General features: G+C 32.3%; 8 protein-coding genes and 1 pseudogene across 21 annotated transcripts; 6 read left to right on the top strand and 3 right to left on the bottom strand.

Annotated features, from left to right (window-relative positions):
• The first annotated feature begins 6,628 nt into the window (after positions 1–6,628).
• Positions 6,629–28,160, top strand: LOC143232866 (uncharacterized). The gene is made up of 5 exons (XM_076468851.1): positions 6,629–6,638; positions 8,678–8,797; positions 23,440–23,473; positions 25,106–25,191; positions 27,447–28,160. The coding sequence occupies exons 1-5, from the start codon at positions 6,629–6,631 to the stop codon at positions 27,527–27,529; spliced, it is 333 nt and encodes a 110-aa protein (XP_076324966.1). The 3' UTR covers positions 27,530–28,160.
• A 12,263-nt stretch (positions 28,161–40,423) lies between these two features.
• LOC143257552 (syntenin-1 pseudogene) lies at positions 40,424–44,714 on the top strand (annotated as a pseudogene). Of its 2 annotated transcripts, none has more exons than XR_013031921.1 (2): positions 40,424–40,582; positions 43,023–44,714. The product of XR_013031921.1 is annotated as a syntenin-1 pseudogene, transcript variant X1 (transcript). The 2 variants fall into 2 exon arrangements; XR_013031925.1 differs by having other exon boundaries at positions 40,442–40,582; positions 41,812–44,714.
• A 4,188-nt stretch (positions 44,715–48,902) lies between these two features.
• Positions 48,903–57,238, top strand: LOC143257541 (GTP-binding protein REM 1-like). Its single transcript, XM_076516361.1, has 4 exons — positions 48,903–49,746; positions 51,162–51,247; positions 54,165–54,357; positions 55,273–57,238. The coding sequence occupies exons 1-4, from the start codon at positions 49,089–49,091 to the stop codon at positions 55,524–55,526; spliced, it is 1,191 nt and encodes a 396-aa protein (XP_076372476.1). The 5' UTR covers positions 48,903–49,088; the 3' UTR covers positions 55,527–57,238.
• A 4,071-nt stretch (positions 57,239–61,309) lies between these two features.
• On the top strand, positions 61,310–69,366 carry LOC143257558 (GEL complex subunit OPTI). 3 transcript variants are annotated; one of them, XM_076516423.1, is made up of 4 exons: positions 61,310–61,570; positions 66,597–66,700; positions 67,575–67,704; positions 68,977–69,366. In XM_076516423.1, the coding sequence occupies exons 1-4, from the start codon at positions 61,466–61,468 to the stop codon at positions 69,022–69,024; spliced, it is 387 nt and encodes a 128-aa protein (XP_076372538.1). In that variant the 5' UTR covers positions 61,310–61,465; the 3' UTR covers positions 69,025–69,366. The 3 variants fall into 3 exon arrangements, with proteins under 3 accessions (XP_076372538.1, XP_076372552.1, XP_076372546.1); XM_076516437.1 differs by having other exon boundaries at positions 68,660–69,366; XM_076516431.1 differs by lacking the exon at positions 68,977–69,366 and adding an exon at positions 68,088–68,265.
• Positions 69,367–69,499: 133 nt separating this feature from the next.
• On the bottom strand, positions 69,500–76,763 carry LOC143257547 (targeting protein for Xklp2 homolog). The gene is made up of 9 exons (XM_076516371.1): positions 76,600–76,763; positions 76,259–76,436; positions 73,255–73,384; positions 72,831–73,050; positions 72,332–72,439; positions 71,669–71,851; positions 71,367–71,513; positions 70,883–70,988; positions 69,500–70,284 (listed from the first exon to the last, which is right to left on the bottom strand). The coding sequence occupies exons 3-9, from the start codon at positions 73,260–73,262 to the stop codon at positions 69,983–69,985; spliced, it is 1,074 nt and encodes a 357-aa protein (XP_076372486.1). The 5' UTR covers positions 73,263–73,384; positions 76,259–76,436; positions 76,600–76,763; the 3' UTR covers positions 69,500–69,982.
• Positions 76,760–83,302, bottom strand: LOC143257550 (uncharacterized). Its single transcript, XM_076516387.1, has 5 exons — positions 83,084–83,302; positions 78,920–79,093; positions 78,143–78,215; positions 77,056–77,451; positions 76,760–76,919 (listed from the first exon to the last, which is right to left on the bottom strand). Exons 1-5 carry the CDS (start codon positions 83,175–83,177, stop codon positions 76,760–76,762), a joined length of 897 nt encoding a protein of 298 aa, XP_076372502.1. The 5' UTR covers positions 83,178–83,302.
• A 3,271-nt stretch (positions 83,303–86,573) lies between these two features.
• LOC143257505 (uncharacterized protein C18orf63-like) lies at positions 86,574–107,830 on the top strand. 8 transcript variants are annotated; one of them, XR_013031894.1, is made up of 13 exons: positions 86,574–86,807; positions 87,558–87,636; positions 87,918–88,086; positions 88,799–88,840; positions 89,407–89,483; positions 92,627–92,706; positions 94,455–94,551; positions 96,435–96,517; positions 98,251–98,440; positions 100,944–101,456; positions 102,297–102,386; positions 103,093–103,283; positions 106,288–107,830. XR_013031894.1 is itself a non-coding variant. In XM_076516283.1 (12 exons), exons 1-12 carry the CDS (start codon positions 86,671–86,673, stop codon positions 103,225–103,227), a joined length of 1,713 nt encoding a protein of 570 aa, XP_076372398.1. In that variant the 5' UTR covers positions 86,574–86,670; the 3' UTR covers positions 103,228–103,285. The 8 variants fall into 8 exon arrangements, 1 of the variants encoding a protein (XP_076372398.1); XR_013031891.1 differs by having other exon boundaries at positions 92,606–92,706; XR_013031898.1 differs by having other exon boundaries at positions 86,685–86,807; positions 87,575–87,636; positions 92,606–92,706.
• Positions 107,831–112,416: 4,586 nt separating this feature from the next.
• On the bottom strand, positions 112,417–120,269 carry LOC143257538 (uncharacterized). The gene is made up of 5 exons (XM_076516346.1): positions 119,981–120,269; positions 117,228–117,369; positions 116,685–116,730; positions 114,387–114,473; positions 112,417–113,890 (listed from the first exon to the last, which is right to left on the bottom strand). The coding sequence occupies exons 1-5, from the start codon at positions 120,116–120,118 to the stop codon at positions 113,791–113,793; spliced, it is 513 nt and encodes a 170-aa protein (XP_076372461.1). The 5' UTR covers positions 120,119–120,269; the 3' UTR covers positions 112,417–113,790.
• Positions 120,270–128,294: 8,025 nt separating this feature from the next.
• Positions 128,295–138,465, top strand: LOC143257526 (uncharacterized). Of its 3 annotated transcripts, none has more exons than XM_076516319.1 (4): positions 128,295–128,490; positions 133,679–133,738; positions 134,682–135,052; positions 135,827–138,465. In XM_076516319.1, the coding sequence occupies exons 2-4, from the start codon at positions 133,703–133,705 to the stop codon at positions 136,872–136,874; spliced, it is 1,455 nt and encodes a 484-aa protein (XP_076372434.1). In that variant the 5' UTR covers positions 128,295–128,490; positions 133,679–133,702; the 3' UTR covers positions 136,875–138,465. The 3 variants fall into 3 exon arrangements, with proteins under 3 accessions (XP_076372434.1, XP_076372437.1, XP_076372447.1); XM_076516322.1 differs by lacking the exon at positions 128,295–128,490 and adding an exon at positions 131,497–131,584; XM_076516332.1 differs by lacking the exon at positions 128,295–128,490 and adding an exon at positions 132,522–133,135.
• Positions 138,466–144,179: the final 5,714 nt, after the last annotated feature.

Raw genomic sequence — 144,179 nt, 5'->3', positions numbered from 1 at the left:
GGGTCAGTCTTCAATCACTGATTATAACGGTAGGATCTAGTCAGACATCACTTTAATAAGCAAACCATTTGTAGAATGTAGTTAAGTTAGTCTCCAGTCACTGGTTATAACGGTAGGATCTAGTCAGACTTCACTTCTATAAACAAACCATTTGTAGAATGTAATTAAATTAGTCCTCAATCACTGGTTAAAACGGTGGGATCTACTCAGACTTCACTTTTAAAACAAACCATTTGTAGAATGTAATTAGGTTAGTCCTCAATCACTGATTAAAATGGTAGGATCTAGTCAGGCTTCACTTTCATAAACAAACCATGTGTAGAATGTAATTAGGTCAGTCCTCAATCACTGGTTAGAACGGTAGGATCTAGTCAGACTTCACTTTTATAAACAAATCATTTATAGAATGTAATTAGGTCACTCTTCAATCACTGGTTACAACGGTAGAATCTAGTCAGTTTTCACTTTTATAAACAAACCATTTCTAGAATGTAATTAGGTTAGTCTTCAATCACTGGTATGAACGGTAGGATCTAGTCAGACTTCACTTTTATAAACAAACCATTGGTAGAATGTAATAAGGTCATTCTTCAATCACTGGTTAGAACGGTAGGATCTAGTCAGACTTCACTTTTATAAACAAACCATTTGTAGAATGTAATTAGGTTAGTCTCCAGTCACAAGTGATAATGGTAGAATTTAGTCAGACTTCACTTTTAAAACAAACCATATGTAGAATGTAATTAGGTCAGTCTTCAATCACTCGTTATAACGGTAGGATCTAGTCAGACTTCACTTTTATAAACAATTCATTTCAAGAATGTATTTAGGTTAGTCTTCAATTTGGTTACAACGGTAGGATCTAGTCAGACTTTACTTTTATAAACAAACCATTTGTAGAATGTATTTAGGTCAGTCTTCAATCACTGGTTAGAATGGTAGAATCTAGTCAGACATCACATTTATAAACAAACCATTTGTAGAATGTAATTAGGTTAGTCTTCAATCACTGGTATGAACGGTAGGATCTAGTCAGACTTCACTTTTATAAACAAACCATTTGTAGAATGTAATTAGGTCAGTCTTCAATCACTGGTTACAACGGTAGGATCTAGTCAGACTTCATTTTTATAAACAAACCATTTCTAGAATGTGATTAGGTTAGTCTTCAATCACTGGTTACAACGGTAGGATCTAGTCAGACTTCACTTTTATAAACAAACCATTTATAGAATGTAATTAGGTTAGTCTTCAATCACTGGTTATAACGGTAGGATCTAGTCAGAATTTACTTTTATAAACAAACCATTTGTAGAATGTATTTAGGTTAGTCTTCAATTGTTGGTTACAACGGTAGGATCTAGTCAGATTACACTTTTATAAACAAACCATTGGTAGAATGTAATTAGGTCAGTCTTCAATCACTGGTTATAACGGTAGAATTTAGTCAGACATCACATTTATAAACAAACCATTTGTAGAATGTAATTAGGTTAGTCTTCAATCACTGGTTAGAATGGTAGGATCTAGTCAGTCTTCACTTTTGTAAACAAACCATTTATAGAATGTAATTAAGTCAGTTTTCAATCACTGGTTATAACGGTAGGATGTAGTGAGACTTCACTTTTATAAACAAACCATTTGTAGAATGTAATTAGGTCAGTCTTCAATCACTGGTTACAGCGGTAGGATCTAGTAAGACTTCACTTTTATAATCAAACCATTTCTAGAATGTGATTAGGTTAGCTTCAATCACTGGTTACAACGGTAGGATCTAGTCAGACTTCACTTTTATAAACAATCCATTTCTAGAATGTGATTAGGTTAGTCTTCAATCACTGGTTACAACGGTAGGATCTAGTCAGACTTCACTTTTATAAACAAACCATTTATAGAATATAAATAGGTCAGTCTCCAGTCACTGGTTAGAATGGTAGGATCTAGTCTGTCTTCACTTTTGTAATCAAACCATTTATAGAATGTAATTAAGTCAGTCTTCAATCACTGGTTATAACGGTAGGATCTAGTCAGACTTCACTTTTATAAACAAACCATTTATAGAATATAAATAGGTCAGTCTCCAGTCACTGGTTATAACGGTAGGATCTAGTCAGAATTTACTTTTATAAACAAACCATTTGTAGAATGTATTTAGGTTAGTCTTCAATTATTGGTTACAACGGTAGAATCTAGTCAGATTACACTTTTATAAACAAACCATTGGTAGAATGTAATTAGGTCAGTCTTCAATCACTGGTTATAACGGTAGAATTTAGTCAGACATCACATTTATAAACAAACCATTTGTAGAATGTAATTAGGTTAGTCTTCAATCACTGGTTAGAACGGTAGGATCTAGTCAGTCTTCACTTTTGTAAACAAACCATTTATAGAATGTAATTAAGTCAGTCTTCAATCACTGGTTATAACGGTAGGATCTAGTAAGACATCACTTTTATAAACAAATCATGTGTAGAATGTAATTAGGTCAGTTTTCAATCACTGGTTAGAACGGTAGGATCTAGTCAGACATAACTTTTATAAACAAACCATTTGTAGAATGTAATTAAGTCAGTTTTCAATCACTGGTTATAACGGTAGGATGTAGTGAGACTTCACTTTTATAAACAATCCATTTGTAGAATGTAATTAGGTCAGTCTTCAATCACTGGTTACAGCGGTAGGATCTAGTAAGACTTCACTTTTATAATCAAACCATTTCTAGAATGTGATTAGGTTAGTCTTCAATCACTGGTTACAACGGTAGGATCTAGTCAGACTTCACTTTTATAAACAAACCATTTATAGAATATAAATAGGTCAGTCTCCAGTCACTGGTTAGAATGGTAGGATCTAGTCAGTCTTCACTTTTGTAATCAAACCATTTATAGAATGTAATTAAGTCAGTCTTCAATCACTGGTTATAACGGTAGGATCTAGTAAGACATCACTTTTATAAACAAATCATGTGTAGAATGTAATTAGGTCAGTTTTCAATCACTGGTTAGAACGGTAGGATCTAGTCAGACATAACTTTTATAAACAAACCATTTGTAGAATGTAATTAGGTCAGTTTTCAATCACTGGTTATAACGGTAGGATGTAGTGAGACTTCACTTTTACAGACAAACCATATGTAGAATGTAATTAGGTCAGTCTTCAATCACTGGTTAGAACGGTAGGATCTAGTCACACTTCACTTTTATAAACAAACCATTTGTAGAATGTATGTACGTCACTCTTCAATCACTGGTTATAACAGTAGAATTTAGTCAGACTTCACTTTTACAAACAAACCATATGTAAAATGTAATTAGGTCAGTCTTCAATCACTGGTTAGAACGGTAGGATCTAGTCAGACTTCACTTTTATAAACAAACCATTTGTATAATGTAATTAGGTTAGTCTTCAATCACTGGTTACAACAGTAGGATCTAGTCAGACTTCACTTTTATAAACATATCATTTATAGAATATAATTAGGTCAGTCTTCAATCACTGGTTATAACGGTAGGATCTAGTCACACTTCACTTTTATAAACAAACCATTTGTAGAATATATTTTCGTCACTCTTCAATCACTGGTTATAACAGTAGAATTTAGTCAGACTTCACTTTTATAAACAAACCATTTGTAGAATGTAATTAGGTTAGTCTCCACTCACAGGTTATAACGACAGGATGTATTCAGACTTCACTTTTACAAACAAACCATAGGTAGAATGTAATTAGGTCAGTCTTCAATCACTGGTTAGAATGGTAGCATCTAGTCAGACATCACATTTATAAACAAACCATTTGTAGAATGTAATTAGGTTAGTCTTCAATCACTGGTATGAACTGTAGGATCTAGTCAGACTTCACTGTTATAAACAAATCATTTGTAGAATGTAATTAGGTCAGTCTTCAATCACTGTTTAGAAAGGTAGAATTTAGTCAGACTTCACTTTTATAAACTAACCATTTGTAGAATGTAATTAGATTAGTCTCCAGTCACAGGTTATAATGGTATTATGTAGTCAGACCCACTTTTACAAACAAACCATATGTAGAATGTAATTAGGTCAGTCTTCAATCACTGGTTACAACGGTAGGATCTAGTCAGACATCACTTTTATAAACAAACCATTTGTAGAATGTAATTAGGTCAGTCTTCAATCACTGGTTAGAACAGTAGGATCTAGTCAGACTTCACTTTTATAAAAAAACCATTTGTAGAATGTAATTAGGTCAGTCTTCAATCACTGGTTATAACGGTAGGATCTAGTCAGACATCACATTTATAAACAAACCATTTGTAGAATGTAATTAGGTTAGTCTTCAATCACTGGTATGAACGGTAGGATCTAGTCAAACTTCACTTTTATAAACAAACCATTTGTAGAATGTAATTAGGTCAGTCTTCAATCACTGGTTACAGCGGTAGGATCTAGTAAGACTTCACTTTTATAATCAAACCATTTCTAGAATGTGATTAGGTTAGTCTTCAATCACTGGTTACAACGGTAGGATCTAGTCAGACTTCACTTTTACAAACAAACCATTTCTAGAATGTGATTAGGTTAGTCTTCAATCACTGGTTACAACGGTAGGATCTAGTCAGACTTCACTTTTATAAACAAACCATTTATAGAATATAAATAGGTCTGTCTCCAGTCGCTGGTTATAACGGTAGGATCTAGTCAGAATTCACTTTTATAAACAAACCATTTGTAGAATGTATTTAGGTTAGTCTTCAATTGTTGGTTACAACGGTAGGATCTAGTCAGATTACACTTTTATAAACAAACCATTGGTAGAATATAATTAGGTCAGTCTTCAATCACTGGTTATAACGGTAGAATTTAGTCAGACTTCACATTTATAAACAAACCATTTGTAGAATGTAATTAGGTTAGTCTTCAATCACTGGTTAGAATGGTAGGATCTAGTCAGTCTTCACTTTTGTAAACAAACCATTTATAGAATGTAATTAAGTCAGTCTTCAATCACTGGTTATAACGGTAGGATCTAGTAAGACATCACTTTTATAAACAAATCATGTGTAGAATGTAATTAGGTCAGTTTTCAATCACTGGTTAGAACGGTAGGATCTAGTCAGACATAACTTTTATAAACAAACCATTTGTAGAATGTAATTAGGTCAGTTTTCAATCACTGGTTATAACGGTAGGATGTAGTGAGACTTCACTTTTACAGACAAACCATATGTAGAATGTAATTAGGTCAGTCTTCAATCACTGGTTAGAACGGTAGGATCTAGTCACACTTCACTTTTATAAACAAACCATTTGTAGAATGTAATTAGGTTAGTCTCCACTCAGAGGTTATAACGACAGGATCTAGTCAGACTTCACTTTTACAAACAAACCATATGTAAAATGTAATTAGGTCAGTCTTCAATCACTGGTTAGAACGGTAGGATCTAGTCAGTCTTCACTTTTATAAACAAACCATTTGTAGAATGTAATTAGGTTAGTCTTCAATCACTGGTTTCAACAGTAGGATCTAGTTAGACTTCACTTTTATAAACAAGTCATTTATAGAATATAATTAGGTCAGTCTTCAATCACTGGTTATAACGGTAGGATCTAGTCACACTTCACTTTTATAAACAAACCATTTGTAGAATATATTTACGTCACTCTTCAATCACTGGTTATAACAGTAGAATTTAGTCAGACTTCACTGTTATAAACAAATCATTTGTAGAATGTAATTAGGTCAGTCTTCAATCACTGTTTAGAAAGGTAGAATTTAGTCAGACTTCACTTTTATAAACTAACCATTTGTAGAATGTAATTAGATTAGTCTCCAGTCACAGGTTATAATGGTATTATGTAGTCAGACTTCACTTTTACAAACATATATTATATGTAGAATGTAATTAGGTCAGTCTTCAATCACTGGTATGAACGGTAGGATCTAGTCAGACATCACTTATATAAACAAACCATTTGTAGAATGTAATTAGGTCAGTTTTCAATCACTGGTTAGAACGGTAGAATTTAGTCAGACTTCACTTTTATAAACAAACCATTTGTAGAATGTAATTAGGTTAGTCTCCAGTCACAGGTTATAACGGTAGGATGTAATCAGACTTCACTTTTACAAACAAACCATATGTAGAATGTAATTAGGTCAGTCTTCAATCACTGGTTAGAACGGTAGGATCTAGTCAGACATCACATTTATAAACAAACCATTTGTAGAATGTAATTAGGTTAGTCTTCAATCAGTGGTATGAACGGTAGGAACTAGTCAGACTTCACTGTTATAAACAAACCATATGTAAAATGTAATTAGGTCAGTCTTCAATCACTGGTTATAACGGTGGGATCTAGTCAGTCATCTCTTTTATAAACAAACCATTTGTAGAATGTAATTAGGTCATTCTTCAATCACTGGTTAGAACGGTAGGATCTAGTCAGACTTCACGTTTATAAACAAACCATTTGTAGAATGTAATTAGGTCAGTCTTCCATCACTGGTTATAATGGTAGGATCTAGTCAGACTTCACTTTTATAAACAAACTATTTGTAGAATGTAATTAGGTTAGTCTTCAATCACTGGTTACAACGGTAGGATCTAGTCAAACTTCACTTTTATATTCAAACCATTTGTAGAATGTCATTAGGTTAGTCCTCAATCACTGGTATGAACGGTAGGATCTAGTCAGACTTCACTTTTATAAACAAACCCTTTATAGAATGTAATTAGGTCAGTCTTCAATCACTGGTTATAACGGTAGGATCTAGTCCGACATCACTTTTATAAGCAAACCATTCGTAGAATGTAATTAAGTTAGTCTCCAGTCACTGGTTATAACGGTAGGATCTAGTCAGACTTCACTTTTATAAACAAACCATTTGTAGAATGTAATTAAGTCAGTCTTCAATCACTGGTTACAACGATAGGATCTAGCCAGACTACACTTTTATGAACAAACAATTTGTAGAATGTAATTAAGTCAGTCTTCAATCACTGGTTACAACGATAGGATCTAGCCAGACTACACTTTTATGAACAAACCATTTGTAGAATGTAATTAGGTCAGTCTTCAATCACTGGTTAGAACGGTAGGATCTAGTCAGACTTCACTTTTATAAACAAACCATATGTAGAATGTAATTAGGTCAGTCTTCAATCACTGGTTAGAACGGTAGGATCTAGTCAGACTTCACTTTTATAAACAAACCATTTGTAGAATGTAATTAGGTCAGTCTTCAATCACTGGTTATAACGGTAGGATCTAGTCAGACTTCACTTTTATAAACAAACCATTTGCAGTATGTAATTAGGTCAGTCTTCAATCACTGGTTAGAACGGTAGGATCTAGTCAGACTTCACTTTTATAAACAAACCATTTGTAGAATGTAATTAGGTCAGTCTTCAATCACTGGTATGAACGGTAGGATCTAGTCAGACTTCACTTTTGTAAACAAACCATTTATAGAATGTAATTAGGTCAGTCTTCAATCACTGGTTGGAACGGTAGGATCTAGTCAGACATCACTTTTATAAACAAACCATTTGTAGAATGTAATTAGGTCAGTCTTCAATCACTGGTTAGAACGGTAGGATCTGGTAAGACTACACATTTATAATAAAATAAGTAGTTGAAAATTGTTTTATAAAATATAATACAATCATAAGTAGGTGAAAATAAGTAGGTGACAACTATAAAATATAATAGAATAGAATAGAATAGAATAGAATAGAATAGAATAGAATAGAATAGAATAGTAGAACTAATAGAATAGTTGAGAATTACCTATATAATATAATACAGTCATAAGTAGTTGAGAATTATCTATAAAATATAATACAATCATAAGTAGTTGAGAATTACCTATAAAATATAATACAATCATAAGTTGTTGACAATTATTTTATAACATATAACACAATTATAAGTAGTTGAGAATTATCTGTAAAATATAATTTACTTATAAGTAGTTCAGAATTATTCTATAAAATATAATATAATCATAGGTAGTTAAGAATATTCTATAAAATATAATACAATCATAAGTAGTTGAGGATTATTCTATAAAATAAAATGAAATCATAAGTAGTTGAGAATTATCTATAATAAATAAAACAATTCTAAGTAGTTGAGGATTATTATATAAAATATAAATAATTATACGTAGTTGAAGATTATTCTATAAAACACTATTAATTAAATATTCTGAATGGCTCTGTGGTAAGTTTGTTAACTAAATTTCAGTGTTTGTGGTAGACACATTATAGATAGCTTTTTGTGTAGCTTTGTGTTGAAGAACAAAATTTACTAAAATTTTCTAACACATTATTACAAGTAGTTCAGATTATTAAACAAATGTTATTTATTGATGTTTTATAATATATCAGTACTTGTGACATAGACTTATTGTACAGTATCATATTTGTGAAAGGTATGTTAAGTGTATGTTTTTTAGAATATCATACTTTCTCTGCTCATTCTCTTTAAACATTAACCTATAAATAACTTCGTACTAGAAGAATCGAGAAATGAAGGTTATTTTAGTGTATTATATAATGTGTAACCTTTTTATTGCCTTTAATAAAACTCTGGTTAAATACAAACTTGTAATAGTTGTTCTGTTGCTACCAAACTGATTTAGGTTGTTTCTAATCAACACTTAACACATCCATATAATTATTTTTCAGTAACTAACCGTTGGAGGAGAGATGTTGGCTCAGTGTTGATAATTCTTGTTTCTGTTGCTGCTGGAGTTCTAACAGTTTGTGTAGCAACCATATTTGTTATGAAGTACAGGAAAAAGGAAGGTAACACATTCCATCTCTGTTTCTGATACACAGTGTAACAACAGGTGTTGTGATAACAGTATGAGATATAACACAGTGTAATAAAGATGTTGTGATAATAGTATGAGATATAACACAGTGTTACAACAGGTGTTGTGATAACAGTATGAGATATAACACAGTGTAATAACAGGTGTCTTCATAACAGTATGAGATGTAACACAATGTAATGAAAGATGTTGTGATAACAGTATGAGATATAACACTGTATAATTTAATAATGTGATAACGTATATGATAAAACACAGTGTAATAACAGGTGTTGTGATAACTGTATGAGCGATAACACAGTGTAATAACAGGTGTCCTGATAACAGTATGAGATAAAACACAGTGAAACATAGGATGTTGTGATAACAGTATGAGATATAACACAGTGTAATGAAAGATGTTGTGATAACAGTATGAGATATAACACAGTGTAATAAAAGATGTTGTGATAACAGTATGAGATATGACACAGTGTAATAAAAAATGTGGTGATAACAGTATGAGATATAACACAGTGTAATAAGAGATGTTGTGATAACAGTATCAGATATGACACAGTGTAATGATAGATTTTGTGATAACAGTATGTGATATAACACTGTATAATTTAATAATGTGATAACGTATATGATAAAACACAGTGTAATAAAAGATGTTGTGATAACAGTATGAGATATGATACAGTGTAATAACAGATGTTGTGATAACAGTATGAGATATAACACAGTATAATAAAAGATGTTGTTGTGATAATACTATGAGATATGACACAGTGTAAGAAAAGATGTTGTGATAACAGAATGAGATATAACACAGTGTAATGAAAGATGTTGTGATAGCTCTATGAGATAAAACACAGTGTAACAAAAGATGTTGTGATAACAGTATGAGATATAACACAATGTAATGAAAGATGTTGTGATAACAGTGTGAGATATAACACAGTGTAACAAAAGATGTTGTTATAACAGTATGAGATATGACACAGTGTAACAAAAGATGTTGTGATAACAGTATGAGATATAACAAAGTGTAATGAAAGACGTTGTGATAGCTATGTGAGATAAAAAAACAGTGTAACAAAAGATGTTGTGATAACAGTATGAATTATAACACAGTGTAATAAAAGATGTTGTGATGACACTATAAGATATAAAACAGTGTAATAACAGATGTTCTTGTGATAACAGTATGAGATAAAAAACAGTGTAACAAAAGATGTAATAACAGTATGAGATATGACACAGTGTAATAAAAAATGTTGTGATAACAGTATGAGATATAACACAGTGTAATAAGAGATGTTGTGATAACAGTATGAGATATAACACAGTGTAACAAATGATGTTGTGTAAACAGTATGAGATAAAACACAGTGAAATGAAAGATGTGATAGCTCTATGAGATAAAACACAGTGAAATGAAAGATGTTGTGATAGCTCTATGAGATAAAACACAGTGAAACAAAAGAAGTTGTGATAACAGTATGAGATATGACACAGTGTAATAAAAGATGTTGTGATAACAGTATGAGATATAACAGTGTAACAAAAGATGTTGTGATAACAGTATGAGATACAACACAGTGTAATGAGACACGTTGTGATAGCTCTGAGATAAAACACAGTGTGACAAAAGATGTTGTGATAACAGTATGAATTATAACACAGAGTAATGATAGATTTTGTGATAACAGTATGTGATATAACACTGTATAATTTAATAATGTGATAACGTATTTGATATAACACAGTGTAACAAAAGATGTTGTGATAACAGTATGAGATACAACACAGTGTAATGAGACACGTTGTGATAGCTCTAAAAACACAGTGTGACAAAAGATGTTGTGATAACAGTATGAATTATAACATAGTGTAATGATAGATTTTGTGATAACAGTATGTGATATAACACTGTATAATTTAATAATGTGATAACGTATTTGATATAACACAGTGTAATAAAAGATGTTGTGATAACAATATGAGATATGATACAGTGTAATAACAGATGTTGTGATAACAGTATGAGATATAACACAGTGTAATAAAAGATGTTGTTGTGATAATACTATGAGATATAACACAGTGTAACAAAAGTTGTTGTGATAACAGTACGAGATATAACACAGAGTAATGAAAGATGTCGTGATAACAGCATAAAATATAACAGTGTAATGAAAGATGTTGTGATAACAGTATGAGATAAAACACAGTGTAACAAAAGATGTTGTGATAACAGTATGAGATATAACACAATGTACTGAAAGTTGTTGTGATAGCTCTATGAGATAAAACACAGTGAAACAAAAGGTATGATAACTAAAAGAGATGTAACACAGTGTAATAACAGGTGTTGTGATAACAGTATGAGCTATAACACAGTATAATAACAGGTGTTGTGATAACAGTATGAGATGTAACACAGTGTAATGAAATATGTTGTAATAACAGTATGAGATATAACACAGTGTAATGAAAGATGTTGTGATAACAGTATAAGATATAACAGTGTAATACCAGGTGTTCTCATAACAGTATGAGCTATAACACAGTATAATAACAGGTGTTGTGATAACAGTATAAGATATGACATAGTGTAACAAAAAGGTGTTGTGATAACAGTATGAGATATAAGACAGTGTAATGAAAGACGTTGTGATAGCCCTATGAGATAAAACACAGTGTAACAAAAGATGTTGTGATAACAGTATGAATTATAACACAGTGTAATGAAAGATATTGTGATAACAGTATGAGATATAACACAGTGTAATAACAGATGTTCTTGTGATAACAGTATGAGATAAAAAACAGTGTAACAATGATGTAATAACAGTATGACATATAACACAGTGTAATGAAAGATGTTGTGATAACAGTATAAGATATAACAGTGTCATGAAAGATGTTGTGATTACAGTGTGAGATATGACACAGTGTAACAAAAGATGTCGTGATAACAGTATGAGATATAACACAGTGTAATGAAAGATGTTGTGATAGCTCTACGAGATAAAACACAGTGTAACAAAAGATATAGTGATAACAGTATGAGATATAACACAGTGAAATGAAAGATGTGATAACTGTATGAGATGTAACACAGTGTAATAAATTATGTTGTGATAACAGTATGAGATATAACACAGTGTAATAAAAGATGTTGTGATAACAGTATGAGATATAACACAGTGTAATACCAGATGTTGTGATAACAATATGAGATACAACACAGTGTAATAAAATATGTGATAACAGTGAGAGATATAACACAGTGTAACAAAAGATATAGTGATAACAGTATGAGATATAACACAGTGAAATGAAAGATGTGATAACTGTATGAGATGTAACACAGTGTAATAAATTATGTTGTGATAACAGTATGAGATATAACACAGTGTAATAAAAGATGTTGTGATAACAGTATGAGATATAACACAGTGTAATACCAGATGTTGTGATAACAATATGAGATACAACACAGTGTAATAAAATATGTGATAACAGTGAGAGATATAACACAGTGTAACAAAAGATGTTGTTGTGATAACAGTATGAGATGTAACACAGTGTAATAACAGGCGATGTGATAACTGTATGAGATAAAACACAGTGAAACATAGGATGTTGTGATAACAGTATGAGATATAACACAGTGTAATGAAAGATGTTGTGATAACAGTATGAGATATAACAAAGTGTTATAAAAGATGTTGTGATAACAGTATGAGATATAACACAGTGTAATAACAGGTGTTGTGATAACTGTATGAGCTATAACACAGTATAATAACAGGTGTTCTGATAACAGTATGTGCTACAACACAGTATAATAACAGGTGTTGTGATAACAGTATGAGATATAACACTGTATAATAAAAAATGTCATAAAGTATTTGATATAACACAGTGTAATAAAAGATGTTGTGAAAACAGTATGAGATATGATACAATGTAATGAAAGATGTCGTGATAACAGCATAAGATATAACAGTGTAATGAAAGATATCGTGATGACAGTATGAGCTATAACACATTGTAATAAAATATGTTTTGATAACAGTATGAGATATAACACATTGTAATGAAATATGTTTTGATAACAGTATGAGATATAACACAGTGTAATAACAGATGTTGTGTTAACAATATGAGATACAACACAGTGTAATAAAATATGTGATAACAGTGAGAGATATAACACAGTGTTATAAAAGATGTTGTTGTGATAACAGTATGAGATGTAACACAGTGTAATATCAGATGTTCTGATAACAGTATGAGATAAAACACAGTGTAATAAGAGATGTTGTGATAATAGTATGAGATATAACACAGTGTAATAAAAGATGTTGTTGTGATGATAGTATGAGATATAACACAGTGTAACAAAAGATGTTGTGTAAACAGTATGAGGTATAACACAGTGTAATGAAAGATGTTGTGATAGTATGAGATATAACACAGTGTAACAAAAGATGTTGTGTAAACAGTATGAGGTATAACACAGTGTAATGAAAGATGTTGTGATAGGTCTATGAGATAAAATGCAGTCAAATGAAAGATGTTGTGATAGCTCTATGAGATAAAACACAGTGGAACAAAAGGTGTCATAACTGAATGAGATGTAACACAGTATAATAACAGGTGTTGTGATAATAGTATGAGATATAACACAGAGTAATGAAAGACGTTGTGATAGCTCTATGAGATAAAACACAGTGTAACAAAAGATGTTGAGATAACAGTATGAATTATAACACAGTGTAATAAAATATGTTGTGATAACAGTATGAGATATGACACAGTGTACCAAAAGATATTGTGATAACAGTATGAGATATGACACAGTGTAACAAAAGATATTGTGATAACAGTATGAGATATAACACAGTGAAATGAGAGATGTTGTGATAGCTCTACGAGATAAAACACAGTGAAACAAAAGATGTGATAACTGTATGAGATATAACACAGAGTAATAAAATGTGTTGTGATAACAGTATGAGCTATAACACAATGTAATAACAGGTGTTGTGATAACAGAATGAGATATAACAGTGTAATGAAAGATGTTGTGATAACAGTATGAGATATAACACAGTGTAACGAAAGATGTTGTGATAACAGTATGAGATATGACACAGTGTAATAAAATATGTTGTGATAACAGATTAGATATAACACAGTGTAATGAAAGATGTTGTGATAACAGTATGAATTATAACACAGTGTAATAAAAGATGTTGTGATGACAGTATGAGATATAACACAGTGTAATAACAGATGTTCTTGTGATAACAGTATGAGATAAAAAACAGTGTAACAAAAGATGTAATAACAGTATGAGATATAACACAGTGTAATAACAGATGTTCTTGTGATAACAGTATGAGATGAAAAACAGTGTAATAAAAGATGTTGTGATAACAGCATAAGATATAACAGTGTAAATAAAGATGTTGTGATAACAGTATAAGATATAACACAATGTAATAAAAAATGTTGTGATAACAGTATGAGATATAACACAGTGAATAAAAATGTGACAACGTATGAGATATAACACAGTGTAATAAAATATGTTGGGATAACAGTATGATATATGACACAGTGTAATAAAAGATGTTACGATAACAGTATGAGATACAACACAGTTTAATAAAATATGTGATAACAGTGAGAGATATAACACAGTGTAATAAAAGATGTTGTTGTGATAACAGTATGAGATATAACACAGTATAATGAAAGATGTTGTGATAACAGTATAAGATATAACACAATGTAATAAAAGATGTTGTGATAACAGTATGATATATGACACAGTGTAATAAAAGATGTTGCGATAACAGTATGAGATGTAACACAGTGTAATAACAGGTGTTGTGATAACTGTATGAGCGATAACACAGTGTAATAACAGGTGTCCTGATAACAGTATGAGATAAAACACAGTGAAACATAGGATGTTGTGATAACAGTATGAGATATAACACAGTGTAAAGAAAGATGTTGTGATAACAGTATGAGATATAACACAGTGTAATAAAAGATGTTGTGATAACAGTATGAGATATGACACAGTGTAATAAAAAAATGTGGTGATAACAGTATGAGATATAACACAGTGTAATAAGAGATGTTGTGATAACAGTATCAGATATGACACAGTGTAATGATAGATTTTGTGATAACAGTATGTGATATAACACTGTATAATTTAATAATGTGATAACGTATTTGATATAACACAGTGTAATAAAAGATGTTGTGATAACAGTATGAGATATGATACAGTGTAATAAAAGATGTTGTGATAATACTATGAGATATGACACAGTGTAACAAAAGATGTTGTGATAACAGAATGAGATATAACACAGTGTAATGATAGATTTTGTGATAATAGTATGTGATATAACACTGTATAATTTAATAATGTGATAACGTATATGATAGAACACAGTGTAATAAAAGATGTTGTGATAACAGTATGAGATACAACACAGTGTAATGAGACACGTTGTGATAGCTCTAAAAAACACAGTGTGACAAAAGATGTTGTGATAACAGTATGAATTATAACATAGTGTAATGATAGATTTTGTGATAACAGTATGTGATATAACACTGTATAATTTAATAATGTGATAACGTATTTGATATAACACAGTGTAATAAAAGATGTTGTGATAACAATATGAGATATGATACAGTGTAATAACAGATGTTGTGATAACAGTATGAGATATAACACAGTGTAATAAAAGATGTTGTTGTGATAATACTATGAGATATAACACAGTGTAACAAAAGTTGTTGTGATAACAGTACGAGATATAACACAGTGTAATGAAAGATGTCGTGATAACAGCATAAAATATAACAGTGTAATGAAAGATGTTGTGATAACAGTATGAGATAAAACACAGTGTAACAAAAGATGTTGTGATAACAGTATGAGATATAACACAATGTACTGAAAGTTGTTGTGATAGCTCTATGAGATAAAACACAGTGAAACAAAAGGTATGATAACTATAAGAGATGTAACACAGTGTAATAACAGGTGTTGTGATAACTGTATGAGCTATAACACAGTATAATAACAGGTGTTCTGATAACAGTATGAGCTATAACACAGTATAATAACAGGTGTTGTGATAACAGTATGAGATGTAACACAGTGTAATGAAATATGTTGTAATAACAGTATGAGATATAACACAGTGTAATGAAAGATGTTGTGATAACAGTATAAGATATAACAGTGTAATACCAGGTGTTCTCATAACAGTATGAGCTATAACACAGTATAATAACAGGTGTTGTGATAACAGTATAAGATATGACATAGTGTAACAAAAGGTGTTGTGATAACAGTATGAGATATAAGACAGTGTAATGAAAGACGTTGTGATAGCCCTATGAGATAAAACACAGTGTAACAAAAGATGTTGTGATAACAGTATGAATTATAACACAGTGTAATGAAAGATATTGTGATAACAGTATGAGATATAACACAGTGTAATAACAGATGTTCTTGTGATAACAGTATGAGATAAAAAACAGTGTAACAATGATGTAATAACAGTATGACATATAACACAGTGTAATGAAAGATGTTGTGATACCAGTATAAGATATAACAGTGTCATGAAAGATGTTGTGATTACAGTGTGAGATATGACACAGTGTAACAAAAGATGTCGTGATAACAGTATGAGATATAACACAGTGTAATGAAAGATGTTGTGATAGCTCTACGAGATAAAACACAGTGTAACAAAAGATATAGTGATAACAGTATGAGATATAACACAGTGAAATGAAAGATGTGATAACTGTATGAGATGTAACACAGTGTAATAAATTATGTTGTGATAACAGTATGAGATATAACACAGTGTAATAAAAGATGTTGTGATAACAGTATGAGATATAACACAGTGTAATACCAGATGTTGTGATAACAATATGAGATACAACACAGTGTAATAAAATATGTGATAACAGTGAGAGATATAACACAGTGTAACAAAAGATATAGTGATAACAGTATGAGATATAACACAGTGAAATGAAAGATGTGATAACTGTATGAGATGTAACACAGTGTAATAAATTATGTTGTGATAACAGTATGAGATATAACACAGTGTAATAAAAGATGTTGTGATAACAGTATGAGATATAACACAGTGTAATACCAGATGTTGTGATAACAATATGAGATACAACACAGTGTAATAAAATATGTGATAACAGTGAGAGATATAACACAGTGTAACAAAAGATGTTGTTGTGATAACAGTATGAGATGTAACACAGTGTAATAACAGGCGATGTGATAACTGTATGAGATAAAACACAGTGAAACATAGGATGTTGTGATAACAGTATGAGATATAACACAGTGTAATGAAAGATGTTGTGATAACAGTATGAGATATAACAAAGTGTTATAAAAGATGTTGTGATAACAGTATGAGATATAACACAGTGTAATAACAGGTGTTGTGATAACTGTATGAGCTATAACACAGTATAATAACAGGTGTTCTGATAACAGTATGTGCTACAACACAGTATAATAACAGGTGTTGTGATAACAGTATGAGATATAACACTGTATAATAAAAAATGTCATAAAGTATTTGATATAACACAGTGTAATAAAAGATGTTGTGAAAACAGTATGAGATATGATACAATGTAATGAAAGATGTCGTGATAACAGCATAAGATATAACAGTGTAATGAAAGATATCGTGATGACAGTATGAGCTATAACACATTGTAATAAAATATGTTTTGATAACAGTATGAGATATAACACATTGTAATGAAATATGTTTTGATAACAGTATGAGATATAACACAGTGTAATAACAGATGTTGTGTTAACAATATGAGATACAACACAGTGTAATAAAATATGTGATAACAGTGAGAGATATAACACAGTGTTATAAAAGATGTTGTTGTGATAACAGTATGAGATGTAACACAGTGTAATATCAGATGTTCTGATAACAGTATGAGATAAAACACAGTGTAATAAGAGATGTTGTGATAATAGTATGAGATATAACACAGTGTAATAAAAGATGTTGTTGTGATGATAGTATGAGATATAACACAGTGTAACAAAAGATGTTGTGTAAACAGTATGAGGTATAACACAGTGTAATGAAAGATGTTGTGATAGTATGAGATATAACACAGTGTAACAAAAGATGTTGTGTAAACAGTATGAGGTATAACACAGTGTAATGAAAGATGTTGTGATAGGTCTATGAGATAAAATGCAGTCAAATGAAAGATGTTGTGATAGCTCTATGAGATAAAACACAGTGGAACAAAAGGTGTCATAACTGAATGAGATGTAACACAGTATAATAACAGGTGTTGTGATAATAGTATGAGATATAACACAGAGTAATGAAAGACGTTGTGATAGCTCTATGAGATAAAACACAGTGTAACAAAAGATGTTGAGATAACAGTATGAATTATAACACAGTGTAATAAAAGATGTTGTGATAACAGTATGAGATATAACACAGTGTAATAACAGATGTTCTTGTGATAACAGTATCAGATAAAAAACAGTGTAACAAAATATGTGATAACAGTGAGAGATATAACACAGTGTTATAAAAGATGTTGTTGTGATAACAGTATGAGATGTAACACAGTGTAATATCAGATGTTCTGATAACAGTATGAGATAAAACACAGTGTAATAAGAGATGTTGTGATAATAGAATGAGATATAACACAGTGTAATAAAAGATGTTGTTGTGATGATAGTATGAGATATAACACAGTGTAACAAAAGATGTTGTGTAAACAGTATGAGGTATAACACAGTGTAATGAAAGATGTTGTGATAGGTCTATGAGATAAAATGCAGTCAAATGAAAGATGTTGTGATAGCTCTATGAGATAAAACACAGTGGAACAAAAGGTGTCATAACTGAATGAGATGTAACACAGTATAATAACAGGTGTTGTGATAATAGTATGAGATATAACACAGAGTAATGAAAGACGTTGTGATAGCTCTATGAGATAAAACACAGTGTAACAAAAGATGTTGAGATAACAGTATGAATTATTACACAGTGTAATAAAAGATGTTGTGATAACAGTATGAGATATAACACAGTGTAATAACAGATATTCTTGTGATAACAGTATGAGATAAAAAACATTGTAACAAAAGATGTAATAACAGTATGAGCTATAACAGAGAGTAATAACAGATGTAATTGTAATAAAAGATGTTGTGATAACAGTATGAGATATAACACAGCGTAATAAAAAATACGACAATGTATAAGATATAACACAGTGTAATAAAATATGTTGTGATAACAGTATGAGATATGACACAGTGTACCAAAAGATATTGTGATAACAGTATGAGATATGACACAGTGTAACAAAAGATATTGTGATAACAGTATGAGATATAACACAGTGAAATGAGAGATGTTGTGATAGCTCTACGAGATAAAACACAGTGAAACAAAAGATGTGATAACTGTATGAGATATAACACAGAGTAATAAAATGTGTTGTGATAACAGTATGAGCTATAACACAATGTAATAACAGGTGTTGTGATAACAGAATGAGATATAACAGTGTAATGAAAGATGTTGTGATAACAGTATGAGATATAACACAGTGTAACGAAAGATGTTGTGATAACAGTATGAGATATGACACAGTGTAATAAAATATGTTGTGATAACAGATTAGATATAACACAGTGTAATGAAAGATGTTGTGATAACAGTATGAATTATAACACAGTGTAATAAAAGATGTTGTGATGACAGTATGAGATATAACACAGTGTAATAACAGATGTTCTTGTGATAACAGTATGAGATAAAAAACAGTGTAACAAAAGATGTAATAACAGTATGAGATATAACAGTGTAAATAAAGATGTTGTGATAACAGTATAAGATATAACACAATGTAATAAAAAATGTTGTGATAACAGTATGAGATATAACACAGTGAATAAAAATGTGACAACGTATGAGATATAACACAGTGTAATAAAATATGTTGGGATAACAGTATGATATATGACACAGTGTAATAAAAGATGTTACGATAACAGTATGAGATACAACACAGTTTAATAAAATATGTGATAACAGTGAGAGATATAACACAGTGTAATAAAAGATGTTGTTGTGATAACAGTATGAGATATAACACAGTATAATGAAAGATGTTGTGATAACAGTATAAGATATAACACAATGTAATAAAAGATGTTGTGATAACAGTATGATATATGACACAGTGTAATAAAAGATGTTGCGATAACAGTATGAGATGTAACACAGTGTAATAACAGGTGTTGTGATAACTGTATGAGCGATAACACAGTGTAATAACAGGTGTCCTGATAACAGTATGAGATAAAACACAGTGAAACATAGGATGTTGTGATAACAGTATGAGATATTACACAGTGTAAAGAAAGATGTTGTGATAACAGTATGAGATATAACACAGTGTAATAAAAGATGTTGTGATAACAGTATGAGATATGACACAGTGTAATAAAAAATGTGGTGATAACAGTATGAGATATAACACAGTGTAATAAGAGATGTTGTGATAACAGTATCAGATATGACACAGTGTAATGATAGATTTTGTGATAACAGTATGTGATATAACACTGTATAATTTAATAATGTGATAACGTATTTGATATAACACAGTGTAATAAAAGATGTTGTGATAACAGTATGAGATATGATACAGTGTAATAAAAGATGTTGTGATAATACTATGAGATATGACACAGTGTAACAAAAGATGTTGTGATAACAGAATGAGATATAACACAGTGTAATGATAGATTTTGTGATAATAGTATGTGATATAACACTGTATAATTTAATAATGTGATAACGTATATGATAAAACACAGTGTAATAAAAGATGTTGTGATAACAGAATGAGATATAACACAATGTAATGAAAGATGTTGTGATAACAGTGTGAGATATAACACAGTGTAACAAAAGATGTTGTTATAACAGTATGAGATATGACACAGTGTAACAAAAGATGTTGTGATAACAGTATGAGATATAACAAAGTGTAATGAAAGACGTTGTGATAGCTATGTGAGATAAAAAACAGTGTAACAAAAGATGTTGTAATAACAGTATGAGCTATAACACATTGTAATGAAATATGTTTTGATAACAGTATGAGATATAACACAATGTAATAAAAGATGTTGTGATAACTGTATGAGATATAACACAGTGAATAAAAATGTGACAACGTATGAGATATAACACAGTGTAATAAAATATGTTGTGATAACAGTATGAGATATGACAGTGTAATAAAAGATGTTGTGATAACAGTATGAGATATAACACAGTGTAATAACAGATGTTGTGATAACAATATGAGATACAACACAGTGTAATAAAATATGTGATAACAGTGAGAGATATAACACAGTGTTATAAAAGATGTTGTTGTGATAACAGTATGAGATGTAACACAGTGTAATAACAGTTGTTCTGATAACAGTATGAGATAAAACACAGTGAGACATAGGATGTTGTGATAACATTATGAGATATAACACAGTGTAATGAAAGATGTTGTGATAACAGTATGAGCTATAACACAGTGTAACAAAAGATGTTGTGATAACAGTATGAGATATAACACAGTGTAATGAGAGACGTTGTGATAGCTCTATGAGATATAACACATTGTAATGAAAGATGTTGTGATAACAGTATCAGATATGACACAGTGTAATGATAGATTTTGTGATAACAGTATGTGATATAACACTGTATAATTTAATAATGTGATAACGTATTTGATATAACACAGTGTAATAAAAGATGTTGTGATAACAGTATGAGATATGATACAGTGTAATAAAAGATGTTGTGATAATACTATGAGATATGACACAGTGTAACAAAAGATGTTGTGATAACAGAATGAGATATAACACAGTGTAATGATAGATTTTGTGATAACAGTATGTGATATAACACTGTATAATTTAATAATGTGATAACGTATATGATAAAACACAGTGTAATAAAAGATGTTGTGATAACAGAATGAGATATAACACAATGTAATGAAAGATGTTGTGATAACAGTGTGAGATATAACACAGTGTAACAAAAGATGTTGTTATAACAGTATGAGATATGACACAGTGTAACAAAAGATGTTGTGATAACAGTATGAGATATAACAAAGTGTAATGAAAGACGTTGTGATAGCTATGTGAGATAAAAAACAGTGTAACAAAAGATGTTGTGATAACAGTATGAATTATAACACAGTGTAATAAAAGATGTTGTGATGACACTATAAGATATAAAACAGTGTAATAACAGATGTTCTTTTGATAACAGTATGAGATAAAAAACAGTGTAACAAAAGATGTAATAACAGTATGAGATATAACACAGTGTAATTAAAGATGTTGTGATAACTGTATGAGATGTAACACAATGTAATAACATGTGTTGTGATAACAGTATGAGCTATAACACAGTGTAACAAAAGATGTTGTGATAACAGTATGAGATATAACACAGTGTAATGAGAGACGTTGTGATAGCTCTATGAGATAAAACACATTGTAAGAAAAGATGTTGTAATAACAGTATGAGATATAACACAGTGTAATGAAAGATGTCGTGATAACAGCATAAGATATAACAGTGTAATGAAAGATGTTGTGATAGCTCTATGAGATAAAACACAGTGTAAGAAAAGATGTTGTAATAACAGTATGAGCTATAACACATTGTAATGAAATATGTTTTGATAACAGTATGAGATATAACACAATGTAATAAAAGATGTTGTGATAACTGTATGAGATATAACACAGTGAATAAAAATGTGACAACGTATGAGATATAACACAGTGTAATAAAATATGTTGTGATAACAGTATGAGATATGACAGTGTAATAAAAGATGTTGTGATAACAGTATGAGGTATAACACAGTGTAATAACAGATGTTGTGATAACAATATGAGATACAACACAGTGTAATAAAATATGTGATAACAGTGAGAGATATAACACAGTGTTATAAAAGATGTTGTTGTGATAACAGTATGAGATGTAACACAGTGTAATAACAGTTGTTCTGATAACAGTATGAGATAAAACACAGTGAGACATAGGATGTTGTGATAACATTATGAGATATAACACAGTGTAATGAAAGATGTTGTGATAACAGTATGAGCTATAACACAGTGTAACAAAAGATGTTGTGATAACAGTATGAGATATAACACTGTAATGAGAGACGTTGTGATAGCTCTATGAGATATAACACATTGTAATGAAAGATGTTGTGATAACAGTATGAGATATAACACAGTGTAATAACAGGTGTGTTAACAGTATGAGCTATAACACAGTGTAATGAAATATGTTTTGATAACAGTATGAGATATGACACAGTGTAATAAAAGATATTAAATGTAAAATGACAATTACATATTTTAAATGTGTTATTCTTATCTTCTTTCTGTAGTTCAAGAAAACAGAAGTCAGAGTAATGTGGATAAGTAAGTAGTGTTTGATCTTCAGTCATAGTAATGAAGATAAGTAGTGTTTGATCTTCAGTCCGAGTAATTAAGATAAGTAGGTATTGTTTGATCTTCAGTCAGAGTGATGTAGATAAGTAAGTAGTGTTTGATCTTCAGTCAGAGTGATGTAGAAAAGTAAGTAGTGTTTGAGCTTCGGTCAGAGTAATGTAGATAAGTAAGTAGTGTTTGATCTTCGGTCAGACTTATGTAGATAAGTAAGTAGTGTTTGATATTCAGGCAGAATAATGAAGACAAGTAATTAGTGTTTGATCTTCAGTCAGAGTAATGAAGACACGTAAGTAGTGTTTGATCTTCGGTTTAGAGTGATGTAGATAAGTAAGTAGTGTTTGATCTTCGGTCAGAGTCATGTAGATAAGTAAGTAGTGTTTGATCTTCAATCAGAGTAATGTAGGTAAGTAAGTAATGTTTGATCTTCAATCAGAGTAATGTAGATAAGTAAGTAGTGTTTGATCTTCGGTCAGAGTAATGTAGATAAATAAGTAGTGTTTGATCTTCAGTCAGAGTAATGTAGATAATAAGTAGTGTTTGATCTTCAGTCAGAGTAATGTCGATAAGTAAGTAGTGTTTGATATTCGGTATTAAAAACATTTCTCTTCAAATCTACTATTTTATTTAACAGAACCTTTACTGTGTCACTCACAGTGATACTTAGGAAAAGTTAAAATCTCATATAAGGACATGTACTCTACTAGATTCACCCGTTAATAGTTAGAGGTATAAGATGCTTTACAGTTAAATATATGGTTATTTTGTTTAACCCAGAAACAAACAAAAGAGTTGTAGTTTTGGTCTTTTCAGGAGAACAATTGACAGCTAGTTATGGCCAGTTGGTTATGGCTATCCTTGCATTTTAAACTTGGACTGAGAGTTTCGTGGAATCAACTTGTTTGAAAGAGCCACACCAGATAAAAAGAGACATTTAATAACAATTTTTCTTCATACTCCTGTAGGGTATCATTATGATAGATGGTCATATAACATTGTGAGGAACCCACTATTGTTCCTCCATCAGTGCCAGGAATGTCCCCTAACCTCTGATGATAGATGGTCAGATAACATTGTGAGGAACCCACTACTGCTCCTCAATCAGTGCCAGTATTGTCCCCTAACCCCTGATGATAGATGGTCAGATAATATTGTGAGGAACCCGATATTGTCCCTCAAGTAGTCTCGCATCAAGTAGTGCATTAAGACATTGGACTCTAAAAAGTTTAAGAAGGACTTGATCAGATATCCTGCTGGCAGAATTTATATTTTTATTGTTGTTGAGGAAAGCCTACGATAGCCTTAAGAATATGGCATGGAACATTATCCCATATGTAAACACAGCAATTGAACCATTACTAAAACATTAACAGTATGGTATCAAACACTGTCCTACATATAAATACATCAACTCAACCATTACTAAAACTTTAAAACTATGTTAAGTATATATTAACCAAACACTGGACACTTGCCAGCAAAGGTGTGTTGTGATATGAATCTATTAGAACCAATAATTTTTACTGATACAAGTTGTTTTGTATGTTCACTTGTGTAATGAAACAAGAAACATAAAGTTATGTGTACTTTCATTTCCATTCACAGAGAGAAGCCACATGCAAACAAATACGATTCTTTATCATGCCTAAATGTGGGACCACCAGACGAAAAATGTCCAGATGTAATACCAGGTAGGTTCTCTTCCACAGATGTACAGAATAAGACATGAACGTTGCCTGTAACTAATTATATAACAAATGAGTTATTAGAAAGAGTGACAAATAAAACGATCAGTTGGAAATAATTGTTGTATATTTAAACACGGCTGGTATGGATAGAGAAAGCACTATGCAGAGGAGCGAACAATGTGGTATGAATAGAGAAGGCACTAATAGAGGAGCGAACAATGTTTCGACCTTCTTCGGTCATCGTCAGGTTCACAAAGAAAGAAAGAGGTAACTGACCGTTAGCTGACCACATGTTTGAAGAGGGTTGTGTAACTGAGTGTAGGAATGTAGAGGGCGTGCTTAGATGTTTGATTATATTTATTAATATAGGTATAAAAGTGTTACATTGTATTGGTTTATTTTGGGCTTAAGTTGTTGTATAAGTAAGGCTTCTTTAATTTTGTGTTTGTTTATGTTTGTTTGTTTACTTAGTATTTGGTGTTTTCTATGGTTATGTTGTGTTTATTTGATTTGCAGTGTTTTAAAACGTGTGAAGGTGACTTTTTTATGTTCTTTGAATCTGGTTTCCATTTTTCTACTTGTTTCTCCAATATAGAAGTCGTGACAGTTATCACATTGTATTTTGTAAATAATGTTGGTGTGGTGTTTGTCAGTGTAGTTTTTACATTGTATAGACCTCAGTTTTGTGCCTGGTTTTTGAATAAATTTGGTATTGACTGGAATGTCATATTTTGTTACTAGTTTTTTGCCAAATGTTGGTTATTTGTCTGCTGATGTCGGGAATATATGGTATGCAGCAGTATATGGTTTCGTTATATTTTGATTCGTGAGATATATTTACTTCTGTTGGTTGATTTTGCTTTCTGTCTAGGTGTGTGCGTATAATGTTTTCTACGGTTTGTGGAGGAAACTTATTGATGTTGATGAAGTATTGTTTTATTTTGTCTAATTCGTCGTTAATTTTATCTGGTGAGCATAGTTTTATGGCTGTGTTTATTTGGTTTCTCAGTATATTGAGTTTTTGTTTTGTTTCATGTGCTGAGTCCCAAGGAATGTATAGTCCAGAATGGGTGATTTTTCGGTGGATTTCTGTTTTAAATTGTGTATCAGTTCTTGTAATTTTGAGGTTAAGAAACGATATTTGATTTCTTTCTTCCTGTTCACATGTGAAGTTAATTCTCATTAGCAGCTTAACTGAAATATTTAAGCTTCTAAAAATCGTGTTTAGATACCATTCGTGGGTACAACACAGAGAGACATGTGTGTAGCCTTCACTTAACGATACACACACAAAAGTAACTTATCATTCTTCACCGACTTAACAGTCTAACATTTTTTAATGTAGAATTTTCAGATAAAGTCCTACATTATTTTCTTTATAACAAAACTTTATAACAGCAAAAATATATATACGAAATGAAATTTGTCAGAACAAACATGTAAAACTTAGAAGCTTTATTATGCTACAAACTGCTAATTTATGAATATTGGTTCTTTCTGTCTTTGTCAACTAACCCCTTAGTTTCTGACTATCTGATCAATTATTTTCTGCGTATTCGGTTAGCAATTTTATGAAAGCTTTCGTCTCTACTGGATTTATTTTGCTGACATAAGACGTCACGACTCCAGAACACCACAAATTATTGGATCAAACTGGATAGTTTTCTCCACGAGCACGTGTCAATGAATCTCACTGGTTGTTATGAGGACTTCTTTATTTGATTCGTTGAATTTTGTTAAAAGCTGCTAGAGGTCTATCATAATTAGCCATAATTAATTTTGAAGTGATAGGAATAGAGGAAAGACAGCTAGTAAATACTTCCCACCTGCACCTCTTTGGCTACTCTTTTTACCAATGGAAAGTAGAATTGGCCGTAATATTATAACACCCCTCAACTGAAAGGGTGAGCATGCTCAGTGAGAGGATTCGAATTCTCGACCCGCAGGCTAGGTCTGATTCATGTGCTTTATTATCAAATTCATGCCTCTCGATGGCTCTCTCATAAATCTATAACACTAAATACTGAGTTTCGATACCCGTTGTGGGAATAGTACAGGTAGCCGACTGTGTAGCTTTGCTCTCAACAACAAACAAACAAATTCGCTTGGAATAATAGTAGAATGTTTCGAAATCACATTTTTATTAATTTATCTAAAACATTTCTAACTTGACCTGACGTCCATTGTTTTTGTAACAGTATAGCGCCATAAAACTGTGATTTGTGATTTTAAGGAAATAATATTTCTCTATTTTTCAGATACTGGCTTCTCCTCTGACAATAAAATCTTTTGTCGACAGATGTCACTACCTCCCTACACGGAAGAAAACTCGTATTCCTAAACACGGCAGAGTCTGTCATCTAGAAAGGAAGGACGAATATAGTTTTCTACTTTGTGATAACGATAATGTGGGAATCTCGGTGACCACCAGGAGGACTGAGATCTCGGTGACTACCAGGAGGACTGAGATTTCGGTGACCACCAGGAGGACTGAGATCTCGGTGACCACCAGGAGGACTGATACATCTTCCGTCGAGAACTGATTCACGTCGAACAAAATAATCTCTAGTCAAAACACAAGAAAAAAACAAATATATTAGATTTTTGCACCAGTATTTTATGTCTAGTTTTGTTCGTCAATGAAAAGAAAGCATTGTCTTGTTCAGTTTTGCATAAAATATTTTTCTATTCTTCAAACTTGTTAATAAGTTAAAACCATTTTTAAATTTCTGTTTTTCATTTATCTGCACTTGGCTTGTACTTACTCAGGTTGTAAGAAACGTTTTCCATGCAAAAGAATTCAGTGAAAACCAAAGAAACAAGTATATAAGTAAAGATGAAATGACGTGAATTATTTACAAATATAGACAGTATCAGATTTTAAAAGAGCAGTTGGTTTTCGCTGATCACTTGTTTAGCGAGAGATGTCTGCTTTCTACACGTGTACGTGTTTATTGTGAAATAAACATATTATGAAACACCGTATTCATATACCTTTTATCATAAGACATATAAAATTAAAGAAACATTAGTTTTATTAAGGCCGTATTAAATAATTTTGTCCAATACTCTTTATGAAATAATTTGTTTTTAGTGACGACCTCCAAAAACGTTCAACAACAAACGTCACTCGTTACGTAACAAAAGCATAGTGGCAATAAAAAATAATCGACTGCGAGAAAGCTGCTCCAAGGTTTTTTTTACTTTCTACTGAACTTCTTGAGGAATTCTGTGCACTCCAGGATCTTCTTTATTTGTGGTCCAACGAAGACACCAGATTTGACCTTTGCCTCAGACAGCTTAGAGAAGAAGTCTCAAATGTTTTTGAAGGCTGCAGACTTCTTATCAAAACTTGTGACAAATTGCTTCATAAGACTCAATTTTATGTGTAATGGTTGTAACAACACCTTCTGGAGGTCCACTAGTGACTCACACTTGGCATTGCACCTTCCCACAGAGAACTCGGTCTGTTGCAACCAATGCTTCCTGTTGTAGTGTGCTGCAGTGTTCCTGCTATTCCGAAGGCAAATATAACAGGGAAAATTGGTAAAGCCTCCTTGGAGACCCATCAGGAATACCACCATTTGGAAGTCTCCAATAACCTCCCAGCCATATTATTATACTTCAAGGCTTCTAGCAAAGTCTTGACGATGTTATATTCCTCTTTGAGGTGCACCGAATGAGCCAGGGAAAGAGACGGATACTTATTCCCCTTATGGAGCAGCACAGCTTGGAGGCTTCTGGATGGGCTATCAATGAAGAGGCACAGCTTGTTCAGATTACATCATTTTGAAGTCTCTGATAACCTCCCAGCCATACTTATCATACTTCAAGGCTTTTAGCAAAATCTTGACTAGTGAAGAAGCTTGGAAATGTCGGTGACATTTCCTCTGACTTGTGACTTGCACACTTTCATCTAACAAATCCCACTCCTTGAGCCTAGGTGTCAAAAGCTCGGCGTTCGCTTTGTTAGACCAAGATCTCTAATCAAGTCATTGAGGTCTCTTTGGTTGGGGTAGCATGGGTTTCTCTCACCAGCTGCACTTCTGAAATTGTAATCTGGATCTTCAACATCTACCTCCTGTAGTCAGCTATCGGTCATAGCTTTCTTTCTTTGTGAACCTAACGATGACCAAAGAAGGTCGAAACGTTGTTCGCTCCTCTACATAGTGCTTTCTCTATCCATACCAGCCGTTTTTACATATAAGTTTCTCTATAAGTGGATTTTCTCGTCATCACGGATTATTCTTTGTCATACTCTAAAACAATATTATCAGTATTCTTTGTCATACTATAAAACAATATTGTCAGTATTCTTTGTCATACTCTGGAACAATATTGTCAGTATTCTTTGTCATACTCTAAAACAATATTATCAGTATTCTTTGTCATACTCTAAAACAATATTGTCAGTATTCTTTGTCATACTCTGGAACAATATTGTCAGTATTCTTTGTCATACTCTAAAACAATATTATCAGTATTCTCTGTCATACTCTAAAACAATATTGTCAGTATTCTTTGTCATACTCTAAAACTATTGTCAGTATTCTTTGTCATACTCTAAAACAATATTGTCAGTATTCTTTGTCATACTCTAAAACAATATTGTCAGTATTCTTTGTCATACTCTGGAACAATATTGCCAGTATTCTTTGTCATACTCTGGAACAATATTGTCAGTATTCTTTGTCATAACCTGGAACAATATTATCAGTATTTTTGTCATACTTTAAAACAATATTGTCAGTATTCTTTGTCATACTCTAAAACAATATTATCAGTATTCTTTGTCATACTCTAAAGCAATATTGTCAGTATTCTTTGTCATACTCTAAAACTATTGTCAGTATTCTTTGTCATACTCTAAAACAATATTATCAGTATACTTTGTCATACTCTAAAACAATATTGTCAGTATTCTTTGTCATACTCTGAAACAATATTGTCAGTGTTCTTTGTCATACTCTAAAACAATATTGTCAGTATTCTTTGTCATACGTACAACAAAGAAATGAACATAAGCAGAGATTTTTATACTTACTTTTGCATTAAGTTACTTAGCTTTTCACGTGTTTAAATGTATTTTTTCAATAAAAATAATAAAGCTCTGTATATAGACTCTTCACAAATGTTGTAAATATTTTCGTATTATTTGTCTAGAAATATTCAGTTAATGCATACTTTTCAAAATGGAATTCTTTCACGAAAACATTCAAGTGTTAGGTCTTCATATTTCTCAAATTGTTTCTGGCTAACTTCGATATTACTTTATTTCTGAAGTAAACAGAAACAACACAACTGCGTTAAAATGTAGAACAACATTAGGCCTATTTGTTCAAATTTAGTTTAAGTTTGTTTTTATGTTGTTAATAATATAAAAGTTGTTTGTTTGATTTTTTAAAATTTTGCATAAAAGTTCCATTGTTTCGCTCTTGAGTTTTTCTAAGAAACACAGTTATCGATTTCACACTTGAATTTGCATCCACTTTCTAACATTTTCAGAATTTCAAAATAATTATTTTGTCATGACAATTACGAAAGCCGTATCCTCGATTTTTTCCATGTTATTCAACTAGAAGAATGCAACTGATCTACTCTTTTCGTCAAAATATTCGAGATTTAAGTGTTTACTGGTAATTAATACGATATTTAAGTGTTTACTTGTAATTAATACGATATTTAAGTGTTAACTTGTAATTAATACGATATTTAAGTGTTTACTTGTAATTAATAGGAGATTTAAGCGTTTACTTGTAATTAATACGAGATTTAAGTGTTTACTTGTAATTAGTACGATATTTAAGTGTTTACTTGTAATTAGTACGATATTTAAGTGTGTACTTGTAATTAATACGATATTTAAGTGTTTACTTGTAATTAATACGATATTTAAGCGTTTACTTGTAATTAATACGATATTTAAGCGTGTACTTGTAATTAATACAATATTTAAGTGTTTACTTGTAATTAATACAATATTTAAGCGTTTACTTGTAATTAATACGAGATTTAAGTGTTTACTTGTAATTAGTACGATATTTAAGTGTGTACTTGTAATTAATACGATATTTAAGTGTTTACTTGTAATTAATACGATATTTAAGCGTTTACTTGTAATTAATACGATATTTAAGCGTGTACTTGTAATTAATACAATATTTAAGTGTGTACTTGTAATTAATACAATATTCAAGTGTTTACTTGTAATTAATATTTCGTCTAATTTTAATATTACTTGATTCTTGAAAAAAGGATAAGTTTGAATGTTTAATCAAAATTCGTGAATATAGAAGTTCACGTTTTAGTTTGTTATTATTATAGATAAGATTTTTATTTTTTTATTTTTGAAAGTGTTGTATACACGTCCTAGTGTTTGAATCTTGAGTTTCTTTAACACAGTCGGAGATATTACATTTACTCTTCGATAAAATTCGCACTTCTTTGCATGTTTCGAAATTCTTTTTTTTTTTTTTTTGCCAAAATTTCACGGGTTTGGTATTTGTTTTCCTTCTTATTCTGGCCCGGGTTAAGGCGTGCGACTCGTAACCTGAGGGTCGCGGGTTCGCATTCTCGTCGCACCAAACATGCTAGCCCTTTCAGCCGTGGGGTCCTTATATTATTACGGTCAACCTCACTATTTGTTGGTAAAATAGTATCCCAAGAGTTGACGGTGGGTGGTGATGACTAGCTGCCTTCCCTCTAGTTTTACACTGCTAAATTAGGGACGGCTAACACAGATAGCCCTCGAGTAGCTTTGTGCGAAATTCAAAAAAGCAAACAAAACAAACAATCCTTCTTATTCGGCTACAGAGATGCACTTGATGTATGTTTTCAGAATAGAACTGTTTTCATCAAAGTTCCAAGAGTTAAGTTTCGATTTGTCGTAGATGTTCCGAATAAATTTGGTTTTACTTTACTGGTGGTACAGTGATAAGTCTGTGGACTTAGAATGCTAAAATCAGGGATTCAATTCCCCTCAGGGGACACAGCAAATAACTCACTGTGGCTTCGCTATAAAGCATAGATATGCACACGCAATTCACTTCTGACGAAAAAAAAACAAAATACTCAAGGGCTTCAAAAACATGAATTTCCAAGTCTAAAAAAAAATTAGTTTCACTCCAAGTTCAATACACATGTAAGTTTATTTTTATTTTTGATAAGACAAAATTGTCTTATTAGCTTAGGAACCGGTCTAATGTTTTCCCAAAAAAGTCCTATTATCTCAATTTTACGTTTTTGTAAGAAATAAACAAAACCGGATATTCTATACTCAATTTTGTACAATTTTTTATGGTGTTTAAAAAAATTATTTTCTCATCAAAATTACCAAAGCAACTTGTCAACACTACGATCTGGATTCCAATATCTGTGATGTTCAGAGAACAAACAGCCTATTGTGTAAAACAAGACACGAACTTGGAACCCATGAAAAATTTCGTTACAAAAACCAGATTATTCTGCTAGAAACATACACTTGCTGTACACTTTTCAAAATGGAGTTCTTTTCATCGAAACTCCCAATATATAAATTTTTATATGCCTTGAATATTTCGGCTAACTGCGATTTTAATTTAGTTCTGAAGAAAAGACAGACAAGAGAAAAGCTGTAATTTCTTTAAATCTAGAAGTTTTACTATTTCTTTCCAAATTTAGTCCACCTCTAAGTTTGTTTTTAGCCTGAGAATTTTTATTACATTTTCTTACATATGACAATGATATAAGATATTCAGTGATGTCGAGAAACCCCACTTGTAGAGAAAAATATATGCAAAAACGGCTCGTTTGGGTTGAGAAAAGGTTTTACATAGAAGAGCGAACAACGTTTCGACCTTCTTCGGTCATCGTCAGGCTCACAAAGAAAGAAAGAGGCAACTGACCGGAAGCTGACCACATGTTTGGAAGGGGTTGTGTAACTGAGTGTCGGAATGTAGAGGGCGGTGTTAGATGTTTGAATATATAATTTTATATTATTCATTTCATTATATTTAATATAGGTATAAAGGTGTTCCTTTGTATTGGTTTATTTTGGGTTTACGTTGTTGTATAAGTAAGGCTTCTTTAATTTTGCGTTTGTTTATTTTGGGTTTACGTTGTTGTATAAGTAAGGCTTCTTTAATTTTGCGTTTGCTTATGTTTGTTTCTTTATTTAGTATTTGAGTGTTTTCTATGGTTATGTTGTGTTTATTTGACTTGCAGTGTTCGAAAACGTGTGAAGGTGACTTTTTATGTTCTTTGAATCTGGTTTCCATTTTTTACTTGTTTCTCCAATACAGAAGCCGTGGCAGTTACCACATTGTATTTTATAAATAATTAAAAACGCAAAATTAAAGAAGCCTTACTTATACAACAACTTAAACCCAAAATAAACCAATATAAAGGAACGCCTTTATACCCATATTAAATATAATAAAATAAATAATATAAAATTATATATTAAAACATCTAACACCGCCCTCTACATTCCGACACTCAGTTACACAACCCCTTCCAAACATGTGGTCAGCTTCCGGTCAGTTACCTCTTTCTTTCTTTGTGAACCTGACGATGACCGAAGAAGATCGAAACATTGTTCGCTCTTCTGTGTAAAATATTTTCAAAACCCAAACGAGCCGTTTTTGCATATATAGATATAAGATATTGATAATAATATAACGTTTAGTTACTGAGATAACTATGAACAATGTGTTTACACTACAGCGACAGTTGAGATGTTAACTGATAGTAATAACGTAAGTTGTAGAGAAGTGTGAACAACACTGTTTAATGTCCACAGTTGCCACAACTGTATATTAATTCTATTCTCATGTAGTTGTAAAGCTTTTCCCTATGATATTTGGGTAACTTGTGATTACGTTTGCAGCGTATAAACTGTTTGCGCATATGGATATTCTGTTTTTAAACTTACTTTCATTTAGCTGTGTTCAGTTGCATTTTCACTGTGGCATAAATTTCAAACCGATGTCCTTACTTGCAACAAACACGTTTTAGTTTTATTTGAATTTTGAAAGCAGTTTTTATTCTCATGCAATTAATGAATCTAGAATATTTTGTGATGACTGTTTTTAACAATCTGGACAACCAAGAGCAGTTGAAACTGGTACATATTGGCATTCACAGAGTTACACTAAATAAATGAAATGAAAATTATTCGAAGACCGCGGACTTTTATTTTCTATCTTAAACCTTTAATGCTTCAAATACATCTCATGTTGAGAAACATGAATGCTTACATGTACTTTCCATCAAAAGTCTCTTGGCAACATTGAACTTCAAATCAATGACCAGTGTATTGTGTTACAGTAATACACTTGTCCAAGAGAGAAATAGAATCCTCTGCTCGAATGTGGTTATCTTTGTTTATATATAAATTGGCATTTGTTATATAATAAGATAATCAAAATTCGAGGTTAAAAAGCACACTAATGTAATGTTATGGAACGGGTTTTGTTGCAAATTGTCTATTCGTTACAATCGCTATTTGTCGTCAGAAAGATCTTTTCTAAAGATGTTAGACATTTTTAATGTGGTTAAGATATAATCTATCAAAAATGTATTATAATTAAAAGCCTGTAGAACTTAAATAATTGCCACTTTCACCCAATTTTGTTAGCAGTTAAACTTAATAAAAACAGGTGTTTTTTTGTTTCTCACAAGGACTATGTGTGCTGGTCGTCCTAAATTTTGAAATGATAGATTAAAATGTATTAAGCTAATCAGAAACATCATCTATCAAAATTTAAGACTGTTGTTTTGAATTAAGCACAAAGCTACACAATGGGCTATCTTTGCTCTGCCCACCACGGGTATCGAAACCCGGTTTTTAGCGTTGTAGGTCCGCAGACATGCATACCGCTGAGCAACTGGGGGGACCAAATTTGAGATCGAATAGAGTAACAGAAACATTTATTAAAATAATTAAAATGCATGTTAATACATCGTTAGAGGGAGTTTTCTCTTCAGCCAGTAAAAATCGTTGAGAGCTTAGAGGTAGTAAGTATGGTCGTTTAGACTTTAATATTTTTTCAAGGCAAAGCTGTGAAGAAAATATTTAACACTTTGAAGCTTAAAACTGATAACTATTTGTTTTGAGATTAACAGCAATTATTAATTATTAATGTATATTTTACCTGAATAATATAACGATTACCTTATTTGTAAGTGGTACCAAACAGTATTTTATTGTGTTGGTAACTTGTACTTCAAATTACAAATAGAGCTGTTGTAGCAGAATAAAGTAATAAAATATTTTACGTTACATGTTACATCGTTTTAGATTAATAATCAATTGTAATAAGTGAGATTTATTATTATTAATGGTATTTATTTAGTAATAGTTTTGATGATAGTGAGATTTATTATTATTAATGGTATTTATTCAGTAATAGTTTTGATAATCGTGGGATTTATTAATTATTAATGGTATTTATTTAGTAATAGTTTTTATAATAAGTGAGATTTATTATTATTAATGGTATTTATTTAGTAATAGTTTTTATAATAAGTGAGATTTATTATTATTAATGGTATTTATTTAGTAATAGTTCTGATAATAGTGGGATTTATTAATTATTAATTGTATTTATTTAGTAATAGTTTTGATAATAAGTGAGATTTCGTATTATTAATGGTATTTATTTAGTAATAGTTTTGATAATAGTAGGATTTATTAATTATTAATTGTATTTATTTAGTAATAGTTTTGATAATAAGTGAGATTTCGTATTATTAATGGTATTTATTTAGTAATAGTTTTGATAATAGTAGGATTTATTAATTATTAATGGTATTTATTTAGTAATAGTTTTGATAATAGTAGGATTTATTAAATATTAATGGTATTTATTTAGTAATAGTTTTGATAATAGTGAGATTTATTAATGGTATTTATTTAGTAATAGTTTTGATAATAGTTGGATTTATTAATTATTAATGGTATTTGTTTAGTAATAGTTTTGATAATAGTAGGATTTATTAAGTATTTATGGTATTTATTTAGTAATAGTTTTGATAATAGTGGGATTTATTAATTATTAATGGTATTTACTTAGTAATAGTTTTGAGAGAGTGATGGAAATAAGTTAAAAAGATGTCATTGAAAGTAAAAACATTACTTAATTATGTATTTAAAAATCAGTGGAGAAATTAATCTGAGGTATAATAAGAGGCAGAAGGATACAGAGAAGGTAAGTTGAAAATTAAATAATTTTTCTATTTTAACATAAATATTTGAAACATTAAACTGAAATTCTCGTCATCACAGATTATTAAACTTAACTAACTTAAGCCTACATTTGGAAAGGGATTAGCTAAATAATTTAAAATAATTTTGCTACTCCGAGTTTTATATGTTAATCGAGAGGAAAAAAAAAATTGTTAGTGTTTCAGTGATATTTATTTATAAGTGTTATTTTTCACTTAAGTAGTACAAGTTAATAGCACTGTCCTAAGTAACCGTTTTCATCAATATAAACCACCAATCACATGCAGTGATTATGTGATTAACTCTTCGGTTCATGCAGTTTTCAATTTTATCAACGGAAAAGAAAACAACAAGACGCTAGCAACTACTACATTTTTTGTTTATTTAATGCTATAAAAATAAGTAAAATTAAACACTTACGTTAAATGAGAAAATAAAAACGAAATACACAAAATAACATTTCTCAGCGAAGGCTGCACACGAACTGTTCGTGTACTATATAATTTAAAAACTTAATTTGAGCTGCGCGGTATGTGCACATTTTTTTCTACCGAAGATTCCTAGGAAGCTTAAAGAGAAATAAAATAATAAAATTAAACAAAAATAATGACAAAAATAATAGAAGAATATTTTAGAATAAAAACGGTAATTTTATGTAAGAAGTTGCAGTCATTCTATAAAAATAAAAGAAAGAATAACTTAGATTTATTTCGTGTTTGCTTTTTTTTTGTTTCGCGTTTCCAGGTCGGTCAAGTTTGTTTTTGTTTGTTTGTTTTTGGATTTCGCACAAAGCTACTAGAAGGCTATCTGTGCTAGCCGTCCCTAATTTAGTAGCGAAAGACTAGAGGGAAGGCAGCTAGTCATCACCACCCACCGTCAACTCTTGGGCTACTCTTTTACCAACGAATAGAGGGATTGACCGTCACATTATAACACCCCCACGGCTGAAAGGGCGAGCATGTTTGGCGCGACGGGGATGCGAACCCGCGACCCTCAGATTACGAGTCCCACGCCTTAACACGCTTGGCCATGCCGGGCCACCAGGCCGGTCAAGAGGACCGATTGCGTAACATACAAAGAGGAGAGAAAATAACAGACGAAATATACAAATAAAAAAGGAAATTGGTATTAATTTAGAAAGTTATGCAAATTACATTTGAAAACTAAGATTATAAAAGTAGTTTTAATATTCATGTGAAAAACAACTAACACTCAGGCTTGTCAGAGTGAAACTGGTGCAGTACTTAACGTACAACTTCATACAGTGAAATTATAGGAGGATCACGTTTTACCTGAATGATCCAGTACTTAAAGTACATCTTCACACAGCTTACCGTTTACCTATTCTAGACAACATTTTTATGACTCGAGTTGAAAGACCAGCTACTCATTGTGTGCATCAGTAAAGCTCGCTGGTTCAATTTCTACTATACACCTGCAAACTTTTTCGAACAAATAAACTCCATTCAGTCTTATAATAACCTCACCATCAAACATAAAAACAAGCAGCCATCTTTTCTTAACCTCAAGCTTATTAGATGTGACACAGATCAAAATCAAAATTCACCATAAGAACATTCACACAGACTTATACACCCTTTGGAATTCTACCCATAAAACCAAACAAACAATCAATACACTAAAAATCTTATTAACGCAGCTTCAAAAGGGCCCATTTGACTACGTGGATAAATAAATAAACCTCATAAATCATATTCTCATTCTAACCAATTATTTTACCCCTGTTATTGTTGAATGATTCTCTCACAACCAACAGAACAAGAATATTAAAACTAATAAATAAAGCTTACAAAAAGAAACAAAACAACATTGCACTGCAATTTACAATTATTCCCTTATATAACTCCAAAATTAATTCACACTTGGACAAAAAATTGCCATGAAGTATAAAATCACAGTCCAAGAGTTCTCAAAAACTGGACCATAAATTACACTTTCTATGAATTATTTAGAATTACACAATACTAGAAATATTTATAAAATAGCATGTAATAACTGACTATAATTATATGTTGAAGAAGTCAGATTTACTGAACATAATAAATCTTTTTGTGTTTATCTCCACTGTAACTCTAAACACCAAAGTATATCTGTTAAAAACTGTAACTTAAACAAAGATTCAAACATCAACAAACAAACAAATCAACACCCTAGAGTGCCAAGGGATATTTATGAAACTGTTAAGCAGTCTCTGATCATGTGAACACTTTGTTTCATTTTGTACATATGTTCCTAAGTATGTAAACTACTTGTGTCTGATGATGACAAAACCTTGAAGAAACTTTGTTCGTTTGTTACTGTCTTATAAAGTGTCTTCATAACCCACTCAAGTCAGCTTCAAAACTTGCTATCTCAAACCATCACCAAAGTTAAGAACATTGCTTTGATGCAGTCGAAATGTTTGAGCAATACGAGCGTCGAATTTTGTAACCAAAATGTTTATCATGTTGTATTTCATTTTAAATAACTATTTTAAGTATATATTGCTCATATTACATATTCTCGTATATTAAATTTGTCGCCTCAATGCAATCTGAAAGCGATCCATTCCAAGGGCCAAACACCCTGTCAAAAAACAAAACTGTCTTAGCTGTAAATGACTCCCATCCTGCCAAAATTTGTATTTGTGTCTCCTAGTTCTATTATTTGCACTGTTAAATATAAAAAGGTGATGTGTTGACGCTATAAATTCTCTATACAATCTTAAATACTTCAATCAGATCTCTTTAACTCTTCTTTTTTCAAAAGTACACAATTTTAAGGATCTTAATCTTTCTTCATATGGTGGTTGGTTGACGTTTTATGGCGAAAAGAAACTGGGTTATCTGCCCCATTCTTTATATGACAACTCCTCCATTCCAGGAGCCATTTTAGTAACCTTTCTTTAAAACTTTTCCAACAGTTCAACGTCTTTCCTAAGGTAAGGAGCCCAAAACTGAACACAGTATTCCAAACTGGCCTAACCAGTGACCTTTAGACTTATATTCAATATGTCGATAGATACAACCTAAAATCCTATTTGTCCGAGCACTAGCAACACCATACTGCTTGGATGGCTTTAGAGACTGGTCAACTATTACACTAATAAGGCTATTTCCATCAAAATTATACTTATAATTATGATAACCCAAATGCACAATCTTGTATTTATCACAATTAAACCCCATGTGCCACTTAATTTGCCCACCCCAGTCAATAACCTAAATCAACAACGTCCTCTCCAGAACCAGAAACACCCAAGACCTTAATATAACCTAAATCAACAACGTCCTCTTCAGAACCAGAAACACCCAAGACCTTAATATGACCCAAATCAACAACGTCCTCTTCAGAACCAGAAATACTCAAGAACTTAATATTATCAACAAATTTAAGTAATTTATTAAGCTCTCCTTCATTCATGACATTAGTGTCATTATATCAAAAAGGATAAAAATCCCAAGACCGAGAACTGAGGTACCCCATTTGTTACATTAATCCAGTTTGTCTGAAATCCATTTGTAATAACCATCTGCTTTCTTCCATCCAGCCACTTTTCTATCCAATTTGCTAACGTATCCATAACACCTAAAGACATTTTGTTTTTTTTTAACAAATATTTCATGAAATGCTTTCCGAAAATCCAGATGCACCGAATTTGCACTCCTACTCTCATCTGCATCAACAGTATATATTTCAAAGAATCTCAAAAGATTTGTGAAGCAAGATTTTCTCTTAGTAAAACCATGTTGAGTAACCAGTATTTGTCGTTTTTCCTTCTAAACGTGAAAATATTAGTTATACACCTGATTTAAACACATAAATTAAAATATTATAAATATAAATCTCCAGATAAGGAAGTGAAAATATTTTAAATTTATTTCATTATAAGCAAAGGAGTAAAAATATTATATTACTCGAAATATTTCAATAAAGATAATTGCTGTAAAATATATATTATTTTGTAGTATTTGATTTTCAGAAGCGTCACCTATAAGAATTACGTATTTGTCATATGAGGAATTTTGTGACGCCTTTAAACCTGATATGTGATTACATATTGGAGAAATAGAGCAGCGACTTTACAAAGACGTGTTGAATTTAGAATATAAAGTGAAATATTGTTTGGAGTTTGTTAAGTACAAGACCGTTATAAGAAGGATATAATTATTTGTTAACCTACACCAGGTATAGTGTATAATTAACATTTGTAACTTAAGTTAAACCTATATATTAAACTTCACTTTGTGTGTGTGATTTAAGTCCAAACGCACCAAAGGCTTTTATGGCTCAGTTAAATGTTCCTTAAAAAAGTTGAGTAATTGTATTATATTTAGCTATGCCATATTAGTAGAACTAATAGTTATTACGAGTCTACTACTAATTAATACGTGATTATAATAGAGACTAATGTTACAGTATTATTACTAGTGGTACAGCTACTAATACTAGTGTTAGTACTAATGTTGGTATGTTCCAGTAGAGTAAGTTATTACGTACAATTTGGAACCGATTCGAAAATCCTTCTACAGTCTCAAGTTCTCTGTTAAATGAACGTCATGACATTAGTGAGGCCTACTTTAAGTTGAAAAGCCAGTAAAACCTTTAATCTGATGTTGGTGATATGTACCTAGGTATAGTTTTACAAAGTTTTTTTTTTACTGTGTTTGACTCTATCTTGTCTGTAACAAATGTTAATTTTTGTTACTTTACATGTAAGGTTTTTGATAAAATGAATAAAGACAACATGTAGTGTTCAATACTCAACTTCCTTTGTTATAATTTTTTTCTGTACAAAAGACTTCTAATGTCTACTGAAAACTTGCCAAATACGTATACAAGTATTGTGTCAGGCATGTGTAGGTACATGATATGATGCTTGTATTGTGTTTCTCTATTGCAACATCTTTAACCATTACCAATACCAGATTGTATTTCAGAATGACTCGTGTAGAGAACTTTAAGTAGTAATAGCATTGTTGTGATGTATGTTTTGTAATTTTATTTTAGACACTTGTTTGGGTTTGAGAGAGTTCTAGATAATGTTGAACCTGGAAAGTTCACAAGTGCCTGAATTAGTGCTTAATACTATAACACTGAATTGGTTGAATGTAGAAAGCTGTAAAAATACACTAGTTAAAACATATAAGACAGTTAATTAGCCATTTGGTGAATTAATAAGTTGAAGTATGTTAGTCAGAGCTGTACATATTGATTGGTATTTCAATAAAGCTGTTTTCAGTTAAATTGTTATGTAGTTGAGTTTGGTTATTTTAGTTCTATCAGAGAAGTCGTATAAAAATATTTCTGTTTTTTCCATGAAGTAAAATGGACTTTGTATTATATTTATAAAATAATAACGGAACACACTGAACAATGGAAACCATTACAGCACAGAATTGAAATTATATTTGTAGAAATAAAGACAAATATGAAGATAAAACATTTGCTGGAAATAATGAAATATTGGAACAAGCACTAAGAACCAGAGCGTTAAAAGAAGAAAAAAGTTAGAAGAACAAGCAGTAAGAACCAGAGCATTAAAAGATGGAAAAAGTTAGAGAAAGACAATTGACAGATCTAGAAGGAAGTGAAAAAAACACTTGGGAAAATCTGTATAAAAAAAAAACATAACTTATCAAAAGGGGACAGTTGGAGATAGAAGGAAGATTGGTGTCAGAGAAGGTGTGGAAAATGTTGAAAGAGGTTCAACTTGATGTAGTTCTCAAGTGAATTTATGGAGAGTAAACTTTTTCCTCCTGTTGTAAGGTTAACATGACCAGTTTTAACATTAAGTAGGCTTTATATTGACAGCCATCAGGAACTAGTGGTCATCTTCTCATACACACAACAAATGTCATCATGACATCTTGAGAAACTTTGAAATGTCATATTTTGAACTCTCTCTGGTAAAACCAGTATAAATATCCAATTAAAACATGACTTACTACAGTATCCACAAGTTTTATGGTTCCTGTTGTGTCTCGGATCCCAGAATAAGGTTTTGATCAGTTACAAGATCAGTTAGTAGCATATCCAACTCTAAAAGACTTCTTCACAGTGATGTTAGGTGCAGTGACCTCACTTACAGTAACGTTCTTATATTGTTTGTTAGGGTAAATACACCTGCAATTAAAGGAATGATAAACAATGCATAGTTGAGAAATTATTGGGTATGTTTTCAAATGGTAAGGAAACGTGTTGTATTCTGAGAGCTGTATTAAAACATTTTTAAATTGTTTGGCGACTTAGAATGTTCACCACGTTTTCATACTGTTAAATCCAACAAATAATAAGTATTTTTTTTCTATGTAATGTGAAATGCATTTGTCATTAATAAGGTGTATTTTTTAAGAGTGGTATACCTTTAGCCTGAATGTGTGTATTAAGGGTTAAAAGTGGGTTCTACTGACATCTATTAATTTGAATGTTTCACAGATAGAAAAATGTACTTTTTTCTTTAGTAAACCTTATCAGTTTACCTAGTAAATCTCTTGACATTTCAACTCTTAGAGTTTCAAAATAGTGCTGACTTGGCAAACAGATTACACACGGTTTTCCATGTTGCTTACATTACTTGTAATTGATGTAGTATATACCTTGCAAGATTGTTGTTGTATAATTTCAGAAAGGACCAGGTGAAGTCACAATGTCCCTTTACCCACCACTTGAAGATATGAAGGTTGACCAAATGACCAGCACTCAGTCTGTACTGTCTCGACAGCACGTGCCAACACTTCAAAGACCTCTTTCATCAGCCCCTCCAGCTAAGTATGCATCACTTTACCCTACCTTGGATGAGTACATGGGACTCTCCCTGAGCTCCAGTGCTTTAGCTGACCATGTATCCAGTGCTGCTAACCTTCCTTTTCCAAGCCAAGTGGCTGTGCCAATGGTGTCTCCCTCATCCCAGATGGTAGCACCCATATCTGGATCATCTTTGGGATTGAAAAGGTCCCAAGTAACCCATGGTATTCGAGAGGTGGTTTTATGTAAAAATCGGAATGGGAAAGTAGGTTTATGCCTCCATCCGATCAACAATGGGGTATTTGTTGTTCTAGTTAACAAAGGTTCTGCAGCTACCCTGGCTGGTTTACGGTTTGGTGACCAGATTCTCATGATTGATGATGAAGTTGTGGCAGGTTACAGCATGGATAAGGTCCACAGCCTACTGAAGAAAGGTAATCCAGAGAAGATAACTGTGGCTGTTCGAGATCGGCCATTTGAACGCACAATTACCCTACACAAAGACAGTGCAGGCCACATTGGATTTGCCTTTAAGAATGGAAAAATAATTTCTATCATCAAGGATTCGTCAGCTGCTCACAACGATCTTCTGACATAACATCAGCTTCTAGAAGTAAATGGACAGAACGTGATTGGACTGAAGGACTCTAAGATTACTGAAATAATTGATGCTGGTGGAAATATAATCACAGTGATCATTATGCCTTCCTTTATCTATGATCATGCAGTCAAGAGTATGGCAGGTGGTCTCAAAAAGCTAATGGACCATTCCATTCCTGATGTGTAGTTTAATCATGTGAAGATGAAGGATTTGGAACAGTCATTTAGTGTTTTCAAAACTAGTGAATATATACACCTTTAATAAAACTAAGGAAAACATCTAAAAATTAAAACACAGAACAGATAGGTATTAAACATGGAAACACAGGGGTGGGGCATCTTTTCCCCACTGAGGTTTTTCTCATTTTCCCAAGTATAACTGTTTTTTCTCTTAAGACATTAGCTCGAGCTAAATGAATTTTGTATAGAACTGTCAGCAGTTTCTAAAGATATTTAAACTAGTATCACTGAGTTTTTAGCAGAAGGAAGTTTAGAGAAACAAGAATATATATGAGCTTAATAAAATGTGCACAATTTATTATTGTATCTGTTAATAATTTTTTGTTGATGTTGAATAAAAATTATACTTTATTTAAAACAAATATTTTGAAATTGTTATAAATATACCTTAGCATACTTGTATCAGTTTTGTAAACATCACTGTAGAAGGGGTATGAACATAACACTTAATTGTTATTATACTGGGATATATAATACCAGAATACCTTAATTCTTTGTTATTTTTAGATGAAATACGTTTTCCATTGCTTTTTCATCATGAGAAACCAGGTGTGTGGACAGTGTATGTCATGTATGGTTTCTTTTGGTGTTATAGCTTCTGTTATTGTGATAATTTCAATTGTTTATTATTCTCTGATGATATTTTTCTACTTAATGCTTGTATCTCGATGTAATGGTGAAATAAACGTGTGTTGCCTCAAAATAAAATATAACCATGTAAATTGAAGTGAAAGATTAATCTCAGTGTGGTTTCTCATTTGACCGAGAAATGTGATTGACAGTTTGTGGAATCCTGGAGGGTTTATTATTTTACATTATCATTGTAATGTCTATTACATAATCTTCCTAAAATGAGGTTAATTACAACAAGCTGTCTTGTAATAGTAGGTAGGTGAATCTCCACCTATCTACTGGTGACTATATATAGACTTCAGAGAGCAAAATTTGGGTTTAAATACTCCTGGTGGGCAGGGCACAGAAAACCCATTATATTTAATAACAACCAAACGACATTGAAAAACAATGTAACAGAGATATCCCAAAAACCTGGGTAAATTACACCAACAAGAGTCTTGTGACACAGATACCCTTAAAAGGAGGGTAAATTACACCAACAAGAGTCTTGTGACACAGATACCCTTAAAAGGAGGGTAAATTACACCAACAAGTCTTGTGACACAGATACCTTAAAAGGAGGGTAAATTACACCAACAAGAGTCTTGTGACACAGATACCCTTAAAAAGAGGGTAAATTACACCAACAAGAGTCTTGACACAGATACCCTTAAAAGGAGGGTAAATTACACCAACAAGAGTCTTGATACAGATACCCTTAAAAGGAGGGTAAATTACACCAACAAGAGTCTTGTGACACAGATACCCTTAAATGGAAGGTAAATTACACCAACAAGAGTCTTGTGACGCAGATACCCTTAAAAGGATGGTAAATTACACCAACAAGAGTATTGTGACGCAGATACCCTTAAAAGGATGGTAAATTACACCAACAAGAGTATTGTGACGCAGATACCCTTAAAAGGAGGGTAAATTACACCAACAAGAGTATTGTGATGCAGCTACCCTTAAAAGGAGGGTAAATTACACCAACAAGAGTCTTGTGATGCAGATACCCTTAAAAGGAGGGTAAATTACACCAACAAGAGTCTTGTGATGCAGATACCCTTAAAAGGAGGGTAAATTAGACCTACGAGAGTCTTGTGACACAGATACCCTTAAAAGGAGGGTAAATTACACCAACAAGAGTCTTGTGACAAATATTTTTATTCTTAAATGACGTTAATTTCAAGTTTTAAAAGTCTTCAATTGTATGTCGTCAATAGGTAATATTGTTTCTGCAGCACGTTGAATAAAAAGGAACAAATAACGAATGTATTTGAATATAACAGAAAACAACTGATTTATGGCTACATTTAGATAATCAAATAGGATATTAAAATATATATGTAATAACGACTGGTTTGGGTGATGAAAATTTTTTATGTAGAGGAGCGAACAACGTTTCGACCTTCTTCGGTCATTGTCAGGTTCACAAAGAAAGAAAGAGGTCACTGACCGATAGGTGACCACATGTTTGAAGGGGGTTGTGTAACTGAGTGTAGGAATGTAGAGGGCGAGCTTAGATGTTTGATTATATTTATTAATATAGGTATAAAGGTGTTCCTTTGTATTGGTTTATTTTGGGTTTAAGTTGTTGTGTAAGTAAGGCTTCTTTAATTTTGCATTTGTTTATGTTTGTTTCTTTAGTTAGTATTTGGTGTTTTCTATGGTTATGTTGTGTTTATTTGACTTGCAGTGTTCGAAAACGTGTTTATATATATATATATTGGCTAGAACTGGTGACACAAACAAATGGCCTAAGCATGGGCAACCCAGTATCACCAGTTCTAGCCAATATTTTTATGACACAAGTTGAAACACAAGCAATTAACACAGCATTACATCCACCACGAAACTGGTACAGATATGTAGACGACACGATTGCGGGATTCAGATCTACAGAACACACACTTAATTTTTTCAATCACATTAACTCTATACATCCCAAGATTAACTTCACATGTGTACAGAAAGAAAGAAATCAAATATAATTTCTTAACCTCAAAATTACAACAACCGACACACAATTTAAAACCAAAATCCACTGAAAAATCACCCATACTGGACTATACATTCCTTGGGACTCAGCACATGAAACAAAACAAAAACTCGACATACTAAGAAACCAAATAAACACAGCCATAAAATTATGCTTACCAGATAACAGTTTATAGAAACAGATATTGTCATGTCCTTAAATCATGCATTGTATTTAGTATAACAGTTTATAGAAACAGATATTGTCATGTCCTTAAATCATACATTGTGTTTAGTATAACAGTTTATAGAAACAGATATTGTCATGTCCTTAAATCATACATTGTATTTAGTATAACAGTTTATAGAAACAGATATTGTCATGTCCTTAAATCATACATTGTATTTAGTATAACAGTTTTTAGAAACAGATATTGTCATGCCCTTAAATCATACATTGTATTTAGTATAAGTTTATAGAAACAGATATTGTCATGTCCTTAAATCATACATTGTATTTAGTATAACAATTTATAGAAACAGATATTCTCACGTCCTATTTATCTGATCTGTAGAACTGATAATAATATTATTATTATGCTGTAAGCTACTTATCTTATGTGTAGAACAGATAATAACATTATTATTATGGTGTAAGCTACTTATCTGATCTGTAGAACTGATAATAACTTTATTATTATGGTATAAGCTACTCATCTGATCTGTAGAACAGATAATAACATTATTATTATGCTGTAAGCTACTTATCTTATGTGTAGAACAGATAATAACATTATTATTATGGTGTAAGCTACTTATCTGATCTGTAGAACTGATAATAACATTATTATTATGGTGTAAGCTACTTATCTGATCTGTAGAACTGATAATAACATTATTATTATGGTGTAAGCTACTTATCTTATGTGTAGAACTGATAATAACATTATTATTATGGTGTAAGCTACTCATCTGATTGGTATAACTGATAATAACATTATTATTATGGTATAAGCTACTTATCTTATGTGTAGAACTGATAATAACTTTATTATTATTATGATGTGAGCTACTTATCTGATTGGTATGACTGATAATAACATTATTATTGTGGTGTAAGCTACTTATCTGATCTGTAGAACTGATAATAACATTATTATTGTGGTGTAAGCTACTCATCTGATCTGTAGAACTGATAATAACATTATTATTATGGTATAAGCTACTTATCTGATCTGTAGAACTGATAATAACATTGGCATTATACTATTGTTGTCTACTCTTATTAACTGACTTTGATGTTGGCTATATGATGTAAGTTAGTTCTCTGATAAAGATGTCTCCTGGTGAAGCAGTGGTAAGTTTGCAGAATTATCATATAAAACGTTTTTATTCACTTGATTGGACTTCACATTATTCATTAAATCACGTGGTCCAACAACAGAAACCCCAACAAGAGTAATAAATACAGAATTCAGGCTATATAACAACATTAATTATAGGTTTAATAGTGCGCGAAATTTAAACCAAACTAAATATATTCTTTAGTCATCTCTTAACTTTATGAACTCAGTGTTGGGCTAAACGTGTCATAAAAAATGGATTTAGTAGACATAATGTGATAGAAATAATATTATGCACTTTTATTCTTGAAAATCACTCGAATAAAGAATATATAATTGGGGAACAGTTCTGTAACGCTACAACCTAGGTTGAAAAAAAAATTATTTTACATTGTGAACAGAACTACAAATTGAACTATCCAACAGTTGGAATACAAAGTTTATATCTTACCAAACAGTAAATAAAAATTTAAGAAATATGTAATATTACACAAACTAGACATTTTACTTGCTAAGAGTCGCAATTTGAACAAAATTGTAGTATATTTATTTCAATGCTTACCAAACGTAATTGCAAATTTTCTATATCTGACCCAGAACCACTATTTACAACAAGGTAATCCAATGAAGTGTTGACGGAACCTTCATATATCCTTAAGCACATCGTTATAAAAACGAAAACGTCTTAATAACAGATATAATTTTGTCAGTCAAGTTTTTGAAACATGCAGGTTACACTTACGTTGATAAAAAGATGTTACTTGGTTCTGTTATTGTCCTTTTCACGATCGTGAAGATAAGTTCAAAGTTTTTAACAATGACAAGTAACTAAAACTGGCGCGGGAAGATGTTGGCAAGAGTCTAGCTTCTTAGAACCGGAAACTTGGAAGAACTCCTCGCAGCATGATTTCACCCACGTGACTAGAACGTTTGGCAAGGTGCACGTATAGGAGACAAAAGAATTGTGAAATGTTATTATAAATAGTACTAGATATCAAGAATCGGTCTAAAAGCACGTACGGAGCTGAGAGGAAGGCAGGATAACTTACCATAAGAGTACATAGTTTTTGTAAGAGATAACTTACCCTCATAGTACACAGTGTTTGTTAGGAATTGTACTATTTGTCTGTTGATCGACACAAACAACCCTGGAGCTTGAAAAAGAAGTTATGACCTTTGGCAAAGCCACAGTCTCTAGTCTTCTCACGTCTTCTCCAAACAGTGACCCTGACCTCTTTTGGACAGAACGAACAGAAAAGATATGGTGCAGAGAAATGTGTTTAGGATCTGGAATCAGTCTGACGGAAGAGAAAGACGTTCGGTCTTATCCCTCCAGTCCTAATCTGAGATCGATAAGACGACATCCTAATGGTCCTGTTGGCAGATCCCAGTCTATGCGAAATGCTCGCCGGATTCGACCTCCTGACCACTTAAGACAGAGAAACTCTAGCATACCCAGAGAAGAATCTGCTTCACCACCCATCCACCACCCTTCTCCAATCTACCCCAAACTACTACTTCAGCAAGAAGGAGATTGGGAACGTCTGAGAAACTTTTCAGCCACTTCTAAGGGGGTCATAAACAGGGGGGACTCCTTTCGATCAAAGAGTCATAGCGCTTCGAACATTTCCAATCTAGAGCCGCATCAGGAACCAGCAAGAATAATGGGTCAGATATCACTACCAAATACAACATCTGCCTCGGCGTGTGCTAGCGAGAATAGGAAATACCAGGTTCTGATTATTGGTAGTCCAGATGTCGGAAAGACTTCCCTAATCATCCAGTTTGCCACGTCAGAATATATCAGTGCTTATGAAGCCTCTATGGGTGAGTAGAAACTCCAAGTAATCTATAAGTCTATGTTCTTAAGTTGAAGATAAATTAGTGTTAATTACTTTAGAAGTATAAGTTAAAGTCTTTTTTCTTAAAAACTATAAATCAACCAAAATTCAACCCCTGGCACGCTTGGTTAAGAACATGTTTAAATTACAACAACAACAAGAAGATATGAGTTAGTCTGGAATTAATATTGTCTTTTCTCAAGGATGAGTTTGTAAAAGTTAGGCCTAAAATCTACAAGAAGCGGGACAATCAAAGCTCTCAGTGGCGGTAAAATCAAACATACCATAAAACAATGCAACTAACACTGTGTTCCATAACAAACTCAATCCCAGATCTTATCTTTATAGTAATCATCTGTGTATAAATAACTGAGGACTACTAGTACAGACAGATGCTAGATTTGTTGTCTAACCTACAGTAGACTGATTTGTTATCTAACTGACATATTGGTCGTGTAATAATAGATAAGATTACGGTGTGACTGACTTTAAGAAAACTGTACCTAGAACCAGTAAATGTAAGGACAAAAAGAGGACAACAAAGAAGTCGTCTCGATGTGGTACGAATCTCTACTACAGCAAAGAAAAGAAAGATTCCAGATGAACCAAACAGGAAACAGAGGATTTTGTTTTGTTTTGAATTAAGCACAAAGCTACACAATGGGCTATCTGTGTTCTGCCCACCACGGGTATCGAAACCCGGTTTTTAGTGTGTATGTCCGCAGACATACCACTGTGCCACTGGGGGGCAGGAACAGAGGATACCAAGATATCCTGAGTGAAGTGTGATAAGGATGAGGGAAGTACTAAAATAATGATGAAGCAGGGACGACCATACCGTGCGGGACGGTCGTCTTTGGTAGGATAGAAACAACTAAAGAGGTACTCGGCTGAAATAGAAGAAAAGAAATAACACGACACAATGATGCCTGGGTCATGAACTACACAGCCATGTTAGACTTCCGGATCTGATAGGATACCCCAAAACCTACCAAAATAGTTATATTTTCTGCCGCTAGTTCAGACATGACTTATTAATTTTCATTACAAAATATTATTTGTGTTAAAGAATACCTAAAATACATGAACTGTGGATCTGTAGTGAATATTGTTTGACTAAATATTATTCCTCTTACGTTGAGTTTGTATATTTGTTATTTGCAAAATAATAATAATATATAAATATATAATAATAAATAATAAACCACACGTAAATAATAATAAAAGCAGAATTCACTTTTCGTCAAGTGAAAATGACGTGTTTGTGGCTTTCGTATGAATATTGAGTTCTACAAAACAATACACCGTTTTAACAAACGTCTTGACATAGCAGTAATCACTTTATAAACCTACAGATTTCCATTCAATATTGATAGAGTTCTCAACGTATATTTTTGACAGAGGACACTGACAAGTCTGTAACCGTTGTTCTTAACGGTCAGGAATCCGAGCTCGTATTTCTCGAACGTTCTTTCCTGCGGACCATGGTAAGTTGTTATCTAACACAGTAATCTGTTGTCATTAAACCTACATTTTAAAACACAGTGGTATCTCGGTTCTCGAAATTAATCCGTTCCAGAAGGCTGTTCGAAAATCGAATCAATTTTTCCCATAAGAAATACTGTAAATTAAATTAATCCGTTACAGATCTCCAAAAATTATGCATTATGAAACATTTTAAGTAAAAATATTGCTTATTTATACCTGTATAATAATACTTACATGTCAACCACAAAAACTATAAACACGATAAAAAACAATAAATGAAAATTTAACTGCGCTTTACCTGTGCTGAGGAGAGCTGATGGAGTAACTGAAAGGTGGTGAGGAACGTGGAGAGTAGGGGGATTATTATTGTTTAGTAGGGGAGTCACCTTCCATAAAAACGTCAGTCAACTCTCCTTCTGGGGTTCTTTCTCTTTTCTGTCTCTTTGCACCGCTACAACCTGCTTGAGACTCACTGGACCTATTTCTAACTAAAAACTTGTCTAATGACGTTTGTTTCTGCCTGCATTTTAAAATGTTTCTGAAGTAAGACATAGCATTGTCATTGAAAAGGTTTATGCTGCAGTTTGTTACAGCTTTATCGAGGTGAAATTTTTCCACAAAACTTTATAACTCTCCCCATTTTCCACACATTTCCTTGATTAGTGAACTAGGAACATCCTCCCTTCCCACCTCCTCATCTGAAGACACTTCCTCAGTTGCCTTCTGTTGCTGCTCCTTCTGAAGGTCTTGGAGTTCTTCCGTGGTGAGCTCAGGGTTGTGGTCTTCCACCAACTTCTCCACATCATCACCACTCACATTCAAGCCCATACACTTGCCTAGTGAGATAATATCCTGGAGAACAGGCTCAGCCTCAAAGCCTTCAAGTCTCTATCTGCTACTGAATCTGGCCACAATTTCTTCCAGGCCGAGTTCATGGTCCTCAAAGACCCTTCCCTCCAGGCTTTGTCTCTGATCCTCAAGCAATGGAGGATATTAAAGTGATTTTTCCAGAACTCTCTGAGGGTTAACTCTGTGTCAGAGGTCATTTCAAAGCACCTTTGAAACAGTGCTTTGGTGTAGAGTTTCTTAAAGTTCGATATGACCTACTGGTCCATGGGCTGAATGAGAGGAGTCGTGTTAGGGGGCAAGAGTTTCACTGTAATGAAACTGTACTCCTCCACCAACCCGTCCTCAAGTGTGGTGGGTGAGCAGGTGCATTGTCCATCACAAGAAGGGCCTTGAGTAGCAACTGTTTTTCCGTGAGATAATTCTTTACACTTGGGGCAAACACTTCATGGACCCACTCCATAAAAACTGCCTGGTTACCCATGCTCTACTCTTAGCCCTCCACATGACATTTAGTTTACTTTTCAGGACATTATTTTTATTAAAAACCCTCGGGTTCTGAGAATGGTAGACAAGCAAAGGCTTAAGTTTTAAGTCCCCACGTCCGCACTTGCATAACAATAGAGTTAGCCTGTCCTTCATTGGCTTATGTCCTAGCAGTGCCTTCTCCTTGGTGATGTAGGTTCTCTTTGGCATTTTCTTCCAAAAGAGGCTTGTCTCATCACAGTTGAACACTTGTTGGAGAATAAAACCCTCAGCTTCTGCATAGCCCTTAAATTCCCTAACAAATTTATCAGCAGCGTCTTTGTTAGAACTGGCACCCTCCCTGTGTCTCACCACACTATGTATGCCACTTCTCTTCCTAAACTTTTCAAACCACCCTTACTAGCCTTAAAGGCATCACTTGTATCAGGGGTATTTCTCAGGAGGTCAGCATGCAACTGCTTTGCTTTCTCACAAATGATGGTCTCAGAAATGCTATCACCAGCTAACTATGTTTCGTTTACCCAAATCAACAACAGTTTTTCTACCTCTTCCATTGTTTGTGATCTTTGTTTCGTAAGCACTGTCACTCCTTTTGCAACATCATCTCTTTTGTTGACCTCTTTATTTTTCAGTATGGTGCAAACTGTAAACTTCGCCATACCAAACTGTGTAGCACGGTCAGACACACGAACACCACTCTCACACTTCGCTATGAGATCTTTTTTCACCTCTATTGTGGCTCTAACAACTTTTCTTTTTGGTTTGGTGCTTTCATAATCCTTCTTTAATCCCATGGCGACTTATTTAATCAGAATGTTTAGAAAAACAAAATAAAAACGAGATCGTTCACATCAGATTTTAGCGGGGGTGTGGACTGAGCGACAGGTGAGGGTAAAATGTTTTGGGCAAGCTTGGCATGGGCCGAAAATAGTCGAAGGGTCGTTCGGGTCATCAGTCGGGTTATTTCGGTGGTTCGGGCCACGACAACTTGGTTCGGGAATCGAGTTTATGTTCGACAACCGAGACATTTTTTCTCAAACAATATGTTCGAAAACCGAATTGTTCGAGAAGGGAGTCGTTCGAGAACCGAGGTACTACTGTACTTCTTTGTTCGCAAAATCTGACCGCAGTGGAAAGTTGTGTCACAAAGTCGTGGATGGTGTAGGGGTTGGGAAATAACTCCCCCTCCGATATTTCTTCCAACAAAAAACAAAATGGAACGAGAATTTTTTTCAGAAAAATAAAAATAATTAGAATATTAAATATAAACCAATCAAAACGATGGTGTGAGGTCTCTAGTTTTACTACAAGCCTAATGTGTCATTACTATTTTAATTTTAACCAATTAGTTCAACACTCTGTAATCATTTTGATAATTTGCTAAGGCATTTGTAAAATGTTAGAAAAATAACTAGCCGAAAATAATAAGTACAATAAAAATATTACTTTATATTTCTTTTATATTTAATGTAACAAAACCCGATAATTATCGATAAACCTGAAATGTTGTTCTCTCGTTGTAAATAAGTGTTAATACCCATATCAACCGTTGTGAGATACAGAGATAAACTGTTCTTCACACAGGATATGACGTCGATCCTCAAGCCTGATGTTGGTGCATGCGTATTAGTATATTCAGTAACAAGCAGGTCAAGTTTCCAAGATACAAAGGTTATCTTCGAACAACTGTCCAAGTGTGAAAATTTTGCGAGTAAATCGATAATTCTTGTGGGTAATAAGACAGATTTAGCTCGTTTGAGGACTGTCTCAACTGAAGGTAGGTTTTATATTATCTAAAAGCATAAGTTGGTAACATTAAAAAATAATTACTGTAATTCAACCTATGTTGTTGAAACAGTTTTTGACACACGGTAGCGTACTTTACCACCAAGACTTGAAATACTTCCTCTAAATTTTCATATTTTTAACCTAATTATGAGTCATTAATTTATCTTTTAAACACTCCACAATATTTGAATGTACAATAATTGATTACTGTTTCGAATGGTGGGCCTGGCATGGCCTAGCGCGTTAAGGGGTGCACTTCGTAATCTGAGGGTCGCGGGTTCGCGCCCGAGTCGCGCCAAAACATGCTCGCCCTCCCAGCCGTGGGGGCGTTATTATGTGACGGTCAATCCCACTTTTCGTTGGTAAAAGAGTAGCCCAAGAGTTGGCGGTGGGTGGTGATGACTAACTGCCTTCCCTCTAGTCTTACACTGCTAAATTAGGGACGGCTAGCACAGATAGCCCTCGAGTAGCTTTGTGCGAAATTCCAAAACAAACAGTTTCTAATGAACTTCAAGTAACTTTCCCAAATTCAGTCAAAACCACGTGTTAATATTTACATTTCAAGCAGTCTGTACCAAGTTGTTTGGCTCGTTTACTATTTTGAGCCTAGCATGGCCAGGTGGTTAGAGTCGTGGCTTTGAATCCCCGTCGTACCAAACATGCTCGCCCTTTCAGCCGTGGGGGCGTTAACGTGTGACGATCAGTCCCACTATTCGTTAGTAAATGAGTAGCCCAAGAGTTTCCCTCTAGTCTTACATTGCTAGATTAGGGACGGCTAGCTCAGAGAGCCCTCGTGTAGCTTTGCGTGAAATTAAAAAAACAAACAATACTATTTTGAATATATTTGTAAGTGAATTATTGGAATTTATAGATATATTTCAAATAGATTATGTTGCTATTTCAGCCGGCCGAACATTGGCAATGAACAAGGAATGCAAGTTCATCGAAACGTCAGCAGATGTGAATCACAATGTGGACGAACTACTTGTTGGAATACTTAGTCAGATCAGACTAAAAGCACAACACCAGGAGAGAGCTGTGGAAAACTTCGAGTTTAGACCATCGAATAGCGCAAAATGGAGGGCTAAAACTTTCATTAAGCGAATGATGTTTAAAAAAGATGTCTCGAAATCATGTGGTAATCTCCTTATTCTGTAAGGTTGAAATTTCAAACACTTTCAGGAAAACTGGAAGTTCAATATAATAAGGCGTGATTTGGTGAACAGACTTAGATACGTTCATCTCGTTCAGTGTGGAAGTTTTTAGTCATTTTGTGAAGTAATTTTCCCCGATTTGTATTCTACCAATAACTTCGACAGTCATATGCGATAAGTGGAAGGTTGGATGGTGATGAGTGGTGTTTACTATCTGCCTTCCCTCTAAGGATAGCTAGCGTTTATAACAGCTGAGTAGCTTTACACGAAACTCAACAAACAAAATTAGAATATGGAGCAAATGTACCAGGGGTTGACAGAAAGACAGCTTTATCGAATCGAACTATCTTGGTCACTTCTTTTCTATTTCACTAGATCATGCCTACAGTTAAAAATAAACAAAATCGTGTGCCGAAAACAACATAAAAATAATATTTTAAGTAATATAAGACAATGTTCTTTTCGGGATTAAATATTTTCATATATTAATCACCGTTTCTTACAAGTACAATTTCATTAGAAAATGTTACGTTTCGAAGTGGTTGGAGTTTGAATATTCAGTCGACTTTTTGTCGGATTTAATAACAATATAATCTTCACGGATTATTAAAAAATATATAACGATTATTCTACTTTCACTTGCACAAAATATTTCAAAATAAACTCAAGTTATACTGCCTCTTAATTAACGTTACTATTACAAAATATTAACCCTAATTAGGCTAACATAAAGAATTAAGCCTACTTTGTGTAATCCTTAGACACGTTTTGGAACATTAACCTACTGTTGAAAACATTCGGGCCTAACCCTATTTTTTTTTTCCGTTAGTGGTTGTTTACAGACATAAAAGAAAAATGCTGTTGTGGGTCGAACCAGCAAGAAGTTAGCTATATATATATATCCGTAGTTACCTTTTTCCTAGTTTGACCTATAACATTTCCTTTTATTATTTTCTTATTTTATGGTAGTCGATGACACATTTTGGGTCACTAAACCAGCTGATTCAACATTCCTAAAAGAAACTGAACCTGACATTTCGTAATTATGTGAATTCTTTATATCTTATTTTTGTCTATGGTGAATCTGGGACATTCATTTGATAACGTAACAATGAATTGTGGTTAATATATGAATAGAAATGTTCATAAAAAATGAAAAAGGTTAATCGGAAATAACAAAAAAATAGGTAAATACCTTTAATGTATTCTCCGGAAGAAGAATACTTAACTATTCGAAAACACTCGAGTTTTGAGCCTCGTTTGAAAACTGTTATAATGGTATGATCTTTATATTTCTGTCAGGAAGGAGGATGTGCAGTGGTATGAAAGTATGCTGCGACATAATTATAATTTATTTTATATCTTTAATTTGTGACAATTACAAACATTTATAGTCAACAGACTCAATATTTATGTTCCATGAAAAGTATGGATATAATAAGTAGGAAGTCAGAAAAGATGAACTAAAGAAATATTTTGCTAAATTTGTACCTCTTTTAACAAAACGGACCATACATGAAATCACCATGCGTCCATAGTTTTTAACAGTTGTCCGATATAATCATTATAAATTCAAAGTAAATAAAGAATAGAATTAATAACTAAAACGTATTTAAATATTAATCTTGAAAGCTGTTTTCATAATTCTTTAAGAGACTAAAATGTTTAATATTCTCATGTATGAAAACAGAACATTAATAAATACAAGTATCTTAATAAGAGTGTTTTCATCTTCATGAAGAGAAAGTCGTCCGCCTTTGGATCTACGCTCGAAATTGATGTTTACTACCATTCTTGGTTCATTGTCTTTGACTCGTTCAATCTTTATGGTTTAACTTCTATAGATTTAGAACCAGGCTAGTTCCCATATTTTCAAACTTTTATTGTACTTTAGACTTTATGCCAATTTTTTGAGGTATATGATATGATTTTATGCCTGTATGTTGCTGTGAAAAAACTTACATTTGAGATACTTTGAAATATTTTTAATCATTGTGAATGTCGGACTAATTTTTAGTTACATTTCAGTAAAAAAAAAAAAAAAGGCGAGACTCCTTTTTGAATCTAAATCCTAGTAGATGCACTTACCAAGTATGCTTGTGTGTTCTAAATTTCTCAAAATAAGAATATATTTTATGAAAATTTTGCATGAGCGAAATCAGAAAAAAAAGTCTTAAAAAGTACTTCGTGTAATTTCTTTAAAAAAAAAGTATTCATGTAGCAATTTACAGTGCCAAATTTCGTTTCACATTTTAAATTTTCTTCTATTGTAAATGTTGATTTGCTATTGTTTTTGAGACTTAATACATGTGGGTCTATTGTTTATTTTCGAGTGTTCGTTAAGTTCAAATGCGAGTCACTAGTACTTTTAGATAAGAGGGCTATCTATGCTAGGCGTCCCTAATTTAGCAGTGTAAGACAAGAGAGAAGGCAACTAGTCATCACCACCCACCGTCAATTCTTGGGCTACTCTTTTACCAACGAATAGTGAGATTGACCGTCACATTATAACGCCCCCACGGCTGAAAGGGCGAGCATGTTTGGCGCGAGGGGGATTCGAACCCGCGACCCTCAGATTACGAGTCGCACGCCTTAACACGCTTAGCCATGCCGGACCAAACTCAGTATTTAACAGATTTCGGTCTACATTTCACAATGAAATTTAAATTATTGTAATATGAATGGATAAAATCTAAATAGAACATACGCTAACATTTAGGAGGTAATCAAACAGGACGTGAAACTCGATAATTTGAATGTCTGTTAATGATTTTCATTTAATCATAAATCAAATAAAAATTCAAACGTGTAAATCATCTGTAATAAAACCACGAGGTGGTTCATTGGTAAGTTTTGGGATGCATATATATTTATATACCCCGAAAATTTTGGTTCGATCCTAAGTTGGCACACACAGATTAACTATTATGTAGCTTTACACTTAAACAAATACATAGTATTTTTAGTTAAACTTACTTTCAACTCGTTTTATTTTAGTGTTACGTAAAAGATGATCCTAAAAAAGAGCATGTCATGAAATAAGAGTTCATTTTTTTAAGTAGACGAACAGTTCTGATAACATGTAATGAATGAATTGCTATAAATACCTTGAGAACGTTGAGTAATTGATGCCTTTAAGTCGTCTTAAAATAGCAAGGTCTCCCGCTGGTACAGCCGTAAGTCTACAGATTTACAATGCTAAACCCGGGGTTCGATTCCTCTCAGTGGACTCAGCGGATAGCCCAATGAGGGTTTGCTATAAGAAGAAACAATAAAATAGAAAGAAGCAATGGTTTGGTTAATAGAAAATATATATCGATGAAAAGTATTCATTAATAGACACACAAAACATTTTTTATTATTGCAATTAATTTAAAACAAAAACTATGTTGCGTATATTAAAGCTTTATCAGAGATACTTTTAAACTTTATTTCTAATATCTTAATCAAAAATTTTGGTTGATGAAGTAACATCGCAAATTTTATAATTTTTTTCAAATAATAATATGTGTTTTCTGTATCGCTACATTACTAACTAAGACGTTAACTTCATTAAGGGTAGGGATTCGAATCCCAGTCGCACCCAACATGCTCGCTTTTTCAACCGTGGGGACGTTATGACGTTACGGACAATCCCACTCTTCGTTTGTAAAAGAGTAGTCCAAGAGTTGGCGGTGGGCGGTGATGACTAACTGCCTTTCCTCTAGTCTTACACTGCCAAATTAGGGACTGCTAGCGCAAATAGCCCTGGTGTAGCTTCACGCGAAATTCAAAACAAACCAAACCATTAAAGGGAATTCGTTTAGTGGTATATATATTTTTCTCAAATTGTTTTTATACGGATGATGTAAGTTTTATTACATATTTAAGACCCATTAAGATCTATTAAACCAAAACACTATGCTATTTAGGGCCAACATCTCAACTAAACTAGGTTTCTGCACGAAGCTAATAGTCTGTATGGGTATATTGGTCACATCATTGTTCGGCGCAATCTAGATGCGTCTATTGCAAGTTAGATCTCTTACTCGACTTAGCCAGAAAAGGCTAAAAAATTTAAGAAAACATACTAACCCGGCAACCAGGATCCAATATGACAGACTTTTAAAAATGTTGAGTAATATTTTTTTTCCGGAGCATAAGTTAGTTTTAACTATAAAATCAATTATAGTGGTTTATGTAAAGTATCGTGTCGCATGACCACACACTGGTGAAACTTTGACATAATTTTTAAAAGGCAAGCGATTTCGTAGGTCAAATGTTGTGATGTTTTTTAAGTATATGGCAGAATCTAGCAAATGAAATAATTAAGCCACTTGAAAATTTATTAATAAATTTTGCACTACTATTTAACATAATATTTTCTTCTACAGCTATTGATTTATATCTTCTGTTAATTTTGGCGCTCTATAAAGTAGAGAGAATATAATGACCGGTCTTTCTCAAAATTATAAAGCGGCTAAATTTTGGTTAAGAAAGTTTCAAGTTTTACAGTGCGGTATTTATGATCGAACTATCGATAAATCTATTATTATTTTAAGAGACAGTTACAACTAGGAGGAAGTTAAAATAAAAAGGCAATACTTTAAATTCCTGAAAATAACAATTTAGAAAATGAAATTTAGGGCAATCAGAGTCAAAAAAAGAGGTACTCAATTGAAATATTGAACTTACATCTGCCTTTAGAAAGTTTGTTTGTTTGTTTGTTTTGGAATTTCGCACAAAGCTACTCGAGGGCTATCTGTACTAGCCGTCCCTAATTTTGCAGTGTAAGACTAGAGGGAAGGCAGCTAGTCATCACCACCCACCGCCAACTCTTGGGCTACTCTTTTACCAACGAATAGTGGAATTGACCGTCAAATTATACGCCCCCACGGCTGGGAGGGCGAGCATGTTTAGCGCGACGCGGGCGCGAACCCGCGACCCTTGGATTACGAGTCGCACGCCTTACGCGCTTGGCCATGCCGGGCCTCCTTTAGAAAGAAATGCTTTTAATTTTCCGAAATTATTTTTCGAGAATATCGTTTGTAGCACATTTTAGCCTAATTCAATGTCTACTCCATGCACTAATATCCTCAAACTAGGCCCTCTATATATTTAATGGGTTACATCAATATTAATCAGATAGTAAAGTTTACAATACCGCGTTACTAGTGTGGGAAGATGAAGCAGCAGAAGACACTATGAGATACGAAAACAAAATCTAGATAAAATAGTTCTTCATCTATGATATGCGAGTATCATACAAATAAGAAAGAATTAACAAGCTATTTAATAACGTAAGAAAAAGCCAATAAATTGAACGCTTTCAGAAGGTACTTTTCTTTTCCAAGAAGAAGAACGAATAATTTTTTAAGAATAAAATGCTGCGGTTTTTATTTTCCCATAATTCTGAGATTTATGTTTTTAATGATTTTAAAAGGCTCAAGTTGCAAAAATTAGACTGTAGATATTTTTTCGGCACTTTGTTCTTTCATTCAAATAATTTAAATATAAACTGAAAATTTGGGCAGTTAAGTTAAAAAAAATTAGTTTCATTCTTGGTCGATTTCAGTACTTGTTGCTTTAAATCATTATTTATTGACTGTTGTTGTTTTTTGCAGTCTACGGCAGTAATTCAATTTTAAACGGATTTCTTGAACTATATATACGTTAAATATTCTGTTGCTTTTGACATGTTTATATATAGTGAGAATTATAATTATAGAACAACAATGGATGTTTATTTTGATAATTAAAAATATATGTAATAGGTGCCGCTTTTACTTTATTTAAATACGCTATTATATAGATGGCGTGGTAGATCTTGAGGGAAGGACTGTTTGATGTGGCTTTATTACCGGAAAGATTTCCAATAAATTACTTATAATAGAATAATTTTACGTATATCTCTAATGTTTTAAAGTTTATAAAAGGTTTTCGTTTCTTTACTGAATATATAAAATGATTCAAAAGCGGAAGCCAAATGAACGAAACGGTAGTGTGAAAAATGTCTTGCCTTCCTTATGGGCTCGGGCAACAACACCAGGATCTAAATGGCCTGATAAGGTAATACTAATAGTATTGTACATTAATCTAGTGTATATTGAAATATCTTTGTATTTTTGTTTCTAAGAAAAAAGTGTAAAATATTTAAGTTATCGAACTAAATTATATAGACTGATTAACGCTGTTTTGTGTATAGTGCTTATGTTATTTGAATTAACTTGTGTGGTTTAATACTAATAGTCACATAAGTTAGTTCCATTACGAACACTGTTTGTACAGACTTAAAGTGAAATAGTATGTTTTGTGCAGTTTCGTAGTATACCTGTTTATCCTGTCATAAATTAAATCCATTAATTCTAAGTGTCATAATTTTAATTTTTCATCAAAGTATTGCCATGTATTTAGTTTTTCTTGTCTGTTTTTATCATCTTAAAAACAAATTTTTTTTTCACTGCCCGTCAGTTTTAGCTCTAGATGTTTGTAGCATTGATAAGTATATCAGTTCTATTTAAACTAGTGCAACAGCCAGTTACAAAAATAATTTTCTTCAGTATTTCAAGAAATACCATAAAGTTCAACAAAACATAGCTCTTATTCTAATACAAATATAAATGTGTGTACTTGAGTTGGCTATATTTTTATGACAAAACAGAAAATCTGAAATGCTTGAATCTCAGTAATAAATATTTATACAATACAGACAGACATCTTAAAATATACTGTATCAGTGCTACATTATTATACAGATAGGAAATGAAACAAATGAAAAATGAGGTAGCAATATTTGAAGAAACTATTCTAAAGATAAAGGACTTAGGAATAATATAATGCAGTAGAGTAGTTGGAAACATTGTACTCTTGTCTCATAATACAGTATAATTTTACACAGTAATAATGTACACAGTAATTATAATTTTTTGATTGTTTACTAATAAAATAGAAATGTCACTTTCCACAACATGTTGTCAAAGTTGTGAAGTATATTGTGATTGAACGTAGAGACTTTACTGACTCCAGCCATTTCATTGTTACCTTAAATTATTCCAAATTCCCTTCATCCTTGTAGGATAGGTTCTTTAAATATTGCTGTTTTATTTGTGAAAATTGTACAAGTTTCCAGTTTGTGACAAACTTTGTATTTCGTTCTCACAAGATACTTTGTATTTCTAATAATACAATACTGGTACGGATTGTTTTGGATATTGTTTGAAAATGTGCATTATGTTTGTGTTGTGCAATATTTAATGTTGAGGTTCAGGTGTGTCAGACATTTTGTTTCATAATGATATCTTAACTCAGTTGTAAACTTTGTGTTGATGACATGTTTAGTTTTCGATATTTCTTGAAATACTAAGCTACCAAAGAAGGTTGTGTTTGTAATGGGCCATTGCACAAAACTTAATACGGTGTGTTTAGGGCTGTGATCATGATTATTATTCATCTACTTCAAAATAATATGAAATTTAGTTTCAGAGATTTGTGATACATTTAAAGCAGCTTATCAAATAGGCTGTGAGATCTTAACTTTGATGTGCAAATAAGTAATCAAATCCCTTGGAACTCAAGACTTTTACTGATTGCATGGAGGAATTTATGTAGATACATATATTAACACTTTCACTGTTACTGGACATGTACAGGGTGGCCCGTAAGTCCCTACCCATTCATATGTTATTATGTTATATTAAGTTACGCATGAATTGTAATTTTTTTCTTTTTTGTCAGAGAAATATGGCCAATTTAAGCCCATTTACTCTTGAACTTGTCTCGCAGAACATGGCATCGCATAATATTATGCAGCGAGAATGAGGGACAGCAAACAGATACACTGGATACATAAGATATATGGATGGGTAGAGACTTACGGGCCACCCTGTACATACATCCAAGGGTGTATTAGCCAGTGCTACTGACATACATGGGCAAAAGCTAAACCATTGGAGTAAGTGCATTTTATTGGATTTAGCACACATTAGAAGTCTTCTCTCGTAGAAATATGACTTGATTGTAGGTTAGTCTGTTGGATAACAGTGCTCGTTTAGAGTCTCAGAAAAATGTAGATGGAGAAGAGTTATTGAATAAATGAGATAATCTAGAGTTTGTCAGAAAGTGGAAAAGGTTATTTTTCAAGTGGATAAAGTAACAATGATAGGGTATCAGATGCCTCCAGTTTATTGAATGAATCATTAATTGAAAATGAAGACCTTGAGCCTTATACTGTTGCTGGTCCTGACAAATGGTACCAGGTCTAGTGATGCTGGTATAGCCATGAAGAAATTACAAGTCGCTGAAATCCAAGGGTTAAAAGTTAGCATTTCTCTCTCTTTGTTGATGAGGAATTTTGTGACATTTTAGATAGTGAAACAGATATACATTCTGAAGAGTTGCATCTTTTGTTAGAATGTACAGGAAGAGTAGATCATAGTCACGAGAACATCCTCTTGCAAACACCACCACCAGTAATATCCTTCTATCAGATAAAGCATGAAGTTTCATCAGCTCCAAGTTTGTTCCTGAAAAAGAAAGGTCTACCTTCTGAAAGTGCTTATGTTATAGGTTTTTTCTATGACTTTGTATCAAGAATTCTTGAATCTGTTTGTTTTTCTGACATCATTATTGTACTATTAAGATATACCCAAAAACTGTGAAAAGATATGGTACTGACATTAGTTAGATAAATACGTATATGGTACAGATGTTAGGTAAATGTGTATACACCCATTAATACTCCATCTAATGTAATTTAGATTATTTAAATGTTGATAATAATAATAAAAAACAGTGGGACGTGTCACAGTTGTTGATTTCTGAGGTGCCAATAAACATAACATATAAACCTGTAATACTTAAAACGATTCAGATTTGTAGAAAAATAGAGAATGAAACATGTATAACTGTAGTAGAGGAAATAAATAAATAATGGAGTTTACCTTCACTGTAGTAAGAATAATCTTTATAATTTTGTAAATAATGCCTAATTCTGTTTCTTTATGGTTATTAAAACCCTTCTTAAGAAATTTCTCAGGTTTTTATAATTATAAAGTATTCTATTTTTTGTATGTTTTTTCTGTATGAATTGAATTGTCAGTATATTTGGAAACCTTAAAAAGGAGAATTATCTACATGTATTATTTATGTAAATAAGCAAATTTTGGATTGATACAGTACTATGTTATGACTTGTGTATCTTCACAAAGTTTGGCAAGCTTTCAGTAAACATAAGACATTTGTATAGAACAAATGTTATCTTTATTTTGTTAAAAACCTCACATGTAAAGTAACATAAATTAACATTTATCAAAACAGATATTAACTTCCTTTTATTTCTCATGGTAGCTACCAGTCATTTGATGAAACATAAGAATTTGGAAAAGACAGTTTTAAGTATAAGTACTTTAAGACAATGTTATTAATATAGATAATAAATTACAGATAAAATGGTCATGTGCAGTAGCAAACCATTAGTAAGACTTCTACATCCAGATACATATTGTATCAACAGCTATAAGATCCACATTTATGTTTTACATGCTTGTTTAGTAAAACTTCTACATCCAGACACATATTGTATCAACAGCTATAAGATCCACATTTATGTTTTACATGCTTGTTTAGTAAAACTTCTACATCCAGACACATATTGTATCAACAGTTATAAGATCCACATTTATGTTTTATGTGCCTGTTCAGTAAAACTTCTATATCCAGATACATATTGTATCAACAGCTACAAGATCCACATTTATATGTTTTACGTGCCTGTTCAGTAAAACTTCTATATCCAGATACATTTTGTATCAACAGTTACAAGATCCACATTTATGTTTTACGTGCTTGTTCAGTAAAACTTCTACATCCAGATATATATTGTATCAACAGTTATGAGATCCACATTTATGTTTTGCGTGCCTGTTCAGTAAAACTTCTATATCCAGATACATATTGTATCAACAGTTACAAGATCCACATTTATATGTTTTACGTGCTCATTCAGTAAAACTTGCATCAGCTGCTCTGTTCTAGTTCTTTACATCCTTATACTCAGTTCTCATCTCTCTACCTTTGTTATCAAGATATTCTTCTGTTGTACTCCATACTTTTCCAACCCAAATCACACACTGATTCTTGGTCAGTCCATATTTTGCACCTCCCTGTCCTTTGTTTTCTTCTTTTGGCAACTTAATCCTGAAATCCATGTTTGGTACCTGTCATTACAACCATCTAGTGTTTGTTTGTGATGTGTTTGTCCATATCCAAATTTCTGTCACTGACATTACCAGAGTATAATATTTTCTGTTTGCAGTTTTTACAGTGACATCTCTTAAGTTCTAGTGAGTATCTTACTAAAATTGTTAAAATCTGTTCTTGCTACTGATCACTGCTTTCTTACTGCCATCTTACTTTTACTTTCCAAACTTGAACCTTTATTCTCTAGTTCTGTTCTGCATGTATTTACTAACAGCTGTCACTAACCAAAGAAGAGATTGCAGATTTCAGGCAATGACTGCCCACTCCTGAACTCAAACATTTGGAAGTTGAAACTGTACGATTGGTCTGCCATAACTTTAACCCCACTATGAATCCTATGAGATTTTCAGCTGCAGTGAAGCATCTGACCACTGCTGATGCACAATCATTGTCTCTAATACCTCAGGCAGGAATCATATCCTTGATTTGTTCTGTTGCTGGTTTCAGTGAACTGTTTTTCATCATTAAGGGACTATTTTATAACTGCCCTGTTTGATTCCATTTTAAAACTTCAGATTTAATCTTCATAACCAATCATGAGTTGTTCTACAGCTAATTTGTGGATCTAGATTTTTGGTAGTAATAATCTATATGGGTAAAGGTACTTGCTAAGCATGATATAAATATGGATCTAACACCACCTGAGAAACATTAATGAATGACGTATAATACTGACAAAAAACAAATAGGACAAAGTTGTCATATGCAGATGACTGAAATAACATCTATGGTTGCCCAAAGACACTAAAATAGTTACTATTTAAAGCAGTAAATTTGCTATTTTAAATATTCAAACATCTGTTTTAAAAATGAAAATAAATGAATTTCTTTATTTCAGGATGAATTTCTTGATGTCATTTATTGGGCCAGACAGGTGATTGGAATAATTATTGGAGTCTTATGGGGTTTATTACAAGTGAAAGGATTTATAGGAATTTCATTGTAAGTCAGCAGTAATTTTACATTAAAATTTGAAGAAAGAGATGCTATCTTCTGATTTATACATCAACACAGATTCTGTATTTGTAAAAGCTCTTTTTCAGTTAATTTAAATGTAAAAATTTTATTGTAGAAATGCTCAAGCTATGAATAATTTCCATTTGTTCTGTGATAAATTAAAATAGTTGCTTATCCAGTTCCACGATTATAGTGTCATCAGTTTTGGTTGTAAACGTGAGTTTTTTATTGTCTATTAAAGTTAAGTGTATTAGGGTTTACACTGATTTTATAAAAGTTGCATGAAATGTGTCATAATAAGGTCGATATTGTATTTCTTGTCAGAATATGTCTAAACTACCCTGACGAAAACTAATAGGCCTTTTATTTTATACTTCAGAATACAGTATTTATTTCAGTTGTTTAAAATACTTCTGTTTTTATTGAATATGTTTTATGTTGACCTGGCATGATCCTTTGATCTGTATTTAAAAATAAAATGTTTACTGAGACTGTTCAGTTTTGTGCTGACCCCAGGTCTTGTCTGCTCAGTTCTGTGACTGAAGTGCTGTTATGTTCTTTTCACTGGAAAATCTAAATATTACTAGTATCATGATTTCACAACAGTCGATGTAATTCTTTACTAGCATAAGGCATTTTTACTATAATGCTGTACGCAGATTAGTCTTTTTATAAACAAGTCACCGTTAAAAACACTTTTTCATATAATTTTACTGACACTTTTAGAGTATTGGCTTCTTTAAGTAAAGAATAGTTCTCAAGTAAATATATTTTACTAACGACGTCTGATCTAAACTTCATAAGTTCTAACGAAAAGATCCATTGATAAACCCTGACTACAGTGAATTAATGTTTTCAGGTTCTGTTTGATGAATGCCCTTGTTGTCTATGTTTACACTAGTATATTTCATAAAGTGGACGAAGAGGAATTTGGAGGCCTTTGGGAATTGGTAAAAGAAGGATTCATGACATCTTTCGCTGGTTTTCTTGTAAGTTATGTAACTCAGCTAATCAATAGTTAATGTACTCTCCTGCTGTTCTCAGTTGCATGTGTAAAGCAGTAGTTACTCAGTATTTGAAAACACACAAGGGATAAATGGTTTTTCTCGTATTTAAATACTTGGTTACTTGTGCTTAAAAGACATGACTATGGTTCAACATTCTGTAAAGTTAAAATTATAACACTGGGGAACACTCATTTTGTTGCATTTAAAAAACCTTTCTATAGTCAATTTGAGTGTGTTGATTTCAAATCTGAAGTCGGTTTTTGTGTGCAAGCTACAGATTTTATGCAATTTGACATTTTTATTTATTTTTTAATGTTTTGTTATTATAGGAATAGCTTATCAATTTGTTTGTGTATTTTATTCAGGTAGGAATTTGCGTTTGTACACTTCATCTGGACAATCTCGTTTAATGCTCCAGCAGTAGTCAGCCATCATACTTTTGTCCCAGCGCCCTTGGTAGCATTCTTCCATGACCTTTAGGTCTTGGTGGAATCGTTCTCCTTGTTCGTCACGCACAGCCCCCAGGTTGTCAGGGAACTTATCAAGGTGGCTGTTCAAAAAATGGACGTGAAAATGCTTATACATGGTTTACGCAAGTTCACATTTGTACAATTTCATTAACCTCAAATTGCATACAAACAAGAGCTTTTAGAGAAAAACTAATTTCAGATTTGAAATCAGTGCCTAAAACTCCTTCAGAATCAGTTAAAATATCCAATGCAACTCAAAGTTACTGAAAAAGTGTTCCCCAGTGTAACCCATAAAAGAATTGATATTAAGACAAAAATTGTCCAGGTGATCACATTTTCTGTGCATGTTTAAGGAAATTCTAACTTTACCCATTATCAAATAGTTCTTGGTTACTGTTATCATCTGAAGCAAGTAACATTTGTACACCTGATCATTGGGTTTGAGACTAGTATTAATTTATTTACAGGTAACCTGGATTATGGTGTATTCAGTAATCACGTATGAATAATTAGTAGAAGCTATTAGTGATTTGTAAATACAGTGTTCTCCTCATCATGGTAACATTCCTCACCAAGAAACCCATCAAGTTGTGAGAGACCTTTTATACAAAGAAGCAACTGACATCACTTAGAACCAGATTCTGTACTTGTTGGCTTACTATGATAGTACACTATTGTATTTTTTATAGTTATTGTGATAAGAGATATTTCCAGCAGCAAGTGGATAGATAATTCAACATTTATTATATCTATGCAGAATAACAAGTGTCATCTTATGTTCCAGGTTGCCCTAGTGTGGAGTAAAATTTGTGTTGTGACAAAGATGGTTTGAGGTAGAACAAAAATAAACCCAATAAAACAGCTGAAGAATGCAAAAGCAGTATTTATAATGGCTTTAAAGGAAGAGGAAATATTCAAGGTTTCACCATGAAATTTTATTTTGCAAGTTAATCAGAGCAAATTTCTTAAAGTAGACATGTTGTCAGAATGTTAAAGATTTGTTGACTTAGTTAATGTAACGTTCATTACTTATTCTTTTGGGATTGTGGAAAAGGAAGAACAAGTTATTACACCCGACAATTTACAGAAAGTACGATTCGTATCTTATGTTATACATTTGTAGACAATTATGCATATCATTTAAGTTTTGTAATAAACCAATTTTTACAGTGAACGGTGTTTTATTTTTAAACTATGGGAGTTTACATATCTAAATCTGGAGTGGTGTTAAGTACTTTACAAACATGTTTAGGGTTTAGCATCTTGATGGCAGATCCAGGATTTAGGTAAAACTGAGACAAGTCTTCTTGAAGATTGGTTTATTACACAAACATACAAAATTATAAACCAGACAACTTTTACTAAAAAAATTAAGTTTACTGGAAGCAACCTTAAACATCATAGAGAAATTAGTTAGATGCTAAAAGTAAGTTTAACCTGTGTCAGTTTAGACCTGTCCTGGGATATGAAAGGTCTCACTGAGGTATTTCATATTAGATACACAAATAACCTACACCTACCTGAATGAGTAATAATCAAATGACAGGTTCAACAATCCTTTAGAAAAAACATACACAAACTATGTCCATTTCTCTCAGGTATTTCTTATAAGCTTGTATAGTAATGGATTGACTTCACCTGTCAATTCATAATTACAAGACTGCTTATCTGATACAGTACAAACATATATATATATACAGAAGTTAGGAAAGTGTAACATACACCTTTTTTATTATTATCAAACATGAGTGACAGCCATAACTTTTGTTCATTTAGTGAGATCCTCCATATCAGTAAGAGACATTCATGTTGTTATGGACACGCAACTTTGTTGCAAAAACAGGCGATTCAGGAATGGTCAGTGTTTTGTCGCTAGGTTTAACAATGACTGGCTTGAAGTGCTTCACCGGCTGAGCTTTGTGGACTGCTTCACTACGCAGCTGGGCTACACGTGCGTTTTCCTCTTTCTCCTCTTGTTCTTTCCTTCTCTGTAGTTCAGCAGCCAGTTCTTCCTCTCTCTCTTGTTTCCACATCTTAAACCTCTCTCTCTCAGTAGCTCTTTGTTCAGTGTGTAAGTTTAAGTCTTCAAACTCTAGAAGTGATAAATAATGAGACTCATCATTTTACAATACTAGCACCTGGTAACTAACCCTAGATGTTTAGAAATGCTCGCTTTGTTAGAAACTTGTGCATATTGCAAGAGACTTCACTACATGTTAAGACGTTATGTAACCCACAACTTAACTAGATAATTACAAAGTTTCCAGGAAGTTGATCTGTCCCAAGGAAGAATGTATCAAAAACCTGTGTTAAATTAAGCACATTTCTTAACTTCCATATCACGTTGTGTACACTGACACATTACACTTTATAACTGGTGCTAACAGCACATCTGTTTAATTACCATGTCAAAGCATCAGTGTTTTATAGTAATAAATTTATTTGACATACACAGATCAATTACATACAGTGAATCAAGTTTCAATTACATTTTATAAAAAACAAAACTTTAACTTAACATGAGCAGAACAAGAATAAATGACCATTGGTCATTCAACATTTTATTTTCATTCGACGTGGGTGTTTAAAAGATCTATTATGGGTACTTATTATACAGAAACAGTTTCCAATGTAATCATTTATTTTATAAAAGAAAACTAGTAATTCTCATAAACATAATCAAGGTTCACCTGTTAATGACTTGTGAACTTTAACTGGAACAAATGGTTCTTTATAAAGAACAGCTGCAGGCCTAGCTTTAAAAACAGTGGCTTCTCTTTGACTTTGCTCTTCTTGCTAGAATCCAATAAAAAAAAGGGATTTGTATCAACATTCAGATATAATCAGCTGCAGAATACAAGGAACATTTGCTAAAAGTTACTAATCTATTAGAAAAGTATAAATAACCAATAATCCCACACAATCTAGTTCTTATATATTAACATGCACAGTCTTCCAGAAGCAAGTTAAAAACCAGGATGTATAAATTATGTAATCAAACTTCTCACAACTACTGTCACTACCACCATGTGGTTCCAAATCTGGCATTATTAAATGTGTTAACTGTCAGTGACATAGTAAATGGTTTTGACTGATGTAGAAACTTGTGGGTAAAACATGTATTCACCAAACATCATGTAGAACCCCTGCTTTATGTTATTCAAGTTTCTTTACCTCTCTTTGTAATTTTGTCACCAGGTTATTACCACGATAATCTGTTGATAGTTGAAATGGCTCAGGTTTAGTGACAGCTTTCTTTGGAAAAGATGGAAGTCCTGATGGGGCAGGAGATGGTAATGGCTGGGCTTTAAAGTTCCTCATCTGGATAACAGTTTTAAAATATTAATACACCATGTTCTACACACACTGGCTTTTCTAAACAACTTTTACTTAGAGTAAATTACAACCCTTACTGTACAAGAAAAACACCCAAACACTTAATTTTACAAAATGAAACTGTTATGAAAACGAGAAACCTTCTTTTCTTTCTCCAATTCTTCTTTGATCCGTTCTTCTTTCTGGGCCCATCTTTCCTTGTCTTTGTCGTAGAAGCTGAAAGGTTCACTCTGGGTGACCTTCTTCTGTAGCTTTGGTCGGAAAGGGATACCCGAATGTGGCACTGGGTTAGCCTTGATTACAGACATGGACAGGTTTTCCTCCTATAGCAAGAAAGAGATATGTGGTTAGCTGAAATGTTTGTGGCAAAGCAACTGAACATCTGATAAGAGACGAGACAGCCAGTCGGCAGCACCACATCGCTCATCTTAAGTGCATGACAGTCAAAGTTTGATAAATCCATGCCCCAACCAGCTCGATTAATTCTAGAGTAGAAAACCACTTCACACTTCTGTTTTACTTGCATGTTAAAATCCACAAACAAGTTTGAAAGTATATTTCATATTAAGTTGAAATATTTTTTATTTGTTCATTAATAGTATCTTTTCAGGTACTGATTTAATTGTGAAATATAATTTAAACATATTTTAGCAATGTCAAGTCCATGGACTACGTACGGTATCTCAAGTCCATGGACTACGTACGGTATCTTATTACTCAGGTTGTACATACAGCATTTATGTAGAATAGAATAGACACCTGTCCAGTCAGTCGGTAGTTTTTGACAACCAATTGATACAAACCTCTTCTGTCAAGTGCTCATCTTTCTTCCACAGAAGAACTCTTTCTTTCAAAGCAAATGCCGGAGACTTAGGATTGGTTAAGGGAAGTTGTTCCTTTTCTTTCAGTCCCTGTAGTGTTGAAATTTACATGCTTGTTATAACTAAGGTATCTAGTTTTACATATACTGTAGTCTAGAACACTTGAAAGCACACAAACAAGTGCACACTTGTTATAAAGAACTATGTGTGTCTAACATTGAAAAGTAAACTAACAATAGGTGAAACAAAATTCAAATTTCAAACAGATTAATATTAATAGATAAAGTGATAAACAGAAACTGGTGGAAGAAAAACTCTTGTGTGTTAGGTTTATTTAATTAATTATCAGAATTGCCAAGAAATTAAATCAACCACATTAATCACTGATAATTCTACAAACCGGACCTTAGAAGTAAAATTTAATAAGTACGAAGGGTGAATTTCCTTCCTAAGAATGTAAGACTAATGTACAGAAACCCACCCTAGGTCCTTCCAGTATCTTCTTTGGTGGGGGTTGGGCACGAAACACATATTTTGGTTCCTCATTGATTGATTGATTTCTTTCTCTCAAGTGATAGCGTACTTCTGTTTTTAACTGGAAACCCTCGGGTATGGTAACCTGTTTTGTCTCCACTTTACTTATACCAGTTACCGGTTGGGTGAAGATCTTGTGGTTGACTGGCCGAGCTTTAAATTTGTATCTAAAACAGTAATCAGAAAGCTATAATCGATAGAGTGGAATGTTCCTTTAAATCCATAAAACAAGTGCAAAAAACTTTAGAATACTTAGAAAGAAATGTATTACTTTTTGTTTAACAAGCAAAGCACCATACATAGTTAAACAATCATTTTTACTTCATTACACCGTTCTAACTACTACATACATACTGTAAATGTTAACTCACTTCTTCATTTCTTCTACTTCCAATTCTTCCTTCTGAGCATGGCTGATTGCTGTCACAGGACGATGGCGTGCAGTAGAACAGAACTTAGGAGTGTGTGGTATAGTAGGGACCAGCTGTTTGGCTGGAACATCTGGTGAAAGAATAAATAAGTACGTCCAACCCAAACATCTCAACAGTGTAAGACTTAATGGTAATGAAACAAACAACATTTGCAATTGTAGCACAAGCTCTCTCTTCATATTTCTAGATATAACACTCAATGAAGGGTTATTTATGGACAATTATTAGAATTTTACCCCAAAAATTCAAAACCAACTTACTGGAAACGTTCATAAAACGTTTTTCACAATGACGAGAAATCCACTTGAAGTAGAAACGTATCTCAAGATGGTTGGTATAGGTATTAAGACTAACTAAAATAAAGTATAGAAGGCCAAAATGTTCTGTATCTTAAATTTTTTATTGCCCATACCAGCCGTCTTAAGAATACAAAAAATAGTTTTGTTTCATATCTACTGTGTGATTATTGAACTCCAACAATAACACTTTAAAATGAAAATAATTTAAGATCTTATACGGGAATAACCAATAAAACATTGCAAAATACACTGATACTGATAAAACCAAAACTCGGACATTCTTAAAACAGAAAAATAAAATCTTTATCTTCAAATTGTTTAGTGTTAAATAATGTTTACTGGTTATATTTGTATTGTAACTAAATACATAACCCTATGTTTTAAAATAATTTTCTACTTTTACCTTCATCAAGTTAGTTTGCACGACAGGAAAACCATCAATATTTAAAATAAATTCTTTTATGTTTAACACAGAAACATGGTAAACTTTTCACCTGCCAACAAACTTGTATGATAGAGAAATGACTTGTGTCACAAAGTTCAAAAAAACACTTTACATACAAGATTCTATAACACTATGTAACAAAATTCTTACTTGTTCCTGGGCAGAAAGTGTCATTTCCCAATTGATTTTGTCTAAAGTAAATGGAAAAGACCTATTTTTCTCTTCAACCTTTGCTTTTGTGACCTGGGTAATGAAATTTTCAAATTTACCCATTTTCCAGAACATTCCAGGTAGATTCAGTGCTGAGAAGCTGATAGAGAATTTTCAAGAACTTTCCATCATACACACACACACACACACAGGGGCTCTCCACTCACCACTTCAGTTTATATCTAGCTGCCTAAGTAAACATATAGACCTATCTGATTTTATCAGAAATGGCATCAAGAAGCTACAAGCATTTTCCAAACACATTCTGCTATGTGTAGATTCAATGCTGAGTAGCTGACAGGGAATTTTCTAGAATGTTGTAGAACTTGCAAGTCAGAGGAAGCAACACAGACATTTTTCAAGCTTCTTCACTCATCAAGATGGGCTCTGCTTCTTTCACAATGTATCTGCTCTGTGCAAGGCAATTGGAATTGCTTGTAATCTGAACAAGTTGTGCCTCTTCATTGATAGCCCATCCAGAAGCCTCCAAGCTGTGCTGCTCCATAAGTGGAATAAGTATCCGTCTCTTTCCCTGGCTCATTTGGTGCACCTCAAAGAGGAATACAACAGCATCAAGACCTTGAAGTATGATGAGTATGGCTGGAAGGTTAATGGTGGTATTCCTGATTGGTCTCCAAGGAGGCTTTACCAAGTTTCCCTGTTATCTTTGCCTTTGGTACAGCAGGGACACTGCAGCACACTACAACAGGAAGCACTGGCCACAATGGACCAAGTTCTCTGTGGGGAGGCATAATGTAAAGTGTGAGCCACTAGTGGACCTCTAGAAGGTGTTACAACCATTACACATAAAACTGGGTCTTATGAAACAATTTGTCACAGCTCTTGATGAGGAGTATGCACCCTTCAAGTACCTTCGAGACTTCTTCCCAAAGCTGGTGTCTTCTTTGGACCACAAATAAAGAAGATCCTGGAGTGCACAGAATTCCCCACAAAGATCAGTAGGAAGGAAAAAAAAAGCTTGGGGCAACTTTGTCGCAGTGGTTCGGGGCTTCTGGTGCAATCACAAGGTCGAAAATTATGTTGAACTGGTTGAGGCTCTGGTGAAGAACTACAGCAAAATGGGCTGCAGGATGTCCCTGATGCTCATCTTGATAAATTCAAAGAGAACATGAGAGCATATTGAGAGGAGCAAGGAAAGCTCTTCCACCAAGATACGTTAGACTTTGAACGCCGCTACCAAGGAGCGTATAACGAAAACACGATGGGAGACTATACTAGGGGGCTGATACGTGAAAGTGATTTACCTTAGAGTCGCAAATTTTGAAATAATACTCACTTCTAAACATTTTTGGATAACTTTAGTATAAATACATGTAAATCTTGATTCATATGTTGTTTTATTCACACCTTATGTAAATGAAAATGTGCAAATTTGCCCGTTTTTACATAGAAAATAAGTTAATTTCTAAATTTCATTATCCAGGTCACAAAATCAAAGTTTAAAAGGGAATAATGACCATTTTCTGTACTTTTACACCATAAGTAATTAAGAAATAACACATACTATCTAGGAACAAAATTTGTGTTACATAGTGTAATTGAAGCCTAAACATTTTTCAAAATTTGGAGCATGTTTCCTATCATATATGTAAAAACGGCTGGTATGGGTAGAAAATGCTCTATGCTGAGCCCTATTTACATACCTTTTTCTCTATAAGAGGGTTTTCTCGTCATCACAGATTGTTTCCTGTCAGATTACCCACCCTATAATTAAAGCCAACTTTCTTCCCTTGTGCAGAATTTTTTAAAAATACATCACACTTTGGTTTACTTACGATTAAAGGTTACCTTGGTTTTCCTCACAAGAGCTCACTCTGCCAATAAGATATGCTTAAGATTACACCCACATGTAAAAACTCATTGTTCATTTCATACAGGCCTTTAACATGACAAAATAAAATCATAATTTTTTTTGCCCTGTCCAATAACCGATTACATATAAAACCCAAGTAAAACACTAAGCGCACACCGGATTTTGGCTTCGTTCCTGAACGAGAGTAGTGAAATCTCTGAGGCGTTGTCGAGTGAAACGCCTTTATCTGTTCAGCTAAACTGTGATATTCTTGTGGCACAGCATCACGACCTCTCTTTCTGTTTTCTACAAACTTGAAAGGAACTGGTTTTGTTACTCTCTCTCTGTGCTTCTCCTGTAAAGCAAAGACAAGAATCAAATATAGAAACCTAACAACACCTAAGTGTACAAATGATTTATTACCTACATTTTTGTTTAAAACTATCAACATAATGGGATCATCTACAGTTATCAATTGGCTTTGGAAAGATGTGTTTAAACTGAATAATTGGACGTACTTGATGTTGGTTTGGTGAGCTGCGCCTGAGACTTGAAATAAAATCCTTTTCTTTCTTTAGTGATGTATTAGTGGTAGAATGACTTTTAATCCGTTCATCAGTAACAAATTTGAAAGGTTCAACTACTGTACAACGTGGTTGGGGTTTGGATGTGTTGTGATCAACAGGTTTTGGGCCCTGAAGAGCCTTCCTCTGGAACTTTTTTATATTTCTTTCGATTAGCTGCCAAACGTCTTCTTATTTCTCCAATCTTTAACAACTCCACATCTTCAGTGGTTACTGTATTTTTTGATTTATCTTGCAGCTTGTCTAGAGCCTGCCTGAGAATACAGAAATGGTTACACGTGTAAAAAAAATTAATTTTATAAATTCAGAATACAGTAAAAATTTCAAAACATAATATGGTAATAAGTTAAAACTTTTTTTTGTAACAAAGTAGAACCAAACAAGACTTACTTCAAACAGTTGGGCATAGATGGAGCTACTAAATTTGAAACCTTAGTTATATCTGATGATCCAGCATCAAAGGACCTTCCCCGTGTTCTAGTAGTGGGCGTTAACACAGAAGAGTTAGCTGACCCTGTTCTAGCCGACAACGATCTCTTCACCCTCACAGCAATGTTATCTTCGAGAGGAGATGATGGCTGACACTTCACATCTCTCTTTGGTGTCTCTGATCTTCTTGTTTTTTTCTTAGCTGGTTTAATACTACTATCACTCTCTGATGCTTCAGAATTTTGCAGTCGAGCTGGTGTCCATCGAAGAGTGTAGCCATGCTCTAAGCCATTTTTCTGGTCATTCAGAGAGTGGGATCTCAGGTTTCTGTCTTCGCTTAAGCACTCATTGTTTATTCTGATGGAAACAAACACAATAATTACTAGATAAAGTGATTATTATCTAGTGTGTGCCAAACTTTGGGCAATTTGATTAAACACCTGAGATTCGAAAATAAAACTGATTTTGTTTTGGAATCTTCCACAAAGCAACATGAGGGCTACCTGCATTTTGCAGTGGTGTAATGGGAATTTGAACCCATAAACTGCCATTTAAGCATCCTAACCCCCAGAACATGATGAAACACTGCTAGCACAGAAGCTACCAAGATATTTAAATTTCTAATTGAAATAAAAGATGCTTTTAAAATTAGAAAGTGTCTTAGTTTTCTAAGGTGTTATGTATCTTTAAAAACAAGACATGAACATGCCATGAATATATATTACGAACATGTAACGAAGTTGTCTGATATCAAAATTAGTAAAAACAAATACACATATACAATATCATTTTTCAGTTATTCTATACAAATATTAGCTGCTCAATTATAAAATATAACAAAGACACATGCTACAAAAAAAATCAAATGCACTCCAGAGTTACAAGCAAAGAACATAAAACAAAATATGAATTTCAGTACCTGGATGTTTATTTCTCATAAAAACTTACCAGTTCCTTCACAAATACCAGGTTTGAAGTACAGATGTAGAGAAATTAATTTACATAACTCTTCAAATACATTTAACACTTTCTACATGTCAAAACTTACTGTTCATGTGGTTTCTTTTCCTGCAAGTTGCTCGACATGGACAACATACCAGGAGGTGCTTCGTGATTCACATCTGCACAAAGAGAAAAATAGTTAGCTAACAAATATCAGAATGTTCTGTATTTCCCGAGAAAGTTAATATTTATAAAATACATTTACAGAAACAAAAACATCTTGTTAAAAATGTCCCTAAAAACGAAAATCTCAGTATGGTTAACACCCACTCTCCAGTATCAACCAATATTGTTCAACACAACCACAAACCAACAGTGGTGAGCAGAAAACAACAGGTTTCATAAATGACAATCCATTAACTGCTTCATTAATGTCAGAACTGTCAATTCTCAGCTGGAACAAAACTTGATCTTATAATTAGCTGTTGGTATTAATACATTATTTCAACACTACAAATATGTAATAAAGAAAAAAATTAGTATAGTCCAATTTAGCCAATAGTGTCCTGAAGACATTACTGAACTGCAGAAAGTTCAACTTTTCTCTTCTACAAATTCAAAACAATTTTCCCAATTTTTGTAACCTTTGAAAACCACATACCTTTAAAACATTTTTGGTTATTTATTTGATGTATCAGATTAAAACCATAAAAGAAACTTACCTCAAGGCCAAATGTACAATAATTTATAGTAATGAGATAATTCTAAAATTCACTTGTGCATATACAATTAAAGGTGGTTTGGTCAACACAACAATTTTAATTTGATTAAAAAACTCATTATGTACAATACACACCATTCTCTTCAATTAGTTTATCATTACCTCCAGTGCTTGTACTTTCTTCTATCACCATCTCATTATCACAGGTCTCTACTGGATGGCCTTGATCATTGGTTGTGTTAGGAGAGCTTTCTGGAGTTAGAAATTCCTGTTTCTCTTGTTCACATACTAGTGTATCACTAGGCAATTCTGGTTGTTCATCACCATCTAACTTGTCTACTGGTGAGATACAATTATTAATGTGTGAAGTCCAGCTTACATTCAACAGACCTCCTTATGTTAAGTCCAAATGTATTTTTCAGCTAAGGTTTATGTAGACAAAAACTTTAAAGAATACATAGTTCAGTCTCTTTTAGAACAATAATTTACCCAATATAACAATTTTTAAATATTTGTTATAACAAAATACTTCAGTGGATTTATAAAGTGCTTTTATAATTTGAAGATAAATATTTCACAATTTTCATATAATAATCAGAGCTGGACATTTCATTGAAATGTTTGAACTTAAGATTATATGAAATGTTATAAAAATAAGTTTTAATTAAAGTTCCAATTATAACGATTGTAATGCAACAAATCAACTGAAATAATGGTTTCTTGTTATCACTATTGTTTATATTATGCTAATAAAATTCTTATTATTTTTGTTGTTAAATACAAAGCTATACAACTGACTAATTTTGAACTGCAAGCTAGAGGGAAGGCAATTGTTTGACAGCACCCACCACCAGGGTTTTGTTAGTGCATGCAAGGTCTGATCCACACCATTGATACATCACCACACATACCACTAACTGCCTAGCTCTGCTGATAACTGATTACCCAAAATCTGAATAAAATAATGAAACATACCTGTTTCAGCTACACTCTCCATTTCAGGATTAACCTCTAAAGAACAGAATTATTTATTAATATAAATACTATGAATCAGTTTAGTATCACATAATAATTTAACATGTTTCACTGAGTCACTGGAACAAGTCCTGCACAATTTATTTACAAATGTTTTTTTTTCTTTCTAGTACCTGAAAATAAATGGTAGTACAATAAAACACAAACCTGTCCACCTGTTTGTTGACCTGAAGATGACCTCAGAAGGTCAAAACATTGTTCTCTATTTTAATAACAGTTTTAGTACCTGTACCAGCCGTCTTTAGACACAAAATATAAATGTATGTATTTTATCAACAACTGTAACACACAAAGCATCCAAAAACATGACAAATAAAATTATGGGTTCCTTTAAAATATTACAATTTTAACAGGTGCTTCCATGGGCCAGGCATCCAAGATTTTGCAGAACAATTTTTACCAAAACCTGATTGGACAAATAAACAGGCAATTACTGCACCCTGTGGGAAAATCTGATCCACAAATGACCATAAGACCAATATCTGCATTCAGTAAGTGTTATTCACAAAGCAACATTAACACAGGAGAATAAACCTGTTTATAGGTGAAACATTTGTATGAGATGTGTCTTTGATATTAGTGTGAATCCAACGGTGAGAAACAGCTGCAGAATAAGGTACAAAGAAAGAAAAAGGAAAGACTGACTACACTATTTCCACATTGTACAATACTTTATCAGGATTGTACAGTTATTAAATTTTGGCTAACAAGACAAGAAAATCTGCTGGTACTGTTTACTCAAGAGAAATCTTGGCCATCTGGTTTCCCTGGCAAATCTACAATCAAGTAGTGTTCACGTTAGTTGTTGCGAGTCAAGCACGTGCGGGCTAGGCTGTCTAATGGTAATGCACTGTGACTGGTGGAAAACTGTCATAAAACAGTTACAGCTTTTGACCTGTTTGAAAGTTAACATTAGTGTTTCCATTGAATGCAAGAGAAATGGACAGGTTACCAGTCAGTAACTGGCCCAGTGTGCTTAAATGGTTGACAAAATCAACGTTACTCCAAATAAACTTGTTTAAAGACAACTATTAATTCCATTTCTTTTGTATTTTATACAAATAACAATACTGCCACAGTCTAAATTCTGATAGTCTGTCCTGTGGAAGTACTGTTAAAATTAAACAATTGTTTCAAAGTATGTTCTAAACAACTAACAGTATTTTCCAGTACTTAGTTTACAGTTTTTCATTTTGTATTAATCATCAAATATTACTGTTTCAGGATCTGGTTAATAGTTTAAGATTTTACAACAGTATTACAACTGAGTTAGGTAACAACTTTACATATCGACTGTTGCTTCTTCTAAAACATCTCTCTTTCAGATTAACTGTACTTTGCCACAGATCATATTTACTCTGTCAGGTGTATCTTGTGATACCAGACAATTATAAATACTTCCTTCCCTGTATGACATATTACCACTTTGGAACTGTAATTGTCAAATATAATAAAGTTAATTTTGTAATAAATGCAACTTCCTCCACAAAATTACCAAAAACATTTTAACACAGTCAGAAAAACAGTAAAAGGTAAATTTTCCAGCACTTAAGCTGAAACCTTAGAAACTCTGAGATGACCCTCCATATCACAGCTATTACTGAAGCACACATACATAAAATTCAATAACTTGAATTAATGTACAAGTAAACCTACTTGTCACCTATTACTTTCACATTAGATTTTTTTAACCCAACATAATTTGTACAAGCAGTGTATATACATGATGGATTAATACATTTGGCATAACACAAAATACCAAAAGACACAACATAGAGAAAAATTCTAAATAAAATTTTTGTTTTATATTTTTAGTCTAGCTTTATCTAAAATGTGAAATGTTTACATCCAATGACAGTAATCAGTCTTATTTCGTCTATCACCCTCTGGACATACAGGTTCACAATACCTTTTCCAAAACCCTTGGGGCCAATTGTGTTTCGGACTTTTTCAGACTTTAACACAATTGTATCACCCCAGTAGGGTCCAGGGCAGCACCCCATAATCATTTTCACAGTGAAATTGAACACAAAGTCACAAAATAAAGAGCAAGAAAAATATATCAGTGAACACACGTGACCAGTAGGAGCGCTGACACAATTGATGCACCTGTCAGACTGCTGGGCTGTGCCACCACATTACACCTGAGTGATGTGGGTCGAGCGGGTGTGGAGTCGGGTCAGCTGTCATACTGACGCTTTACACTACATGAAAAAAAACTTCGGTTTGCAGAGCTTTTCGAATTTCGGATACGGGACTATGGACCTGTACTACATTATGATTATTCCAGTTCTTCTCACAATAATCGAGTCATTTCCCAATATTTTAGTTTTTCTGTAATATGAAATATATGTCTACCACATGAAACTATCATGTGTTAGTTTTTCATCTGACAGTTCATTTAAAATTAAACCATCTACTGAACTCTTGTATATCTAATTAACACTTGCAACATTATTTCTCCCTATACAAAACATATAACTACTTTTTCTTAATATGTTTAATTCACTATTACCTTGGACTTGTTAACTGCACTACAATTAACTTTTTAATTTAATAATCGAGTTACATTTCATAACAAACTTTTCAATAATCATACATATAGTGTGATTACTGAAATTAATGTTATCCACACATCTCCGTTTTACAAAAAGTATTGTCAGGATTTGCATATCGTTCTCTCTAATTACATTGCTATAGGTGTTCCCATATAGATCAATAACTGGACAATTTTTAAATTTATGTATAATGATTAACAGTTTGTTGATGGTATGTTTGAGGAGCTAATACATTGTTTCTGCTGAAAGTGATTGAAACGGATAATCACGCATATCATGAGGGAAATTTTGACACAAATTCATGCTCAACTGTCCTGTCAGTAATTATTAGCATTTTATTTGATACTTATCTGAACTATTCCGTGCTGCCCTGGGTTTTAGTTTGCCAGGATCTACAATAGTTGTAACAATAATTTTTATTATAATACTCTGATGAAACTGGAAAAAAAACACATTATGGTGCTACTTAACTTAATTTTTAGTGACTAGACAGAAGACGAGACAATGTTACTACTACTATTCCTACAGCCATAGAATTTCTACTTCTAATTCTGCCCATTCCCGTATTTTTATTTTCTAAAACTTAAAACAAAAACCTCACTAATATATTTTAATAAAGTTATTTTACTCCGTAATTTTTGTTTCATTTTATGTACAACCAACAGACGGTTTTGAGTCTAGTATTATTATTAGTAGTAGTACTATTGCAGCGAGCTGACTAAGTAAGCCTTACCAAAAAATGTCAAAGGCTCATCTTCTTGGTATTCTTCAGGAGAATTAAAATCCAAAAACTTTGGACACCGAAATTCATATCTAGTATCTTCCATTTATAACACAAATAAAATACGAGCAAACAATTACAATTGTTCGCCCTTTACTTAATCACTAACAATCCAAAATAAATCGTTCTCTGCTGCCCGTTACACTTTCAAATGAAAGTGGTTTAGTGAAATCCGCCAATCATAATTTTAGAAAAGGCACGTTCACTAGATGGCAGTAATTGAATAAATATCATTAATCTATTTACAAAATGATTGATCTATTAATGTATTTCGAAAAGATACCAGTTTTATCTTTATCTAAAATTTCACATATTTGGCACCTTATAAAAATACGGTTTGTAATTAATACTTTGTTTAATTTGAAATTGATAACTTTGGTAAGTTATCATAAAAAGATGCGGAAAAGACTGAGTTAAACAGCTTTAATCTCAGGATAATTTATTGGAAATTGTATAAGCCTAAATTCTGTTCATTTGTAACTAATGTATTAATATTTTCATACTTCCTAATTATGAGAAGTATGTTTAAAATCTCGTTTAGACTCTAGCAGACGATCCATTGTATCTCGTGATGACATGAAACCCATTTGAAGTAAGAATGTATCTCAAGACGACTGGTCTGGGTATCCGAACTCTTGTTAAAATAGAGAACAAGGTTTCGACCTTCAGGTTAACCTGAAGGTGGCTTTAGCAGTTCGAAACGTTGATCTCTACATTATTTTAATAAAAGTTAGTCCATTGTATGGCTTTGATCCTAAAACCAAATAAAAAATGAGCTGTATTTCCTAAAATATATTTTTATAGCTGCTATAAAACACACTTTCAGGTAAGCGTTTCAGTAAATAATTGTATACCCACCCGACTCTATGTCAGAAAGTTTCGTTTTCATAATGTGCTGTGCTCGTAAGTGAATCAAACATAAGAAAATAAAAAGATTTGTACATTTGTGGGATGCTTAACTATGGATCAACATAGCGCGTTTCGGAGATATTCTTAAATATGTTACAAAACATAAATTCAAAACAAAATATAATTAGGGTGAAAATTAATATTTTGAATTTGAAAATGTATAAATAGAAAATTATTTTTCATATTGATAATAATCAATTTACTTTAAAAGTCTGAAGGTTGTTGTTGTTGTTTTTAATCAAGCACAAAGCTACACAATGCGCTATCTGTGCCTACCACGGGTATCGAAACCCGGTTTTTAGCGTTGTATGTCTGCAGACGTACCGTTGAGCCACTGGGGGGCAGTATGGAGGCAAAACAAGGTGAAAATACAATGAAGCTCACTAACAAGCCATGTTAGTCCCTTTACTTATATTAAAAAACGGTTTGGTTTTGGAATTTCGCACAAAGCTACTCAAGGGCTATCTGTGCTAGCCGTCCATAATTTAGTAGTGTAAGACTAGAGGGAAGGCAACTAGTCATCACCACCCACCGCCAGCTCTTGAGCTACTATTTTACCAACGAATAGTGGGATTGACAGTCACATTATACACCCCCACGGCTGGGAGGGAGAGCATGTTTAGCACGACGCGGGCGCGAACCCGTGACCCTCGGATTACGAGTCGCACACCTTACGCGCTTGGCCATGCCGGGCCAATATTTAAAAAAAGAACAAAAAAAAAACAACAAAAAAAACGGACAACTAAATTAAATTCAGAAGTAAAGTGGCCAAAAAAATTTTCAGTTCTTCTGCAGCTGTACCTTGCTTTATCTTACCGTTGTGTTAATAAAACGGTGAATATTATTAAAATGCTTTTAATTTTTATAAAAAGATTAAACCATAACTCAAAAGCGTAACTAAAAATATAGGATTTGTTTGTTTGATTTGAATTTTGCGCAAAACTACTCGAGGGCTATCTGTATTTGTCAGTGTAAGACTAGAGGGAAGACAGCTAGTCATCACCACCCACCGCTAACTCTTGGGCTACTCTTTTACCAACGAATACTTGGATTGACCGTTACATTATAACGCCCCCATGGATGAAAGGGCGAGCGTGTTTGATGCGACCGGGATCCGAATACGCGACTCTCGGATTACTAGTCGAACGCCTTAACACGCTTGGCCATGCCGGGCCCAAAAATAAAGGAACAGTAGAAAATGAGATTAAATACCAATATTTTTAAGAAGTATTTTTATAATGTAAGAATAAAATATATATGAAAACAATACAAAATACCTTATTCCATCATCTGTCCCTCAGTAACAGAGTGGTATGCCTGTAGACTTATACTGCTAGAAACTGAGTTTCGATACCTGTGTAGGGCAAAGCACGGATAGACAGACCTTGTTTTAGCTTTGTATTAGATTGTCCAGAAATAAATGTCAGAATTCTCACGATGAGATTTACAAGCTGAATATTGAGTAACTTATTGTTGGTTTTAATCCAGCGTTTGTCGCTTACAAGGTGTCTTAATTGTGTGCTGTTTCAACTCTACTCAGAGTAAGTTTTGCAACCCCAAGGCAACAGGGTCAAGGAGGACTTTCGTCTGATTTTCTTTTACGACTTCAAACTTGAACGAAAAGCTACCGAAACTACACGGAACGTCACCAGGTATACGGCAATGGATCTGTTACTAAACGTACAGTTCAGCGATGGTTCCAAAGGTTTCGACATGGAGATGAATGTCTTGAAGACCATGAATGTCGTAGAAGAAAGCCATCCTTAGATGAAAACACATTAAGAGAAGCAGTTAAAACAGACCCTTGCACAACAGTGCGTGAGCTTGCAGAATAAAAGCTAGGCACAAGAATATCAAGCATTGGCAACCATTTGAGTGCGATTGAAAAGACGAAAAAGTTGTATAAGTGGATTTTGCATGAGCTAACTGAAGATCAACAAAATCGGCGTAAGGAGATCTGTCAAGGATGACGTTCCAAAAATTGAATTAATTTGTAATCGAGGTTATACCTCATCCACTTCATTTTCCAGACCTTTCCCCCTGTATATTTTCATTTTTTCAAGCATTTTGACAACTTTTTGAACAATAAACGCAAAACCAGACAGCTGCAGAAGAAACTTTCAGGGAGTTCATTGACCATATGAACTCTGATTTCTACAGCAGGAGCATAAACAGCATCGTTACATGTTGACAAAAGTGTGTTGAAGCAAATGGTGCTTACTTTGATCAAAGCATGTTTTACAACACTAGTTTATACTATTCCAAACTTCGCAGTTCAAAAAGGACATTTATTTCTGGACAACCTATTACTTAATAACAAACAACAATTCATCACTTAAGGTTTGCAGCCTGATTTCTATTGAAGGAATGTTTCAAGAAACTTTATACAAAAACCGATATTATTGATTGGTGTAAATTAAAACTGTTTGTTAACAGTTTAAGTGAAAACAAGTTTAATTGACTTTGTTATTCTGATGTTATTTTATTAAACTAATTTTAGTGCGACACCAGGTGTGTTGTACATGGCAAATCACTTGTTTATTTGAAGCAGACGATAGGATGCAACGTTAACTTACTGTGAGCGGATTAAATGAACGATACGACTAGTTTAGTTGTAATTTTATTTAGTTATGAATAATTTGTTTGTATTTAGACCACTGTTTTTTATCGACGTACCAAATGTTAATAACCTTGTTTGTGTTATAGTGAAAGTTATAAATGTTAGTCCTGAAGAATCGAGCCGTCAGAAACAAATTTTGAAATGCAGGTAACCTAATGTTAAGCCTTGTAAGTTGTAGTTATACTATTGCTAGTGTTACTAGTAGTTACCACTTTATCAGTATAGTGTGTAGTCCAACATTTGCTACTGCTAAATTAAAAGTCGTATGTTGTACTAATATGTATATTTAATTTTCTGAGATTCTTGAGAAGATGTCCATACGGAAATTATTTTCAAGTTTTAAAACTTTTTCGTGTTTTGCATTCAAATAAACATTAATCTTAATGCACAACTTGACAATTGAAAATCACATACTTCATAAAACAAGCTAGATATTGCATTGATTTTGGCCCCCCACTAGTACAGCAGTATGTCTATGGATTTACAGTGCCAAAATCAGGGGTTCGATTCCCCTCAGTGGGCTCAGTAGATAGCCCGATGGGGCTTTGCTATAAGAAAACACAACACGTTGACTTTTAGAGATATTTTAATTTTGTGGTGTAACTTTTATGGTAAAAATGGCACAGTTAAAACTAAAAAAAAAGAAAATTAGGAATTTCAAAAATGAATTATTTGACTGCATGTTTCGTTAAATGTAAGACTGCTATTTCATGATGGTATATAACATGTTCCTGGTGCATGCTTTACTGAAATGTGTACTTTATATCACTGTTCTTGCATTTGAAATATGGATGTTTCCTAGTTGTAAAAGGATTAAATTTCATGGCATATGTTTATTGGAAAAATAATGTTCTGTAATCTTTTTAACTGAGTTTTCTGTACATTTGTTACTTATAGGGAACTTATTTTCACAGAACCTACTATCATTGCTACTCCATTATTGTACAGTGTTTCAGAATTCCAAGTAATCCTCCAAGTAAGTAAGAATATAAAACATTTTAGGACTCTTCTATTTATGTATATACATAGCTAAGTTAAGTAGGATATTATGTTGGATGTACTTTTCTCATTACTTCATATTAATCTTGGATGTGCTTGGAAAACAAGATGGTCATGTGTCTTTCTCTTCAGTTGGAGTTATTTTACAGTAAATGCAAGACTTGCCAGTGAGTATAGGGTAACTACATTTAGAAACAGCAAGTAATACATAGGATTTATATGAATCTATAAAACATATGTCATTTTAAACATGACCAGAAGGAAGAATGGCAGACACACAGGTTTCAGACCCATCTAGAAAGAATGGATCTTCAGGTCCTTGACTGCCGACCTGCAACCAACGTTGGTTTACAGTCATGTCTACAGTACACCATTAAAGCCAAACTTGCCCCAAAGTGGAATCAAGTGGGAAACCTGTTAGTTGAAGGTAAGTGGAGTTCACTGTGGTTACTGATGCAAATAATAATATTTCTTCTAGGGTGAGGAGTATCATATATAAGGTTTTTATTGTGATAAATGTCTAAATTCACTGTTTTTACTGTGCAGTATTATTTAATTTAGTTTACAAACATGTTTCAAGTGAAGTGTTTGACAAATAATGACTTTTCAAAGTTTTCCTTCTAACCAAATTGTATGATCTCTTTACAATTTCCAGATGTCTTCACTGCAGTCTAGTACTGGGATGAAAACATGGAGGCTAAAACATTTTGTTTTAATTTTAAGACATGTTACTATACCTAACATACAATGATGTTTTTATCACTTTCATATTTAGTCATTCAAATCATAATGAGGGGTAAAGATGTATGATTTATTTATATTAGAATCAGTTATGTTTCATTATTATTTATTATCATATGAGTTGAGTTTACATGACCTTTAGATGATATGTTTCACCATCTGGTGAATGTAAGAATTGTTTATTACTATCATGTTTGTATGTCGTGTCGAGTGAGAGATACATTGAATGAACTCTTTATACCATTACATTTGTGTTCATAATGTACAAATATTGTGTTTAGTTTTTAAAGTATTAGAATCACCTCATTTGTTTTGTTTTGAAGATTAATTTACACATTTTGTGCTTGAACTTAAACATGGTGGTTTAAATTTAATAGCAACTTCACATTGTTTTGTAGGACGAGAATTCTTGCAGTGTTTCAATCCTCTGGTAGCTGTGAGTAAGTGTATTGCTCTCATATGTGGTAAACTATGAGTTTGGGTTTGTAAATGATTGTCTGTAGTTTTTTGATTCACTTACTTGCTCATATGTCACAAATGTAAAAAACAATTTTCTGGCAACATAAATTGTCCAGTGACTCTTTGACAGGTAATATAACATATCAGTTGTTGACTTACATAATAGTATAAATAAAACTTGTTCATTACAACTCCATAAAAACATAAATTGTGCTAGTAGATTTCTTAAGTAATTTTGAAAAAATAATTTAGTTCTGTTTTCAGGTATCAAGTTGTTTTGTAGATATTTTAATTCAGTTTTAAGAAGTTTAAAGACATTACAATCAATATCTGTATGGATGTGTTGACATATACATATTTCATGTATACATTTTTTTCCTTATTGTTTTCTTACTGTATTGAGCTAATGTAATGTAAAGTTTGTAAAGTAGAGTTACAGTGCTATATAATTTTTAGCACATCTACAAATTTTGGAATAAGAGTTTCTAGACTTTAGTGTTTTCTACTTAAGTTCTGTATATTAATTTCAACCATGACTTTCTTGTAGGAAGTGATGTGATAATTACTGACAAAGAAGCATATGTGTCTGTAGAAGGTTTTTCAATTCGTATCAGGCCTCCTAAGGTATTAATGAAATAGTAGATGTTAAAATATATTTTAGAAACATTATGTAGGCTATAAAGTAATAAATGTATATTTAATCCAAAAATAAACCAAATTATAGAGGATGAATTATTTATATTGATATATAATAGAAGATGAATTATTTATATTGATATATAATAAAAGATGAATTACTTATATTGACATATAATAGAAGACGAATTATTTATATTGACATATAATAGAAGACGAATTATTTATATTGACATATAATAGAAGACGAATTATTTATATTGACATATAATAGAAGACGAATTATTTATATTGACATATAATAGAAGACAAATTATTTATATTGACATATAATAGAAGACAAATTATTTATATTGACATATAATAGAAGACGAATTATTTATATTGACATATAATAGAAGACGAATTATTTATATTGACATATAATAGAAGACGAATTATTTATATTGACATATAATAAAAGACGAATTATTTATATTGACATATAATAAAAGACGAATTACTTATATTGACATATAATAGAAGATGAATTATTTATATTGACATATAATAGAAGATGAATTATTTACATTGACATATAATAGAAGATGAATTATCTATGTTGACACATAATACAAGATGAATTTTTTTGTGTTGACACATAATACAAGATGAATTATTTGTGTTGACACATAATACAAGAATTATTTGTGTTGACACATAATACAAGATGAATTATTTGTGTTGACACATAATACAAGATGAATTATTTGTGTTGACACATAATACAAGATGAATTATTTGTGTTGACACATAATACAAGATGAATTATTTGTGTTGACACATAATACAAGATGAATTATTTATGTTGATATATAATAGAAGATGAATTATTTATGTTGATATATTATAGAAGATGAATTATTTATGTTGATATATAATAGAAGATGAATTATTTATGTTGATATATAAATAGTTTTGATATTAATCCTTTTGTTTATATGTATATGTCCTTGTCTTGTGTTCAGTAAGGTTCTTTTTACACTACACTGTGTGTATTGAATGGTAGAGCGATGGAAACAATTGTGAACATGTTTAATGTACCCCATCTTCAGCAAATCTGTGAAAATAACAAATTGTAAAGTAACTTAAGTTATCTTCTATTCATCCTGATTCACTAAACCCAAACCAACTTATTTTTAACCTTTGTGATGTTGTACTTACAGAAACTTATAATAGAGCTGTGGCTGAGGGCCTAAATTCCTGCTTTCCACAATTTCGGTTAAAACTTTATGACTGAGATGGTTTAAGCCTTTAGTTAGAAACTATGTACAAAAGGTTCAGATCTCACCTTAAAAATATTGTTGCTGTTTATATTGATAATATTATTAAAATTAAAAGAAATCCTTATTGGTTTTCTACAACTCTTAACTGTCAGAGGACTTCTTGTCCTCTATTCAGAGAATAATTCTTAGCTCTTAAAGAACTAGCTAACAGTGAGGATATCATTGTTACCTGAACAAAGTTGATTATAATGAGAACCAAGCTTTGAAAGAAAACCACTTTGTATTTAATGGTTAACTGTATGACCAGATTGTTGTGATGGGTTCATCTTTAGGACCTTCATTAGCTAATGTCTTTCTTTGTGTGGTTGAACAAGTGTCCTTCTGGAGTTATATGCATAGTCTACAAAAGGTATGTAGATGATACCTTTTTACTTTTTGTAACTGTGAACACATTAAATAATTCCTCAAACACTTAAATTCTCAACATAAAATTAACTTATTAAATTGAAAGTCTAAATAGTTTTTCCTTGATGTTCAAAACTGAGACCAAAATGTTAGCAGTTCCATTTACAGAAATAAAACTTTTACTGATTTTTCTACATACTCTTTGAAAGTTTTCAGATAAAATCATCCAAACCAAATTTAATTGTAATTTTTATTAACAGGAAATATTCAGTCAGCTCAGATTACATCTTAAGAAATAATGGATACCCTTCATCCTGACTAGAAAACTTAGTACATAATTGTCTTATTAAGAAACAATTCAACCAAATAATATTCAAACCTTTTTCAAATTTCCTCTAACTCTTGTTATTGTTTACCTTAGAAAACGAGCTTTATCGTTAATACTCGATTCCACAAGCTACTCAGAACCTTCTACACCCCAGATTAAACTTCATATTATCCTCATATTGTTAATTCAAATCAGTAGCTTTTTTTAGAATTAAAGACATTTTACCTTTACTCTTATGATGAAAGGTCATATAAAGGTAGCTGTAAAGCTACTTACATAGACAAGACTTCTCACTATTTACAAATAAGTGTCTTGGAACATATGGGAGTTTCTAACAGACTGCACTTAAACTTCAAACTCCACCAAACTTTTGTATATATTCCAACAACAAAATATCATTGTACCTCCTTTTCTTGAAAGACTTTTCCATTTTCACTTTTGGCTGTAACAACCATAAACTGATGATAAAACAAAGTCTACGTATTACAAATGAAAATCTAAGCCTCAATAGAAATTTCTACTTGGCCCTCTCTTGCTTCATTCAAACATCTTTCTTTTAAACTGAATGTTTTATTATTTTTCTAACAACATTATTAATTGTATTTTTATATTTATTAGTAATTGTTCTAATGTTACTTCAGTTTGTTATCTTCACAGATCTGCTGAAGATGGGATATGTTTATTTCCAAAATATTCATTAAACATGTTTACAGCTGTTGATTATGAGATACGTTTATTCTCTTGTTACCAACATAAATAACTAGTGGCAACTTCTATTGCAAGAAATGATCAGTTGTCATGCACTTATTATTTTTGTCAAACGTGTGATATCTCTAAATAATCTAAAACAAAACACTTATTTGTTTACGTTATTTTCTTAACTCTAGTTATAATACCTATAAGGGAATATATATTCTGTAAACTTGGTTAGGCAAATATAAAAAATGTTTACTTACAATTGCTTTAAAGATATAATTAGAAACATTTAATTAAAAAAACAAAGGATAAAACTAGAAATTCTTTGTATTTATTCTTGTGATGAGTTTCTTCAATATTTTAATTCTGTATAATTTATTTTGAGAATGTATAATAATAAAAACTTGTTTTTTAAGGCAGCAGATTTTTATTATCAGAGAAAAGACCACAGTGGATTGTCAGAGAAAGAATTACATGAATTGAATCTTCAAATGGACAAGTGTTTTATACTTCCAAGGTATGCACTATTTCACATTTAATTAGCCAAAGTGATTTTAAATCATGTGTTAACAGCATTCATGAGATTTAATATATGACATTTGAAATTACTGGGTTGCTGTTGATGGAACTTGTGTAGAATGTTGTCACAATTGAAAGCCATAAATGTGAAAGATATTTTTTGTTATTAATTTAATAGACAGAATTACTAAAACTTTTGTCTGATTCTTATATCTATGCGGTCTTTTCATTTACAGTTTTAAAAACTTTGTGAAATATTTAAGCTTCACATGTCTTCTTGATGGCAGTGTTATATGATTGTTTGGCCTACATGTCTTCTTGATGGCAGTGTGATATGATTGTTTGACCTACATGTCTTCCTGATGGTAGTGTTATATGATTGTTTGGCCTACATGTCTTCTTGATGGTAGTGTTATATGATTGTTTGGCCTACATGTCTTCTTGATGGTAGTGTTATATGATTGTTGGCCTACATGTCTTCTTGATGGTAGTGTTATATGATTGTTTGACCTACATGTCTTCTTGATGGTAGTGTTATGTGATTGTTTGGCCTACATGTCTTCTTGATGGTAGTGTTATGTGATTGTTTGGCCTACATGTCTTCTTGATGGTAGTGTTATGTGATTGTTTGGCCTACACGTCTTTTTGATGGTAGTGTTATGTGATTGTTTGGCCTGCACGTCTTCTTGATGGTAGTGTTATGTGATTGTTTGGCCTACTTGTCTTCTTGATGGTAGTGTTATGTGATTGTTTGGCCTACATGTCTTCTTGATGGTAGTGTTATGTGATTGTTTGGCCTACTTGTCTTCTTGATGGTAGTGTTATGTGATTGTTTGGCCTACATGTCTTCTTGATGGTAGTGTTATGTGATTGTTTGGCCTACATGTCTTCTTGATGGTAGTGTTATGTGATTGTTTGGCCTACATATCTTCTTGATGGTAGTGTTATATGATTGTTTGGCCTACAGTGTCAGAAATTTTAGAGAGTGTATTTTTTAATATCTAATGAATTAAAAGTACTGAAGAGGAGTCATTATGGTTTTATATGGTTATTTGTCAGGAATTACTTTGTTTTATTTTTTATATTTCTCATTTATTCATTTTTTTATATCAGAAAATATTTTACTCCTGTCCAAAGATAAAAATGACTTTGTTAAATATTGTTCAAATCTAGATATCCATGACATGAGTTTAGAATCTACTAAAAGTAAATGGTAAGAGTCATCTGTCATTGAATTAACTGTTTGTTACATAGTGTATTAGTTCTGGAGAATTACACCATCACTAACCTTGGACAAGGTCAAACTGACAGAGTTATAACAACCTTCTTAATTGTATATTACTTGTGTTGCATTATCAAATCATCTTTTTATCCAACATCAGAACTGGTATAACTCAGTAACAAGTGGTTAATTGACAATAGATTGGACTCATTTATTTTTAGTATTTTGAATAGCTTGCCTGGTGAGTAATTCAGAACATAAATAAGTACCATTAATGTTACATCTTTTTTAATTTCTATGTATATATATATTCCCTGTGACCTCTATGATGCTTTAATCTGTCTAAACCAATAGAAATGCTTGATGTAAAACCACTTGGTTTTACATACTTTTTGAGTTGACTGGAAAGAAATACTTTAGCAACAGGTAAAAGTTAGGTGTGAAGTGAGAAACTGTTAAACAGTTCATTTGGCTTCCATTCTTGTGTAGTCTGATTTTTATTTTGTGTTGTTTCCTTGTAATAGCATGAAACAAGGACAGCTAGTTTCCATATCCCAAAATATTCCCAGTTACAGCCCTTTTCAAGGATACAAGGATATCAAAAAGTATTGGAAAAACATGGTAATTGAATTCAATGAATTGTGTACTACTTAGTTGAAGAAAGAATAGTTGTTATATAAGTAAATTAACAATAGTAACAATAATAAAAACAATGAGATATTGTTTTATAATTGTTGATTTGCATTCTGTATTCTAGATAATATTGTATTATTTTGTTATTTTTGTATTTAATTACCTTCATCTTTGTTCCTACCTGCCTTCTTGGCTCAACAGTAAGTCTGAGGGCTTATGTTAATACTTGTGATGGACACAGCGCAGATAGTCAGTGGTTTAGTTTGTGCTTAACAATAAACAGACTGTATAAACAGTAAATCAAGATATTGTTTTATTTACAATAATCAATTTTCTACTTAAAACTGAAGAAAGTAAAAGGATGTAAATATAACATGTTCCTGATAAAAATTCAGCAACTTTCATTAAAATCTAAAAGAATATAGGTGTCCATGTGCAAGAGGTAATCCGTTTGTACCATATTTTAATTTAAGGAATTGTTTCATGGACGACATTATGAAACAATAATTTTATGTCTACAAAGTTCCATTTTTAACAGTGATGGCATTTTGAATAGATCTGGGGCAATCAGAGATTGTTTGTCCTTAAAATAAGTTACATTAGTATAACCTTGTATTATTATATATGTAAATTATTCATCAAAACTTTAGAATCATGTGAAACTTTTGTGTTCAAAACATTAACTTTTATTGTTTAGGTTTTAAAAGAATTACCTATATTGTAAGTAACACAAACATCTCATGCATTGAATCACAGTATTATAATAGATTGATATATTTTATATTGTGTACAATATGAACATCTCGTGTATTGAATCACAGTATTATAATAGACTGATATATTTTATATTATGTACGATATGAACATCTCGTGTATTGAATCACAGTATTATAATAGACTGATATATTTTATATTATGTACGATATGAACATCTCGTGTATTGAATCACAGTATTATAATAGACTAATATATTTTATATTATGTACGATATGAACATCTCGTGTATTGAATCACAGTATTATAATAGACTGATATATTTTATATTATGTACGATATGAACATCTCGTGTATTGAATCACAGTATTATAATAAACTGATATATTTTATATTATGTACGATATGAACATCTCGTGTATTGAATCACAGTATTATAATAGACTGATATATTTTATATTATGTACGATATGAACATCTCGTGTATTGAATCACAGTATTATAATAGACTGATATATTTTATATTATGTACGATATGAACATCTCGTGTATTGAATCACAGTATTATAATAGACTGATATATTTTATATTATGTACGATATGAACATCTCGTGTATTGAATCACAGTATTATAATAGACTGATATATTTTATATTATGTACGATATGAACATCTCGTGTATTGAATCACAGTATTATAATAGACTGATATATTTTATATTATGTACGATATGATCATCTCGTGTATTGAATCACAGTATTATAACTGATTGATATATTTTATATTATGTACGATACGAACATCTTGTGTATTGAATCACAGTATTATAATAGACTGATATATTTTATATTATGTACGATACGAACATCTTGTGTATTGAATCACAGTATTATAATAGACTGATATATTTTATAAAATGTACGATATGATCATCTCGTGTATTGAATCACAGTATTATAACTGATTGATATATTTTATATTATGTACGATATGAACATCTTGTGTATTGAATCACAGTATTATAACTGATTGATATATATCATGTATAATATGAACATCTCATATTTTTAATCCATAACAGTCTCTTTATAAAATAAAACATTTTACTTGTGTGTTTATTGAAACCTGTCTGTTAAAGAACATTATCTGTTTTACAGTATGGCTATAGACTTCCTAAAGAAGAAATAGGAATATTCTATGTGAACGTGGAATTCTGGGGACTGTTAGAGGGAAGATTTACGTATCCTTGGAAATTGAATTTCTTCCATGATTTCTTTATTTAATACGCAAATCTAAACACAGTAGTTTGTTCTATGTACTTATTTATAACCCTTTATCTACACCTCAAATGGTTCATTTTGATGTTTTGCCAAAAGAAACTTACAAGCGTCTTATACTAACAGCTTCAGATACATGTTGTATACATAACAGGTTAAATTTTATTACCATTCTATCCAATAACATGATAGGAAATGGTTATTTATTTTGCTTTGGAAAAGTATTTCTAAATAATTCTTCTGTTGACATGTTTAATAAAAACTGATTAAGTTACATTATAATAAGAATATATACAAACAAACTACTTATCTTCCATTCTAGTATTTCAAGTAAAATACCTGTGTATTTTTATCTTAATTTGCAACTAGTTCTTGATTAGAATTCGGAGTTTTGCATATTTTTATGTCATGATTAAATCTACATCCTGATAAAGTTATATAGAGTTGACCATGTGAAAAAATTGGTTTTGAACGAAATTTCTCTAGATGATCAGATGTCTGATTCTGTCACTTATTATCTCTGGTGTCAAAGGTAAAGATATGTAAGGTTAAAGGGAAATCCATAAAGGTGTAACATTTCATAAAAAAGTTTTATAATGTCTTTTTACTAAAAAAACTGGTAAAAGGTGAAAAACACCAAGAATAATGTGTTTAGTGCCACCTGTTGGTTTGTGAAGATGTTTGTGTTTCACACAGAGAGCATGGGTGTTTACATATACAGTTTGTTACAAATAGTTCCACACTTGAAACCTGTGTGTGTGTATGAATAAGGGGTTTTGTTACAAACAGTTCCACATTTAACTCATACTTGAAACCTGTGTGTTTGTAGGAATAAGGGGGTTTGTTACAAACAGTTCCACACTTAACTCATACTTGAAACCTGTGTGTTTGTAGGAATAAGGGGGTTTGTTACAAACAGTTCCACACTTAACTCATACTTGAAACCTGTGTGTGTGTATGAATAAAGGGGTTTGTTACGAACAGTTTCACACTTGAAACCTGTGTGTGTGTAGGAATAAGGGGGTTTGTTACAAACAGTTCCACACGTAACTCGTACTTGAAACCTGTGTGTGTGTAGGAATAAAAGGGTTTGTTACAAACAGTTCCACACTTAACTCATACTTGAAACCTGTGTGTGTGTAGGAATAAAGGGGTTTGTTACAAACAGTTTCACACTTAACTCATACTTGAAACTTGTGTGTGTGTGTGTATGAATAAGGGAGTGTGTTACAAACAGTTCCACACTTAAAACCTGTGTGTGTGTGTGTATGTGTATGAATAAGGGGGTTTGTTACAAACAGTTCCACACGTGAAACCTGTGTGTGTGTGTGTGTGTGTATGAATAAGGGGGTTTGTTACAAACAGTTCCACACTTGAAACCTGTGTGTGTGTGAATAAGGGTCAGTGATCCAATAAAGAAAGTTCAGGGGAATAAGAACGAACCTTGACAGATTTTGGTAATGGCTTAAATTTAATGTAAATAAATAGTACACATTATAGGTTTTAATTGTAAACAGTTAGTGAGGTAAATTATTTATAATAATTGTTTTAGTATAGTATAAATGCATTGCACAATTAGGAATCAAATATTTGATCTCACACACGCTGTAATCTTCTGTTCCTTATTATAAGTTGATGTAATGCAGTAGAAAATAATTATTCATTATAACAGTCTGGAATCTTAACTAAGGTGAAGTTATCCCAGTCTGTGTGTTCAGTTGCACGATATCTTCTACATTCCAAGAGTGGATCCTCAGCCTATTATTTCTGCATTTCTAGAAGGTCTTCGAAGTAAGGTTAAGCAGGTCTGTGGAGAACCATTCACCCTTAAAAATACAACTGCAGTGTTTCCACAAATAGCATTACAGCCATCATCTGATATAATGGTATGTTAATTATCAAATAATTAATTATAAATTGTAGTTTTCTATGAATTATGTTCTATTTATTCTCCCTACATAATAGATTAAGGAGCCTTTTGAAAACCATTGGTTTAAACATTTGTATGAAAGGTTAAATTATTGATAAATCAATATACACTAAGGTCATATAGAAGAATTTTTATAAAGTAGTTTTTCTGTGTTAACATGGTGAATGCAATTCTGAAGAGATTTTGTTACACTTTAGAGAAAAGTATACAACACCATGTATGTCAGCCAAATTATAAAAAACAAATAAACCACAGTTTTGGAACAAAATATTAGTAAACAGACTAGAAAATTAGTTTCAATGCTTTCATGTGTCCTTTTTAGTCTTTTACTATTTTACAAGGTGAAATTGACAACAAAGTTATTGGCAGTCCTTCGCAAGCAAAGATGACTTCTCCTTGGGTGAATGTGGTCTCATGTGACTGAATAGTTCAGTTCAAGATTTACATTGTTTGGAACACTTCTGGAAGATAAATCTTCCAGATGTTGTCCCAAAGAATGATTGGCTTCTTCATCTTTCTTTTTTTGTTTCTCTGTTTTTCCATTGATCAGTTTTAAATGTTTCTTTTGCATGATGGATAAAACAATGCCCACTGGAATTGTCAAATGCATCCTCCTCCTAGTTGTTAAGATTGACTGATACTTTTTTAAGGTTACATTTCAGGATGTCATTCCATCATTTTACTTGTCCATTCCAAAAACATGTATCATAAGGAAATTCTGAGAAGAGGACTTGACAAGGATGGTGATGTTCCTGCATACAGAGACAGTGATTGGCCCAATGAAGTTTATCTTTTATCAATCAGACTTCAGTACTTGTGGAATTGGCCTCTTTGAGGATGCTGATGTTAGCTCTTCTGTCCTGCCACTTGATTCTAAGGATTCGACAGAATCATCTCTGTTAGAATCCCTTAAGAGCTTTGATGTGTCTTCTGTATGCTGTCCATATTTTGCTGCCATATAAGAGAACAGTGATGACCATCATATTGTAAACCATTAACTTGGTTTCCTTTCGTAGGTCATTGTTTTTAAAAATGCATTGTCTTAGTCTGTAAAAAGCATTTCAAGCATATTTCATTCTGCTGTAAACTTCATTGTCAGTGGTGGGCTTTGCAGATAGATGACAGCCAAATTACAGAAAGTGATCCATGTATTTCAATGGCTCTCCATCGACAAAGGTTTCAGGAGGTTTGAAGTTTGGTCTGGAAGGTTGTGATTGAAAGATTTTTTTTTTTTTACATATTCACCAAGAATCTAAATTTTTTGTAAACAGAGTTAATGAAATCCATTGTCATTTGGATGACAAAAGAATCATAGATGATTATAACAGTCTTCTGAATATTGAAGGTTACTCAGGACTAGAGGGGTAACATTAGTTCTGCCCTTCAGCCATTGCAGATTGAAAAGCTTGTCCTCATAATGATAATGAAGTTGTACACTGTGAAGAAAGTCGTTTTGTAAAAAAAGAAGATTGCTGACACTTAAATGTTGAAGAGATTAGGAGGGATTACAGAACATTATTTTACAACCATTCATATTTTAAGGTGTCACTTTGATAGAGTACAGAAGTAGTCATATCATCAAAACTTGGTGGAACCTTCCAGGGCAGCCAAGTTTGTTAAGAATTTTCCATAATACTTTACGTTCAAGGGAATCAAATATTTTGGTCAGGTCTATAAAGCTCATGTGCAAATCCTTGTCTTTCTCCCTACATTTTTCTTGCACTAACATGCCATAAAAATCATGTTGGTTGTTTCAGGAGAAGGTCTGAAACCACACAGTGACTCGGGGACAGATCCCTCGGTTGTTAAGAGATATTTTGTCAACCAGAATGCAGGTCAAGATCTCTCCTGTAATACAAGGAAATGCCTCAATAATTTATGCATAAATACACAGCATCTGTGTTTTTCTATGATAGTCATTTAAAAATGTACCTTCATGAAACTGGAAAAAATTTAAAAACAAAACAAAAGGAACATTACAAAGTGAAGTGCAAACTATGCTGTATTTCTCCATTCAAGAAACTTTGACCATACCATGAACTGGAAATCAGTCAAAAAACATACAAAAGTTACATGAAAGGATGAGGTGTTGAAAGCTGTGTTATTAAATTTTAACACTTCAGAAGGTCACATCAAATTGAACTGTTTCCTTCTTGGAAGATTGTTTATGATTGAAGAGGATAAATGAAAGTGCCAAAACTAGCTTCCTAGTTTTTGCAATGATATTTTGTTTCAAAGTTATGGCTTATTTATTTATTATTGTTTTACTTTTGTTGTGTTTGATGAATGTGACTTGAGTATGAAACTGAGTTTTTAATATATATAGAATACTTTCCAAAGCAATGATACACTAGGGCAACTTCTTCTGTAGTGCAAAAGTTGTGGATAATCAAGGTAGATTCAGATTTATAAATCATCTGTGATATAACTTCCACACTTTTCTTTGGCTCTTCCTTTAGGAGGCCGGTAACAAGCCGTCACTCATCTCTTGTCAGACACCAGAACTTTCAGTTCCTCTTCGCAGGGCTCATCCCATCAATTTAAAAGAGGTTACAAAATCAAGTGAACTTTCTCAGTCAGATGAACAGATAACTTCAAACAAAAAATTTTTTGATGAAGGCAATGGTAAGCCAGTGTCAAATGAGCTTATAGTACCAATATTTAAACCATGTAGATCTGTAGTTAAAAAAATTCATAATTTTCCCCCAATTCATACTTCAAATGGCAATTCTACAAAGGTTTTCAACCATGACAACAGGAACCTAACTAAGAAGAAAATGGATACATTAAATAAAACTTCTATTATTTATCCTAGTTTTTGTGTCAGTTCAGCTCAACGTGTCTCACAGAAAATCACTCCTAACCTTCAAGTGACTACTTCTTCCAGTTTGCCAAAAATCGATTCTCTAATTGAGTGTGACATGAAGAAAATTTTCAACAGAGAGTCAAATTCATCAAGTCTGCCAAAAGTGGTAATTCATATTTCAATACCATTATTTCTTCATTTTTATGTTTATAATACATTAATTATCTCTAATTAAAACTAGTTAAAATTTTTTGTTTTGAATACCAGACTCAACTTATTCATTGAGTTATGGGAACAACAGTTACAGTTGTTTTAATGTATTTATTCTTGTTATCATAGTGTGAACTTCAGTGAAGACAATATGATATAGAGGGCTACTGTAATTAGCTATTCCTACTGTAGAAGTAAGAAGTAGACAAATAAATAGATTACTAGTTAGTTTGTTGTATAATAACATATAATTTGATGGTATATTACATATTATCAAAAGATCTAAAGTTTTTAGATTGTTAGCAGTGACTACATCTGACCAGAACAAAATGTTATTCATCTGTAAAACAAGTTAGAAGAATTATAAAATGATTTATGATTTAATTTTACATAAAAATATGTGCTAATAGATACGAATGAAATACAAATAATTCTCATATAGAAAACAACATATTAATATTTATCTGTTGTTCTTATTTTCATAATAGATTTTTGTTTTTAGTAAAACAAATGGTCATGGAAATCGTTAATAGAATAACCTTAGTTTAACCATAACTTACAGTTGTATTCAGTGTATAAGATACTTTTCTTGAATTTATTAATAATATAAATCTTTGTTATTTGACAGTTTCATAGAGAGGTCTGTTTCTTTACACTGGGTCATGTTGATATTTAAATTTATGCTGAAAGGTACAATGGTTTTGCATACAAATGATGGACAGCCAAATTGAATATTCATTTGTTATGCTCTTTGCATTCATTTTAATGAGTTGTTTTGTTTCTTTAACTTAATTAGCCGAGAAATATTAAAGAACCAAAATCCAAAAAACCCCGAAAACAAAGCACTGAAAACGTAGATGTAATTTCAATGGCTAAGGGTAAAAAGGCAAGTAGAAAAATTAGTTTTACAATATATAATATTTGATAAATTATTTTAATAAATGCTACTTTTTTAGAGACTTTGACCTCTGATGGCTCAATGTGAAGACTTCTTATGTTAAAAAAAACAAGCTTTGATATTTGTGGTGAATATGTCAGAGGTAGCCCATTGTATTGCTTTCTATTTAACATAGATGTTTTCAGAGATTTTCTTTTAGTCAAATGGTGGTAAAAGTATAAACAATCAGTTGTAGTGCAGACTTGCAATATATGATTTGAAAGATTCCATCTGTAACCTAATAATTTAATTTAAAAATTGTACTTTTTTCCCGTGATTGTGTGTTGTGTATATCAACACGAAAAATAATTTGATGAAGTATTTATAAAACAATATATTTAAACTATAGAAATTAAGAAAACTTAATAATATTACAAAAAGTGAATTACGTGATATCATTATTAACATCAGAGGAAAATCATACATTGTAAACAGTGAAATTGACTTCCTTCCAAAGGCCAAGTGGTTCATGTTTATGGTGACATTATATTGATTCTTATATTGTAAAAGTGATCATGTTATTTTATGTTACATTAAATAGAACCAATTAATTAACCACTTGAGGTGAATTTGATAAAACTCTTATCCTTAAAGTTATTAATTACTTGTTTATTTAAATTTATTATTTTTAATATGAAATATCTGTTCTGTGTAGCTCAACAAATTAAGTGTTCCAGTACTACTATCTTGGTTAAGACAAAAAGGTGTTACCTACAAGTCCAAGGACAAGAAACTTGATATTATTCAACGAGTTGAAAAGTACCTCCAACTCACAGCACCAGAGCAGTAGTTTCCGAGGAAAGCATCTTTTAAAAGCTGTTTACCTACTCTTGCTTGTACATGGAGGTGAGTTTTGCATAATAATAACACTGAGTATATTATTTTCTTCTGGAAAAAATGTTATTTTCATTGTATAGCATTAGGATTACTATTAGGTATACAAGAAAGTTTCTTTAAAATATGATTTCTGAATCTTTTATTGTTAACAGCATTAAAATCTTGATAGTGTGTAACAAACTATTTTCTTGTTAGTTGTACTTGTTATTCTTTCTCTGCATGATATACAGATGTACCATATTTTTCTATAACATATTTTGTATTCATTAACCAGTAATGTATGGAGGCATCAAGTGGTCAAAGGTGTTTAACATTATTTTGTTCTAGTCACCTTAAACCTTTAATCTTTTGTTACTTGATGTCTCCCAAGGATATTTCATTCTGTATTTTAAGCCTAGGTTATGCTAATTTTAACTGCAATGTTGTTTGTTCCCTGAACTCTGATGCACAACAGTATAATCTGATCACTAACTAATGCTGTTCAGGAACAGAGGTCATGAGGTGATGCTGGGGGACACATTCTTGGTCAAGTTCAATTCTAGTTTAACTACAGCACAGATCTTCTTCCCATGTCTAGTGTTAGAAGTAATGAATACTTTCCCTCAACTGTGCTGAGGCTGCTTTCTCTCTTGTTGTTTCAATGAAAGTTTATTCATTCATTTAAAGTTTATCCAGACAGTTTCTTCATACAACATAGAAATACTACAGTACCAAGGAATATTGTAATTTTCACAGGAGTCTTTGTCATTATTACAGAAAATTCTGTGTAAGAGTTGTCACAAAATTTGTTTCAAACTGAATATACTACACTTGTTCATGGAATTTTGATAAAGTTTACAGGCACGTTTCATGTTCATAATAAAAGTTGTACTTTCATTGTCCATAACATTAGGTATACAAGTAGTTTTTTGTTGGTTTCACAAGTTCTCCTTCTTTCATTGTTCATATCGTTAGTTTTGTTAAGGTATACAAGTAAAGTTTGTTTTTGGTTTCACAAGTTCTCCTTTCATTGTTCGTAACATTAGTTTTGTTAAGGTATACAAGTAAAGTTTGTTGTTGGTTTCACAAGTTCTCGTTGTTCATAACATTAGTTTTGTTAAGGTATACAAGTAAAGTTTGTTGTTGGTTTCACAAGTTCTCCTTCTTTCATTGTTCATATCGTTAGTTTTGTTAAGGTATACAAGTAAAGTTTGTTTTTGGTTTCACAAGTTCTCCTTTCATTGTTCGTAACATTAGTTTTGTTAAGGTATACAAGTAAAGTTTGTTGTTGGTTTCACAAGTTCTCGTTGTTCATAACATTAGTTTTGTTAAGGTATACAAGTAAAGTTTGTTGTTGGTTTCACAAGTTCTCCTTCTTTCATTGTTCATACCGTTAGTTTTGTTAAGGTATACAAGTAAAGTTTGTTGTTGGTTTCACAAGTTCTCCTTCTTTCATTGTTCATACCGTTAGTTTGGTTAAGGTATACAAGTAAAGTTTGTTGTTGGTTTCACAAGTTCTCCTTCTTTCATTGTTCATATCGTTAGTTTTGTTAAGGAAGTAAAGTTTGTTATTGGTTTCACAAGTTCTCCTTTCATTGTTTTGTTAAGGTAACATTAGTTTTGTTAAGGTATACAAGTAAAGTTTGTTGTTGGTTTCACAAGTTCTCGTTGTTCATAACATTAGTTTTGTTAAGGTATACAAGTAAAGTTTGTTGTTGGTTTCACAAGTTCTCCTTCTTTCATTGTTCATACCGTTAGTTTTGTTAAGGTATACAAGTAAAGTTTGTTGTTGGTTTCACAAGTTCTCCTTCTTTCATTGTTCATACCGTTAGTTTTGTTAAGGTATACAAGTAAAGTTTGTTGTTGGTTTCACAAGTTCTCCTTCTTTCATTGTTCATATCGTTAGTTTTGTTAAGGTATACAAGTAAAGTTTGTTGTTGGTTTCACAAGTTCTCCTTCTTTCATTGTTCATACCGTTAGTTTTGTTAAGGTATACAAGTAAAGTTTGTTGTTGGTTTCACAAGTTCTCCTTCTTTCATTGTTCATACCGTTAGTTTGGTTAAGGTATACAAGTAAAGTTTGTTGTTGGTTTCACAAGTTCTCCTTCTTTCATTGTTCATATCGTTAGTTTTGTTAAGGTATACAAGTAAAGTTTGTTGTTGGTTTCACAAGTTCTCCTTCTTTCATTGTTCATATCGTTAGTTTTGTTAAGGAAGTAAAGTTTGTTATTGGTTTCACAAGTTCTCGTTCATAACATTAGTTTTGTTAAGGTATACAAGTAAAGTTTGTTGTTGGTTTCACAAGTTCTTGTTGTTCATACCGTTAGTTTTGTTAAGGTATACAAGTAAAGTTTGTTGTTGGTTTCACAAGTTCTCCTTCTTTCATTGTTCATACTGTTAGTTTTGTTAAGGTATACAAGTAGAGTTTGTTGTTGGTTTCACAAGTTCTCCTTCTTTCATTGTTCGTAACATTAGTTTTGTTAAGGTATACAAGTAAAGTTTGTTGTTGGTTTCACAAGTTCTCCTTCTTTCATTGTTCATATCGTTAGTTTTGTTAAGGTATACAAGTAAAGTTTGTTATTGGTTTCACAATTTCTCGTTGTTCATAACATTAGTTTTGTTAAGGTATACAAGTAAAGTTTGTTATTAGTTTCACAAGTTTTCGTTGTTCATAACATTAGTTCTGATAAGGTATACAAGTAAAGTTTGTTGTTGGTTTCACAAGTTCTCCTGTCATTGTTCATAACATTAGTTTTGTTAAGGTATACAAGTAAAGTTTGTTATTGGTTTCACAAGTTCCTTTCTGTTATTTTTCCCAGCATTAGAATTTTGACAATGTTTAAAAAAGAAGTTTTGTATCAGTTATATACATTCATATTAATAAGTGGTAAAAGATTTCAAACTTTAGATGCGTGTAGTCATATATGTATTGTATTTGTAATATTCATGTTTGATGTACATTAATTACCACGTTCTATATTTTCTAACCTAACTTGTGTCTTATTTAGCTATTATTATTATTATTACTATTCCAGGTAAAACAGTCTGGCTTCAAGCACTTTTAATCGTTAAGTATATTTATTGTTTTGTTTTACGTACATTATAACTTGGATTTTTCCTGATAAAACATTGTACGTAATATTAGAGTTACTATTAATATCAATTATAAAAAAAATAACTTCTTTCATGGATTTGTTTCTCTAAGCTAGTTTTGATGTGTTTCTGTAGCCTAGTATTGAACTTTGGTAAATAAATTAAATGTGTCCATATAGACATGTATATTTTTATATAAAATGTCTAATTATTTTGTTTGTGTGTGTGTTTAGGAACATTGAATTAAACTTCACCTGAGATGTTTAATTTATTATGTTACAAACTATAGGTCATTCTGCTGTTTCACCATTTTGTATAGACTTGTACCAGTGTTTAAGATATATTTTATTCACTTTGTGTTGTGGTTCACTGTTTGTACTTTGTGTATTTTACTTTGCATAAACAGTCTATATTTTATTATTCACTCTATATTTTGACATTTTTATATATATATGTATTGTTTTCCATCTTCCTGTCTCTTTTTTGTTGTTATTGTCCAGCCTATATTTTGTTGTCCACTCTATAGTTTTGACATATATACATACACACACATTGTTTTCCTTTTCAAGTGCAGGTTTCGTTGTTATTGTCCAGTGTATATTTTGTTATCCACTCTACAGTTTTGATACTCTCTATATACATATATTATGTTTTCCATCTTCATCTCCATCTTTTATTGTTATTGTCCAGTGTATATTTTGTTGTCCACTCTACAGTTTTGACATTCTCTATATATAATGTTTTCCATCTTCATCTGCGCCTTTAATTGTTATTGTCCAACTTATATTTTGTTGTCCACTTTCCTTTTAAACCAGAATGTATTGTATTGTTTTTCACTACCCTGTAAACTTTGTTTCCCATTCTTCCTATGAAGTCAACTTGTTCCTTCACATCTTATTTGTACTTAACAGAATTAATAGTCCACTCTAACATTGCTCTAAACGTTGTCGTTGTAGTTCTAATGCTTAGTGTGTATGTTTTTCCTGTGTTTTTATTTTATTATTTATTTTAAAATTAGTTCTCTATAATACACTTGAAACATTTTTTATTTACCAATGCAAAAAATAAAATATTTATTATATCTTTCACAAGAGGGCCTAATCTGAATAATGTATAAATGATTTGGTTTAATATCTTTAGCTTATTCAGAAAACTTTGCATTTGGAAAGTAATAAACATAAGTATTTTATAAAAACCAGTAAAACAATCTACCCCACAACTGTTCCTTATCAGATGTGAATACAGATATGAAAATGTTAATCAGTGTTTAATAATTTTCTTAATTTAACAAAAGATTAATTGGTTATCCCTTAAAGTTTTGTCTTCTAAATATTTTATAAATGTTGAGAAGTAGTTAAATGTTATTCAATCTACATTCAACAATGTTAGTTGTTTTTATCACCCTTTCTTTACATGGTAATAGTTTGTATATTTGGTTTTAAAACCATGCTTCAGTAGCACATATATGAAATAAAATAGTAAGTTTGAGATGTTTCTTTTATACCCTGATGAATCACTTTAAAATTATCAAATACTTATACAGTACTGGGCAAAACTATTAGGACAATAGAATATTTTGTTATTCTTTCTATTTTATGGGGCTAATTCTTCCAAACCATTACAGAACATAGACATCAACACTGTGGTTATGTTACCATGCCATTACAGAACATAGATATCAACACTGTGGTAATGTTACCATGCCATTACAAAACATATATATCAACACTGTGGTAATGTTACCAAACCATTACAGAACATAGATATAAACACTGTGGTAATGTTACCATGCCATTACAGAACATAGACATCAACACTGTGGTTATGTTACCATGCCATTACAGAACATAGACATCAACACTGTGGTTGTGTTACCATGCCATTACAGAACATATATATCAACACTGTGGTTATGTTACCATGCCATTACAGAACGTAGATATCAACACTGTGGTTATGTTACCATGTCATTACAGAACTTAGATACCAACACTGTGGTTATGTTACCATGTCATTACAGAACGTAGATACCAACACTGTGGTTATGTTACCATGTCATTACAGAACATAGACATCAACACTGTGGTTATGTTACCATGCCATTACAGAACATAGACATCAACACTGTGGTTATGTTACCATGCCATTACAGAACATAGACATCAACACTGTGGTTATGTTACCATTCCATTACAGAACATAGACATCAACACTGTGGTTATGTTACCATTCCATTACAGAACATAGATATCAACACTGTGGTAGTGTTACCATACAATAACAGAACATAGATATCAACACTGGTAATGTAACCATGTCATTACAGAATATAGATATCAACACTGTGGTTATGTTACCATGCCATTACAGAACATAGATATCAACACTCTGGTTATGTTACCATGCCATTACAGAACATAGATATCAACACTGTGGCTGTGTTACCATGCCATTACAGAACATAGATTTCAACACTGTGGTAATGTTTCACTGATTCTTGTTGACAATTGAATGAACCAGGGTGAAAACAGTTATAATTTTTAGAGTTCCCATATTTACCAAGGGCATATCATAAGGGTTCTCCTTAAATGTACGTACTGATCAAACTTAGGGTCTGAAGTAAATGTCATGGTACCCTCTGCAGTGTCTTAACTATATAGAAAGAAGCTGGCAAGGATCTAGCATATTGTACTGGTATATACTAGAAGAAATTAATTTAATAGTGCTCCAGAAATAAACTTAAATAAAAACAGTGTTTAACACTATACATTACGTCCTACTGTCTTGCCACAGCTCAAAAAAACAGAGAATTATCAGTGCAGCAGAGAGTTCACATATAATCATTATATGATACTTGTTGGACTCTCTAACAAATCGTTACACACTGTAAATGTTCCACAAACACTGTCTTAGATCATAAGACAGAGACAGGTAAATGTGAAAATAGTAAAGTAAGAGACAGAACATCTAAACTCAGAGATACTGATGTTAAGTATTTTAGTTTATGTAACTTTTGGGACAGTTAAGACTGCTACTGATATCAAGCCTGAGATAAACAACCATGTACCAAATGACAGAAAGATGTTCATATCCACAGTATCAAGAAGGCTAATCGAGAATAGAATATCTGGTTGTGTAGCAGTTAAAAAAACCTTTACTTTGATCTCCAGATATTGTAAAGAGACTGAAATTTGATGTAAAATATAAACACTGGTTTGTTAATGAATGGAAAATGTTTCATGGATGAATGAAACATGGAGGAAAAACATGTTTTTCTGCTGAGGTAATAGGAAATACATACAAAATAGATATAATAATGAACCAGTACAAGTACCATCAGATACTGAACACCATGGTGTACACAGTTGTTTGTGTAATAATGAACAAGTACAAGTACCATCAGATACTGGACATCATGTGATACACAGTTGTTTATGTAATGATGAACAAGTACCATCAGACATTGAACATCATGGTGTACACAGCTGTTTGTGTAATAATGAATTAGTACAACTACCATTAGACACTAAACATCATGGGGTACACAACTGTTTGTGTAATAATAAACTAGTACAAGTACCATCAGATACTGAACATCATGGTGTACACAACTGTTTGTGTAATAATGAACTAGTACAAGTACCATCAGATACTGAACATCATGGGGTACACAACTGTTTGTGTAATAATGAACTAGTACAAGTACCATCAGATACTGAACATCATGGGGTACACAACTGTTTGTGTAATAATGAAGTAGTACAAGTACCATCAGATACTGAACATCATGGGGTACACAATTGTTTGTGTAATAATGAACTAGTACAAGTACCATCAGATGCTGAACATCATGGTGTACACAGCTGTTTGTGTAATAATGAACTAGTACAACTACCATCAGATACTGAACATCATGGGGTACACAACTGTTTGCGTAATAATGAACTAGTAAAAGTACCATCAGATACTGAACATCATGGGGTACACAGCTGTTTGCGTAATAATGAACCCGTACAAGTACCATCAGATACTGAACATCATGGGGTACACAGCTGTTTGTGTAATAATGAACCCGTACAAGTACCATCAGATACTGAACATCATGGGGTACACAGCTGTTTGCGTAATAATGAACCCGTACAAGTACCATCAGATACTGGACATCATGGGATACACAGTTGTTTATGTAATGATGAACAAGTACCATCAGACATTGAACATCATGGTGTACACAGCTGTTTGTGTAATAATGAACTAGTACAACTACCATTAGACACTAAACATCATGGGGTACACAACTGTTTGTGTAATAATAAACTAGTACAAGTACCATCAGATACTGAACATCATGGTGTACACAACTGTTTGTGTAATAATGAACTAGTACAAGTACCATCAGATACTGAACATCATGGGGTACACAACTGTTTGTGTAATAATGAACTAGTACAAGTACCATCAGATACTGAACATCATGGGGTACACAACTGTTTGTGTAATAATGAAGTAGTACAAGTACCATCAGATACTGAACATCATGGGGTACACAATTGTTTGTGTAATAATGAACTAGTACAAGTACCATAAGATGCTGAACATCATGGTGTACACAGCTGTTTGCGTAATAATGAACCCGTACAAGTACCATCAGATACTGAACATCATGGGGTACACAGCTGTTTGTGTAATAATGAACCCGTACAAGTACCATCAGATACTGAACATCATGGGGTACACAGCTGTTTGCGTAATAATGAACCCGTACAAGTACCATCAGCTACTGAACATCATGGTGTACACAACTGTTTGTGTAATAATGAACTAGTACAAGTACCATCAGATACTGAACATCATGGGGTACACAACTGTTTGTGTAATAATGAACTAGTACAAGTACCATCAGATACTGAACATCATGGGGTACACAACTGTTTGTGTAATAATGAACCCGTACAAGTACCATAAGATACTGAACATCATGGTGTACACAGCTGTTTGTGTAATAATGAACCCGTACAAGTACCATAAGATACTGAACATCATGGGGTACACAACTGTTTGTGTAATAATGAACTAGTACAAGTACCATCAGATACTCAACATCATGGTGTACACAACTGTTTGTGTAATAATGAACTAGTACAAGTACCATCAGATACTGAACATCATGGGGTACACAGCTGTTTGTGTAATAATGAACTAGTACAAGTACCATCAGATACTGAACATCATGGGGTACACAACTGTTTGTGTAATAATGAACTAGTACAAGTACCATCAGATACTGAACATCATGGGGTACACAGCTGTTTGTGTAATAATGGACCCGTACAAGTACCATCAGATACTGAACATCATGGTGTACACAGCTGTTTGTGTAATAATGAACTAGTACAAGTACCATCAGATACTGAACATCATGGTGTATACAGTTGATTGTGACCCAAACATTTATCGAACCTGTGTGGAAATTATTTAGCTAGGAAAGAAGCTGCTGGAGTCATTTAAATGATACAATGGTCCTCACAGAGACCTGATCTGGTATTTGACAGATCAAAAACTTGATAAATCAACGGTTCCTTCCAAAGAGACTTTATGGGAGTGTATTAGAGACATCTGTAGTAAAATCCCAAAGTAAACTTTGATTAAATATGAAGCAACAATGCATGAAATACTAATGGGAGTTATTAAAACAAGAGAGGAACACATGAAATATTGACTGTTTGTTGAACTACAGAGTTACTATTGTACTAAAAATGAATATCAATAATAATTTGAAGTTTCACCTGTGATTTATCTTCCACTGTTCTTTAAATGTAATCTAATTATTGACATTGTCCTAACACTTTTACACAATATTGAATATGTGAGTATAAATTAAGTAGCAGCTTAGTGTTACTTTTATGTAAAGGTGATATAAACAAATACATGTAAGAATACAAGTATTTGTGATGTATTGATTCTTGAGCTTTGTTCTGAAGTTATTTGATGGTTTGTGTTGAGTTATTGTTTTACCTTATCAGATAAACAATATTTTATCCTACCTCTCATACAAAAATTAAAACTCTGAATTCAGAATTGTAATAATTTTATTAAATTTGTTTGGTGTTTCTTAACAAAAACATCATATTTTGTGTGTTCTTTTTGTATTTCTACATTATGTAACTCTTCTTACAGAAAATCCATTCTATACAAAGTTAGGAAATAATATTATCATACAACTTAATTTATAGCCTGTAGGTTAGTGAGACTTTAGTGTGATCACACATCTTGTAACCTGAAGGTTAGTTACACTTTAGTGTCATTGTACATCATGTAACCTGTAGGTTAGTTATATCTTAGTGTGATCACACATCTTGTAACCTGAAGGTTAGTTAGACATTAGTGTCATTACACATACTGTAACTTGTAGGTTAGTTACATTTTAGTGCCATTGCACATCTTATAACCTGTAGGTTAGTTAGACTTCAGTATCTGGTAATAATGTTCATGTAGACCTTTCATTAGTTTGGTGATAATGTTCATCTACATCTTTCATTAGTCTGGTGATAATGTTCATCTACATCTCTCATTAGTCTGGTGATAATGTTCATCTAGATCTCTCATTAGTCTGGTGATAATGTTCATCTAGATCTTTCATTAGCGTGGTGATAATGTACATCTACATCTTTCATTAGTCTGGTAATAATGTTCATCTAGATCTTTCATTAGTCTGGTGATAATGTTCATCTAGATCTTTCATTAGTCTGGTGATAATGTTCATCTACATCTTTCATTAGTGTGGTGATAATGTTCATCTAGATCTTTCATTAGTCTGGTGATAACGTTAATCTAGATCTTTCATTAGTCTGGTGATAATGTTCATCTACATCTTTCATTAGCGTGGTGATAATGTTCAACTACATCTTTCATTAGTCTGGTGATAATGTTCATCTAGATCTTTCATTAGTCTGGTAATAATATTTATCCAGATTTTTCAGGTCTGGGATAAATTTCATTTATAATTCAATTTTAATAATACTTAAAGTTTACAGTTTTAACAATACTTAAAGTTTACAGTTTTAGCAATACTTAAAGTTTACAGTTTTAGCAATACTTAAAGTTTACAGTTTTAATAATACAATACATTAAAAGTTATGAAAATTTTGATGTAAACTACAGTATCATCAAATGGTGAAGATCGTATCATCAAATGGTGAAGATGATATCCTCAAATAGTAAATATCGTATCAATATTTGACAAACTTTTACAATTCTTTGAAAACAATATACTATTTTCATATTACCATCTTGTATGACGATATAGATGTTATCACAATTTTCACTTATCATTGTTTATTTAGTTATTCCATAGAACTAAAATCATTGTTTATTTTATATATTAAAATCTCAAAAATGAGAAGAAATAAAACTTTCAGTTGTTAAAGAATATACAGTGTTATATATTAGTGATCACAGTGTCCACGTGAACACACTTTGTGTAGAACGTCGTGAGCTTCGTTTACCCCTTGCAATGCAGCAAACTTGATGAGATGGTGTGCCTCTCTAGAGAATTGAAATGAAACATTGTTACATGTTTAATTCGAGTTCATATCTGTAAAATACATGTTCAGTAAATTACAGTAAGCATTGGTGCACAGCTAATGTAAGATATGTTTTATTCATCTTTTTTTTTATGGTGTTTTTGTTTCATTTATTTTAGTCCAGTTTTCTTGATGAGAGATCATATTCTCTGAAACTCATTAGGACCAAACATTACCTGAGAGTTAGCTAGATTTTTCTGCAGTGAGATCATATTTGGTAACAAACTATAATCGTGTGTATGTGTATATAGTACCATAACAAAATTAAAACTTTACATATTTTCAGGACATGTATTTTGAAGGATATTAAACAGTATATGCTTTCCATGTTTTTTTTATAGTATGTAAAGTATATTAAAGTAATAACATATTAATTTATAGAAATATTCATTGCTAAGGATTACAGATATTTTAATTTTTTTTAATCTTCACACAATCAATAAATAACCCAAACTAACCCTTCTTTCACATCAGTTCTGTAGCCTTGTAGATGGCCTACTGCCAGGTTATAGGCTGCTTGGGGATGGCCCTGGTCAGCAGCTCTCCTGTAAGGTATATATGTAACTAAACTGATTAGGATAATGTTTACCTGAAACATTTGCATAAAGAAGTGTTTATAAGTTAAAGTTAAGTTATTATAAGACAAAGCATAAATATGCATGATTATCAGAATATGATATAGAGATGACGTCTCTATTTTGTGATATGCAAGATCAAACTTGGCTCTCTATGATAGTCAACCCTAAAGTTTATTTGATGTGAACTATCACATGACAGTGAACCAGCTTGTCAGATAATTGGTGTTTTGTTCACTAAAGATTAATGAACCATAAGAAAAGGAATAACCAAGTGAAAAGAACCTTGTTACACAAAGAAAACACAGATAATACAACTGTGATAAAGTTCGTAAATGAAACAAACAACACAAAAGAAATATAAATTACTAAAAAATACAACAGCTGCTGTTGGAAATGACAAAAATAAAAACCTGTCACAGTTTATAAACTGTTAAAACTTATAGTTTGTAAACTGAAATCTAAGTTATTATGAAATGTTAAAACTTATCATAGTTTATAAACTGACATCTTAGTTATTATGAAATGTTAAAACTTATCATAGTTTATAAACTGACATCTTAGTTATTATAAAATGTTACAACTTATAGTTTATAAACTGACATCTTAGTTATTATAAAATGTTAAAACCTACCATAGTTTATAAACTGACATTGTAGTTATTATAAAATGTTTAAGATGTTTGTTTATAAACTATGACATGTTTTTGTTATTGTAGAAAGTTAAAACCCATCATATATATATATATTTAAAAATGGCTGGTATGGATAGAGAAAGCACTAATAGAGGATCAAACAACGTTTAGGTCATCATCAGGTTCACAAAGAAAGAAAGGGTTAGTGACTGGTAGCTGACCATGTGTTTGAAGGGGGTTGTGTAATTCAGTGTAGGAATGTAGAGAGCGTGCTTAGATGTTGGATATATTTATTAATATGGAAAAAAAGGTTTTAAATTACAAGAACCAATACACAATTTAAAACAGAAATCCACCAAAAAATCACCCATACTGGACTATACATTTCTTGGGACTCAGAACATGAAACAAAACAAAAAAATCAACATACTAAGAAACCAAATAAACACAGCCATAAAACTATGCTCACCAGATAAAATTAACGATGAATTAGACAAAATAAAACAATACTTCATCAACATCAATAAGTTTCATCCACAAACCGTAGAAAACATTATACGCACACACCTAGACATAAAGCAAAATCAACCAACAAAAGTAAATATATCTCACGAATCAAAATATAACTAAACCATATACTGCTGTATACCATATATTCCCAACATCAGCAGAAAAATAACCAACATTTGGCAAAAACTAGTAACAAAATATGACATTCCATTCAATACCAAATTTATTCAAAAACCAGGCACAAAACTGAGATCTATACTATGTAAAAACTACACTGACAAACACCACACCAACATTATTTATAAAATACAATGTGATAACTTTCACGACTTCTATATTGGAGAAACAAGTAGAAAAATGGAAACCAGATTCAAAAAACACAAAAAGTCACCTTCACACGTTTTCGAACACTGCAAATCAAATAAACACAACATAACCATAGAAAACACCAAATACTAAATAAAGAAACAAACATGAACAAACACAAAATTAAAGAAGCCTTACTTATACAACAACTTAAGCCCAAAATAAATCAATACAAAGGAACACCTTTATACATATATTGATAAATATAATCAAACATCTAACACTGTCCTCTACATTCCTACACTCAGTTACACAACACCTTTCAAACATGTGGTCAGCTATCGGTCAGTCACCCTTTCCTTGTGAACCTGATGATGACTGAAGAAGGTCAAAACATTGTTCGCTCCTCTATTAGTGCCTTCTCTACCCATACCAGCCATTTTTAAATGTATAATTTTCTCTACAAGTGGGTTTTCTCGTCATCACAGAAAACCTATCACAGTTCATAAACTGATATCTTAGTTATTGTAAAAACTTGAAATTTATAGTTTATAAACTGACAGTTATTGTAGAAAGTTAAGACTTATCATAGTTTATAAATAAACACCTTAGTTATTGTAGAAAGGTAAAACTTATCATATTTTATAAACAAACATCTTGGTTATTGTAAAACATTGAAACTTATTATAGTTTTTAATTAATTCTACCTTATTTAAAAATAATAATCTTACCTAAACCACTGAAAAGCCAATGTGTGATTTTTTTCTGTCCCAACACCTATTAAAATATTTTTCAACACATCATTTAAAGTTTTCCACATTATTTGTTATTTAGAAAATTATCTGTTGTTGTCTGATGCTAACACAGAGTTCATGTACCTAACTCGATATATTATGTTTTAATATTATTTGTAATTCAATGATCCATAATTTAAAACATGACTCCATATAACATCTACAAATATATAGATGGTTACACATCACATAAGTCTTGTGCTCTCGATGGCTCAGTTATGAGATTAAGGGTTTATAACACTAAAAATTGGGTTTTAATACCTGTGGCTAGAAGGACAAAGTTTACTAATTGTGTAGCTTTGTGCATATCAAAAGAGATACTTCAATTTTTGGAAGACCAATATAACACATTTACTGAATAGTTTAACAGTAAGACATTTTTTAAGATTATTTTGTGGAATACATGTGTAAAGTGCATAAAATTACAAAATATTAAGGGAAAAAGTACTATATAATTATTTATAAGATCCTAGTTTTTACCATTTAAATACTTGTGTCCAATCGCATGTTGAGCATGAACGTGTCCAATATGAGCATAGAGATTTGTAACGTGGAAATGCATATGGTCGAAATAAAAATAGGCATAGTAGACCAAAGCAACGACGAAAATTACAGCAAACACCTGCAAAATAAAGGACAGTATTACTACATCTTGTTCACATTTTAGATTTATTTGTTAAAATATTCAAGTGGTTTAATAAATTTCAAACTATTCTCAGAATTATAGATAAAAGATTTGTTTTTGTGAATTAAATAAAAATCACTCAACTTGTGTTTATTTTGTACACTGGATTTTAACTGTTATTTTTACATATCTCCTTCACAGATTTTGTTCCGATTTTAATTGTAACAAAGTAATTAATTAATATAATACTTATTACTTCCTTAATAACCTGAAGAGACTGGAGTACCCTAGTGGTTAGCACGCCCAGACTGTGAAACTGAAGATTCATGGTTCACACTCTGTTACCACAAACTAATTGTTCATTAGTTTCTTGTTTTTTGCTTTTGCCAGTTGAAAATTAAGGACAGATTCATGAAAAACCCTCATGTAGCTTTGCACAAAACTTCATATGAAACAAAAAATAAGTAATTATTCCAATACAAAACTTCATGTCAAACAAATAAATAAGTAATTATTCCAATACAAAACTTCATGTCAAACAAATAAATAAGTAATTATTCCAATACAAAACTTCATATCAAACAAATAAATAAGCAATTATTCCAATACAAAACTTCATGTCAAACAAATAAATAAGTAATTATTCCAATACAAAACTTCATATCAACCAAATAAATAATTAATTATTCCAATACAAAACTTCATATGAAACAAATAAATAAGTAATTATTCCAATACAAAACTACATATCAAACAAATAAATAAGTAATTATTCCAATACAAAACTTCACATCAAACAAATAAATAAGTAATTATTCCAATACAAAACTTCACATCAAACAAATAAATAAGTAATTATTCCAATACAAACTTCATATGAAACAAATAAATAAGTAATTATTCCAATACTAAACTTTATATCAAACAAATAAATAAGTAATTATTCCAATACAAAACTTCATATCAAACAAATAAATAAGTAATTATTCCAATACAAAACTTCATATCAAACAAATAAATAAGTAATTATTCCAATTCAAACTTCATATCAAACAAATAAATAAGTAATTATTCCAATACAAAACTTCATATCAACCAAATAAATAATTAATTATTCCAATACAAAACTTCATATGAAACAAATAAATAAGTAATTATTCCAATACAAAACTACATATCAAACAAATAAATAAGTAATTATTCCAATACAAAACTTCATATCAAATAAATAAATAAGTAATTATTCCAATACTAAACTTAAAGAGTCATAATTCTGGATTTTTTTTTAAATTTCATAATGATCCAGAAAACTGTTTTCCAGTTGCTCTGTGAACTGTTTTCTCGGTAATACAACATTTAACTGTACGTTTTTAATGTCATTAAACAGATTCAAGTCATTTTTCATCAGTTTGATTTTGTGTTACATCTCAGAAGCAAAAGTTTCTTTTCAATTTTTTTATTATATAATAGTGACATCACTTATGTATCTCTTAACTTAGATCTCACTGAGTCACTCAAACAAAGATTTGTTAGTTTAAAATAATGGACACAAGTTTTCCTTATCTGTTTCCTGAACAATTTTGTTTCTATAAAATAACCTGATGGTTATAAATTTTCATTATTTTATGTGTGTTTTTTTTTATTCTGTTAATTTTGATACATCATAAGCAATTTAAAATATTAACGCCCAGGACCATTTTATCCACTGGTCAATGCAAGTATAAACAGTAACATAAATAGTGTTAGTAGAACAACAGTAATAATCCACTTATTCTTAAGAAAATTTTCCCAGTTTTTTTCTATCACTAATGAGTTTGGTATATCAAATTGTAAAGTATTTCTTAAAACGAAAAGTAACCGAGGGTGGTTGTACTTTGCTCAGGGCCTACCAGTGTCTTGGCTTAATTTGGAACTAGTGTCCTCTAACTTATTCCAAAGTAGTAAAACAAAAACTAACATCAAGGACAAGTACTTATTTGGTTGTATAGTCTATGTTTATAAACAAGTTATTTGATAACTTAAGTAGTTCGATATTAGGTTTAGTTAAATGGAGAGAATACTTAATGTTTCAATTGTACAATATTTTCCTGAGCAGAATAAATTAACTAGCCTAGGCCTACTTGTGATTTAGACCTCTCTATCCAGCATTAAAGTTTGATTAATATTATTTGACAGCGATCATAGTTTCATAATTATAACATTTGATACTGATAGTTAAACTAGTTAGGGTCGAACGTTGTCAAGTTCCAGATGGCGAATAATGGTTTTATTATAGGATTAGACTTAGAATAGTTCAAAGGTTGGAAGAACATAATATTCACTAATTTTTGATATATTAGTTCAAGTTGAGGACTGTCATACACAGATATACCTTCATATAGCTACTCGCAAATATCTGAAAAAAAATTTAAGTAAAGCTTTGTGTTTAAGTTAAAACAGTAATATTAATCTGAAATTTATATGTGAAATATGTCCAATGTTAACGTTTTTATCGTTTGTTCTTGCTATATACAGTTACCAAATCTAAGTTTGACGTAGATTTAACAATAAGTAAGCAAATTATACGTCTAATACAACTTAATCTAATCTTTTAAACTAAGTGACTTGCCTCCAAAGCTATAATGAGCCAACTGTCTGGTTTTTTGCGACGGGCTAAATACACTTTTCCGCCATATGGAATAGAACTATCATAGTCTGAACCTGGAATGTATCGTGGTTTCAACTCCTTAGCAAAATTTCTACGCATGTTAGGTTCAAAAATATCTTTCTTTCTAATGTAATTGACGTTAGGCCTACGTAAGAAAGCTTAAAAACGACTTGTTTTGTAATCATGCAGTAGTCAATAACACAACTTGTGTTAATATGCGCTGATTTGTTTTCATCCGTTGCTATGATACCGCTTAGAGGTCGCTATAGTGCTCATTATTCAACATGACCAGAAAGGCTGTAAGAAGTAGGTCGAATGTTTGTTTTTCATTTCAAATAAAATGATTGAAACATGTTTTCTAAGTACTTAAACATGCTTTTATATTCAATAAATACAATAGTTTTTTTAAGTAATACAAAAGTTAAAAATAGATATTTTAATGGAGGAAGTTTTCAAAGTTGAGTGATACGTATCAAGTTTATAACAGCTTTGTCAACGATGAGTTTGCGGACTTAACAGATAGCCCATTGTGTAGCTTTGAGACACTAAAAACAACTTTTTACAACACATTATTATTTTTTAATTCTAAAACTTCTTATTAAAAATTATAATTTAACTAGAAAAATATACATTGCGGAGGTTTTTCTTTCTTTCTTTTATTACAGAGAAAAATATTGAATAATAATATATTTTTCTCGTGCTTAAGGGGATTCCTTAAAGCTAGACATTAAAATTTGATATTTTACAAGAGACAACATAAAATGAATATTGTTTATTTTGTCCTAATTATTAAGATCTGTAAGAATACTATAAATATTTATTGTCTTTTTGAAGGTATTTTCTGTCATGGAAATTAAAATGGCTCAGAAATTTTATTGCATGTTACAGCTAAAACAACACTGTATTTGTCACGTTCTAAATACAAAGTTTTTCACAAGAATATTACAGTACTACATTTTTTGTATCTATTTGAATGAAATATACAGTAAATACGTTTATTTCATAACATTTTCTACATTAATCTGTAATAAAATTTTGTATTGAACAATGCTACAGAAGTGGGCGACATGAAATTTTTTTTTACAGTTATACAAACCATCAGGGGATATAATCTTAATAAAAGTAGTGTTATTATTATCATACTAAAGGGGACCACGATCGTTGATGTAATTTATCTCACAACATATTTGACTAATACATAACTACTTTTTGTTGTTATTCATCTAAAAGCTTTATAATGACTAGAAAGTCTTGGCTATTTGTCTTTGTTAAGGACTTTTCAGACTTATTTTTTATAAACATTGTCTTGTGGAAGGTTTCTTAAATCAGTGACACCTTTCACGTGAGACACTGTCCATCTATTGATCATATTGGTAACACAGTTTAACAGATAAAATTACTCTTAAAAACTATGTGGAAATAAAATATTGAATTCTATACTACAGTCCCCCTGGTGGACCAATAACAGTAAAATGTAGGGCTAGATCTTGATTTTCTTCGGTGGACAGAAATTAACCTGTCAGTTGTGTTGTTTTAAACTATCTTATACAAAGAATTAAAACATAAATAAGATATTATAGCAAAACGTTGGTTTAATGTTGTTTTAACATATTTTTAATTTTATTATAATTATTTGAAGTGCATGAAACCTCAGATATAACTTAATACAAATTTATAAAAGGATTAACGGTAATATACAAGATAGAGGATTAGAAATTATCTTAATAGCTTGAACAATTACCAAATATTTACTTCAAGTAATTCTTACTATTTAAAAGGAGGCCCGGCATAGCCAAGCGTGTTAAGGCGTGCGACTCATAATCTGAGGGTCGCGGATTCGCATCTCCGTCGCGCCAAACAGGCTCGCCCTCCCAGCCGTGGGGGTGTTATAATGTTATGGTCAATCTCACTATTCGTTGGTAAGAGTAGCCCAAGAGTTGGCGGTGGGTGGTGATGACAAGCTGCCTTCACTCTAGTCTTACACAACTAAATTAGTGACGGCTAGCACAGATAGCCTTCGAGAAGCTTTGTGCGAAATTCAAAAAACAAACAAACATACAAACAATTTAAAAAGAAGAGCGCATTGGTTAAAAAACACACACACAAGTTAGAGACAGTACTCTTGTTAGATAAACAACGTCATTTATTGCCGAACAAAAATATTATGGATGGTCTGCAAGTTTAGAAAAATAAGTTAGCTCGCCGAAACAGGACGTCATGTTTCGTCATTGAAGAAAAAATGGTATTGGTAGGTTGATTGATTACTACTTAAATTGGCATGTATGGTGAAAATATGTATTTTATGTTTTGGCACTTTTTATGAATTAAGTTATATACAGAATACTTGCCATCTTGTAATTAAACATTTGACTAAATTTGTTTGGCCAAACGTTGTGACAGATAGATGACACGCATTGACATTTCTGCTTCCCTGTGTCGTTTCACTGCAACGCATGGCGAGAACTTCGCAATCCTTCAGTGAAATTTTGGCCAAAATTCGATTGATAACACAGGCTTGGGATGGTTTTATTGTCTTGAAATCTTTACATGTTCTACAGTAATTACTCTATGCTGTATCCAAAAGTATCCATTTTTCTCCATCACATACAGAATTTTCACAAAACGTCATATGTACTTTTACATAAGTGAATCGTTTTATTTGAAACCATATTTTGTTATATTTAAAATGTTGACAATCACTGGCTATCGATTTCTCTAGACTAATCACGACATAAACATCTTATCAATCATTCTCACACCCACAAGAAACACACCGCTAGAATGTAAACGGTTAAAAGGCCGCTTAATGTCATTTCTGTATAGTATTTGTTTGAATGTGCACTTTAACGTTATTGTTTTCTTAAATATTATATATTTGTTTATATACAAACAAGAGTTTGTATAAATGATCCCAACATATTCCGTTATACTTGTTTTATAAATTTGATCCATGTAAGAGTGTTTTATTCCCGGCTTGTAGGAAATTCTTCCTGATAAAAAACAACTTTTATGAAGTTTAAATAAACAAGCCCGTGATAAGTGTTTTTCCTGTTGTTCGCTCTTCTACATACAGTGAAAATAGTTGTGACACTGTTGTAGCTGTTCCAACAGAGACAGTGAAGAAAGTTCTGACAGTGTAGTAGCTGTTCTAACAGAGACAGTGAAGACAGTTGTCACAGTGTAGTAGCTGTTCTGACAGAAACAGTGAAGATAGTTGTGACACTGTTGTAGCTGTTCTGACAGAGACAGTGAAGATAGTTGTGACACTGTTGTAGCTGTTCCAACAGAGACAGTGAAGAAAATTGTAGCACTAGCAGCTGTTCTAACAGAGGCAGTGAAGAAAGTTGTGACACTGTGGCAGCTGTTCTAACAGAGGCAGTGAAGAAAGTTGTGACACTCTGGTAGCTGTTCTAACAGAGACAGTGAAGGCAGTTGTGAGACTGTAGCAGCTGTTCTAACAGACAGTTGTGACACTATAGCAGCTATTCTGACAGAGGCTGTGAAGAAAGTTGTGACACTGTGGTAGCTGTTCAAACAGAGGCAGTGAAGAAAGTTGTGACACTGTGGTAGCTGTTCTAACAGAGACAGTTTTGACACTACAGCAACTGTTCTAACAGTTGTGACATTGTAGCAGCTATAAATTATTTAGTTGGATAAAGTATGAAAAAGGCAAGTGTACAAACACCTGACCTAATATATCACAGAGACTATAATTATATTATTCAAAACAATCAACGGTGTACAAACACCTGACCTACCATAGATACCAGCTGTCTTACATTATTCAAAAGAAAGAACAGAACGTACAATGGAAATAGTACATGTATTCTATTACAACACTTAAGTAACGTGAACATATGAAGAAAAATAATACATAATACACCATTTACAGTAACCTCAAGTAGGACTATCGTGTAAGACACACTAAACATTACAAACTTCTGTGTAATTATAGTTTCAACGTTTCTTACTGGTTAATAACAATCTTGCACTTTGTGTTTAGTGTGTCTGTTTGTGACGTAATCAAGAGACAAAGATAGCATACTAATATACAGTTCCGAATAAGACACTCATGTGCCTTGGAAAAGATACAGCCATAACACTTAGTGATAAAAGTGAAAATTACAGAATTTCTATTAATTCTGATAAACAGAGTTTTACACGAACTTAAGCTGACATTAGTGAAAACAAAATATGAATGTTCCTTATACATTGTCACTATTACAAATAGCAACAAACATAGAAACATCTTCACATACTACATTTTAGAACGAGTTTAGTAGCTCCACAGAAGCATTATTATTGAAAACATACTGTACAATGGATCACGACAAACAGCTTTCTGACTTTAAAAGCTGGCACTGGCTGCGTACACGTATATACATTGTTTTAATTCATTACCAAACTTCTTTACACAAGACCGAGAAACCACTGATCTTAAATAATAATAATAAAAATTATTTCAAATTAACAAATTATACCCTTAATTAAATCTGATAAACCATCAAACTTACACCCTTAATTAAATCTGATAAACCCTTAACAAAATGAAGAGTTGTGGTACATGAACCATGAACCTTTGCTGTTACAGTTCGGCACTCTAATCACCAGGCCACGACCAGGTATTACATCCCTGACTATATAGGGCACTGTGGGATACTGCAGGTCTGACAATACCTGTTTATAGTTTCAACAGAAGCGACGTGTGTATGTAAGAAAGTGTTTGTTATATGTCACTGGGCTTTGAAACCTTTAGTAAGAAAGTAATATAGGGCACTGTGGGATACTGCAGGTCTGACAATACCCGTTTATAGTTTCAACAGAAGCGACGTATGTATGTAAGAAAGTGTCTGTTATATGTCACTGGGCTTTGAAAACTTTAGTAACAAAGTAATTTTAGACAGGAAACACAAAAGGCGATAACCTCGTGTTAAGGCGTGCGCCTCGTAATCCGAGGGTCGCGGGTTCGCATCCCGGTCGCGCCAAACATGCTCGCCCTCCCAGCCGTGGGAGCGTTATAAAGTGACGGTCAATCCCACTATTCGTTGGTAAAAGGGTAGCCCAAGAGTTGGCGTTGAGTGGTGATGACTAGCTGCCTTTCCTCTAGTCTTACACTGCTAAATTGGGGACGGCTAGCACAGATAGCCCTCGAGTAGCTTTGTGCGAAATTCCAAAACAAACAAACAAAACTATCTGACGAACAGTGATCCACGGAAAATGATCTTGGTGGTGGTGGTAACAGTCTAATTTGCATCCATGTAGGCTTAAGATATATTTTAAGTGTGTGAATTGAGGCTGCAATTAAAATTAGAAAACGTTTTTCACGAGGGTGCATGCCTCCCCCCCCCGCTCCCAGTATACTACGCTGTTCACACTTCTTTTTTCCAATAAGTACAGTGTCATCAAATTAACATTTAAACTATGAGACCTGTTGAATCTTAGCTTTCAATTCTTGCCATGTGTGTGTTCACGGCCCGCACCTCAAAGTTGGAACTGACGTGTATCGTCTTTATAAGCTCGCGCCCTACTTTCACACATAATGTTCATCACTTCACTTGCTTGACCTCTGCTTAATGTATCTAATTATTACTTAAGTAAGGCAATACTTTATATTTGACTTGTACGATATTTTTCCCGTTAGTTAGAACTCGAGTCACCTTACCCACAAATATTACACAGCCGGTAAAGAACCTGCCCTTAGGGAAGCACGTGCTATCTAGAAACTGGTTACGTTCTATTTCCAGTGAAGGTAACACTAATGAAGTGCAAACAGTCTGTGAAAAATTACGAAAACTTCAAGACGTTACAAATGAGAAACGTTGACTGATATAATAATCTGGAGAGAATTGGCCGTTTTGGCGAAACGTTACTTAGAATAATACATATTATTTGGAAATCAGATATCGCTTCATTTCAAAATTTACTCAGCCAAAATAGGCATTTAGTTGTTAAATGTTCCGTATGGAGGCGCTATTCACTGTACATTACAATATAGTTTTATAGTTCGTTTGTAGTTAAACAGAATGCTACACAATGGATATTTGTGATCTCACCACCAAGGGTTTCGAAACCCGGTTTGCAGCGTTGTAAGTCTGCAAAATTATCGCTGTTCCAATGGGAGCAGCACACATCTTTCAACTGTTTTTAAGCACAAAGTTGCACAAGGTGCTATCTCTGCTGTGCTCGTCACCGGTATCGAAACCCGATGTTTTGCGATATAAGCCCTCATAATTACCTCTTAGTTCCCAGGGGACACTTCCAACTGCATTCTAATTATCATTTGAAATATGTTTATACAATCGCGTGCAATTCTTACCAGTTGTTCCCAATTTTCAAATTGTTATTAATTTAGTATCTTTAGATTCTTCAATTACACATCACCAACTGTGATTTTTATAACATTTTAAATAACATCTGGTCTAAACTACCACTGTGAAGAATATAGCGGATTATATTGACAAAATATGTGTGAGTAACCAACCGACTTGCTTATAACTAAAAGCGATCACTAGTTTGGAGTGATTAAAACATAACATTTCAGCGCTTATTACATTATCTTATATTAATAAACTAGACTATTTATCGTCTTGAAAAACAGTAAATGTGTAGTTCTTCGGAGAACATTTCATTTCCGATTCATACAAGTTAAGCTTTCACTTGAGTTACTTCCTCACAATTACTTTATTTACACAAGACTTTCAACTTTGTTCTACTTCGAGAGAAACATGGTGCAGTAGTCCTAACCAGAACAAGTTGCAAGGGCAGAAACACGACGCTTCTCTGGGACTCCTCGTTTGAAACTGGGTTAAAGTTCCGAACCTGCTGCCCTCTAACAACCTGGAGCAAACAATGAGTGGGGTTCAATGGACTTCAAGATCGAATCAATTTATTGTTGTGAGGAAACAGCTCCGGCCAACATCTTACGTTTTTACTACCAACTTATTTTAATAACTTACCCCAGTGTAAACATGTTATTTAACAATCTTACAGTGATGTAATATTACAATTAGTTACATTACACTAATTAACTGTTTTAATATCTTACCCCTTTACCGACCAGATGGAAACCTCTTATTTAACAATCTTGCAGTGATGTAATATTACAATTAGTTATTCTAATTAACAGTACAATTTTAACAACTTCTCACTTTGCCCGAACTTCCTCTGAACGTCTCTGTTCCCAAGTTTACGTGTGAAGCTATACTGGATGTTATTTCTGGTGTGAAACTAAAACAATGTTTGATGTTTTGCATAACTGAGTAAAACGTTCGTATTCTTCGTGCCAACTATAGAATACTGGAGACTAAACTACTTTCGTTATGACTGCATAAATATATGTATAATACATTAATAATTCCCAATTATTAAAGGGCATTACTTATACTGGAATTGTTATATTACAGATAGACGTACATTAACAAAGAGATAAACATCAGACACGTTTTTGTTTCACTTGTAGTTTGTGTTTTACAGTCAATAACACGCCCCTGTATTTAATGTTGTTTCTGGTTTTTATTAACACTTTCACCAGTCGGAATTTATAGCACTGTCTGTGAACAGTCAAGCATGAAGTCATTCTGTGATACAACGAAAGACCACAACATATCCACGAAACATACAGTCAAGCATGAAGTCATGCTGTGGTACAACGAAAGACCACAACATATCCACAAAACATTTACTTCGTTCAGTATTGTTCCTGAAAAAAATGTTCTTCGGTTGACAACCTTTCCAAGTAGCTTCCAGGAACAAACTCCAGATATATCGTAACAAACATGAAACGTCTTTGTGTAGACATTTCTGCTTTAAACGTTAATACGGTTGAATTTCACCATAAAACACTTCTACAGTGCTTACTTAGTACATCATAATTTAACACACACTCTATTCTGTGATCTAAAATTAGGCTTACCTACATTTTTATTATCGTACACATACAAATGATTTTAAATTCCTTATTTAAAAAAAAAACGTACTAGGGTGAAAGACAAAGTTGTAAGGATTCAAAGTGAAAATTCACGAGCGAAACATTACAGCTTGTATCTTTCAATTTGGTCAAAGTTGAAGTCGTAACCCTAAACCTGCGGGCAATTTTTAACTCACTCAACTTGATTTTCTGGCTTCTCAAATTAAGTTTAGAACCGTAATAACAAATTCTGAAAAACAAAACGTGTGATTCTTCAGTAACAGACGGCGCTAAACTGGGTCAGGAACATGATAACCCCTATCCATTACAGGAAAAGAAAGGAAAAAAAAAATCCGTCACTTTGGTGAGTGAGATTTAGGTCAGTTCACCTGGTGGTGTTTATAAGACCAGCAGATGATCTCTTCTCGCTTACTCGAATACCGATGGTTTAGAGCTACTTTATAAAGAACATCTTTAGGTACTCACGTTGTACAACGGTGACGGATAGTGTCAAGCTATTTCATCCCTTGACGTCACTACCGAACCAGGATTATACGATTACTAGGTGAGTGAATTGTAATGTAAAGATACCTGCGAGGACAAAAACACATGCGGTGACTTAAGGCGCTATTCTAAACAACTAATTCTTCATTAATTAACAAGGCTTTATTAAAATAACAACAAAGGGTGTCCAAGAAGACAGTGAACTGACCACCTTGGGGCCTAGGGCTTGATGTTTGGAAGAAACATACAATATCCATGTGTAAAGGCATTATTATTTTGGAGGTATACGTACAATATACTCGGATAAAGATTCTTTGTTGGTATACTCTTTTACCAATGAACAGTCACATTGATCGTAACATTTTTACGCCTCAACAGCTGAAAGGGTAAGCACGTTTGGTAGGAACCCACAAGTAAAGCAACGTTTTGGAAATAAGTGTACAGCATTCAGACAAAATACACAATATGTTAGTTATTTTGTATAACATATGCAGCGCCTCCAGGTAAAGATTTGTTGTTTTGGGGATAAATATACAATGTCCCTGGGTAGTTGTGTGTTTATTATAGAACTTCTTACCAATTTAAACACTCTGAATTCAACTACAAGTATATAAAATACAGTAAAGCCTGTCTAAGCCAGAAACTGCATAGGACGGAAACTTGTACAAACCGGAAATAAACATTTTGCAGCATTATTTTAAGATTTCTCTTATAAAACGCCCTCTATACGGCGGAACCTGCGGAACGCGGACGGAAAACTATCACCTTCCTCGTCTATCAACAAGTAGGAATAGAACCTGAGTAAGGCGGAAAAAAGTTTTGGATTAAATATTAAATTTCTTGTTTAATTAATAATTTGTTTAAATATTAATAAATTGTCGGACATTTTGTTACAGTAAGTATTGGTTAAACTTTGTAGAATGGACAGCAACTGTCTGTTGTACAGGCACAAGTGTAGAGGACGACGTTTTTCCATCAGCAAATGCGACCGAAAGTGCAGCCAATCGAAAGGCGGAAGACTTTCGAAACGTGGTCCTTTACACTTGTGCCTCCACAACAGGCAGCTGCCGTCCATTCTACAAAGTTTCATTACGAATACTCTGCTTTAACAATCTATCGAAGTATTGGTTAAATATAGTTATTTTTTCTGCCGTCATTATTCCAGAGGTCGCTATTCTAAAGAATGATTGACTGTACTTTTGGTCACATTTGCTGATGGAAAACTGTAGAAAGCATGGATAACAGGTAAAAGTGAAAATCCGCGTTGTTTCAAAAATTTAAGGACGAATCAACTTCCCGTGGAATGGAAAGCGAATAATAAAGTATGGATGACAAGTGCTATATTAGAGAAAATATTTTAACAAATTAAACATAAGAATGGAACAAGAAAATAGGAACATTACACTTTTCATAGATAATGCAACTTGTCACCCAAAAGTTCAACTTTCAAATGTTCGTATAGTCTTTCTACCCCCATGTACAACATCAATTCTACAGTCATTAGATAATTGAATTACACAGTGTATAAAGTTGAAATACAGAAAACTGATGCTTCAGCATATTATTACAAACATGGACGACTGTAAGATAAGCATCTGAAATGACCATGAAATTTGACGTGTTAGATGTAATAACATTTTAAAGTTATTCATTCGAATGCGTAAAAGATGAATGTGTAATAAAGTGCTTTCGAAACTGTGGATTTATTCTTGATAATGGTGGAGATTGTGGAAAAGGTGTTTGTTGCGACGATTCTAGTGAAATCCAAACTCTGATTGATGCAGATGATTCTGTGAACGTTGACAAGAATGTTTTAACAGAAACTGATGAAAATGATTTAAAATCTATAGTAGAATCTCAAGATGGTAACAGTGCGAGAGATTCAAAAGATGAACAAAATGGAAAAGATAGTGAGGAAATAGAAAGTACTACTTCATCGCCAGTGTTAAGTTATATTAATTCTATTAAGTGGGAAAATGAACTTCATGAAAAGGTCGTAGAAATAGTGTTCTCTTTTAACCACATGAGAAAACCCATTACAAAACCGAAACAGTTGAAATTGGACGCTTTCTTCAAATGAATTTAAGATTTTCTGTACTTATGTATATTTTGAATGTCTATTTTTGTTCAGTGGTGGAGCCAAGCATCCTTGGCTTGAGCCCCCCAAAATGAGCCAAGTCCTCCTCAGACCCCCAATATTGTTAACCACATACATTCATAAAACATGGAAAACACAATCGTCGTTGTTGCTTAACAATTAACATCAGAGACATAGATCTGTAGAACTCAACGTCTTCATTACGATGAAAGATAGTTAGCCTGATAGTGACCTTACTTTTCCTCAGTGTGTTAACTTCACATGGGATAATTAGTTTCTGCTATGTGAACTATGTCTTTATGTTATATTTCTTTTGATTTGTAGCTTTACTTTTAATGGTATATTAAATGTTCAATCTAAGCTAATCTTGATTTTCTTTATTATTATGTATTACCTTGAGTGGAATTTAGGTGAGCTTCCTGTTTTATATATACACATATTTAATAAACAGATTATTTCTAATTTGTAATAATGAATTATTAATCAGAGTAGGAGTTTCCAATGAAAACTGCATTGAAATGTACCTTGGTATTTACATTTTTATAATTTACCATCTATACGTCATATTGATGGCATTTTGGGAAACCCTTCTACAGGTTACCTCAGCCCCAATGACAATATCGTGGCGCCGCCTCTGTTTTTGTTCTTATTCTAATAAATATAACGTAAACAGTATAACTTTATTCACAAACGTTTTTCTTCAGTCAAGCAAGTATAACGTTTCGTTCAAAAATTATATATAATCAAGGAAGTGTACGTTCACTATGTCTAACCGGAAATTCACCCAGTCCCGTGCGATTCTGCCTTAAACAGGTTTTACTGTAGTTGGTTATATGCCTATCTTAGGAACATAATGATTTGATGTAAACAAATAACAAAAGCCTGTAACAGAACCACAAGTAAAAACTTGTACCGTTACCACATCCCTTAAAGAAACGCTACTTTCCACTGTTTATCGTGAAATGTTTGTAAAAACAAATGGTATTGTAGTTAGTTTTAGAAATGACAGTAATGGTACGATTGTATGTTTGAAGGTTTTTTTTTAACTCTTAGTACAGTAAGTACAACCTTTGTTATTATTGTTTGTACAATATTTTACTATTGTTTGCCCAGTAAGTATAATATTTACTACTCTTTTTGGAGTAAGTATAACCTCTTTTACTATTATTTGTCCAATAAGTACAACCTTCTATTATAGTTTATTTACAATAATTATACAACGTACGAAGAAAACGTCTTTCTTAGGATTCCGATAACATAAAGTTGTTTTTATACAGTCACTTGATAACATGTAATGTTTCTAAGCTTAAAGGAATATAAAATAAAATATATGTAACTACTGCGGTCAAAATGTTTCACAACCACACAGTAAATGAACATATTCCAGCTCACAACACTGACCAGAATCTGTGACGAGATCTATGTAAAAACATACTGAGAATTAGATGGATTTATTATACATTATTTGGTGTAACACATGCCGTTAAAATCCTACCTGTTATAAAGTTTACATTCGATTCCTGTATCCAAATCTACGTATTTGTGGATCATCCAATCAATATACTTCCTTATTCTGATCACAAAATATTTCCCATGTTACGGTCTGTTTTATGGGACCTCACTGTGTCAGTAATTATCAAACTCACGCAACGTTACTAGGACAACCTATCTGGGATTTATTTCTGTTGCTAACCGTCTTTGTGTAACTTGTTTCACTCACATCTACAATCTATACAACTAGAAAAAGTTTTATTGTTTCAAGAAATGTGCCTTTAGAATTCATAGACACGAAACGAACAAGGAGAGAGTTATATATGTACCTTATCTGTTTTTCTGATTTCTGCGCGAAGCTACACAAAGGGCTATAATCGTCCATAATTTTAATTGATAAAGTTGAGGAAAGAAAGGTAGTAAAAACACCCACCGCCAACTTTTAGGCTGTTCCTATCTCAACCAATCGTGGCCCTAAAGTGAAGAGCGCATATTTGCGACAAAATGCAAATCGAATTGTTATATTCGCAACACGAGCCACAAGTCAACTCTGAGGTCGACATAGAGGAAAATATTAACTCAGTCGACTATGAACAACTTGAATGACGATTTTTAAGAAATCTGTCGTCAGGGGAATCCAATTACGTGTTTGTCCTTCTCAGAACGCACAGACGTCTGCGTGGGGTCTCGCAACACGTGCACACAAGAAGTGAGTGTGGCGAGATCAAGTGAATGGAACAAAGCAACTGTAAGGCGTTAAGTGCTATTGAAAAGCCTCATGTTTTTAACCACTCTCGGCATGCGTTATTTCAACGTGTTATGCATTCTTACACTAACTAATAATCTATAATTCACGTCACCCATATTTACGGACAACCCATGCTTTTATACAAAACAATTCTGCTGAAGTATAAGAAACCTACATACTTGGCCAGCACGAATAGTATCACTGACTGACAATTTTTCAGTTCCTGTCTTTTGTTTATAATTTTCTGTTATTATGGATTATATTTCTCATTATTATTAGAATCCTAAAATAGGTTAGGTAAAATGCTACTCAAACGCCTGGAATGTTTCTCATAAAGACAGATCTGTTTTATATATATTAGTAACGAACGTAGGTATAAAGTAGTTCACTGTAGTTCAACTTTGCCTGTCCGATCAAACATTATTCATTTATCTGTTAGAGTTTACAAAAACGTAATTAGTTATTAGACAAGTAAAAAATTTCGTTACACCTTTGCCCTAGTTGTTCGCGTCTCGAAACTCAATTTCACTGAAATATTAAATAAATCATGACAGTAAATCTAGTTAAAACAAATTAAAAACGTTTATACTCTTGGAATAACAAAAATATCCTTAGTTATCGTGTGTTCCATGCAATCATGAGCCCCCTACATTTACAAACATGAAATACCTAAGCCTAAGTTACAGAGCTGCCAGTTACGTTATAAAGGTCTAACTCCTACATAAACGAATTTGAGGAAGTTAATAAATACATCAATTTATCTAAAAATAACTCAAGACTTGTAGTGTAACTTATTCGGTTAGGAACTACTGAATATTAAAACTTGTTTTTCATGATAAGACTATCTTCTTCGATTGGACGTTTCTTTATAATAGCGAGTAATAAATATATATTATTTCTTACAATCGAAAGATCCGGACTCATTGAAAACCAGATATGAAGTGTTTGACTGTGATTTTCATGTTTTTCGGGGTAAGTAAGACAAATCTCTGAATTTACTTGTATATAAAGTTTTAATGATCTGTATAACTGTTTGGCGGATGTATTTACTGTTATTAATATAGGATAAATTACGCTGTATTAAGACAATAGAAACAACTATTAAATAAAAACTTTATGGTTTCTTCGTTTCTAGCGCAAAGCTACACAATGGGCTGTCTTCACTATTGTTTTCCACGTGTAATCTAACCCTAGATTTTAACACTAAATCTGTAAATTTTTCACTCCTCCGCTAGGAGAAGATCAGCTACTCTTATCTGATGGAATAGTGAGATTTAACCGTCACTCTTATAACGCCCCAATTTGTGAAGAGCACTTATTTATTTTTGCAGAAGCGAGACGCAAATCACCTGAGAGTCAAAGGCTCGACATACTAACTTGTATGCCACGCCCAGCACCTAGTTAGTTATTCGTGGAGCAAATGCTATTACATTTTTATAGTAACGTACATAATTGGCAAGTGAAGACAATTCTAATAAGTTCGGAAAGACTACTTTTATTTTCGACCTACACTGCCCTTTATACACGTACAAAAACTAAACGCCCAGTGCAAAAGTTTTGGATGTAACTTCCTTACCACCAGTCACCACACGGGTTATATCCAACAAATTCACAAATGTACAACTCCTGAACTTACGGTAAGCAGCCCAGTACAGTAACTACCAGACCATTTGGCCTACAACTATAATACATTGGTTATACTTCCTGATGTGATGTCTCCCCACTCTAACAATACAATCATGTATCAGTCCACAATTCAACCGAGACAGTGTAAAAATTAACTTTACTATTTCTCCCTTTAAATTAAAAAAACAAGAAATCCAGAACAGATTTCAGCACATATTATACACCATCCTATCTTTACATCTGTTTTGTGGATATTCTAATAGACTTGTGTTTTTACGTGTTTTTATAGATGGCTATTGCTCAGAATGCAAGGGGTTATGGCTCTCCCCCTGCCGGGCAAAGCCAGGTTTTTTTGCGGGATTTCTCTGGTGAATCCCAGTTTAATGTAAATGGTCAAATCCCTCACCGAAATTCCGTGATAGGAATATCACAAAACGTCCCTCCCGCGAGACCAGGATCCCAGCAGACCAACTCTAACTTCAATCTCAATCCTGTTGCCCAGAATAATCTTCCAGACAATCAACTCCTACCCTTACCTCCAGGGGGACAGATGGCTCAGATTCTCAATATTGAAGTCCAGTGTGAAAAAGAGACCATGGGGTTAAAAATAGAATTCAGCACGCCTTTCAATGGAATCATTTATTCCAAAGGATTTTACAGGTGAGATCTTTATGTCCACGACACTTAAACATATATGGTTCTAAATACTGCCGTTGTTTCTGATCATCGAACAAACTTTTGTTGACCATAACTTATGAATTACAACTACATGACGAAACTTTAAAAAGCATTACTTTACTGAAGACTACAATAGCCACACTTCTGTTTATTTAAAGGGCAAGTTTTTATGGCAGTGTTTTACCTTCTCGTCGCTGGAATTTTTTTTCACCTAATTCAGGGTAGGGGATTGCACATATTTCTACACCATAGGAGTTTATATGGATATTTTAATACTTGAAAATAAAACTGATTTGACAAACTTTTTGAGAAATTAATAAAGAAAATTCAAGTACAATCTCTCAAGAACTGTAGACGGGATATTTTATTTTTTTTCAGACACGTCTGTATATAAACGATATACGTCAGCACGCTTCAGTTCACAAACGTATCGTGAGAATTTTTATAACTGTAAATAATTTACCATTAGGTATTAGTGAAGTGAGGAAGAAATTAATGTATTTTCATTCATTCAAAAGAGACAGACATCAAGTTTCGCTCTCTTTCATTTTACAATGGTACAATCAACAAATATTGTATTTCACTGATTCAAATATTTACGTGAAAATAGATATTGTAATTCAAAAATGTTTGATACGATTTGTATGTACTTCATATTAACTTGTAGCATTCTTCCCTTTTTTGTTTCCACATATTTAAAGTGGAAGCAGTGTGTCAATATTTGGTTCTAACTTTATACTATCTCCCCCTCTTTAGTGACAGTACCTGTTTGTATGTGGTACCAAACAGCGGTCGATCTGTTTACGAATTCACTGTTCACCTCGATCGTTGTGGTACCCAGTTTGTAGACCAATTCAACCAAGGTGGCCAAGCTTACTTGGAAAATACTATAATAATCCAAAACGAACCTGGTTTTCAAGAAGTGTGGGATACTGCACGACATATTCGGTGTCTCTGGACAGGCCAGTTTGAAAGGACCGTTACGTCCAACGTTAACGTGGACATGTTGGATATTATCTCCATCACATACAGTGGAGACTCGGTGGACAGTTATATGGATATTCAGGTTGGGCGAGGACCATTTGCTGCTCCTGTTACAGGATTGGTCAGAATCGGAGATACCCTTACGGCGGTAGTTTACGTGCAAGGTGCTAATGACTTCGATATACACGTGAAAGAGTGTACTGCTCATGCTGGTGACGTCAGTAGCAGTGTGCGGCTGACAGACGCAAGAGGCTGCGTGATAAAGAAGAAGTTGATGGGTCCGTGGCAGAAAACAAGACAGACAGGAAACAGTGGAGCAGGAATCATTGCCTATGCTTTTTTCCAGGCCTTTAAATTTCCAGACACAATGGAAGTATTCCTGGAATGTAACATCGAACTCTGCAAGTTCCAGTGTCAAGATTTCTGCCCCGAATATCCACAGCCTCGATCAGGAAGGAAGAAGCGAGAGTCTCGCCCAAATCTTCAAATGGTGGAGGAAGACAAGGACGGCATCCTTAGACTTAACGACAAAGTGGGGTCAATCCGTTTACTTCGTGGTATCCGGGTGGTTTCTCCAGAGGATATCACTGTTTCTGAGAGCAGAAATGGAACAATGACCTTGTCTACAGGAAAGTTTACCAACGGAAGTTTTTGTCTGTCTACATCCAGTTTCGTCACAGCCTTAGTGGTAATCCTTCTGATCCTTGTCATCTCTTGCACAACCACTGTCTTCCTCTGTATCAAAGTCCGCAACACTTCTTCCATCCAGTCCTCTGCACTACACGCTTACTCCCACCGCGATTTGCTGGGCAAACCTTAGTCTAGCCAATGACTTTCGGCTTGTTTATCACAAAGAGGACAGTATTACTCGATCCATGCATATCACCAGAAAAAAACATTATATTCAACTGACAAGCCAGAAATACTTTCTTTGTGTTACCACCGAGGTGGAAAACATATCGTGACACGCTGTATGCTATATATTTATGGTGCTGGTTTCTACTTGAGTTTGGAAAATTACAGAGAAATTAACATACTTACTGTTTTGGTCATTGTAGTAGCTTTCTAAACACAACATTTACTGACATGTCTTTAGTTCCTCATGATTGTTTTTGAATAATAATTAATTGGAAACTTTTCTCATTTTTCTATTAACGAACAGAACTTGTAAAAATGAGCAAAAGAGTTCTGTGTCGGTTAAAAGGAATCCATGCATTGTGGACGTGAATAACTGTATTTATCATAACGTTACATATCGAATCATTAGAATTTACTAGAAGCACAATGTTCCTAACAAACCAAAGTTGGTGTTATTGGTATATAGCTTATAAACAAGTGTGATATAAGGTATGTTTATTTTAACAAAGCTGTGTTAACATGACAACTTATATTAAATATTAACTTATACGGTCTTTGTTGTATTTGTTATAAAACTATCTAATATATATATATCACTAGGACGTTAACAATTTAACAAAACAAATGTGTAAGGCATCACCTTTGCATAAATTTAACATGTATAGAATTTAGTGAAATTTTTCTACACAAATCATTCCTATTATATCGGAATATTTGCATAATTGATCTTCTTGTAATTACACGTTCAATACGAAAACATCAGTCCATGAATAATAGTTCTTAACTTTGATTTCACCTGGTCGCTTGATTGGAAATAATGAAGTCTAGACAGATTGTCATCTGAATAAACTCGTGGACAAACTCTACGAACTAAGCCCCCCGCTAGTACAGCGGTATGTCTCCGGATTTACAACGCTAAAATCAGGGGTTCGATTCCATCGGTGGGCTGAGCAGATAGCCCTTTGTGGCTTTGATATAAGAAAAACACACAAACACACACACTCTACGAACTAAAGTGACGGGTGTTTCAAACATTTATTAGTAAATTGAGTATTTAATTTAAAAGTCTCTTCTTATTTCACTTACGTCGTGTGTTAAAATGCATCTTATAGTTCATATGCATCCGACACAAATTAACAATGGTACCCCCACCCAAGTCTTAAAATAGTTCATCACCCTAACCTTTCGCTAGATTAATAGTGGAAAAAACATTTAACAACGTGAACTAATTAACAGGGTTCTATGTTGATGTGTTTTAAAAAATCAATTATCATAAGCAAAACATACTAATAATTAACATTTAATTACTGAACATAAGTTTAAGTCTCCTAAACAAGGTTTATAATATTAAAAAAATAAAACCAATTTTTAAATCTGACATAATCACGTAATTACTAAGCCTATAAACTGTACAGTGTGTTGACACCATTGTAGTTACTTATACTATTTAAAACTGTAATCTGAAAGTAAATGTAAGCATTGACAAAAACTACATAACAGAAAACTTTAACAGAAGAAAATTTCATTACCGTGGATAACATTTCTACAAAAAAAAAACACTTACTGTTCATTCTTTGTCAATCGCCTAGACGACACAATAAAACTTCATTAGTTTTAATCCTAGGACAGAACTAACACTATTAGGCATAACAAACATGCACATATTTATACAAACAGTAATAATTTACAGGTGTTCATGAAACTAGGAAATATATTAAAAAAAAAATAATGAAACAACACAATACCTGATATCTAAAGTTTTAAAAAAATATGGCAGATATAAAATGAAATTAGTCCCCATTGGTAAAACAACGATTCAAATAACGATATTTCCTTGGGTATAATGTGATAGTTCTAGTTTATGTCGCACGACGACGTTGCAGATGACACACAAATTCCAGTTCCTGGTTACACCACGAGAGAGCGTGTGATTTTATTACAATTATTTTACAAATTCACATAATACTAATGAGTGTTTTAGTTTTTGAACTTATTTGCAGAAATTATAAAAAATCTCAGAACAAATAAGATTGGTAGAGCCTACACATATTTCTTATGGTTCGCCACAGTTTTAATAGAAAAAAAACTTCCAAACAAAGAGGACATAAAATCGATTATTATAACTAGCTAGTTTTGAACTTTTTATTATATTTTAGTAAAACAACTAAATAATTAGTACCTAATTCTCTTAACTAGTCAACAAAAATGATTTACATGTGCTCTTTATAATAACAGCCATTATCCTTACACATTAAAGTCACAATATATATATATATTTTATTTTGGCCTTCGATCATGATGTTCATCTTGTCAAATTCAAACACTTAACAGTGGTTAAAATAGAGATTGTCGGTGATACACGACTAATCAGTAAGTTAGATTTGCTAATGGCTACTTCTAGGCCTAAACATTCTATTTGTGATTTTAAGACATATTATTTATCGTAAAAATAGACCCATATAACGATTTAAAACAATTCCTTTAGGGTGTTTGATATATCAAATACCGTGGCGATACGTCATTGCACATACCTTCGTAGTTTGGATAATTAAATATTATTAAAGTTCAATAACGTAACCCATTTTATTTTAAAATTTATCTTGACTGGAACTTTGAAGACACATTTATAATATAAATGTAATATACGTTTTTATTTGTTTGAACGATCATGTAGGATGGTTTGTTTTTGAATTTCGCGCAAAGCTACACGAGGGCTATCTGCGCTAACTGTCCCTAATTTAGCAGTGTAAGACTAGAGGGAAAACAGTTAGTCATCACCATCCATCGCCAACTCTTAGACTACTCTTTTACCAACGAATAGTGGGATTTACCGTCACATTATAACATCCTACGGATGAAAGGGTGAGCATGTTTGATGTGACGGGGATTCGAACCCGCGACCCTCAGATTACGAGTCGAACGCCTTAATCCACCTGGCCTTTATGTAAGATGGTAAACGATAAGTAAATTTAATATGAAATGTTTTAATAGCAGCTTATTTTTATATTTAAGGGCGACTGTATTGTTTGTACTCACGTTATACCTTGAGAATAGAGTTCTTAGCGGAACTGTGCTAGATAATAAACAGTATTATTGACATCATATCAGAGTTACGGAAGGATCTCGGAATCGGGTTAATAATTATAAACAAAGATTCTGAGTGACGTATCAAAATGTTCACCCACAGGTAATGAAGAAAAGAAACTTTGTTTACAAAGAAACAACTTGTGAACAGAGCGTAAAGTTAATCACAAAGACAATAAGAAAGTGTAAATGTTTTTACGTAAATGAACAATGAACTTCAAATGAGTAAAAAAATTATTAATATTAAACGATATCGCTACAAAAAAACACGTAAAATATAAAAAAACTATTTATTACAACAATTTTAATTTTCTAGTCACTTGATTATCCATTCATTAGCTCACTGTTCATGAATAGGCAAAACAAATAGAGGATCAAACAGTATTTTAACCATAAGACAAGAACATTTTGTTGTTTTTGACTAAAGGTTAACTGTCTCTTAATTTAATATATAATTTTTATGATAAGTATTGTGACACATACGTAACTTATCCAATCATTATATACTTCTTTCACAGTTTACTAACAGCATCACCTCACAAGTTGTACTTACACACATTACAAACCAATTTATAAGAGTGAGTTACAAAATATATATTCACTGTTGTTTTTTTACAAATATTTTATCACTTGCAAGAGACTGAAGGTCAAAGTTGAAAGACAAGGACCTTCTACAAGAAACTGTGTGTGTGTTTTTGTCTTAAGTGTACCAAACTCACTGACATTGTCTCATTTTAATGGACTACCAAAAGATTTGTTACTCATCTAGAATTTGAAAAACAAAAAATTATATCAATGGACATTCTTAACCAATGTTACAAATATCAAATGTTCAATACATGTTTGTTGAAATTCATACACAACAAATAATATTATTCAATAACAGAAGAAATAAAAACAACTGACACATCAACTTATTATCAATTGCATAAACAAAGAAAACATAAAACAAACTAGCCTTTACAAAAAAAACAACAAAAAACTGGCCATATAATGACACAATGCCCAGTGTTTTATTAAAATTTGCAAAAAACAATACCTCACAGCAGAAAAGTAAAGACTAGGGGTCTATACATGTTTAATCTGGTTGTAAGTTCAAAATATTTTACATACATTTACATTATTCTAGTTATTTTTTGAGAAACAAAAACATCATATGATTCATGAATTGGATATTTCACTTTTCAAACATCAGACATCCAGGATTATTTTTGAATATCAAACATTAAATTTAACAGAAGTTGAACTTTTAACTGAATATGTTTAGATTACAGCTGTTATTATGTGTAAAACTGACAAAATAACTAATGAAAATCAAGTTTTTTAATCAGTTAATCTGAAAACAAGCTAAATTCTAAAATCACTTAATAAAACAAAGAATCAACAGCCATCTTGTAAAACTTGTTTGTGTTGTGAGTCTGTTTGTCAAGTGACAAGTAGTCATTAAAGTTACTTCTACAGCTTTGTTGATTTCTAAAACATATAAAATAATATTATAACACATCTTGTATGTATCCTTTTATAGAATAAAACAAAGATAAATCAAAAATACATTGAAAAAATCAACTTTATCATTGGAATGAGTTACAGATATGTTTCTTTCACTTCTCAAGTTACAAAAATGCAAAATATATAAATACACACAACCATAAAATAGCCATATCACACAAATCAATAGAGAAGTATTCATAACTATGACTAGTTATCCTAACATTTCCTGTCTTGTTAGGTGATGTAGAGTATATGAAATTCACATATTTGATGTGTTAAACCTATGGACAAACATACAGTATGAAATTTGAAATATATTTGCATTTCCTTAGAATTGTGTCCACTTGGAAGTAACAAAATTTTAACTAAAAAGTAACAACATTTGAACAATGAAGTAAGACATTAGAATAAACTCACTATCAAATATATCTAGATTTACTGGTTTTATACACAGAGTTGACAATATTTAACTTGAACATTATCATATCTACAAAGTGAACTTCATGTTATTTGTTTTGTATTAAAACTTACAATTAAGAGTTTTATGAAACAGAAAGTATCACCCACCATCAACAATAAACATATTAGTATGAACTTCATGACAAAGAGGAACAAAGATCCGATAAACTTGTGTTTCTCCAGAAGCCGTAAACACAACTAAGTACTTTATGTTCTGAGAAGAGCATTGTAGTTATAGAAACACTTAGAACAGTACGTTAACAACATGGTAAAACTCACCATTCAGATAATTCCAAGTGTTAAACTCCACTATTAACAGTAATATTCTGTAACTAACTTGTTTTAGTAACATAAACATAACAACAATAAAACAATTAACTTCACATCAAACCTTGAATAATACAAGTTTCCAACTAGCTTGAGACACGTACTATTAGATTTATATACAATTGAATGTCCTTATGGAACTAGTCTAATTCACTCAAAATGTAAAAATCAGTAATAAATTGTTTTCGAAGTAAAATACTTTCAGTACAGAATAAATACACCTATTGTGCTAAACGTGATTATCACAGTTCAACCACGATTGATGCCAAAGAAACTACAAAAACCTCAGTTATACAAAACGTTCTCTCTTACTAAACTGTATTTCTGTAAACTCTATCTTCGCATTACTTTACTGGGTCAAAGTTCGTTGTTGAGACTCATTTAAGTTTTTTAGCACTAGCTCTGCTGATGCCTGTAGTTTGCTGGTTGGCTCGATGTATTACCATCAGTCCTAACACAATCATCATAATGCCAGTCCACCATAAGAAAGTAAGGGTCTCCCCAAAAAACACCTGTCCAAAGACAGCCTGGAAAATGTAAGTTTTAATAAGGTTTAACAATTCCTTGACCTCCGGTTTTATTGTATTCAGTACAAACTATTCATACATGAAACTATATGTAAAACAAATTAATGATTGTCTTTTAAACACATTCATGAGTGTAAACACACGATAGTTTACTGCAAGACTTAAAGTATATGAAACACGATGTCTGTAGGCTACTATTGGTTAATAAACTTACCTTGTTCCACTGAACATGTGCCATTAAGTTTTGACAAACAATGTTGACAAACTGTTACTTGTAACTTGTCACCACTTAAGCCTAAATTAACAACAGAGCTAATGAAAGTCAAGATAGACCTTACCTTACAGAACTAAATATGTTACAATATGTAATCAGACACCTCTGTACACCAAATATTGCAGAACAATTACAAAATTAAGTACCTAACTATTGGTTATACTCACAAAAGGGTCAAAGAGAGTAGAATCTATTATTGTAATTAGATGTTAGCTATGTGTTGAGAAATAACACTTCTCTAATTTATCTCCTGACGTTGGTAACTGTGGTATTGTAGCTAACAAAGATTTTTGAACTGTTAAGTAGCAATAGTTTTATATTTTAGGAATGTCATAAAATTTAATCTGAAATATAAAAATTGGTGATTAGTTTATCATTGAGTTCTTGTATTTAAATAAAACAGTATATAAAGTAATACTGTTTAGAAAATGGATTAAGAAAGTTACAGATATAATGTATAACGTACTCACAGAAGTTCACAATTGACAACCATGAGTATGGTAAAAGAAAGAAATAACTTTGTGAAAGTTTAAACTATTAATTAGTAGATTTACTGTCATGCATAAAGCAGTTATTGGCATTGTCTTCAAATAAAACAAGTTTTATATTACAATTCTATGTAAGTAACAAGGATAATTAAAGCATATTAACACTAACCTAAACACATTACCATTTTATTATATTGTGAGGTACGTTCCACTAAGCCTTACAAGATAATACATAATATTATATTGTGAGGTACATTCCACTAAGCTTTACAAGATAATACAAAATATTATATTGTGAGGTACATTTCACTAAGCCTTACAAGATGATACATAATATTATACTGTGAGGTACATTCCACTAAACCTTACAAGATAATATATAATATTATACTGTCAGGTACATTCCACTAAGCCTTACAAGATAATACATAATATTATATTGTGAGGTACATTCTACTAAGCCTTACAAGATAAAACATAATTAATTTGGATCCTGAAACTATATAAAAAAAAAACACAGTTAAAAAAATACAACCAATGATAACTTATTTCTGATAGGTAATGGTTAAAATTACCTTAACAAAGATTTAAAGAAACATTGTAAAAGCCATTTTGTA

Source organism: Tachypleus tridentatus, chromosome 1 (assembly GCF_004210375.1).
Source record: "Tachypleus tridentatus isolate NWPU-2018 chromosome 1, ASM421037v1, whole genome shotgun sequence".
Classification (NCBI taxonomy): Eukaryota; Metazoa; Arthropoda; class Merostomata; order Xiphosura; family Limulidae; genus Tachypleus; species Tachypleus tridentatus.
Note: the sequence above shows the minus strand (reverse complement) of the source record. Positions and strands in the feature narration are given on the sequence as shown.

Coding starts and splice junctions, on each gene's coding strand:
- LOC143232866 (XM_076468851.1), top strand. Junction 23,474..25,105: donor AGTCAGAGTAATGTGGATAA/GTAAGTAGTGTT, acceptor TTCCATTCACAG/AGAGAAGCCACATGCAAACA. Junction 25,192..27,446: donor ATGTCCAGATGTAATACCAG/GTAGGTTCTCTT, acceptor TCTATTTTTCAG/ATACTGGCTTCTCCTCTGAC.
- LOC143257541 (XM_076516361.1), top strand. CDS start 49,089: ATGACCTTTGGCAAAGCCACAGTCTCTAGTCTTCTCACGTCTTCTCCA. Junction 49,747..51,161: donor TGCTTATGAAGCCTCTATGG/GTGAGTAGAAAC, acceptor TATTTTTGACAG/AGGACACTGACAAGTCTGTA. Junction 51,248..54,164: donor GTTCTTTCCTGCGGACCATG/GTAAGTTGTTAT, acceptor TTCTTCACACAG/GATATGACGTCGATCCTCAA.
- LOC143257558 (XM_076516423.1), top strand. CDS start 61,466: ATGATTCAAAAGCGGAAGCCAAATGAACGAAACGGTAGTGTGAAAAAT. Junction 61,571..66,596: donor GATCTAAATGGCCTGATAAG/GTAATACTAATA, acceptor TCTTTATTTCAG/GATGAATTTCTTGATGTCAT. Junction 67,705..68,976: donor CATCTTTCGCTGGTTTTCTT/GTAAGTTATGTA, acceptor CTTATGTTCCAG/GTTGCCCTAGTGTGGAGTAA.
- LOC143257547 (XM_076516371.1), bottom strand. Junction 72,440..72,830: donor AGATACTGGAAGGACCTAGG/GTGGGTTTCTGT, acceptor TCAACACTACAG/GGACTGAAAGAAAAGGAACA. Junction 70,989..71,366: donor TGACAAAATTACAAAGAGAG/GTAAAGAAACTT, acceptor ATTGGATTCTAG/CAAGAAGAGCAAAGTCAAAG.
- LOC143257550 (XM_076516387.1), bottom strand. CDS start 83,177: ATGGAAGATACTAGATATGAATTTCGGTGTCCAAAGTTTTTGGATTTT. Junction 79,094..83,083: donor TGAGCCTTTGACATTTTTTG/GTAAGGCTTACT, acceptor TCTCACCAGTAG/ACAAGTTAGATGGTGATGAA. Junction 77,452..78,142: donor GAAAAGAAACCACATGAACA/GTAAGTTTTGAC, acceptor TGTTTCCATCAG/AATAAACAATGAGTGCTTAA.
- LOC143257505 (XM_076516283.1), top strand. CDS start 86,671: ATGAATAATTTGTTTGTATTTAGACCACTGTTTTTTATCGACGTACCA. Junction 88,841..89,406: donor CAATCCTCTGGTAGCTGTGA/GTAAGTGTATTG, acceptor ACTTTCTTGTAG/GAAGTGATGTGATAATTACT. Junction 89,484..92,605: donor TTCGTATCAGGCCTCCTAAG/GTATTAATGAAA, acceptor TTGTTTTTTAAG/GCAGCAGATTTTTATTATCA.
- LOC143257538 (XM_076516346.1), bottom strand. CDS start 120,118: ATGCGTAGAAATTTTGCTAAGGAGTTGAAACCACGATACATTCCAGGT. Junction 116,731..117,227: donor TGGACACAAGTATTTAAATG/GTAAAAACTAGG, acceptor ATATTTTAATAG/GTGTTGGGACAGAAAAAAAT. Junction 113,891..114,386: donor AGAACTGATGTGAAAGAAGG/GTTAGTTTGGGT, acceptor TCAATTCTCTAG/AGAGGCACACCATCTCATCA.
- LOC143257526 (XM_076516319.1), top strand. CDS start 133,703: ATGAAGTGTTTGACTGTGATTTTCATGTTTTTCGGG. Junction 133,739..134,681: donor TGATTTTCATGTTTTTCGGG/GTAAGTAAGACA, acceptor GTGTTTTTATAG/ATGGCTATTGCTCAGAATGC. Junction 135,053..135,826: donor TATTCCAAAGGATTTTACAG/GTGAGATCTTTA, acceptor CCCCCTCTTTAG/TGACAGTACCTGTTTGTATG.